We start from the raw sequence: 144179 nt of genomic DNA, 5'->3' as shown, positions 1-144179 counted from the left end.
TCCAATTTGAATTACAAAAGATTTACCATTCCTTCAAAAAAATGTACTAAAACGTACTTTCAATAAGCGGAATGTATGAATATTAATTTGTTACGAATTTATTACTTTGTAAAAGTTATAGTCACATTTAAATAGGCGCCAAAATTCTTAACATACTAACGCTATATAAAATTCAAATACAATAAGGAAAATTCTTTAAAATCTTACAAGTTATTAAGAATATTCCAAACGTAACATATAATTAATCGAGCGACAAGGCAATTATTACCGTAAAATAGCAAAATTATCATCATTGTTATTTAGTGCCATCTAGTAATGAATAGAAAAATTTATATAATTTATCATCAAAATTTATAACAAGCTTCAATTTTTCGCCGATAGGTGTCTCAGTACAGAGTGGTCATAGGCATTTGTCGCCGGCTCGCACGTGTGTCGCAAGCTCCTTTCCAGAAGGTTCCTGTCCGAAGTCTGTTCAATCAAGATGTCGGGTGCCATAAAACGCGTGATCCCGCTGCTGGACCGAGTCCTCATCAAGCGAGCTGAAGCCATCACCAAGACGGCGAGCGGTCTGGTGATCCCCGAAAAGGCGCAGACCAAGGTGATCCAGGGCCAGGTTATGGCTGTAGGCGCCGGGGCGAGAGCCAGTGATGGCCGCCAGCTAGCTCCACTCCTGGCAGTCGGAGACCGCGTGCTTCTTCCCGAGTACGGCGGCACCAAGGTGAAGCTCGATGGAGACGAGTCGGAGTACCATCTCTTCCGCGAGGCCGACATTCTCGCCAAGTTGGACTCGTGAGACGAAGCCAGGCCGAAGACGAATTCTTCTGGCCCAAAATTCAAGAACAAACATGCCAAGTAGGACGGCCTGAACATGTGTTCATACAGTTCTTTTCATTTCTGTTTCGTATAGGTTAGGTTAGATGTGCATTTATCTGTAACGTTGTATGCTGCTGCTGATGTTATCTTATTTTTAAGTCGCCAAAGAAAAAAGAATAAAAGTTTTCTATTATAATTTCAAAGCAAATGTGTTTTTATTTCATCGACACCTAGATGTTTCCTCCATTTTAAGTTATTGCACAACGTTGCCTCATTCCATTTGAGCGATGACCTCTCCATTCTTATCACACTCCTTCAATGCATAATATTTCCATATGAAAAGCACTAAAATAACAACACAAACAATAGAATAAGATATTACACTCAATTGTTTCTGTTTTAATCTATTTATTCGAATATTTAATATTTTATTTAATAAACTATACACATACACATGGAACATTCTAGAAAGATGGAAGGTAAGATGAAAATGAAGACTAATTCAATTTTCAATATGCAATTGAATACATATCCGACATCTGAACGGTATTGAATTCAAAAATTTAAACTGATTCTTATAATATTCCTATTGGAATTAAATTGAATAGTAAAAGAATATCTTTTCATACATACATATATCCATAAAATGTAACCAAAGCAGATTATCATCACCTCATTTAATCAACTTTAACCTATGCTTCACCTGTATGGAATAACACATCGAATACTAACCTTACCAAGCTCCAAGTAATACAAAATAAATCCCTAAAAATAATTTATAATACACCCATATATACTAACTTGAAAAAACTGCATGTCATATATAATATTCTGTTTGTTACAGACATTACTAACAAACTAACGAGTAGATTCTATGACAGAATCACTCATAACCATACTAAAACACTTGTGAAGAGTCTCGGTGATTACAACAAAATGTCTATACCCTTCAGGTATAAACACAGATTACTTAAACACAATCTGCTTTAGGTCATCAACTTTAGAGAGTCTTTAATTATTATTATATATTAGATGTATTATGAGCATTTATAAGAATTGTAAATAGGTTTTTGAGCTCTTTTTCCTATTACGCTGTACATATTAACATTATAATAATATAATACTATGATTACTAACAAAATTAAATTAAAATTGAAAAATAGAAAATGATCAGTAGCTATTCAAATAGATATAAGATGTACTGTGAACATAATTTTGTAATGATAAAAAGCATTTAAAAATAAAAAAATACTTCAATGTAAGCAATATAATATTTAGCTGCCTGCAGGGATGTTCATTTTATTTAAAAATAATACTCTCAAAGGATGCGAATACTTTAATACAGGAAATAATGTTTATTACGGAAGGATGAATCAATGTTGCTAAGCCTAAATACAAAAGGAAACGGTATATCTTATCTACATATACAATATTTACATTGTTTTTGATTTATTTTATAACAAATAAGTACGTGTTTGCATCTAAAGAAAAAAATAGGTAAATAGAATAATACTGGGAAAGATGAACTACGCCCAAAAAGAGTCCGCGTGGTGTAAGGGAATGAAATTTCAGAAGATTCCAAATTGGTGTGCCCCGTTCTACCAGCTAGCAGTATCTCAAGACTAGTTTCCTCAACTTTTCATCTACTTAAATAAGAGTTTGTATATTGTACACTCAAATGTTTTTTTATATACATACATGTACGAAATATCTTTAATATACGCGAAAATTGTGATCATTCATAAATTTTAAGCTATTAATACGCATTTAAAAGTGAATTCTTACTATATTTTGTTAATAGTTAATGTTTATCTCGTATAATAAGTATATTACTATGTGAAATATTTTTGTATACGTGTTTTCAATATATAAAAACTCAACGAAGAAAATGTTTGGAAAACGAGTCTTGAGATATCCACTTCGATTTCTCGATCTGTCAGCTGGTTTCTTCCTGTAAGGACATTTAAAGATAAAGATATAAGCATGTTCTCATTGAGCAGCTCTAGCATAAAAAATTGTACAGAAATTCAAACTTTACTGCCTCAAATGTTGTAAAAAATGTAGTCGGGAAGTCTCGCTTTGGGAAATGAGCCTTATTTAAAATATGTCATCTTATAAAATACTTAGTGAGTTAAATCTCCATACGCTCAATATTTCTTGCATATAATATCATTGAAATTAGTTTATTAATAAAAATACCATGACATTAGGCCCATCACGTAGGTAATATTTAGATTGTGTTGTATTTATTTTTCCATTTGAAACATTTCCAGTTCCATTACTGATTCTAGTTCATGGTAAAACTTTAAAAAGCATGATTTTCACAACTACATTGTACAATTTTGTGCTATTTTGACTGATTTGTTACAATTTTAATGCCTCGGTCATAAAATTAAACTTGCATGCTTGGTGGTTCTATATTTCTAATCGATGCTTTGAATAAAACAACAAATACAGCTGCAAAAGATGCTTTATTCCTTAAATACAATCACTTGGTGCAATATTGCAACATAAAATACTAAAAAATGAAACGATAAAAAACAACTTAAGACTGGAGATCTAAGTGTTTACACCGATAAAAATATAATTATAATATTTAGCCGATGTAAATACTCCACAACGAATAATATAAAATGGAAAAAGTGTACTACATAAATGCACAACCACACGTTGATCGATTTAGAATTTTTTTTCGACGATAATCTCAGCTCGGTAGTACAAAATGATTAAAAGAAAAGAAGACAAAATTCAGTCTGGATATTTTTGCAAAAATATACACAATAAAAATTAAACAACGACGCAGTTCAATCAAAACTTATCGAAGCATTCTCAGTAAAAATTACAATCACTAAATATAAAGTGTAAATATATATATATATATATATAATTTGTCGTTAAATATTAAAAGCACAACATTGGATAATTGTTCCCATCGATTAAATTAAGTTACAATATATAATACACATTATATAGAAGCGAAACAAAATAAAACAAAACAATACATGTATATTTATAAATAAAGTCACAGAAAAATGGAGGGATTAAGTTACAAACACACAATACAGTAAAATTAACAATAATAAAAATAATATCTAGTACGCAAATGAAAATATAACACATTACCATTATATTATATTTTGTACTCGAATTCTGTATGGTCACGTTTAATTCGACGACGATTAAGCTTATTTTAAGCACAATTTTTATTTTCAGACAAATAATAAATAGGTATACATATTTTTTGTAATATAATATTTACAACAAACGTTCGTTTGTAAAATAAGCAACAATGCAAAGATGAAATATAACATAAACGATGGTTTCAGAAATGTTAAGTCGTCAAAATGGAAACCGCATTGGCAAGTGATCGAACATATTTTGGATGGCTTTTTTGTAAGGTTCGATTTGATGTAAGGTTCTTACTATTACAGATTTAATTGTATGTTTTTTTTAATAATATTTATAAGGGAACTTAAGTCTGCTGTTCCTCTTCGTTGGCAGATTCGAGTTTCTCATAATGTCCAATGCTTTAAAAGACTATGCATGTTATTTACACTTAACGATGTGAAAGGGCGCAAATTAGAGTATCTTGGACAAGAGATGCGGAACCAGAAATATGATCTCCCGCGTCTTGTAATCCAGGGAAAGATTGTAGGACAGCGCAGTCGGAGCCGGCGGAAAACATCATGGTTGAAAAATCTTCAGCAGTGTTACGGCCTCAGCAACCGAGCACTATTCAGAGCAACTATGGGCAGAGTACAGATGAAAGTTCTGGTTGCCGAAGTTCTAGGATGATGGGGCACATGAAGAAGAAAATATTATCTACCAAAGTGCCTAGCAGTGGTGGTTTGTCCGGTTACCTGACAACTCGTTCACAGATTTTCCGTAAACCGATGATGCGCTCCAGGCATTTCGTATACGGCCATCTCTTTCTCACCCCGTCTGTTCACCATGATCTCGTTTACTCTGCCATTACGTATGCAGCCATCTCTTTCACAGACCATTTTTTCACCGATAACAGACGGTCTGTGAAAGAGATGGCTGCATACGTAATGGCAGAGTAAACGAGATCATGGTGAACAGACGGGGAGAGAAAGAGATGGCCGTATACGAAATGCCTGGAGCGCATTATCGGTTTACGGAAAATCTGTGAACGAGTTGTCGTGTCACCGGTTTGTCCATATGAGCTGCGGAATATACATACATGCATACTTATGGAAAGAGGATGCAAACAAACATCGGTGTTGGACCAACTGCCGTGGCGAGCTCGACCATCTCCACCGGGTGCCAATTAGAAATCCACAAAAGAAAAGGAATGGTCATAACGGTGATGATCTGACAAAGATATGGAAAAAATATTATATATAAAGAACAAAATTACGTCTGCATTGTATGGAGTCAAGACATGGACGCTTAAAAATAGAGAAAGATACACGTTAGATGCCTTCGAAATGTGGTGCTGGAGGTGGATGCTACGCCTTCCATGGATCAGATGATCGTATATCTCCGTCTTCAAAGAGCTGACAGTTTCAGACTCACCACAATATGTAGGTAAAGGATTCTTTCCTACTTTGGCCATATTGTCAGAAAGAATGTGGAGAGGAGCTGGTAGTCCCCGGAACACTAGAAGGAATGAGAATGAGAGGACAGTCTCCAATTAGATGGTCAGACCAAATTAAAGAACTGAAGAGATCGTCTCTAAACGCTGCTTACAACTTGGCACAGTACCGGGAGTGGAAGTGGATCGTCCACCAAAATTCCAGATGATATCAATGATCAGGACGCTCAGCATTGAGAAAACGAGGAAGAATTGGAGGAATTTTTTGTTGAAAAATTGTTAAGGATATTGGATGTATCCAAAAATGATACGAATTTCATTTTTATACCTGCCGCACCTGCTAGTTATAAGGATAGCTTTCGTCCCAGATAGGCTTGCGACATGGTAGTCAGTGGGTCATATTACCAGTAAGAATGTATGTAGAGTCTAGAGAAGCTGGTAGTCATCAGAACAATAGAAGGAAGGCGAGGACAGTTTACTATAAGATGGTCGGACCAAATTAAAGAAGTGACTAAACGCTGTTTTCAACTTGGCACAAGACCGGGAGGAGTGGAAGTGGATCGTTTACTGGATTCTAGATGATAAAAATGACTACAACGCTCAGCATTAAGCAAACGATAAAGAAGAATGCTGATGTTGATAATATTAAAAATCCCATTGAATGTGCAATCGAGGCGGTTTGTATAATTGGGCCAGTAGATTCTATGTAGTTCTAGAATCAAGTCGAGTCTCCGAGATTCGTATAATGAATGTACAATACATATAGTGACCAAAAGACACAGATTTCAATTGTGTCTTGGGTTGAAAAGTGTCTGGCCACTTTATATATGTATGTAAAATATATTCTTATAGAACTAAATGAAATCACCGTCATTATATTTCTGAATTGTTCGTGTCAATTAGCTTTATGCCATCAAATATACTAAGAAGTCTCAAGAAATATCACTGTAGAGAGATGGTCGTCCTGCGAACGGCAGCCGAGAGCATCGGATTCGGATCCGGTTGTTCAGTCAATAGTGTAACGTCAACCCACTTCCGATCCGTGCTCGACTTGCGTATCGCCTCCATGACGGCCTGAACATACTGTCCGTCTTCAAAAGTGGCTGCCAGTTGAACGGCCTCTTTAACCCACCCCATCTGTTCCGTAACGGGCAAGAACGCTTCTTTCAACGCGCCGATCATCTTACTCAATCCTTTTATATACGGCTTTGGCACGACTGAAGGCGGCATAGGGCACTCCAAGTCCTCAACGTCCAAGTATATAACATCGTCCTTCGAACCGACGTTATGGAGTCGGCCGTGAAGATCGCCGCCTTTGACCACGAGCTGTCCGAGTTTGCCACATACGAGTATCTCCTGATGGAAACACGGAACCACCATCGAATTGTTGAGGGTCGCCGTCACCAGCAATCCTCGATCCATTTCCATCTGAAACGTGCAAAAGTCCGGCGAGGTGATTTGCCGTATTCCGTTCACCTTGTCGGTGGATTTTGTGAACGTTTTCAATACGCCGTGCACTCGTAGAGCTTTCTGTCCGGTGAGGAACGTAACCAAATCTACGACGTGACTTCCTACGAGGGTTAATGTACCACCACCCATCGTGTCGTCGCAATGCCAATCGTACGAGTCGCCTAATAGTGAGCTCATCTGTACTTTGACGTCCATGACTGATAGTTGTTGAGGATTACCCGTGTAGCCGTCTAGTATGGCTTTTCGCATTCGTGCAAATGCTGGTAGGAATCTCAACGAGTTGTTGATTAAAGATATGAGTGCCGGGTAGTACTGGGAGGCTCTGACCATTTTGAGTGCTTCGGCTTGGTCTAGTCCGGCCGGCCTGTCGCATACGACGTGTTTGCCGATGCCGAGCGCTTTGACTGATATTTGAGCGTGGAGGTTAGGGGCGCATAGCACGAATACTAGGTTGACGTCTTTGCGTAGTAGAAGAGCGTCTATGCTGTCGGTGTAGAAGGCCACGGTTAGGTCTCGGGCTGCCGCTTCGGCCTTGGCGAGCGTGCGCCCCCATAGGGCTCTCACGGCGAAGCCCCGCGACACGAGGAAGGGGACGAGGGCGCGCGCCACCGCCCCCGTGCCGAACACGCCGATCCCCGGCAGCATGTCAACACGCGTCATACATCACGGCTGTCAAAATCGAGAACTGTCAACTTGACGTTTCAGTCTTAGCACACTCAATAGCGGCCAATGACTAATCAACTAATGACCAATTGATCGCTTGTCATATTTGGGCGGGTGACATTTTTATTATTTCTACAGTCTAAGTTAGAGCGCCATTAAGTATTATACAAAATTAGGTGGCTCCAAATTTAAAAATTGTAAATTTGCATAGCAGACAAGTAAACATTTATTTTTATCGATGCGGTGCAAACGATCAACAAGCGCTAGACACACTGAAGCATAGATTAATGACACGTGTACCTTAAGGTCTGTTCATACCTAGTCGGCACGTACCGACTTCAGCAGGTATCCGGCTGTACGAAAAGTATTCTTTGGTACCATAGATCTAGAATATACTAGATCCGCCCTCACGTGTTATACTTGTCTCCCTTTTGGCGCATGCAAAATACATGGCGTGTACAGACTCCAGGGATGTTCAACTCGAGAGCACCCCGGAAGTCGGTTTCGTAGAAGCTCGTGGTAAGCGTGGGCGGGGCTGGTTTCTTCAAGGTGCCTTCATTCGTCGTCGGTGGTCTGGTCTCTGCTGATGTCGGCTGCTCTGCTATGTCCCTTTCTCCTTCGTAATGTGCGTGGGATGCGTGATGTGGAAAAAGGGGGGAATTGTAATAATGAAAACAGGTTGTAATTCTGTTTGTATGGTGACTGTATTTTATGTATATATAAATACAAAGAATAAGCAGAGGGGGGGGGGGGGAGTCCGTCGTGAAATTAGCGCGCACGTGTTCGAGAGGTTATGATAACCTCACTCCTCACGTGACTACGTGATCTGACTTCGACGAAGAAAGACCACGATTTCCTCACTTCTCACCGGACGTATACTGAAGTTGTACTTCCAGTATCGTCTGCCGATCCAGGCTGAGCTGATCGGGACTCGGTGGTGGGAACAAACTCGGTAGCGAACAGAGATGTTCACTCGACCGAAGCGGAAAACGAATAGCAGGCGGGGACGCGCGCTCGGCGCCGATCTCCCTCCAAAACGGCTCCTTTGGTCGTAACGCCACGAAAGCTGACCATGAAGACTTGGTCGGAACATACTCCCCCCGTTGGAAGTCAGAGGATCGAATTCCAAAACAAATAAGAATTAATGGTGCACAAGCGACTAATGAAATACACAAAAACCAAGCAAATAAGCAAAAAAATAACAAAAAAACAAAAAACAACACAACAAAATAGCCCAGTCAGCAAACAAAATAACATTAGTCCACCGTCAGTTTCCCATCCTACATAAGCAGCTGACTAAGCCGGCAAGAAACAAACAAAAAATAGACAAACAAACAACCAAAACACCAACAAATAACCAACACCAATGCTAGGTAACAATATTGTTCAACCGTTATATGTCCCAATCTATCCTGATAGCTCCATTACAAAGCACCAATCAAACCAACAAGAGAAGCATAAAAGAAAAGCAACTCAAAAACTTAAGTTAAAACACATAAACTGAATCCACAACACAGATACAAACAACGCGCCAACTTTAATGTGGGACGTTATGAACGTTCGCCACACCGTTGCACAAATTCACTGAGTGCTGCTCGACTGGCAGTCGAGCTACTCGCCGGACTGCTCGCTTGGTGTTGCTGATGGAGGAGTAGTAGGACCTACTCCTGTGCCCCTGTCTGCCAGGGGCCGCTGCTGCATGTGCTGGTGTGGTAGCACCCTCGCTCCGGGTTGATCGACCAGATCCTCCTGCTGTTGCGCAACTAGTGGTGCGCCAACTAGGAACTGGCCAGGAGTTATGGGAGCTGGGTTGGGAAGGTCGAAAGATGTGAGGGTTAAAGGGCGCGGGTACATTGCGCTTCGGCAAGCGGAATCTTCGTTCCGCGTAAATACGCGATTCGTCCAGGGGACGCGTAACTGTCTTGACTGGACGTCTCGCGCCAAAACAAGATAACGGATCACGACCCGTTGTGTGATGGCAATTCCGAGAATCGCTTGAAACTGTGGGCGCTTCTAGAGAGCCGCCCAATATCCAGCCGAAAGCTGTATTCATCATCGCGATGCGTCCTCCTCTGTCACCGCGTGACTTGGAGGGAACTAAAATGGTACGTTTGCCATTGCGTAACATCGCATGATAGGCGTCGCTGCCTATCACCATATCCACTGTACCGGGAATATCGAATGACGGATCGGCAAGGGGGAGATGAAGCGGCAAATGGCTCCGAATCTCGGACACGTTGCGCGATGGAAGTTGATTCGCGATCTCGGGCATGATTGCGCAATCGAGATCAACACTGGAGCCCTGATTGGGGATGCGCGGTAGAATTCGAATTACCGCGCCACTAGTAATGGACGTCCTATTTGAACCTATTCCTACCAGGTTGACGTCCATCCTTTTCGACTTTAAGGCGAGTCGCCTTCTTAAGTCTTCAGAGATGAGGTTGAGTTCGGAGCCGTTATCTAACAATGCTCGAACCTTGTGCGAACGCCCATCTCCGCCGCGAACTTGTACTTCCACGGTGGATAACAGGACAGTTCGGGCGTGAGAAGGCGATACGCGTCTCACCGAGTGTAAAACCGACGATGATTTTACGGGTTTGGCGTTCTCTGATTTCTTTGGGCTCCGATAATGTTTGGCCTTATTTGAAGGCGAAGTTTGGTATGGAGTTGAGTCATGTAACATGGTGTGATGGGCATGACCGCATTTGAAGCATCTCTGCTTTGTTTGGCACGCGTGAACTATGTGCCCTGGCCTCAAGCAGTTGAGACATAGTCGACGTTTTATGGCATTCGACCTACGCTCATCACCGCTCATTTGGCGGAATGATGGACAGGCTAGCAGAGAATGACTTCCGCTGCAACTGATGCAGGAGGGGCGTTCCCTCCTCACATGCAGAACTGCTGCCTTCGGATTCGTAATGGTTCTTGGTCGAGGATCCGACTCGCCTTTTAAGACGAAGTCGGCATTTGCCATCGATTGGCACTGAAGCGTCAGAAATTCGATGAGTTTGTGGAATGTGCACTCCTCATGTTTTGGCGCTTGAAGCTCCCATTGTCGAACCGTGTATCGATCGAGCTTCCTAGTGATGCACATGACCAAAATGTCGTCCCAAGTGTCGACCGGAACGCCCAAGTTGGCCAGTGCACGGACGTGCATGTTAAAATCGTCTATGCAGCGATGCAAACTTGCGTAACTATTGGACGCAATTTGTTCCGCGTCCAATATTGCGCGAATGTGGGACTGAACAACAATTTTTTTATTGTTGTAGCGCTGCTCCAGAATGGACCAAGCGCGGGAGAAGGAATCATCAGATAACTCTAAGCCACTGACTACTCGATTGGGTTCTCCTTTTAGGACTGCCAACAAGTATTGGAAACGGGCGAGTTGAGAAGTTTCGCCGGCCATAGCGACCAAGAAGCGTTGTGAGAAAAGGGGCCAATTTTGGACGTTGCCTTCGAAGGTGGGCAACTCCAAACGGGGCAATTTTATTGCCGAATTTGATTGCGATACAGCGGAAATCGTGACGGCAGCGCCACCTACCGGCGACGCGCTCAGTTGCAGCTCCCGCAATCTGAGCATTTCCATACATCGTTCGAGGGTGATTAAGTATTCCGTCTCGAACTCGTCAATGACGGACTCGGAGGCCCGAGCCTCCGCTTCGTCCAGCTCGTCAATCTGAGCTTGGACCGATTCGAAATCAGACAACAGAGGTTTAATTATCTCGAGTCTGATTTGGAGCACGGAAATACTCAGATCCCCCTCCAAATGGTTCGCATTTCTCGTTAACCGAGCGCGAATGCTTTTCCGCGTATTCCGAAGTGCTTCCATTTTGGACACGTCAAAAAATAAACAATGGACACGGGAAAAGAAACAAAATGGCGACCAAAAATCACAACAACAACAGAAAAATGCTAATTACGACCAACCTAGATTCGACGACGTTGGAAGACCAGCTCTGAAGACATACGGAATCGAAGGACCAAATGTACAGACTCCAGGGATGTTCAACTCGAGAGCACCCCGGAAGTCGGTTTCGTAGAAGCTCGTGGTAAGCGTGGGCGGGGCTGGTTTCTTCAAGGTGCCTTCATTCGTCGTCGGTGGTCTGGTCTCTGCTGATGTCGGCTGCTCTGCTATGTCCCTTTCTCCTTCGTAATGTGCGTGGGATGCGTGATGTGGAAAAAGGGGGGAATTGTAATAATGAAAACAGGTTGTAATTCTGTTTGTATGGTGACTGTATTTTATGTATATATAAATACAAAGAATAAGCAGAGGGGGGGGGGGGGGAGTCCGTCGTGAAATTAGCGCGCACGTGTTCGAGAGGTTATGATAACCTCACTCCTCACGTGACTACGTGATCTGACTTCGACGAAGAAAGACCACGATTTCCTCACTTCTCACCGGACGTATACTGAAGTTGTACTTCCAGTATCGTCTGCCGATCCAGGCTGAGCTGATCGGGACTCGGTGGTGGGAACAAACTCGGTAGCGAACAGAGATGTTCACTCGACCGAAGCGGAAAACGAATAGCAGGCGGGGACGCGCGCTCGGCGCCGATCTCCCTCCAAAACGGCTCCTTTGGTCGTAACGCCACGAAAGCTGACCATGAAGACTTGGTCGGAACATGGCGCATGCACAGTTTCTCTTAGTAGGAAGGAAGGTACCGTGGCGTCGTAGGGAAAAAAACCCAACTTCCCCGGTAGTTAAACCCCCCGCAACCCTCAGTTAGTGAAGACAAGATCTCCGACCAAAATAACACGTCTGGGCCCATCTAGTGTATTATACATCAATGTTTGGTACATTTTGTATGGGTATGTTCATTACGCCACGGCAGGCTTACAGCAGTACACGACATTTCCTGTTCATACCTTACAGCAACATCCGTCAACGTATCGTATCCGTTTTTTTGGCCATCGTGGATTACGCGATGGATCATATACACGCGAATTACGTGCCATGAGTTTGCCGCTTTGCTGTTTTGGACCAATTATCTATAGTGACAGTTGACAGCTGTTCAATATTTCAACATGGTTTTGGCGCAAATATTTCAAAAATATTTAAAAAAATTTTAAATTGTTTACGGAAATATTAAAAAATTTTGTCCATCATCCACAAGCTCCTTATACAGTGTCCAAAACTCTCCTTTGGTTTTTCTATTTTTTAACATGGGATGCACATCAAAACGCCTCCGTGCTTTTTTATTGCCTTCTTGAGTTTCTTCTTCCAACAACAACGCGATTATACATAATTTTTCGTTCGATAAACGCCGAAACATTTTTGCTGACTTGTATTCTGACGCGTAGCTACGAATGCACGTGTATGCATTCATATTGTAAGTACTCGACAATACGACGTAAGCAATATTGCGCCGTATCGTCATGGCCTGTAATGTATAAGTAAGCCGATTTTGCCTTGCACTCGGCCAAAGTGTTGTAAGCGTGACGTGACCGCGACGTGTAGGTAGATATGAATAGAAATGTAATAAAATGACATATTTGAAACGGAGTCGTGCAGTGCTGAAGCCGTGCAGTGCTGTTAAGTATGAACAGACCTTTATGCGTGCACACTGCTCGCACTTACACTAAGCGAAATCTAGCCGAAGTCCCGACATACCTACCCTGTATACGTTTTGTGCTTCTGATACTTAAGTTCCGAATTTTGCCTTATTAAACTCGCCAGAAAGATCCAACTCAATTTTAATAATTACCATTTTAATAATTGCATCTGTGCACATCGAAAGGTTACTCGTCATCTGATGTGCAAGCTATCATTCGTGAAGTCGAGAATTGCGTTTAAAGCAGCCATCCAGTTAATCTGTGGTTCAGTCTGTCCGGCGCTTGTCGATCGTTTGCACCAAACCCATTTTTATATATGTTATAGTTGAAGTCACCTAAAAAAGATTTTTTATTAATAAAAAAAATAAATAAATTATTAATATTTGCTAATTGTTATGACTTACGAGAGAGAAGTGCCCAAAGAGAAGCTAAGTCTACACGTTGCTTCTGGATTGCGTCTCCATCTGACTAAATAAGTTAGACTTCTTACCTTTAGGTACATACACAGATTTCTCAGGGATTCGAACAAAAGCCAATTATGGCTCATATTTGATGCTATATATAGCTGCACCAAATGGATTTCACAGTAGCTGTATAAATACAGAAAGCTGTGTATATACAGAAATTGCAATGAGGCGTGTAGCCGCTCGACGACCGTCATGCAACGAATATGTTGAATTAGCGTTTTTAAATTTGAACAATTTGGTCTCACCTCAAAAATGGTGTCACCTTGTGCAGACCGCATTATCCGCACGGGCCTAGCGACGTTACTGCGTATCAACTACATATAAGTTGGCACCAGGTTTGATGGAGAGGCTAGGATTTCGTGAAAACGTCTGTGAATATGAATGATCTAAAACGTCAGTTGGAATATATTACAACTGAAAATACACCTCGACTGTAACATATATACAATACAATTAATTTTTAGAGAAAAATTTCAAGGTAAAGAGTAGCATAAAACCGATGACCGAAAAATCGAAAACGTTCGTTTACCATGAATACACATGAAAAGCGGGTAGTATATACATATATATCAGTGGCGTGCGGTAAAACTCTCTCTACCCCCTTCGTACAGGCTCACTTAATTTGCGCAAGCAGGATTATGGATTAATAACAAAAACTCTATTGATAACTGGCTTACCTCGAAAAAATAAACGAATTTTTGTTATTAATCCACAAGAATAGTCGAAATATGATTTTTCTAAGTGGAATTTTATTTAATTCTCATATAAATACAATTTAATATATTATCCCTATTAATTCAATTAAAATTCGTGTAAATACGAGTAAATACTAGTACGAGCTTTTAGCTCGCAATTTTACCGATTTAAAATTCAGCACACTTCCAATTAACCCTTTTAAACGAAAACAAAAAAACAGTGTGGCCAGAACACTATCCCAATAAACACGTTTCAATAGAAAATACTCAATATAAAATAGTATTAACAGTGGGAAAAAATCCCAAGTGAAAATACGTACTTTTGACTTTTGATTTGAACTGGACGACTACTTAGAGATATTTGAAAGCTGAAAAGTACTACAAATGAAAGATAAAATAGCCGACTATAGATTCCAATATTAATTTTGAACAGGAAATTGACAGATTTTGAGACGTCGACCGAACAACATCAAGTTATAGAAAAATAGCGCGATTTAAAAAAACACATATATCTCCGAATCTCGAGCCAATCAACATATTTTATTACCAGATTCGTATTCACTGGGCATAGATCTATAATAAAAGCCATATATCGTCTCTGAACCAAAAAAAAAGTCGTCATTTGTCGAACAGTGTTATTTGGTGTGCAAGATCATTTAAGAGTTTCTTCTGATGCACGAATAAACTTGCTCTAAAATAGAATAAACACAGACGAAAAAAAAATGTATTAAAATTTATTTAATAAAACCTATTCCGAGTATTTTTCGTAGAAACTAAGCCCATTAGTAAACGACAAATATTTCACAATGATCTACCCAGATTATCGTTTCTAGTGGGTATTCGGTTTCAAACATATTACACTCCTTATTTCTTCTTATTTTTTTTTCGCACTTGGGTCGACGCTCCCAATCCCTCGCTAATCACCCTTTGACAAATAGCTGAGGGAATACACATTGGCAACCCTCAACGTGAACATTAATCGTCCAAAAATCGAGCCAAAATTCAACGGAAGAAATCTTTGTGCGAGAGAAGAAATTTCAAGAAAAAGTTTCAACACTGCGGTACTGCTGTCAACGCTCAAGTGCATAATAGAATAGGATGCGTTCCCAAATAAAAAAAAAACTAAATTAAAACACACAGACATTATTCGTCGATGTAATTACTCAATTAAGTGAATGTCTACATAGGAGCGTCTTTTAAAAAGACTGACAGCGAAGTTTTGGCACGATTTTGGCTCGTAAAGTGACACGTCTCTTACTTTGAACTCGAGAGATAAGATCCACCTGGAGTCGATCTGAGTGACTTCAGGACCGAACTGCTGTTGGTATTTCAAAAATAAATAACAAGATTTGAAAATTACAAATTGGTTCAATTTAAAAAGGGGAAATATTTGCAGAAGCATTGAAATACAAACATATACCAGAAATCTTCTGAAATTTAAATTCAACCAAAGTAAAATTAAACAGTTGTTTATTTATATAAAAACATAATAAATCTTGAATGGAGCAGGCTTTTTTAGTTTCATTTTCAGACATTTTCAGTTCTACATTTGTAGTCGTACATTTATTGATAAACAGCGAAGCTCACTGGTTAAGCCATTTTTTACTAGTGGAGAGAAATTATTCGATTTACATACGCTGCTGACAAGATCTGGATGGTTATTAAATCCAGATCGACCGTTTCTTGTTAGAGTTTGTCATTTTATATATCGTAATTGTTGTGACGGATCCAATTAATTGTAAATCCCAATTTTTTGATTGTTAAATATGTATACCTACATTGTAGAATGTGTATAGAATTTATATAAAAAGTTTGAGCATAGTAGTCGCTTTGAGGCAACCTGTCATGGCACATTGTATGGTAAAAATGAAATAAAATATTAGAGTTATTAAATTACCATGGTTTTTTTCACCTTTATAATCTTCAGAATTATATATTTTTTTGATTATTGATATAAACTATTATATGATTCACAAAAATGCATACTAATATAATTAAAGTTTGATAGATCGGGTAACGGTAGCTTCTGATATTTTATTGACTTTTCTGATATATTATTGGCTGTTCTGAAAGCTTTTTAATCTTTGTCATCGCTTTAAACTGTGTACTATCAAACGGCTCAAAAGACGAATAATATAATGTTGACATCTGGTTTAGGACTTAAATTAAGAATGGCTCGTATTTTTTGGGTCAGTCATGTTTTCATGGAACATATATGTATGTCAGAAATTATACTGATTTGTCAGAATTTATTTTGAATAGTTGGAATTTTAAGTGGATTGGTCATAATTTATATCAAATGATAAGAATTATTCTGAAAGATGGTCAGAATCATTTTTCGCTAAGATCAACACTACGACTCTCCACGATCTTTGACTGATCTATCGCTGATATACATTATACATGACCTTAAGGCTTAAGTATTCTTTCATCCCGAATACGATACATCTCACTGGAAGATGCATGGTTAGCAGTTGGCATTATCAAGTTTCAACGTAACATAACCTAACCTAAGCTAAGTAGCTATAATCCAATGATGAATGAAATGAAAAAAAAAAAACGATTTAACGCCGACCGCTCATTTTTTGACCATTCTGACTATTTATTTTGTCCATTCTGAGAATTAATTATTTTTATTTTGACCAAAAGTTGATTTTAATTCTGGCCATTTTATTTATTTCCATTAAGAATAACTTTTATTTTTGGCTCAGTTTCAAATTGATAATATTTGATGTGTTGTAAATAGAAGAATGCGGCCCTGTAATAAAATTTCTATTCCGGTATTCCATACAAATAAACGATGTTTGTCGGAAAAGCAACAACGGAGAAAATTGTATTGAAACTACGTTTTATCTGTAGAATTAGGCACTGAAACAATTGTTTTCGCCTTCAAACTTTCACACATAAAAATGTGCGAATCCTAAATGAGCAGAAATTCGAAATGAAACACTTTAGTACAAATTGTGCAAAATTGTGTAGAGTAGATGAGTAATTCGATACGTTATTATTGTAAGGACACGTCTCGTTCTCGAGGAACGAAAGTGGAACGAAAAATAGAGTGAAGTGAGCTCTTCAAAAAAAGGACCGTAAATAAGTATTGGATGACACATCTTTCAGGAAGTCGCCCTTAAATTTAAAGAGCTGTCAGGACCTTTGACGCCGCATAAACCGCTGGGAAGGTAGGGTTTAGAGAATCTGTGGCATCCACGTGGTTTGTTTACTTGAGGATGTTTGATAGGATAGGTACTTGTAATTGATGTGTAATGGTTATTTGTAACATGGGTGGGTGGTCTCTGGAACTCTTCCTTGTTCGATTCAAAGCCAATGAGAGTTTGTGATCTGATCAAGCTCCTCCTTCTTAATCCCCTCTTCGTTGTTTAGTGAAGGGTGACCATTATGAGTGGATCGCTCGTATGTATCCTGTTTTTCGAACCTCTTGAATAGCATCTGGATTTAGAATAGATTTGTAGAGAAAAAAAGGATTTCATACATCAATACTTTTCGGTTTATACATGTCCATAGGTAGTTTCATCAAAGTGTACTATTATATGGTAAAAGGTCTGACCGCACTATGCGTCAAACGAACGATCCGACACTTCACAACAGTGTGCGACAATATTAGGTAAACCGCACTTGAACGACAGCGATGCGACACTACGCAGTAAATTATGTCAATCATTCGTTCGGTACCTCGGAGAAAGATGGATAAAACGGACGCTATTATAGTATCTTTGATATGCGAGGAAGAAGAGCAATCAAAACCAAAAAATTATGGCTACATGCTATTTCAAAGTCACTATATGAAGAAGGAGAATAATTGTCGCAAGACAACCCCCACTCAACGACACTTGCGTCACGTCGCCAACGAAAAGTCAACTTTGACGCAGTGCGTTATGTCTCATACAATTTCATACAAACAATATTTGGTCGCGTACTGTTGTGAAGTGTCGGATCGTTCGGTTGTCGCATGGTGCGGTCAGACCTAAACGGACAATTTCGTACATGTCGATATCGTAAACGACAATCAATGCCACGAAAATCGCAAATACGGAATGTCTGACACTCGAACTCTCGCTAGTGTGATAGTTTGCGTGGTCGACTCTCGGTGGGTGGAATTTTCGAGCCCCGGATATTCCGTGATCGATATTATAGTGACGTATGTGAGATAACCATGTGCGAAATAGTCACCGAGCCCTATTATATACCTACGATGATTGCGCTGCCTAACAAATTTATATCATCATCATCTACAGCCATTTACCACCACTCCCATCTATCTTATCCGACACAGGTTTCATGCAACCATCTAGCTTGAGACCTTCCTTGCACTATTTTATATTCTCTCAGGTATCATTCGTCCATTCTTTAGTCCGTTCTTCTAGCTATGTAGCTCGCATAATACCATTTCATTCTCTTCACTCTTTCCACTGTATCAAATATTCTTCAGTGGCATGCCGTGAAATTCTCCGTGTTTTTATCACACAGCGTTACTTACGTGTGCGCGAGCAGGATACAAGGGGAACAGGGACAGGTGACAGGTGAAATTTTCTCTGTTTTGACCACACACTTAAGTAACGCTGTGTGGTAAAAACAGAGAGAATTTCACTGCACGCCACTGCTATTATTGTAGTACTTCTTACCTAAGTATTCTTTTTCCTATTTCTCTTTGTTATGCTGAGCATATAGCGTTCCATACTTCTTTGAATGCATTGGACTTTATGCAGCATTCTGACGTCAATGACCAAGTTTTGCATCCATTTGCATCTATCATCACTGATAAAACGGATTGATCGAAGATCTTTTTCTTCAAGCAACAAATCTATCTATTGACACAAATAAACGATGTGTATATTAGTATTCTAACCTCTTACTTACTATTTAAATGGGCCACTCTTTAATTTTATCAGCATTTGTATAACTCATATTAATCATAAGAGACTGAACATTTTCAAGTTCTTTAGTGAAAATATAGTGTTTTTACTCCCAATCCCACATCTAGGACATTCTTCTTTCGATGACCAACCAATACTTAACATCACAAATATAATAGAAAATAAAAGAATTAGCTCTATGCGGACCGAAGTTTTACCTGCTATTTCGTTATATCCCCGAATTATACATAGTTCGGGTGTGATACAAGTTGTAGCTTGCAACAGAAATCCACAAGTGTTTCGTATTTTTTAAGGAATATAATTTTTTTGACTCGCATTTATTTCAGCCGCCTTTATATTTCGGCCGCCTGTGTGCGTTGCACACATTTATACATATGGTAGGCGCGGCCTCGCTTTTTCCTTCTTTTTTTATCCTCTTCATCTTACTTGTCCTTTCATTAACTTCTCTTTCATTTAACTTCTCTTTCATCTAACTCCTCATTTCTTCCTATACGTACATATAGCTCTTTTGAAATCAGAACTACAGGTAAAATATTAGATCTCCACCTGATTCTCTCCATCGTGAAAAGTTTAATGCCGTATATTAATAAATTTTCATTTAGAACTGCTATCACTTCCCTAATTTTCCTTTGTCTTATTTTTTACACAACATTTAATACAAAACTGATTTTTTCTTAAATAATTATAAAACTAGCTAACGCAATAGGTACATTTATAGTATCCATAATTTACTATACAAAAAAATAGAAATCATAGTCACAAGACATAGTCCCAAACATAACATATGATGATTCGGGAATGCAACGCATGGAGGGGGTTTCACACCCTTCCTACAGGGACTCTAAAATCATTCTAAAGAATTCTAAAATCATTTAAATATATTAATTATAAAATCAAATTTAATATTGTTTTTGTTATTTAATTGTACCATTGAAATATATAGAGAAAACATAGTCAATTATAAAAATGTTTCATAATCTATACAAAGTCATTCCTACACGTATGAGTGACAATATACTTTTTGGTTTAATATTTATCTTTTCAAACATTTTCCCCTGCAAGTCACATTGTATAGATTATCACATGTCCATCTTGTACAATATATTTTTAGCGTTGTGGGGGTAGTTGACAACCCCTGGTTTTGTGGATTTCACTTTCGTCCCGAGAATCCTCGCTAATTGCAGCCGTCATCGGAGATTAGTTCCGAATGGATTACCGCGATCGCGGGCTGGATCGACGACACGTCCGCCGAAAAATCAACGAATATTTGGGACGATGACAATTGCGAGGCAAAAATTGCCACTGAACATTGAAATGTTCCCGACCTTCTGCTTTTCCGTGCGATTGTGAAAATTTCGGAAAATTCGGAATCATGCCTCGCAGAAGAAGAAGATCGCCGTCGCCGGCCGAGCAGTTGACTCTGGATGACGATGAAGATTCCTTGAACAACGATGATCTATCGTCCAATTCGGGTATTTATTAAACTATTTTATTATTTAGTATTCACCGTGAAATTTATTATATTGAAAATTTGAAGAGTCGAATTGAAACGCATTTTGATTTGTTGGAGACATTTTCACGCAATATTTTCATACCTAACAATTTTTTTTTTGATAATTATTATTTGATTTAAATTTTAAATTTTATTTAAAATGTGTTTAATAACACTTAAAGGTTTATACAATCAATTTTCAAAACACTCATACGTATTTAAATGAAAATTTAAACATTTACTTGAAACAATTGAATTCAAATATTCTAAATTCAAATGTTCTAAAATCCTTTAAGTATGAAACATTAATATTTCATTTTTTCTTGTCATTTGATAGAAAAATACCCAAACATCTGAATGCTCATCTTTCGACAAATAAAATTAGTAAATAATCTACTATGTGTACTTTCCATTTGTTGATACAAATTTTGAAATTGTAGCCCTGATGTGTCAATTAAAATAATTATATACTTAAATGGCTTTATTGCGTTTTAAACTTATTTCCAAAAAAATTTCATAATACGTTTCAAATACACGTACTCGTATAGCTGACTTTGTGACAGTTTTGTGTTTCAACTTATGTATATATTTATTTTTGTTCATATGAAACGAGCTATTTTACCGCCGAATAAATAATAACTAAATTGGATTATTTATTTATTTATTTAAAGTTTGGACCGTTGTAGCATTACAGGAATTCCTAATGCGCCACAATGGTCAAAAATATAACAGAAAAGACAAGAAACAAAATAATAAATTAGACATAACAAAAACAAAACATATATATACACAAACAACTAAAAATAATAATTATTATTATTATTTTATTTTATTTTATTTTATTGTCACAATCAATACACACTCGCCATTACAGATTTGCTCCAATGCGACGGGTGTACGTTAATGAAATACATAAACAATCAGAAATCAGAAATACAGTAATACATACATATAGAATCAAAATATATAGAATATAACAATTAATCAGAAATAATAATCATAGTGACATCTATGGATTTCAGATTACTGTGTATAATTAATACAAATTATACACAGGCAGATTTTTGTGACAACAGGATTAGATTTTTTAATACCAATTTTCAGGAACCGTTTCAGCAATGATCAGATAAAATTGGCAAACTCTGATAGAGAAACGATCGATTTGGAGTCACAAAACCCCCAAATCTAACCAGCAGTGGCGAGGACACGAACCTATGACCTCAGTGATGCTAAATATATACGCTATCACTAAGCCAAACTGCTGGCTTAATTAATTATATATCGTTTATCGTCTTATATCGTACATAGGCCATTGAATGGTCGATTATTGACTATTTAAATATATATTCAATAACATTTATGTTTTTACCATGGTGCCATTACAGATAGCTCTAAAGCGATACCTTTAAACTTAAATTTGTACATACTTATATAAATTTATGGTTTATAGATATATGTATATCAGCGGACAAGATGCTCGACGGCTAAAAAATATGGTTCACTATTGTCAATTTCTATTGTCAACCATTTTTTTGCTCTACTGCTTTCTCTAACAATGGAGAGGTTTATTGCCATTGTATGGCGGAAACTCAGCCGCCGATCTCTAAGGTATCGTAGGTAATTTAGTTGCCAATTTCATGAGGAATCGTTTCAACAGTGAAATCAGATACATTGACAAATTCTGATAGGAAACGATTGACTTGGGGTCACAAATATCCAAATCTGACCAGCAGCACTGCGGAAATACTCAAAATAAATTCTTTTCAATCGTGTTCAAACCAGGGCTCAAGCCTGGGACCTCTTGTATCTGGCATTATCGCAACCACCGAGCTATACTGCTGGATATATGTACATATATACTATTTATATGCATTAATGTACAATCAAAGTAGATAGTAAACTGATTATTAAGAATTTGTCGAGGTTGAGATTTTTTCTTGAAAACAACACTGCATATATGCAGGATTTTTTTAAAATGTGTCGGAACTTACTTCTTGTCAAACTTTATAGTGAAGAAAATTGTATTCAAATATCATTTAAATAAGATTTAAACCAACCTTTTCTATGCTGAAGTTTTCTATTTCGACGAATTCCGTTAATATGGATTGTCATTACTATTTATTGTGACTACGGATAGAGAGCGTGCTTTTTCCAGGAAACGGGGTGGTTTGGCTCTATTTACAAAGCTAGAGTGTAAAAAAAAGGTTCGGCAAGCCTTTAACAAAGCATTTACAACAATTGAACAATAAACGGCGCGCTTTGGGTCCGGAGTCTAGTCATTACATTATGGAAACATTGAAAATACCATGAAAACAAGTGCCGGAACGCCGTTCCACTACACTACATGACAAAAAGCTCTGTATATATGTATGTATAAATAATAGGAAAAGTAAAAACTGTACATTTTTAAATATTTTTTTAATTAGGTCGATGTCCACCACAACAGAGAAATGCAGCAAATGCTAGAGAAAGGGCCAGAATGAGAGTCCTATCCAAAGCGTTTTGCAGGTAAATAATCTATGTACGTATGAAATTCACAATGAAAAGATGAATGTTATATATCAATCTCTTCAAATCTACTCCACAGACTGAAAACCACATTACCCTGGGTACCAGCCGACACCAAACTGTCCAAACTAGACACTCTCAGGTTGGCCAGCGGATACATTGCCCACCTTCGAGCTTTATTAGCTGACCAACCCTCCGAAGACATGTCCAACGGAAGGCCACTAAACTTGGTAAGACAATTAATGCGTATTTTTAGACCATTTTTCATTCACGGACGCTCGTGCCTCTCATTCTCTTACTTTTTTTTTGCACCATATGGTCTTCCTCTATAAAATGCCAACCCAGTATAAACAGAAATGGGTGTACGAGCTCGTGGCACAAAGCAAACCATTTGTTTCTCTTGAAATTCATCATACCATTGTCTCGTAAATCATCACTGATGTTGGGTGCATCTATGTAGTAACCAGACAATTTAAATATGGCACGCTTTTTAATGCACCTTCAATTCTGAACTTGGCATTTAACTAATATGTAGTGGGTTATGTTGAGAAAGAGTTTTTTCATAACCAGCAGTTTCTACATGTTCGTAGTTCAATTGTTCAGCCAAATTATTATTGCGAATCCAACTATGTCGATGCAACTAACTTCAGATGTCAAGATAAAATATATTTTAGTAGATGTAGTATATTTTAATATATATAGGTAAAATACACGAGGAGAATCCAAGAAAAACAAACAGTCGGTTATAGTTTGAAGTGTTTGGCCACTCGTAAAGCCGTGTCCGCACAAATGTTCCCAGCTGTTGTTTATATATTCACGGTTTTTTTTAAACGGTGCCGATTTTAACTATTTCTGCTTTTTTCACAATGAATTTAGGTATTTATTTACACTTAACAAAAGACCACCTTAGGATATGTTATTGTTAGGCAACCCTTAGAAGTCCTCCGCAAGTCAGGGCTAAAAAGTTAATTCTCAATATCCAGCCACATTTCAACAACAAATTCAATGATAATTTAATGATTTGATAATACGATTTGATTTTTGTTTTTCTCTTGGCCTTTGATTTGAAAGATTTAAGGGAAATACTAAAATTAAAATAATAATAACCAGCAGCGTGGATTAGTGGTGAGCATATTATGTTTCGAGCAGAATGGTCACGGGTTCGAGTCCCACTAGAGTTCCGCTGCTGGCAAGACATTGGTTTGTGACTCCAGGTCAATCGTTTCCTGTTAGAGTTTGCCAATTTTTCTGATTTTCATTGAAATGGTTCCTGTAAATTGGCATTTCCTTTCCAATCTCAAATTTTCAGCATCTTGTGGTTCGCCAATTTCATAGTTGATGATGTTTGTATGAATTTGCATTGTATAAAAATGCTTGTATTAATTGTATTTTTGTTTTGTATCTGTATTAGTACACTCATCGCTTTGGAGCGATCTGTAAAGGCGAGTGTACATATGTACATAAATATATATATACATATACATATACATTCATATATACCAGGAAGGCCTAAAAAGTAAACCACAAATCGCCTTCCTGGCCAATTACAAACATCCATATACAATTTTTAGAATAATTCTAACAAAGCATCATAGAAACATTTATAAATTTTGAATAAACTTACATTTTCGGAGCATTTTTTTATATAAATCGTCAAATTTTTATATAAAGATGCTGAAAAATTGGAAATTTACGAGATCTCTATGGACAAATTTGCAGCATTTTTATACGAATCAGTGAAATTCGAGATGCTGAATACTCTAAAATTGCGAGAAATGGGTAAAGGTTGCCAATTTGTTGGAACCGTTTCAATGAAAATCGGATAAATGATCGGACCTGGAGTCACAAACCAAGGTTTGGCCAGCAACAACCAGTGGGACTCGAACCCGTGACTATTATATTCGAAACCATATATGTTAACTACTAGTCCACGCTGCTTGTTGAATTGTAATAAGAAATAAGAACCTTGTGGCACTACTGACCACCATTTATACCCTCGATGGTGCTCCTGTCTACTAGTAACTGATAACAGTATACTAATTTATCGACAATTGCTCTCAATGCATTATTTTAACCGAATTGGCCAACAACTATAGCACATCTACCAAATTTGTATAAAAACCTTTAAATCTTAAATATAAATTCTTCTGAATTGAGGTAAATTTACAATTGATTAATTATTATTGCAGACGTGGCCGTTCACCTTCCAGCAAGGTTCCTGGAACACGAGTCCAGGGAGAAGCGTCTCTCCTCAACCAGCACAACCAGTTCAACAGCCAAACATGCAATCGTCTTGCAATGCAGACATCTTCAACAACAACAATTGCTATGCCAGAACTTCACATTTCGCAAACAACGAAAACTACTATGACCAACTGAACAGGGAGAACTCGTACATCAGACAAACCTATTCGGATAACGTGATGCATTCAGGATAATATAAAATGTCCCACTTGTGTATCATATGGTGGAAGAATAGAAAAAAAAAGAGAACTCATAGAAGAAGCAAGAGTCAAAGTGTCCATCATTTAGTGCTTTTTTTTTCGGTATGATCTCACGAAGGTTCTTTGATGGGTGCCTCCGTTCATAAGAAACAACCGGCCGCCAATGGTATTAGCTTTCAAAATGTGCTTATATCCGACATTTATTGCTCAACATATCAGTTTTACAGCTTCGTAAATACAATCGTGTTTTATGGCTACGAATAAAAAATATAATAAATTCTAATTCGAGATTGGCATACAAAAGTATGATTGTTTCGACGAAAAGGGCGACAGAGTGTTCAGTGCAATTATTAATTCTACATAAGATGAAATGGAGTTTGAAAACTATAGCTTGAAGATATGGCGTTGGACTATTATCGTGTCAAAGTTTGAAAAGCTTCGGTTTTCGCAGCGAAAGATCGCTGTAATATAATATAGATATTTTTTATTATTGTACTATACTGTACCTATATACGCATAATGTATTTATATATAAATAAAAATAATTATAAAATGTAGTGTTCTTTTGTTTTGAAATAGAGAATTTTTCTTTTTGTTTTCAAATTTTATACCATTTTAATTAGAACATATTACAACATGCTAGGAAACTTCTCCAAAAAGGAACATTTTAAAATAATGAAATAGCAAAAATAATATACATAAATACATATGTATGTATATTTTATGGAACAACAGGGTTCCAAATCTAATCTAACCCAGGGTTGCCATATTTGCAAAATCCCAGATCGGGACATTCAGTATTTCGAACGATCAAAAAAAAAGTTGAAGAATTAATGAAGAAATTAAGAAAAAATACATAATTTTAATCAAATAAAAATGGTTGTGGCTATTTGCAGGTACAATATCTGCGAATTATTGACTATTTGCAGGTACCATATCTGCGAATGACTGGCTATTTGCAGGTACTATATCTGCGACAGGCACAAAGCCTTCTGCGCATGCGCATCCGATTATAATTTCTTATATTTAATGTATGCTAGACTTGTTTAATCAATCGTTCATTATAGATGAGGCAAATAAATTTCGCACGTTATTATAATAGATTTATATAATTTAGCTAGTTCACAGCTTGTATTTGTATGTAGGTATTATTCGTTGTATATGATAATAATTTTCTAACAATTAATAATATTAAATAATTTGGATTATATTCTACGTCACTTTACGAGTTCGAACTAAATTTTAAGAGGTTTAAAACAAAATTTTAACAGTAAACACGCTGACAGTGACAGTTCACGCGCATGCGCAGAAGGCTTTGCGCCCGTTGCAGATATAGTACCTGCAAATAGCCAATAATTTGCAGATATAGTACCTGCAAATAGCCACAACCATTTAAATTATGTAGAAATATTACCACTATGTTCCGTCAATATTATCTTGTTCATTGCAAATTGAAGGCTCATCTATCATATTTTTCCCTCCGATTTAAAACTACTTGATTGTGTTTCATTATTTTCATCATCATTATTTGGCAATGGATCGGTTTCACTATACTCGTCCTCCCAAACTAAATCATTCAGTAAAACCTTCTCAACTTTAGTATTGAAACATTCTGTAGAACTCGGTGTGGCATTTTTATTACTTTGTATACAGGTCTTTTTGAAATCGGTGATTGTATGTATGGGGTAGTCCATCATATTTTTCCACCTTCAAGAGAAATGGTATAGAAATATAAAAATGTGGTATGATTTCATTGAAATATATATAAGTAAATATGAAATATGTCAAGCAACTAACCTTTAGCTGACAGGAGTTCCTTATACATTCAATAACCTCTGATTTTTTATAGATATCAACTGAAGATTCGAATGGAATAAAATGTAAGCAAAGTCGACACTCCATCGTGAATTATCAGGTGGAAAGTGATTACCAGAGATGCAGTTCTGCTTTATGAGTTTATAGTTTAAATTCAGTTCTACTTTATAAATTTTTGACAGCTGTCACATGCAGCAGATGTGTGTGCTACTAAATATTGCCACCAGTTGCCTTAATAATAAATAAGAATATGTATATCATATTTTTGAATTGACAAGGCATATTTCATTGATTCACATGACAGAAGGATCGATAACTTCAAAAAGAATTATAGAAAAATCTTAATTCTTATTTGTAGTAGACATCTCATCTATGTATATATGTATAAACATTATTCAATTCAATTGCAATAGCATAGCATAGATTCAATAGACTAATTTCATTGATGAAACGGTTCCTAAAATTGGTTAAATATCTTTCCTACCTAATATGTCACCACTATTTGAAATTGATTAATGTACAATAAAATTTATGTACAATTCATAGATGTCTCGTTAATTTGCGAGTTTTTCAGTGTCTCGTAATTCAGCGATTTATATAATAAAAAAAAATGCTGCAATGTTTTTAATTGGCTAGGAAGGCGCATTGGGGTTACCTGTAAGGCCTTCCTGGTTTATATGTAAAAAATAAATAAATAAATAAATAAAAACAGTAAATGTAATGGAAAGAATTGTTTTATTTTAAAACTTAAGTGAATATTACATGTAGAAATAAGTATTTATTATGAAATTATGAATATTTTATAAATATGATAATAATTCGTCACCAACACACATTATACCTATCTGGTAAAAAATTAAACCTATCTATTATAAATTTGGATATTGTCACATATGAAAAGTACGTAGTATCTAAGCATATACAAACATTTTTAATTTTTAAATTAAAATGCAAACATTGTGCTTTTTCAATAACCGTTTCTTGGTTTCAAACCCGTCCAAACACCATTTTTAGGAATTATACTAAGCGAATTGTTATCGATTTTTATGGGGTTTTGTGTTTTAGCGGTCATCACAAGATCGAATTTGGACAATAATCGAAAAATGATACTCTTAGTTATCATTAAAGCATATCGGGATCCTGCAATTTTAAATTAAACACTGTCAATAACGTTAATCATACGCTATTAATAATTTTACAATATATAATATTTACCAATGCAATTCCGAGGACCAACGCCAAATGGAAGAAATGAAAGCGGGTTAATATTCGTTTTATTTTCAGTGGAAAACCTTTCAGGATCGAATTTTTCCGGATCAGGATAATACTGAGGATCGCGATGAATCGCATATATCGGAACTAAAATTGCTTCTCCTGCTCGAATCTAAGATTAAATACACTTTAAAATTCAATATTGAACACATAATATTATAAAGAATTAAAAGCTTATATTATTCATACAGTAAATTCTTCATTTGTAGAATTGTTAGGAGGGGGAAGTTTGAATGCTCGAATGCATTTCCTATCTGTACCAGGAACTGGTGGCCACTTTCTTAATGCTTCTGCAATTATATAAAGAAATTTAATTTATAGTTAAATTTTTTTTAGAAATTTATGCTTTCTTTGAATTCCAAATTCGTTAATTAATTTTCATTTTTGGAATTCCTTCGTAGTATGTTTCTTAAAGATGGGTCCGATTTAAAATCGCTGCATCTGCGCAACCACGAACCGACTGATGAATGAAATTGTAACCACTTGAAAAGATAAAGCATTGAGTTTCAAATGATTACCGCTAGATGCCTCTCTCAGGGGTCTGGGTCACTGCAAGAAAAGTGACTTATGTACTTGATGGAAAGTCGAAAGCATAGATATAGAATACCATAGATACGCCCTTACGTTCTAAGCCGATCACCCTGTTGGACCATGAACACACAAAAAAAGTACAGATCATGCACACTCTCTCTCTCAGTAGCTAGTTAGCTTCTAAGTAGGAAGGTCGATTGACATTTTTCGAAAATGACAACGTGTTCAGTGAAATTGTGTTACAATTACTCAAGAAAACATAAAAAGGCGGATAGCATCACATATCATATGTAAGAATTAATATATAATGTCTTCAATTATAGTAGTATTTTAACATTAATGAAATATCGTCGCGATTCTATGCACTGATGGAACAGCGGTCGACAACCTCTGCCACAGGTATCTTGTTGGCACTGAAGGAAATTCAGAAATCGACTTTAAGTTTAAAACTACAAACAATGAACTAAATATTAAAGTGTCAGCTTTAAAATTGATCCTTGTGGTAGTTACTAATATTTAAATATTTTAATAGTTAATGATGGTTTTATTATACTAACATACATTTGTAGTTTAATATAGTGACATACATTTGTAGTTTAATATAGTGTGTATAGCTAAATATTATTTTCTTAATATGGCTTTATTAGTTTGGTTTACTGTCACGCGGAGTGTCTGGCATATCTAGGTTATTCTACATCTATGGCCGAAACATGGAAAAAATAAAATCGATTCGTTGATTCTTCGTTAAGGTAAATTGGGGTTATACATATATCTCTTTCATCTCAATATAACCCTGGCACATGGTAAAGATCTTTAAAATCTCTATCCCCGACCTACGCTAACGACGAGTCGGCGAATTGATTTTAATTTTTTCCATTTTTCGACTTTCCATCAAGTCACTTTCCTTGCAGTGATGGCCACCGGTCTCTCAGGGAACAAACAGCCGCTAGCCTCAGTTATTCATAAAATCATAAGATGACGACCTCGTAACATAGAAAACAAACACAGTTAAGAACTGAACCGTCACATTGGTACCTGGATGTTCGACAAAGCTTGCAATACCGATGATTTTGACCCACCCTTATCATTTTACATTACCTTATGGTAAAAATGGTGCTAGGACGAAACGTCCAGCGACACAATGTCCATAAAAAAACTGTTTATTTTTACAGAATCTTAAATGTACAAAAATCATGTTATAAAATAATTATATATGTACATATAAAGGGCGGCAAAAATAGTTTTTTGCCCAGGAAGGCGAAAAAGCTGTATCGGAGCTTGGGTACCTGTGCATAATACTTACCACAAACTACCATATCCATATACTTCATTTGCATTAAATTGCTATAATCTAATGCGTCTCCTTTTTCAGCAATCAATTCATCAATCTCAATTTGCAGCCTTTTCTGAACATCTGGATTGACAGTGAGCTCGTGAATTGCAAAGCTGAGCAATGTTTTAGTAGTTTCATATCCAGCGATGAAGAATATAACTGCTTGAGCCACAATATCATTTTCAGTCCAGTCTACAAATTTAATACACGGGTATTATATTAAATGTAAAAATATAAAAACGCATGTTGTGTCGAGTTCTGGGTAAATTATTGAAATTGTTCTGTTAAAATTATCACCAACTCCTCTTATTGGTTTGTTTTCCAATAGCCGATTCCACAACGGTTGCAAATCCTGCATCATTTCCTTCATTGTGTGAAACGTCATATTTCAAAGAACCTTTCCGAGCTTCCATTAGCATTTGAATCATATCAGGTCTATTAATTCCATTTTTTTCCCTATATTTCATTGTACCCAAAACTAAATTGCGAAAAAAGTCACTCAATTTCTTTGGAAGAAACTGAACTCCACTTATCTGAAAATATACAATGTTGTTTTTGTCAGAAACTGGATGGTGAAATAATAACATATATGTATGTTTAAGATTTTCATTACTCTAATTAAAAATGGGAACGAAAAGTAAACGACTAATTTTAATTGTTGAATTCCGCTCAGGTCAAATGTCTTTATTCCCATATTGTAAAATTCGTTATGTCTCTCATTCAATGAATCGACTGTAACTCCAAAAACAGTCGATGCAATTACATCATTCGTATATCTTGATAAAACATCCCCCATTTCAACTTCGATGAGACCCCTATCTTTAAATAATTTATATCGTTAGTTATATTGTAGTTATACACATATTTATTACAAATTTATGTAAAATACCTTTGTTCTCAGGTTCATTCATTTTGCCCGAATAGAAATCAACTATCTGTTTTCCAGTTTCATCGACTAATGCCATCATATTTCTCAATTTAGAACTGGTGAATGTTGGACTCAGTGTAGCTCGCATGTCTTTCCATTCGTTACCTGTCCAATGATAGAATTTATTTTCATTATTATTTTAAATTAATGAATTTTGAATATCTCTGGCCAAAAGTGTGTAAATATTTTTTAATAATATATATGTTACAGATGAATTGTATCTTCCAGTTGTAATATATTCTGACTAATTTGAATATATTCCATCTAACCTGGTACCAATTACCGCTATAGTTGAAGCGGGTCTACCCCACGGGATCGAATGTGAAATGCACGAAAAACCAAATATCGGAAGGCAAAATCGAAAATCGAAAGATCTTAAGTCGACAGATCAAAAAAAAAAGGGTGCATGGTAAACGGTACATACTCACTTAATTTGCGCGAGCAGGATACAACATGAACAAGAGGAACAGGGTTTTCCTCCCATATTCTGCGCGCCCACATTAATACGGGAGGAAAAGCCTGTTCCTCTTGTTCCTGTTCTATCCTGCTCGCGCAAATTAAGTGAGTATGTACCGTTTACCATGCACCCTTTTTTTGATCTTTCGACTTAAGATCTTTCGATTTTCGATCTTTGCCTTCCGATATTTGGTTTTTCGTGCATTTCACATTCGATCCCGTGAGGTGCACCCAGTTGAATTGTATTTTCAGTTGTAATATATTTAGACTAGTTGGAATATATTCCGTTTAACCCACGTGAGTTGATTCATATGGCGAATTATATTGCAACTGGTCCAAATAACTGAAAATACAGTTCAACTCTAAATTGGTACCAGGTAAGATTTCGTGAAAACGAAAAAGAGGTTAAATTTTCGTGTAAAACGTCACTCGACTAGTAAATTGAGTTGGAAAGTTACATTTTTATTTTGAACACATTCTTAGAGTTATCGTAATACGGGAATTATTACCTTAGTTCGTAATATCTAGCAAATATTAACTAAGTATTGAATTCTAAAGCATTCGTAAAAAAATCAGAACTGTCAAAACTCAACTATTACATACATATATTACAATTGGCGGAAATTGTTGAAAGTGTAGTGTGCTTACATATAATTTACTAGTTGAATTGTATTCGAATATGAATGACCTAAAACGCTAGTTGGAATATATTACAACTGAAAACATATAAAAATATGAAACGGAATACGTTGGTGAGAATTATGAAAAGGGTTGATCGTTGATATCGCGGCGAGAGGGAAGAGATTGAAGTGACAATGGGTCCGTTACGTTGCTAAAAGAATGGACGAAATTTGAAAAAAATAAGGGCTGGAATGGTACGTGTGAAAGGAAGGTCGCAAGGAAGATGGGTGGATGAAATTAGAAAAAAATTCGGATGTGACCAACCCATGACTTTATCTATGTATTTGAGGAATATAAAGTCACAAAACACATATTCGATACACATGTTGGTTATGGGAGCGTTTTCGACTCAAATTGAGCGCAAATGTAGGGAAACTTGCAAAAGACAAAAGCTCTACTTCCGGTTGTCGCATTTTTTTTTACTTAAAATTGTTAGTACATAAAGAATACAAATATAAATTTTCAGCTTGATACGTTCAGGGGTGTGGACAGAATAGTGGCCACAATATTGTTGACCTTTCTAAGAGGAAAAATCCCACTTCCGGTTTATTAAATTTAGTGATTTTTTTTCTTTTCATCACATTGATACAAGAATTATACTTGAATTTTTTCGTGAAGAGCACATATGTTTAAAGGGTCGAAAAAAATAGTGGAAGAAAAGTCGAACAAGAGTAAACTGCCACTTCCGGTTGCCGGATACTTGTATAAATAACTTTTTATTAAGCTTAAACTTCTAGATATGAAATTTTAGTTCGATAAACCAAAAGTACTACTTTCGTTTAGGAAATAATATTTAAAAAATATTAGGGTCTAAAATTTATAATTTCTATTATATGTCATTTTTTTTTAATCCGATTCAATTAGCCGTTTGGGAGATAATTGTATTCAAAAACTTAAAAAAAGGGGACACCTATAAGGGGAGGTAACATTTCTGGTCAACTTAAAATTTTGAAAAAAATTTACGTCGTGTTGATAAGAATTTTAGTAACCGATACTAAGTTTCAGTTTGATAGGACTAACGGTGTTTAAAAAATTCCCAAAATACACACACACACACACGCACAAATTTTTTCTTAATCATGAAAAATCAGTGATCGATTCTGAGTTCGAATTAGTCAAAATCTGAAGTTCGAATTTTCGCATGATCACAAAACTTCATCTATTGTTAAGTAAAAATGTACATATGGGGTGAGATGGGGTTACCTGACAACTCGTTCACAGATTTTCCGTATACCGATGATGCGCTCCAGGCATTACGTATACGGCCATCTCTTTCTCATCCCGTCTGTTCACCACGATCTCGTTTACTCTGCCATTACGTATGCAGCCATCTCTTTCACAGACCGTCTGTTATCGGTGATAAAATGGTCTGTGAAAGAGATGGCTGCATACGTAATGGCAGAGTAAACGAGATCATGGTGAACAGACGGGGTGAGAAAGAGATGGCCGTATACGTAATGCCTGGAGCGCATCATCGGTTTACGGAAAATCTGTGAACGAGTTGTCGTGTCACCGTGAGATGGATGAGAGTTGCACAAAACAGAGACGAATGGAAGCGTGTCGGAGAGGTCTTTGTCCAGCAGTAGATAGTGAATGGTTGTAAATGACGATGATGATATAAAAATATCTTCTAAATTCTAAACTCGATGATCTGCTCTAAAGCATTGATAGATTTTGAAGGTTTGAGTAATTTTCACTAACTCATGTAAATTTGATGTAACTGTTTTAAGCAGAGATCGGCGGTCGAGTTTCCACCATAAAATATCACCTCTCCATTGTCCAAGAAAGCAGGAGAGAAAAAAAAAGTAATGATTGACAATATAAATTGACAATTTTTTTTGCCGTCGAGCTTATTTTAAGTTAGTAGTTAAGAACCAGTGGTTCTAAATTGTAGAAGTTAAAAAAATATTACCTGTAATAAACAATAAATTTCTTCCTATTATGGGATCGAAGTTATCATCAATATGTGCGGCGTGACTTGCAAAATTATCGAAATTCTTAATAGTCGTCTGTTTTATGACTTCCAAATCTTTTAACATAATAACACTTTTATTGACTGTCATAAATCCTACATACCTGCGTAATTGGTGTCATATTATTACTCGAAATGTTAAAATTTAATAAGTGATTCATAGACGCAGCGATCTTTCGGGCAATAAATTGTGCAATTTAATAAGTACTAGCTAGTTTCCAAGGCTTCCTATCGCGGGATCCTGGAAACCTGGATCTCGAAATCCCGGTGCTTTCTGGAACCGTGAATCCCGGTGCTGAAACTAGTCTGAATACCGGAATTACGGTGTTGAAAGAATTTTTTTTTAAAAATGTGTTGGATGGATGCTTTTCGCACAAAAAATGGTTAACTATTGTCAACTATTGAACACTAACCGGTCTATTGAAAAGCATCCATCCAACGCCGATCTCTACTCATAATATAAAAATGTCTGAGTTGATAAAATTTTGTTAACCAAAGTTTCGTCACCAAAGTTTTGATAAACAAAACTGGTTATCCGACAAAATTTGAATAAATCGCCACGCCTTTAGTATCATACGTACAATAAATATTAAGAATATTATAAATACATACATATAGAATATTATAAGAATATACATAAGTACATATATAAAAGTACAATACATTTATTTATTTATTTAATAGTTTTGGACCATTGTGGCATTACAGGAAGAACCTAATGCGCCACAATGGCCTACATTTGAAAAATATATAAAAACATGATATAAAAACAAGTAAACTGTAAATAAAGGAAAAAAGCAAAAGCAGAAAACATGGTAAAATAAAATTACAAAAAAAGTAACAAAAGGAAAATAATACATCATTCAGAGAGAAAAAAAAAAATAACAAAAGTGTAAAAATTAAAAATAAAATCCATAAATCCCATTCTTTGTTTACACTGATCAAAATTAAAATAGTATATAAAAATGTACAAAAGAGAAAGAAAAAATAAAATAAAATAAAACAAAATATGAATAAAAAATAAAATCACAGCGAGGCCCAAATGGAAGAGAGTAGATTAAGATTCCACTCATTCATCACATTCAAATTAAGAAAGTAATGATGAGCGCAGGTTACCAGATAAATATGTTAAGATAATATCCGACAATCTACGCTCCCCAAGGTGGAAAATATCACATTCAGGGACAGCAGCAACGATTTCATTGAGAAGTCGAATAGCTCTTGGAATAGGAGCCATTCGAAAAAGAACTGTGCGAGCAGCAGGTACAACCATTAAATGATGATGTCTACCACGCACATAATTATTAGGGACATAAAGTCCCAACTGTTCCAGCAACAACGGGCATGACGTATTACCACGCAATAGCTGGAGAACGAAACGAATTAACGAGAAGTTTCTCCGAAGTTCAAGGGAATTATACCCAAGCATGCCCAAAAGGAAAGGAGTAGGATAGAGATATGGGTAGTACCCATACTCTTTCTTATAAAGAAAACGAAGAAATGCTTTTTGCACTTTTTCTATAATAAGAGAGTAGTTTGCTTCGTGCGGATTCCACACAATTGCATTATACTCTAGCTTACTTCTAACAAGCGAGTTGAAAAGCAAGCGAGAAGACAAGGGGTTGGAGAATAATCTAGCATATCTCAAGACAAATCCAAGTCGACGAAAGGAAACGTCAGCGATTGTCTTGATGTGGTTGTGAAAGGTGAATTGAGGATCAAAAGTGATACCCAAGTCGACCATTGATTCCACGCGCTTCAACAATACGGATCCAATGGAATATCCGTGACAATAGAGCGAATTCGCACGTCCATAACTCATAATAGCACATTTACTAGTATTCAGTTCAAGCCCTAAACTGGAACTGAACTCTAAAACAGCGTTAATATCAGCTTGAAGGAGAGAGGCTTGCCTCTCATCCTTAACAGCAAAGAATAGTTTAACGTCGTCAGCAAACAAGAGACATGAAGCATTGCGTAGTACTTTTGGGAGGTTATTAATGACTATTGTAAATAGTAAAGGGCCTAAGGTGGACCCCTGAGTTACACCAGATCGCGTAAAAAATGAAGGAGATTCATAAATACCATATCTAACAAATTGCTTCCTATCACTAAGATAAGAAGCAAAGAGTTTAAGAAGACGTGGAGAAAAGCCCACTTCAGCTAATCTGATCATAAGAGCGTCATTGTTGACAAGATCAAATGCTTTTCGAAAGTCAAAGTAGGCTACATCAACTTGTTGTCCACGGTCAACTTTAGACATGGTATAATATGAAAAGCAGGCAAGATTAGTGGTAGTGGAACGACATGGTGAAAAACCATGCTGCTCATCACACAACAATCTTTTGAACTGCAAAAGAATCAAACGGTGAAGGATATTATCGAAAATTTTGGGAATAGCCGAGATGATAGCAATAGGTCTGTAATTTTCAACCTCATTTTTAGAGCCACTTTTATGAATGGGAATGACTCTAGATAATTTCCATTTTTCAGGATAATTACCAGAATCCAGAATAAGGTTAAAAATAAACTGAAGAGGCTCTAAGAGCGAATTACAGCATGCCTTTAATACGTCAGGGGGCACACCGTCAGGCCCAACAGACCCTTTCAGCTTCAAAATTGCTATCCTAACATCTCCAAGCGAGACCCGCGGAATGTCTATAATAACACCTTCAGTACCAATTTGGGAAGCCAAATTAGCATCAAGGGATGGTGATCTCTGATCAAATACAGAGCTAAAAAAACTAGCAAAAGCTTTAGCGATCTCAGGACCGACACAACTTTTATTATTAAATGAGAACGAATGCTCAAGGCCATGTGAAATATGCTTACTCTTAATAAATCTGAAAAAGTGGTGAGGATTACTAGCGATAGCACTCTCCATCTCTTTGAGATAGAGGGTATAACGCTCACTCACACCACGTTTCACGATCTTCCTAAGAATCCGAAATTTCTCATAGTCACGAAATGATTGGCTACGTTTCCATCTTCTATGAGACAACCATTTTGCACGAACATCAGTTATAAGTTTGGACCCAAACCACGGTGGAAAAACCCGACGATGTAGTTCTAAATTAGGATAACTGATGAACCGAGGAACATAACTGTCAAAAATATTATATAGTGTGTTATACAAAAATTCAACAGCATCACCAGTATTCATGAGGTACATTTGGCGCCAGTCCATAGAACGAACCTCATTATAAACCAATTCAGAATCAACGCGAGCAAAATTCCACCGTGATGAAGGAATCCCAACAGATGAACAAGCTGAAACAGGTCTCACAGAAGACAAAAACAGAAGCTCAATTTGTAATGCATCATGATATAGGTCCTCAGGGATGATCGCAGTTCCTTTTGGGCATAGGATCATCGTTGCTGACACATTGGATTCATTCACCAACATAATATCAAGCTTACTTGGACTAATGGGTGAACCAACCTGTACTAGGTCGCAATAGGAAATAACAAAATTAAATTTATTGCGGACATGAATATTGGCACTAGGCATATTAAAATCACCCATTATTAATAATATGTCACGTTCATTTATGAAATCACGTACATTCATCATATTTGCAAACAATAACTCATATACATCGTCTTTCGCAGCGGGCGGAATGTAAACAACACAAATAAAAACTCTCGCAAATACAAAATCAACTCTCACCCATAAGTCCTCGCCAGAAGGAGTTTCAAAGTTCTTCAACCTGACAGACCGCAACCAGACACGAGAAGCAAATAAAACACCCCCACCACGTCGTTGCTCTCTGTCCCGACGATGCACTGTCCACGAAGAATCAAAGAACTCCGAATTAAAAAATGATGGCGTTAACCATGTTTCAGTTAACGCCACCATATCATCGACAATAGAATAAATCGCCGTATTAAACGCGGCCACCTTGGTCCTGAGACCGCGTACGTTTTGGTAGTAGATTGATATTTTTCGATCTCTCAGTCTGGCGCGTGAGTCTTTTTGGAACAAGAAATGACTGATTTGAAGTCGCAAGACTTGCCAGCGGAGATAAAACGGAAGAAGAAGAAGAAGGCAATACGGTCACTGTAGAATCACGACACTGAGGAACAGATGAAATAGTCGATGATGCGACAGTAGACATAGTTGTATCACCACTCTTAGCATTTGTAGTCGAAAGAGTATTAACAGTTGGTGTCATGCTCCCAGCAGCTCCGGAACAAACATCAGCAAACGTAACGTTTGGAGATACAGCAACCGATGGATTAAGTTGAGAAACAGACGGAGAGGAGGTAGTGTTACTAGTAGTGGAAGTAGAGTTAATATTACTCTTAGTATTATTTCTCCAGTCCCTAAATCTGCCGAAGTGGACCCCAGCAGGCCAAGAATCAGCAGAAAAAAGCAGGCCAGCCACAGAAGCAGGGGCAGAGATCTTAAAAGATCCATAGTCTCCACGTGCTTTTAGTGATAACACCTCTATGTCATCCACGCCTCCACAGATGGCTCGAACATGAGTTCGTACAGCATCGCAGGAAGTATCCAAGGAGAGCTTCCATACATGAATGTGGATGAGTCTTCTAGCTGCAGTGATACTACTGGAAACAGCCGTCCCAACTTCAAAATTCCGCCGACGTAGTGGTAGTTGCTTATTCGATGGTGTGGCAGCCAAAAGTCCGTATACAGACTTTCCACCGTCCCGAGACAGGGATAAGCGGCGCATATTGACTCTAGGTGCAGAGGGGACAAAAGGAGGATTGGTAGCACCATCAGATTTGCGTCCCTTCCTCTTCCTCTTCTTCTGACTGGAGCCACCGTTCACCGTAGCTGCATTAGCAACAGGGGAAACAGAAAGATGAGGGACATCGCCTCTTGAGGCTGAACTTTGAAGTAACAACTCCAAAGCAGCAAATCTCTTTTCGATACGGTTTATCGCATCGAAAAAAAGATCGCGCCACATGCGACAACAATCGCCCATCACGTAAATGCAACAATACGTATATCGTTCGCAGTACAACGGCGTACACCTTTAGATACGAAATACAATGTTGATACGGACGCTGCGATGTACCAAGAGCTCCTCCTAGCTCCTTGTTGTTATTCCTGGCTTCTATTAGTGGTTCTAAAGTGTAGAGACAGCTGGCGTTAGTAATAACCGAGAGCGCGCACAAACACGTCCACTCACTATAGCCCGGCCGCGAATACATATATAATATTATAAGAAAGATGACTCACTTTTCATTTGGAAAAGCATTGTATACTTTAAAAATGACATCCATTAAATGCTCTTTGCCTATAAGCTGCTCAAACATATTTCCCACAATCGGAAAATCAAATGGAATATTTTTTATTCCTCTTCGTTTAAAATAACCACTTTCCCAATATCCGTATGCAGAAAATATAACAACGAAGCCTATCGCCAATAGAAACGCGTCCCACCAATTGAAAGCCATTTCTTAAAATTTAAAACTATTTAGAATCAAGACTTTAATCTAGTAACCGTGGCGTGACGTTCGCAAAGATTTTATTTATCAACTAACAGAAAATTTTATAAAATGCAAACAAAAACCCCCATCCACTCAACAAACTGCCCTGACCATACATAAAATTAACTTGTTCTTAGGGTGACCATACGTTTCGTTTTGGCCGGTACAGTTCCGTGTTTTACGCGCTTTGCATTCGTCCGGTCGTTTTCGTAAAATTGTTTGATTTGTCCCGTTTTGTACGCCCAGTGATGCACAGAAGAATTTTATAATACATATATAAGAGAATCCTTCTTTTAAAAAATTGAGTGGTTACAGTTTAGAATAGTGTATCCAATGAATTAGTAACTTCTAGTAACTTAAACTTTTTTTAAAATAAACTTGACGATTTCCTTAAAATAAATGGGTTTTTATAGTTCTTCCTTTTTTTTTAATATTGTTGCGTAGGGGTGGGTGGAGGATCCAAGTAAAAGGCCAAAGTCGTTTCACAGCATTTATTGGTGATTCGGGAGATACACGCACCGCCAGTGCTCCGTACAGAATCCCTTGATATGGTATGGAATACCCCCTTATAAAAGACAGGTCGCTCAGGGTATCTTCCTCCACACGTTTGTTTACCTATTGTTATAGTCACGTACCAGATATGTATTCCCACGACACTCAGTCCCATGCTATCGCTGTCACTTCTGAGAAGGGACCGGGTGCCGTTACTAATTCGGTGGTCATTGTTTAGCCAATTTAGCCTACTTGCACTTAGCCTGGTGATAATCCTCGAAAACCAATTATGACAGCGGCTCCTTTTAGCATACGCTACAATATTTTCTGTTGTTTGTTTTATTTTCATATATTTTGAGTGGTTTGAATATTTTCTCTTCGGTATTATTCTTTGTTGATTTTTTAAAAAATTTTTATTGTTTTTATTTAATGTCATTATCTTATTAAATATTTATATTTCTGTACTATCCAATCCAATACAATATATTTATTGAATATCCAATCAATATACAATATATTTTTTTTACAGGTTTTCCACCTCAAATTCAATATTTTCCACTTAAGGAATATGCGTTCTGAAAAAAATTATACTACTTTTTAAAAGAAAAAAAAAAAACAAGATAAAATATTAAATATAATATTGTAGAGTTCAAAGATATAGGGAGGATTGCGGGACAGATAATCAAAGACGATGTTGGTCCATCAATGTACGTTTATTGTACATTAAGTATACACACATGCGCGTACGCACCTACCGGTAGCCGTCCGGCTAGCGGCTCGACTACTCACTGTCAGTTGGTGTCACACTTCTGCCAACTCACAAACAGTGTACACTCATGTGTACCACTGTTTGTACATAACTCCTCAACATTACTCATTACATAATTCACTCACACACATAAAATCCCACAATATTTTTTATAGTTGTTTTATTTGTTAATTTCACACGTTTCAGAAAAAAATCAAATTCAGAAAAAATCGCCTACGGCGCTTGGACATCGAATATTATATTAAATTTTGTATCTTGTTTGTACTCTCCTCGGTTGTTCGCCCTACTTATACTAGAAAAATTTACATCAAAAACAACTTACCGAATAGTAATGTACATATGTATGTATGTGTGATTAAAAAACAACTATAATTTATTATTTATGTAATGGTCCGTACGCACCAAACCAACGACGATTTTGGGCCAACTTTTAAAACCAGTAGCGTACAAAATATCGAAATAAAAATTAAATAAAAAAATTGAAATTAAATATCAAAATTAAGCTAACGAGCGAGATTGAGCTAAAATTAGATCATCGTTGATGTTTTGAATTACAACAATGTTTTGAATTACGACAAAACGCATTACAACCAGAGAAATATTATAATTACGAGCGAAAAAAACCTTGTTATTGTTTCTTATAAGTCGTCACGATACACTACTGTGTTTCCCCCTTCGGAAATATTTAACCAACGAAGATTTTGGGCCAACTTTTAAAACCAGTAGCGTACAAAATATCGAAATAAAAATGAAATAAAAAAAATTTAAATTGAATATCAAAATTAAGCTAACGAGCGAGATTGAGCTAAAATTAGATCATCGTTGATGTTTTGAATTACAACAATGTTTTGAATTACGACGATATTTTTTTTATTTTTTATTTATTTATTTAACATATTAGCCACAGTGACATTACAGAGATCTCCAACGCGTCGCTGTGGCCGGTCATTCAGTAATAATAACATGATAACAGTAATAATAACTTATAATAATAACAATATTAACACAACATCATTAAAATCATAAAATCATAAAAAAAAGAAAAAACATAGATAAAGTAATAACAATCATTAATATTTATAATAGGCAAAATCAACCACTGGCATTCCTCAACAACCACTCAACCAGATTAGTATATTTTATATTGAAGAGGTCAATTTCACCAGAAATCCTGTTAAGCAGATATATCGCTCTAGATATAGGAGCCGTTGACAACATATTTGTGCGAGCCACAGGAGGAACAAACAAATCACGATTTCTCAAGTCCCTGAATTTACAAGGTGCATTAAACCTAAATTCCTTTAGAACCTGACGATTGTGTATTATCCCATTCAACAGCTTAAAAAAGTGTCTTCCCAGTAACATATTCCGACGAGACTCCAATGAGTTGAAGCCTAACGCCCCTAATAGGAATGCACTAGGATATAGCCAAGGATAATAACCACACTGTTTCAAATAAAGATATCTGAGAAACCGTTTTTGGATTCTCTCAATCTTCAATGAATGAGTTATATGGGTAGGATTCCATATAATAGAAGAAAATTCTAGAATACTACGTACTAAAGATTCATAAAGAATTTTAAGCACCAACGTACTCTGGAAAGGTTTGCTAACTCTTAGTAAGAATCCCAGCATTTTTGTTGCACGCAAACAAATATTGTCTATGTGTCGTTTAAATTGAAAATTATTCGAGAACAAGACCCCCAAATCACAATATTCATCTACAAACTTTAATTCAACACCACTTAGGCGATATGGATAAATCAAGCGATTTGAAGATCTTGTCACATTGAGAACACAGCATTTTTGAATGCTAAAAAATAATTTATTATCGACAGACCAACTTGACAGCGCATCTAAGTCCAATTGGAGAAGGGCTGCGTCACTATGAGACTTAACTGTCTTAAAAAGCTTAAGGTCATCGGCGAATAAAAGATAGTCTGAATACTTAATTATTTTTGAGATGTCATTAATGTAAATTAAAAAGAATCATGCACAGAGTCGTCAAGCCAGGTTTCCGTTAGTACCAGGATGTCAGCACATTGAATAGCCGAGTTAGAACCTAATTCATCCAGTTTAGATTTAAGGCCTCGTACATTTTGATAGAAAATGCTTATATTATGCATTACAACCAGAGAAATATTATAATTACGAGCGAAAAAAACCTTGTTATTGTTTCTTATAAGTCGTCACGATACACCAATGTGTTTCGCCGTCGATGAAATATTTAACAAAAAAAATGTCGGTGATTTGTCAAAGGGTTTTTTTTTCTTTCGTCGAAATAAAATTAATAATCACACATTATCCGATAAATTTTACCTCTGAGATGGATTTAATTATTTGATTTATTTCGACGAGAGAAACAATTGAAGACATTATCCGATAAAATTTACCTCTGAAATGATTTAATTAATTGATTTATTACGACGAGAGAAACAATTGAAGACAAAAAAATTTCCTTTGATAAAACCGACAACGTCTCGGGTTGAAGAGATCGAAGACGTCACCCATACTTACACATAATATATGCTCAGTAGCTGCGCATTACGGGGAAGTAAAAATAATAATTCTTTGATTTTTTTTTCGATCTTAGTGCGCATCTACGTAAGTCAAAGCATCTTCGACAAACAAAAGTCGAGGATTATCTGTATGTGATTGTTGATGATCTAATTTTAGGTCAATCTCGAAAATTTATTTAAATTGGGCATGTTCTGTTTTAACTTTCAATATTTTATTTTAATTTTAATATATTGATTATGATTTTATTTTGATATTTGAATTTAATTTTAATATAATAATAATATTTTTAATTTTGATATTTAATTTCAATTTTTAAATTTAATTTTTATTTCGATATTTTGTACGCTACTGGTTTAATCCTGCTGTTTAATTCGTTGGACCAAATTCGTCGTTGGTTTGGTCCGTACGCAGCATAATACACACGCCACGATTTGAATAGTATTAGCGGAACTTTTTAGGCCATTATTTTTTAATAGTCATGTTTGTCATCAGCAAATGGTGAAATTAAATTGATATTATTTTTGTAGCTCTTGATTTTTAGCAAAAAAATAACCTGTTCTACCGAATGACCTTGGTAAAATTTCAAAATAGCGTTCCATTTTTTACATACATATGTACCTCTTACATACATATGTACCGCTCAATTAAAAAGTAAACAGCTTAGTTCGCAGCAATATGGAGTTAGGCTTCAGTCATATGGTCTCCTTATTACCAAACTGATATATGTAGATCGTTTAGTGATTTAGACAATTCAGAAGCGTTTTCTGCGTCATTTATCCCATAAGACTGGTCTTGTACGATTGTTACCAACTTATATATAATGACAAACTCTCTTATTTTAAGATCGAAAGTTTTTCTCACCGCAGAAAGGTTTCTGATTTGTTGCTTTATACAAGATAGTTAATGGTGTCCTTGACACATACTTTTTGAATGAAATTAATTTTAACGTTAATGCCCGATTCAACAGATGTACAAATCTTTTCTATCCACCAATTTGTCATAACATCACATAATTTAATAGTGCAATTGCACGGATATGCCGTCATTATGATGGTATGGATGATTGCCCCGACTTTTTTGCTGACTCTTTCAGTACTTAGTTAGGGTTGAGGTGAAGAAGCAACTCTGTGGTTGATTTGCTTCTTTGCCTTCATTGTCATTCATTATTTATTATTTTTAATATGTTTTTGTATTTTGTATTTTATTGTTTTCTGTATATTATATTACCATGTGGTGCTCACTGTACTTGGAATATAATATTTTCATTTATATTTATAGCTTTTTTGTCTCACTGTACTGATTTATTTTATATTTTATTCTGTATGTGTGCCAATTTAAATAATTAAAAAATAAAAATAAATTAAAATGGCACTACAAAAAATTTAAATTCAAACTTACAATTAAAAAGATAACTGGAATGATTTATAAAACTATCCTTATTCAGTTTCCTTAATGTACTAAAAAAATAATTACAAAATAGCAGATAATCAGAAAAATACAAAAATCTTATAAACCATGAAGCAGAGATAAAATCCAAAATTACCAAAATGGAAGTGAGACGAAGGCCTCTAGTATGCATTTGAAATCAGCATCTGAATATAAACAATAAATGATTTTATAAAATTTTTGTTTTATTTGACATTAGACGATAATATAAAAGTCACTTGAGAATGACGGCCTCTGTCTAGGTTTACACCTTAATTTTGATAATTGGCAAGACATCTGCATGAGTGATATGTTAAAAGAAAGGGCAATAAACAGGCATGTTTTTAAATAGGTTATATCACTCAAAAAAAATTGCTATTTTTTTAAATACAAAAAATATTAGATTTTTCCTACTTGACAAACTTTTGACAACTTATGGTGCCTCTATTATTTTTTTCTGTTGATATGCATAGATGGTTTTTTTTATTTAATTGAATAAACATTATAAAAACAAAAAAAATAATAACTGACTAACATTCCACTTTTAACTTGGGCAGTATTAGCAATTAACTGTGAGATTTTGGTGTTTTTACTAAAAATCTTTAAAAATGAAATTAAAAAAAAAGCCGTAAGACTTTGGACCGTAAGACTTTGCACTTAGCTACCAAACACCCTATATATTTATTTTTTATAATGCGTATTTTTATATATATACATATGTACTTGAATGAATATTATTTTTATTCTTATCATCACAGTTTTATTTTATTATTATAGCTAAATCATTGGTTTAATATGTAAGTAAGAGTTCACATATTATCATATTAAATTTATAGAAGTAAGTGAAGTGCCATACTTAGAAAAATGCAATAATGAGAGGAATTTTTTTTTTAAACTCAAGTGAATTTTGAAGGTTTAAAAAAGTATTCATTATGAAATTATGAATAAACATATTTATTGTAAAAGACAATTTTATAAATATGGTAATATTTCGTTACACACACATTATAACTGTCTGGTAAAAAAAATTATACCTACATATCTGTTCTAAATTTTGATATTGTCACATGTTTAATAAATTTTTAATACTTTATATCTAAACATATGCAAACATTTTTATTAAATTAAGACGCAAGCATTGTACTTTTTCATTAACCGTTTCTTGGTTTCAAACCAGCCCAAATACCATTTTTAGGAATCAAACTAACTGAATTGCTCTTGATTTCTATGGGGTTTTGAGTTTTAGCGGTCATCACAAGATCAAATTTGGACAATAATCGAAAAATGATACACTTAGTTATCATCAAAGCATATCGAGATCCTGCAATTTCAAATTAGTCACCGTCAATAACGTTAATCATACACTATTAATAATTTTACAGTAGGTATATATTTATATGTACATATATATATATATATATATATATATATATATATATATATATATATATATATATATATATATATATATATATATATATATATATATATATTTACCAATGCAATTTCGAGGACCAACGCCAAATGGAAGAAATGAAAGCGGATTAATATTCGCTTTATTTTCAGTGGAAAACCTTTCAGGATCGAACTTTTCCGGATCAGGATAATATTGAGGATCGTGATGAATCGCATGTATCGGGATTAAAACAACCTCTCCTGCTTGAATCTAAGATTAAATATTCTTATAAATTCAATATTGAACACATAGTATTATATTGATTATTAAAACAATTAAAAACTTATATTATTCATACAGTAAATTCTTTATTTGTTGAATTGTTAGGAGGGGGAAGATTGAATGATCGAATGCATTTTCTATCCGTAGCAGGAGCTGGTGGCCACTTTCTTAATGCTTCTGAAGTTAAAAAAAACGCAATAATAATAATAATATATATTTATATATATATATATATATATATATATATATATATATATATATATATATATATATATATATATATATATATATATATATATATATATATATATCATATTAACGAGAATAATAGAATTTACGAGAAGTTTCTCCAAAGTTCAAGGGAATTATACCCAAGCATGCCCTAAAGGAAAGGAGTAGGATAGAGATATGGGTAGTACCCATACTCTTTCTTATATAGAAAACGAAGAAATGCTTTTTGCACTTTTTCGATAATAAGAGAGTAAGAGAGTAGTTTCTTTCATGCGGATTCCACACAATCGCATTATACTCTAGCTTACTTCTAACGAGAAAAGCAAGTGAGAAGACAAGGGGTTGCAGAATAACCTAGCATATCTGAAGACAAATCCAAGTCGACGAAAGGAAACGTCAACGACTGTCTTGACGTGGTTGTGAAAGGTGAATTGAGGATCAAAAGTGATACCCAAGTCGACCATAGATTCCACACGCTTCGACAACACGGATCCAATGGAATATCCGTACAATAGAGCAAATTCGCACGTTCATAACTGATAATGGCACATTTACTAGTATTCAGTTCAAGCTCTAAACTGGAACTGAACTCTAAAACAGCGTTAATATCCGCTTGAAGGAGAGAGGCTTGCCTCTTATCCTTAACAGCAAAGAATAATTTAACGTCGTTTGCATACAAGAGACATGAAGTATTGAATAACACTTTAGGGAGGTTATTAATAAGTATTGTTACGTACGCCGTGGATTGAGCGAATTGTACTTAGACCAACGGATATCTGTTATCGGTTAACTAAATGCATGCACTTACTTCCAAAGATTATATCTGGACTCTAAGTGCATTTAGGCTAAACAATGACCGTTATTAGTTATTTCTCAGAATCGCCACGGGAAGACCCAATGTCTTGGAAATACATATCCGAATACGTGACTATACAACAGGTAAACAGATTAGGCGTCCTGAGAGATCTACCCTTTATAAGGCGGTACGTAGGCGATATAATTCATTCTGGACTGAGCGGTGACAGTGCGTGTAACTCCTGAATCATCAATAAATGCTGTGAAACGACTGTTGGCCTTTATTTGGATCCTCCACCCACCCCTACGCAACAGTATTGTAAATAGTAAGGGACCTAAAGTGAATCCCTGAGTTACACCAGATCGCGTAAAAAACGAAGGAGATTCAAAAATACCATATCTAACAAATTGCTTCCTATCACTAAGATAAGAAGCAGAGTTTAAGAAGTCGTGGAGAAAAGCCCGCTTCAGCTAAACTGATCCAAAGGGCGTCATTATTGACAAGATCAAAGGCTTTACGAAAGTCAATGTAGGCTACATCAACTTGTTGACCACCGTCAACTTTAGACATGGTATAATTTGAAAATCAGGCAAGATTGGTAGTTGTCGAATGACATGCTGAAAATATATGTTGCTCATCACACAACAATCTTTTGAACTGCATAAAAATCAAATGGTGAAGGATATTATCAAAAATTTTGGGACTAGCCGAGATGATAGCAATATTTCTATGATTTCAACCTCATTTTTAGAGCCACTTTTATGAATAGGAATGACTAGATAATTTCCACTTATCAGGATAATTACCAGAACCAAGAATAAGGTTAAAAATAAACTGAAGTGGTTCTAAGAGCGAATTACACCATGCCTTTAATACGTCAGGGGGCACACCATTAGGCCCAACAGACCCCTTCAGTTTCAAGATCGCCATCCTAACATATCCGATAAAATTATTATTACTACCACCCGTTTCAATTTCCTGGCCACGACGTCTAGGGGCGACGTGGGCGACTGATTTCTGTTTAATATTCCCAGGCAGAGAAAAAACAAGATTATGTATTGGGATGATGAGTACATAATACCTACCACAAACTACCATATCCATATACTTCATTTTAATTAAATCGCTATAATCGAATGCGTCTCCATTTTCGGCAATCAATTCATCAATCTCAATTTGCAGCCTTTTCTGAACATCTGGATTGACAGTGAGCTCGTGAATTGCAAAGCTGAGCAATGTTTTAGTAGTTTCATATCCAGCAATGAAGAATAAAACTGCTTGCGCCAAAATATCATTTTCAGTCCACTCTGCAAAATGAATACAATTGTATTATATCAAATTTAAAATATTAAAAACACACGTTGAGGCAAGTTATGGGTAAATTATTAAATTTGTTCCGTCAGAATTATCACCAACCCCTCTTATTGGTTTGTTTCCCAATAGCCGATTCCACAGCGGTTGCAAATCCTGCATCATTACTTTCATTGTGTGGAACGTCATATTTCAAAGAACCTTTCCGAGCTTCCATTATCATTTGAATCATATCAGGTCTAGTAATTCCATTTTCTTCCCTATATTTCATTGTACCCAATACTAAATTGCGAAAAAAGTCACTGAATTTCTTTTTAAAATACTGAACTCCACTTATCTGAAAATATACAATGTTATTTTTGTCAGAAATGGGATGGTGAATTATTAACACATATTTATGTTTAATATTTTCATTACTCTAATTAAAAATGGGAACGAAAAGTAAACGATCAATTTTAATAGTTGAATTCCGGTCACTTCATATGTCTTCATTCCCATATTGTAAAATTCATTATGTCTCTCATTCAATGAATTGACTGTCACTCCATAAACAGTTGATGCAAGTACATCATTCGTATATCTTGATAAAACGTCCCCCATTTCAACTTCGATGAGACCCCTTTCTTCAAATAATTTATATCGTTAGTTATACACATATTTATTACAAATTTATGTAACATACCTTTGTTGTCAGGTTCATTAATTTTCCCCGAAATGAAATCAACTATCTGTTTTCCAGTTTCATCGACTAATGATATCATATTTCTCAATTTAGAACTTGTAAATGCTGGACTCAGTGTAGCTCGCATGTCTTTCCATTCGTCACCTGTTCAGTGATAAATCTTTATAACATTTTATTATTATTTTTAACTAGTGTTGTGCCCGATGAAATATCATCGTATGGGCGTTGACATATTGTATTGTTATTAAATAATAAAAAAATAAAAGAATTGCTCCATCCCCCGTCCCGTACATCTCGCACGACAGAATCAGCGTTCGTCTGGCAAATCAAACGTCAAACTGGTAGCTAGTAACAAAAATAAAACTTGACGTTTCAGTGAAATCATAACCAGTTGAATTTTCACTGGGTAATCTTAATATCTTAGCAGCCAACACTTATTTAAAGGGTTAGGTTGGGTTAAGTTAGGATTGGTCCTATTCATTTAAAATTAGGTTGATAGGGTCGGTATTTATTTTTGTTACTGGAAACCCATTTGACGTTCGATTTGCCGGGCGAGAACCGAAGATGTCGTGCGAGCTATTTTAGAGAGGGGCATTCTTTTTTTTTGCCGGGCCGATAAATGGTACCCTTTATTTAATGCTAATTTTTTATTATTTTTCGATTCGCATTATTTGTGTCCATGTAAATCGTACATGTTATATAATATTTTCTGATTTAATTAATTATTCTAAAAATAACAACCAAAAATAACAAAGTATTTTTCTAATAGTTCGTATAAGGAATTTGTATAAGGAAAATTCATAAAAAAATATATTGACAAATCAGTATTGTGTATTAATACAACCAGTTATGCATCATAAATAGAATAGACTCACTCGTTCATATATACGAATAAATTAAAACATCTAAATTATTAAAAATACACAAAATAAAAACTTTTTATTACGGCGAGCTTTATATATACTCGTACATATATATTTTATTTTATTTTATTTTTATTTTTATTTTACATATATACCAGGAAGGCCTTACAGGTAAATCCCAATGCGCCTTCCTGGCCAATTACAAATACAAATGCAGCATTTTTTTATTATAAGTCGTTGAATTGCGAGACACTGAAAAAACTCGCAAATTAACGAGACATCTATGAATTGTACATAAATTTTTATTGTACATCCATCAAATTTCAAATAGTGGTGACATAGTAGGTAGGAAGGATTTTTAGCCAATTTTTTTTCCGGGAACCGTTTCAACAATGAAATCAGAGAAAATTGGCAAACTCTGATAGGAAACGATCAACCTGGAGTCACAAATCCAGGTCTGATCAACAGCATACTCTGAAAAATTCATTTTCATTCAGGGATAGAACCCGGCACCTTCTTGACGGTAAGCAGAAGCTTAACGTCCGAGCTATGTATATAAGTGTATCTTCCAGTTGTAATATATTTTGAAAAGTTGGAATATATTTTGACAAGTTGGAATATATTCCATCTAACCTGGTAGCAATTACCGTTGTAGTTGAAGTATATTTTTATTCGTAATATATTTTGACTAGTTCGCATATATTCCGTCTAATTCACGTTAGTCGATTCATATGGCGAATTACAGTCCAATTGGGCAAAATATGTTTTCGTGAGAACGACACTCAACTAGTAAATTGAGTTGGAAAGTCACATTTTTGTTTGGAACACATTCGTAAAGTTATCGAAATACGGTACTCATTGGACATATGTAAAAAAACATATAAAAAAAACTTTTTTTTTCAATTTAATATATTTTTTATTAATAAAAAAAACATTTATTTGTTTACAAAATATAAAAAAAGTAAACAATACACTATCTATTAACTGGAATTATAAAATATCTATTAACTGTAATTATAAAAGTATATATATCTATTAACTGTAATTATAAAAGTAAACTTATTTAAAGTAGCTTCTTAAGAATTCTAAAATATTGAAATGAGAATCCGAAAGCCTATTTCTAGATTTGGTACAAAAATTTCCAGAAATGGAATAAACTCTTTCAGAGAATATTTTACGATTCTTTGTGTATTTGATTTATTATTTCCCTTAATGCAGTCTTGAAAATGTATATTTTCAAAATTTTTTAAAATCCAATTCCCGGGATTCGAGATAAGAATTCCCGGGAATGTTTGTATCGGGAATTCCCGGGTCGACCCGGGTCAGAAACCCTAATTCATGGTCCACGGACCAGTTTTTCGCCGTTTTAGTTGTAGCGTTTTAGCTTTTGAGTAGCACTGCTCTAGAGCATTGATAACTTTTGAAGGTTTGAGGGGCTCTCATCAATTCGTGTGAATTTAATGTAACTGTTTTAAGTTTGTAGTTTAGAACCAGTGGTTTTAAATTGTAAAAGGTTAAAAATATTACCTGTAATGAATAACAAATATCTTCCAAGTATGGGATCGAAGCTGGCATCAATATTTGTGGAATGACTTGGAAAATTTTCGAAATCCTTAATAGTTGCCTTTTTTATGATTTCCAAATCTTTTAACATAATTACACCTCTATTAGCTGCCACAAATCCTACATACCTGCGTAATTAGTGTGATATTATTACACACAATGTTAATATTTAATAAGTTATCCTTAGACGCAGCGATCTTTCGGGTAATAAATTGTGGAATTTAATTGATACTAAGTAGTTTTTCACAGTCTCATAAGTCATAATCAGAGATAAAGTTTTGGATGGATGCTTTTCACACAAAAATTTTTTAACCATTGTCGATTTCTTAGACAAACCATGCGTTTTTGCCCTCTTGTTTGAACACTAATAGGGTGGTCTATTGTTATGAAAAGCATCCATCCAACGCCGATCTCTGCTAATAATATTTAAAAAATGTTAACTAAACTTTGTTAAGTTGGTTAATCAAAGTTTTGTTAAATTGGTTATCCAATAAATTTTGAACAAATTGCTACGTCTTTAGTATCATCGTATGATACAGATTAAGATTTATATTAACTATATATGTATATACATATGTACATGTATACATATACATATGTTCATGTGCATAGATATGTACATGTACTTATGATAAAAATAAAGATGACTCACTTTTCATTTGGAAAAGCATTGTATACTTTATAAATTGCATCCATTAAATGCTCCTTGCCTATAAGATTCTTAAGCACATTTCCCACAATCAGAAAATCAAATGGAAGATTTTTTATTCCTCTTCGTTTATAATAACCACTTTCCCAATATCCGTATGCAGAAAATATAACAACAAAGCATATCGCTAATAGAAAGGCGTCCCACCAATTGAAACCCATTTCTAAAAAAATTAAACTATTTAGAATCAACACTCAAACGTGACGTTTGAAAAGATTTTATTTATCAACTAACAGAAAATTTTATAAAATTGTGACATTATTAAAAATGTATAAAAAATAACTTAGGGTGTCCATACGTTTCGTTTTGGCAGGGACAGTTCCGCTTTTTACTTGCTTTGCATTCGTCCTATCGTTTTGTAAAATTAATTGATTTGTCCCGTTTTGTCCGTCCAAGAATTTTATTGTACACTAGCTGAACCCGGCATGCGTTGAAATGCCACAATAACGCATGCAATTCCCGTTCCCGTTCCCGTTCTCGTTCCCGTTCCCGTTTCCGTTTCCGTTCTCGTTCCCGTTCCCACTTGTCAGAAAAACGCAAGCAGCGAACACATTTTAAATAATTCAATTATTTGTTTATTTCACCCTAACAACGCAGGTTGTGACGCGAAAACATTTGAAATTATTGCGTTGCAATGACACTCAGTCCCGTTTTTTCTGTTTCCGTTCCCATTTTTGGCGATTTTTTTTTTCAGATGAATCTTCCCGGACATGCATACAACAAATCCTGAAAGTTCCATCAGTTGAGTGGTTTAGGAGTCTATACGAGACAGACAGACAAACAGACATTCAATTTTATAGTTGCAATGTTTGCAATGAAACTCATTCCCGTTTTTTTCCGTTTCCGTTCCCGTTCCCGTTTTGGGCGATTTTTTTCACAGTAATCTTCCCGGACATGCATACAACAAATCCTGAAAGTTCCATCGTAATCAGTTCAGTGGTTTAGGAGCCTATACGACACAGACAAACAGACATTCAATTTAATTTTTTATCTTTTTTATCATTTTTTTTAACTTACTGAATAGCAATGAACATACATATGTATGTATGTGTGATTAAAAAACAACAATAATTTTTTTTTTTTGTAATACACACTGCCACGATTTAAAAAGCATTAGCGGAACTTTTTAAGCCATTATTATTTTTTAATAGTCATGTTTGTCATCGACAAATGGTGAAATTAAATTGATATTATTTTTGTAGCACTTATAATAACTTGATTTTAGCAAAAAAATTCAGATGTGACCAACCCATGACTTTATCCATGTATTTGAGGAATATAAGAGGGTCACAAAACAAAATTCGATATTGAACCGTACATACACATTCACACATATGTACCTGCAGCATTATGAAATACTTATAGCTATGTATGACAGCATTTTCGACACAAATTGAGCGAAATGTATGGGAACTTGCACAAGACAAAAATTATTCTACTTCTGGTTGTCGGATTTTGTTCAATTTTTTTATTACTTAAAATCACCAAAAAAAATATCAAGAAGATTTAAATAATTTAACATGATAATAGAGATCGATAACAAGTTTATCTCACCCCTGTAGCCTCTTAATTAGAACATTGAGATGTTCACAGATATTAGATCATCACATACATACCAAGGCATACCTCTTAGTAATATATTTAATTACATTAGTTTAAGCCGGGATCATAATTTTGATTGAAACCCCAATCATTGAAATCATTTTGATTGAAATTTTAATCCCACACATTTGTACATTTGTTGTTGAAATATTGATTAAATTGCCTTTTTATTTTAATAATTTTATTATTTGTTTCTATACATTTATTTTACTTGACTTTTTTTTAATATAGTTTTTTTACTAAAGTTTTTTATATACATTTATTTTTTTATATTTTAGTACATTCTTTTTTATATACATTTATTTTGTTATTAACGCTACTAGTTTTTCAGTTACTTCAATTTTTACTTTATCTATGTACGTAGTAGCAATAGATGAAGTTTTGTAATCATGCGAAAATTTGAACTCGAGATTTTGACTGATTCGAACTCAGAATCGATTACTGATCACGTGTTTTCATGATCTAAAAAAATATTATTTTGAATAATTTTATTTTACTACCGCCATCTACATACATATGTTTAAAACTTAGAACTTGATAGACGTCACCCACTTTTCAGAAATTAAAATTTCAAACGCGTCTTACACGATATTTTTGCACCATCGTAACGGCGGATGATCCATTTACTTACATTTATGACCAAATTGAGCAATATGGCAAAGTATGAAAACGATCGGATAAGAGGCAAAATTTTTCCTGAATTGTAATCGTAAGTGAAACGTAAACGAGGTATGTAAAAAAATGTGTGTCTGTGTATTTAAGTATTATTTATTTATTTATAGTAAGTTTTGGACCATTGTGGCATTACAGGAAGAACCTAATGCGCCACAATTTCCTACATTTGATAAAGAAAAACAAAAATTAAAATACATAAAATAAAATTTTAAATAATTTATATAAAGTGATTATTTTATGAATAAATTTTTTTTAACTTTTGTATCCAAGTATGGAGAGGCCTTCAAGTTTAATGTTTATCATATGTACATTATTTATTATTTATTAAAATGCCAAATGCAAAGGTGATAAACTAGAGGCTTTATGCTGTTCAAAATATTGTAAAATAATAATTGCATGTTGCATATTTTAAATTTGCATATAATACATTATGGTTGTATATTTAATCACACAATGTATTCAGAAAAGTTGTTTTTGATGTAAATTTTTCTAGTATAAGTAGGGTGACCGACTATATTACCCAGGACTCACAACGGGACGGTCTACAAAATAATTCCCCCCCCCCTATATTTTATTTATTTATTATAAGTATTTGAGGAATATAAGGTCACAAAACAAAATTCGATATTGAACCGTGCAGACACATTCACACATACCGGCAGCATTATGAAATACTAATAGCTATGTATGACAGCATTTTCGACACCAATTGAGCGTAAATGTATGGGAACTTGCACAAGACAAAAATTCTACTTCTGATTGTCGGATTTTGTTCAAAATTTTTTTATTACTTACATCACGTTCACGTTTTTTAATAATACACAATAAATATCAAGAAGATTAATATAATTTAAAAGGTCAAAATAAAATAAGGAAATATAGTTTAAAAAAAATACTACTTCCGGTTTACGAATTCTGACCAAAAGCTTATTAGCTCTAAGTTAAATAAATAAAAAATACAAATATAAATTTTCAGCTTGATAGGTTTAGGGGTGTGGACAGAGTAGTGATTGTCTTGATAGTCTTGATTCTCTAGAGTAAAAGTACTACTTCTGGTTCAGATAAAAAAATTCAAAAAATATTAGGTTATAAAATTTATAATTTCTATTACATATAAAAAAATTCAGTCCAATTTAGTCAGTGGTTTGGGAGATAATTGAATTATAAAACTTAAAAAAGGGGGACACCTATAAGGGGAGGTACCATTTTCGGTCAACTTGAAAATTTAAAAAAAAATTAACGTCGTATCGATAAGAATTTCAGTAATCAATACTAAGTTTCAGTTCGGTAGAACTAACGGTGTTCAAAAAATCCCCAAAATACACAGACACATAGATCATGAAAACGTGATCAGTGGTCGATTCTGAGTTCGAATCAGACAAATAAGACTAAGATGATGTAAATGAATAATAAAAGGGTTGTGAGTGATGTTAATATAGATGGTAGAGTGGTAGGAGTTGTAGATAATATTTAGTATTTAGACATTTATTTGGATTGTAAATTAAATGTTAAAGTCCACACAGATTATATAATTTAAAAAATGGCAAAAAAGTTGGCTTTGTAGGTGAAGATATTTATAAAAGTAAATTTATTATGAAAGTAAAATAATAATATACAATTGTATTGTACGGCCTTATGCTGTATATTGCGCTACAGTGCTCAATCTATTTAGTGGATTGTATATTGATAAACTACAGAAAGTGCAACATATTTCTTTTATTACCAACAAAGCATTTAAATCTCTTGGATTCCTACTCCGCTCAACAAAACCCTTTAATGATCCTTATGTACTTAAATTACTTTATTTTTCCTTTGTAAGGTCTCACCTTGAACTTGCCTCAATTATCTGGTCACCTTTTTATTTATCCCATATTAATTGTATTGAGAAAGTTCAACTTAAATTTATTAAATCCTTACGCTACCTTTTTCCTACCTATACCCATTCTACTGTTTCTGACATTTTAAAAATCCTTTCTTTTAACAATCTTTCTATCAGGCGACGACATACTGATGCTATATTCTTCTTTAAGCTCATAAATGGTTTCCTTGATTGTTCTGATTTACTGAATAAGGTTCAGAATCCCAGTTCGGTACTCTAGACGCGTTGCACTCTTTTCACTTGATCCTTTCAATACTATGTAATTCCCAAAAATATTCTTATCTGCAGCGCGTTTATCGTATGTTTAACGGAGAGCTGAATGAGGTTGATCTATTTGGTATTTCCCTACATCAATTCAGGTCTAACATCAAGAGAATCTTGACCGATTGATTAATTTCTTCTCCTATTCCATTTTTCCAATATTTCCAATATTTTTATACTTTAGTTTAGTTATGTAATGTGCTATTTAATCATATTATAGCTTTCATTCTTTTCCTTTTCATTTGTTTATTTTGTATTTACCTTTTTCATTTGTTTTATATTTGTAAATTTCAATTTCTTCTTATATTCTATTTTATAACCTTTTCCAAATATTTTAATACTATAGTTTAATTATTCAATGTTCTACATATTTTGTCATGCCTTTATTCTTTACTTTTTAATTTGTTTTCCTTATATTTATCTTTTTCATTTTTGTAAAAATCTATTATTGGACTCGGATGTTACATATATTATTTATTTACTATTTGTTTTTTATATACATATCTATGTACATCCTGTCTGTTGATTTTTCAATTAATAAAATAAAAAATAAAAATAAAATAGAGCAATGCGGGCAATTGTGAATGTGAGGAAACGTAAGAATGTTAAGAGTATGTTAGATGATTTGAAATGGTTGAACATTAGAAATAGTCTTAAATTGAGTACTTTAATCTTACAAGACCAGTCTTATCGGATAAATAGCGCAGAAAACGCCTTTGTATAGTCTCTAAATGATCTATATGGGTTTGGTTATAAGGAAACCATATGACTGAAGCATACTCCATATTACAACGAACCAAACTGTTATAGAGCAATATCAAAGTTTGCGGTTTCATAAATACATCCTAATAGCTTATATAAATGAGTGATATATACATAGTTAAAATGCTCATTAATGACATTTTGCGATCTATTAGAATACCCAAGTCTATGACAGTTTTTCTATATAAGGTCTTTGTTATTAATATTGTAAATGAAGTTGATTAGATTATGATTTCTGGAAAGTGTCAACGAGAAGCATTTTGAGATATTGAGATACATAAGGTTTACACTTCACCATTCGGATATTGTATCAATGTCGGATTGTAATTTTAAGCAATCCGATACATTATTAATAGGATGGAAAACCTTAAGATCATCAGCATAAAGTAAGCACTGACACTTCAGAAGGGGAATGAGATCTTTAATAAATATATTAAATAGAAATGGTCCAAGGTGAGAACCTTGAGGAACTCCTGAAGGAATTATTCTAGAGGCCGATGAAAAACCCTTTATAGTAATTAATTGACTTCTCAAATTTATATAGAAAGTTAACCATCTAAATAGATTGCCATGAATTCAAAATTTAGATAATTTGTAACTAGCAAACCGTGATTAATTTTGTTAAAGGCCTTTTGAAAATCTGTATACATATATTACGTCCACTTGTGTATGAGTATTAAGACATTTGAAACTCAATGAGAATGCCCTAATATTTATTCTGATGAAGACATTGCTTCGCATTGGTAATGCCAGAATCTCGAAGGTTGCCACAGATGGTTAGATTTACTTAAATATGTACAGTCGCGCTCACATAACACGCATCACTTGTTATTTTACGGTGTTTAGGCAATACAAATATTATCCTTGTATGTATTGGGTTTTTAAAAATTTTGAATATGATTGTTTTCTAATATTTGGGTTCAGTTTCGTGGGTGATTTCGTTATGGTAACTCAGTAATCAACATGAACGCATCCATCATCATTAGAGTAAAAAGTGAAAATCGCGACTTCGGCAAGCACTAGATTATTATCACGGTCAATTTTCAATAAAATGTGATGTTCTTCAACTACGGTTTCAAAATCGAATCTGGAACCTTAGCTCGTAATAAGGAGACCGAACTGAAAAGGTATACACCTGAGAGGGAAGATCGCCAAATCACCCGATTATCTTTACTTGACCGATTTAAAACTGCCATAGAGATGAAAAAGAATATGTTGGAGCAATTTTCCATTAAAATAAGTAATTCAACAGTAAAAAGGCGACTTAGAGAGGCTGGACTTTATGCTCGGAGACCTTCAAAAACCACTACTCACTACGAAAATAAAGAAACCCCGATTGGATTGGGCGAAAATTGGAGTATAACAGATTGGCGATGAGTTATATTTTCTGATGAATCCAAATTCAACATCTTCTATTCCGATGGTTTCCCGTATGTTCGACTAAAAGTTGGTGAAAGATACGACGAAAAATTTACCCTGAAGACAGTTAAAAATCGTCCAAGTCATATGATCTGGGGATGTTTTTATTATCATAAAATTGGGCGAATACAGTTTATGCAAGGAGCCATCAACGGAATGAAGTATAAAAAAATCCTGGAAGAAAGTCTCATTCCGTCGATGGAAAATCACCTTTCATATTCTGATGACGTAATTTTTCAAGAGGAGTCTGCGCCTTATCATCGAGCTTAATTGGGTTGTAATAATTTTATTTAATAGCATTGAATATAATTAATAAAATTTCGATCAAAAAACTGAAATAACTTTGTTCCTTTTTTTTCGGTTCGGGACTTTTTTGCAAGAATTGGGTGTCAAGACGCTATGATAGCCTGGGAACAGTCCCAATTTAAATCCAATTAAAAACTAATAGATGGCTATCAAATATAGAAATAAGCAGAAGCAATGTATCTTGTCTCAAATCATTAAAAGAAACAATTGAAAAAGTGTGGTATGAAGATTTTCCAATCGAGATTTTAAAAATTTCAATAGATTCCATGCCTATTCGAATATAAGCAGTGATAAAATCAAAAGGAAGTGCAAAAAAATATTAATTTCTGTTTTATAATCTGTAAGTGGTAATATGTGACTAAAATAAAATTTAAAATGTTTACACAAGTTAATGTTTTTATCCCAAATCGTATTCAACCGTGAAGAAGGCGTTTAGTCCTAAAACCTGTCTCCCACTAAATTGTCCCCAACCCATTTTTGTGACATTTTTTTTAACAGTTGGTATTTAGCATATGAACTTTGGTATAATCTACCATTTTAATGAATTTCGGTATTATTTTTGGGTAAGATCATCGAAATTTCACTCGTTTACTTTACTTTTATTTTTAGCGCGATTGTATAGCATTAGAGGTAGCAATAAATGACAGAATTTAAAATTAAATAAGAGTAGGAAAAACATATGTATGTATGGAAGTGTTGTTACTTATAACAACTAGAGGTAGGATAGTCACAGTGCTATCCATTGTTCGGCAAACCTTTAACAATGCATTTACAACCTTTGAACAATACACGGCCCCCTCAGGCTCCGGTGACTAATAATAACCTGCCAGATGAAATAAGAAATATACTTGTAATATTGATACATTTCTGGTAGCTGTAAGGCAACACCTCTTTATGAATGTGTAAATAGTTATTTTTATTTCTTGTGTGTATGTACATATGTGAATATGTACATATATGCATGCATGTGTATATATTTTATTTTATTTTTACATAGATATATACCAGGAAGGTTTGACAGGAAGACCCCAATGCGCCTTCCTGGACAATTAATTACAAACAATTTTATTATTACATAAATCACTGTATTTCCAGAAGCTGAAGAACACGAAATAACATTTAATTAATTAATTAATTACAGAATTAATCCATTGAGACATCTATCGATTTTAGATTTGTACATAATTTTTACAAATTGTACATCATCATCATCATCATTTACAGCCATTCACCATCCACTGCTGGATGAAGGCCTCTCCAACACGCATCCAATCGTCTCTGTTTTGCGCAACTCACATCCATCTCACCCCGTACATTTTCCTAATTTCGTCTACCCATCTTGCCTGCGGTCTTCCTTTTACCCTTTTGCATTCTCTCAGATACCATCCAAGCACTTATTTTGTCCACCTTTCGTCCATTATTCTAGCTACGTGGCCCGCCCATTGCCATTTCAATATCTTTACATATGTACAATAAATACAGAAGATTTGTGATGACAGGAAAGATGATTTTTTGCCAATTTTGAGGAACCGTTTCAACAATGATCAGATAAAATTGGCAAACTCGGATAAGAAACGATGGATTTGGAGTCACAAATACCCCCAAATCTAACCAGCAGTATGGCGGATCGAACCCACTGATCACTTGGTGTTAAACATACATACACGCTACCATTAAGCCACAATGCTGGCTATATACATATATTAATTAACACTTTACTGTCCGCTCACGCGTATATGCGTGAATAAAAACTTTGAGTAAAAGTCCGCTCACGCGTATATGCGTGAATAAAAAATTAGCGTAAACGTCCGCTCACGCGTATATACGTGAATAAAATTAGCTTGCGCTTTGTGTACATACACGCACACAAAAGCAAATTCCCATACATATATGTATGCATACATATCTATATGTGTGTATGCATATCTATATGTATTTATTTTAACGCTGAGATGATCTCATCATCGGTTAAAGGTCATCTGAAAATCTTGATTTACTTTTTTTATATATGTAATAAAATTTTGGAATTGAGAAAAAAAATTTAAAATATTCTCATCATCTTAACGATATAATTAATTGCAAAATTTAAAATGCAATAATTTTTTGTACCAGGGTAACCATCCTTTTTTTATAGAAAAATATTTTTGAAGTGGGAAAAAAAATCTAAAAATATAACATCGTCTTTTAGCTATAAATAATTGTAAAAATTAAAATAAAATAATTTTTTGGACTGGGGTGACCAAACTTTTTTTATACAACAAAATCAGATAAAGTCAGAAAAAAAAGAAAAAATATTAAAATCATTTTTGGGCTTAAAATGATTGCAAAATTTTAAATATAATAATATTTTGACTAGGGTAACCAGCCTTTTTTTATTCAAAAAATTTCTTCAAGTTGAAAATAAAATTTTAAAATATTCCTATATTTTTTATACTATAAATGATGATAAAATTTAAAATAAAATAGTTTTTTGGAGTAGTGTAACCAAACTTTTTATATAACATTTTTTTTAAAGCTAGAAAACATCTAAAAATATTACCATCATCTCTGTGATATAAATTATTGCAAAATTAAAAATATGATAATTTTTTGACTAGGGTAACCAGGCATTTTATACAAAAATTTTTTTCGAGTTGGAAATAAAATTTAAAAGTCTTAATGCTATAAATATTGCAAGCTTAAAATATTATTTTTGAGACAGGGCTTACCAATCTTTTCATACAACAATTTTTAATGTGAAAAAACAATCAATATAATATGTAAGTAATGTTTAATGACAATTTATTATTATTTTAATTTAAAAAATAAATAAACTTAAATTAAATTTTAAAATTTGTATATTGTTGTTAAAAAATTATTTTTTAAAAAATTTGAATTTTTAATAATTTTAAAATAAAATTAGATCAAATCAAGATACAGTTAATAATGTATGTATGTTTAACTTTAAGTGAGAAAAAATCCAAAAATATTCCCATCGTTTAAATGCTTTCAATTATTCTAAAATTTAAAATAAAATACTATAATTTTTTGATTACAGTAACCAGCCTTTTTTATAAAACAAAAAAAATATTAAAATATTCCCACCGTTCTTATACAAAATTTAATATAAAATAGATTTTCAAAATAAATTAGATTATTTTGTCAATTAAAAAAATTCGTTGTATAAAAAAGGCTGGTTACCCTAATAAAATTCATAGTTTATTAAATTTTAATCATAAAGATGATGGGAATATTTTGAGATGTTTTCTGACTTAAAAAAAAATTGTTGTATAACAAGGTTGGTTGCCCTAGTCAAAAAATCTATTTTATTTTAAATTTTGCATAGGGACGATGGGAATATTTTTCGATTTTAATCTCACTACAAAAATTTTGCTGTATAAAAAGCCTGGTTACCCTAATCAAAATTTATAGTATTTTAAATTTTAATCATAAAGAAGATGGGAATATTTGTAGATGTTTTCTCGCTTAAAAAAAAATGTTGTATAAAAAGGATGGTTACCTTAGTCCAAAAAATTATTTTATTTTAAATTTTGTCATCATTCATAGGCCATAGCATAAAAACAATGAGAATATTTTTAGATTTTATTTACAACTTGAAAATATTGTTGCGTAGGGGTGGGTGGAGGATCCAAGTAAAAGGCCAAAGTCGTTTCACAGCATTTATTGGTGATTAAGGAGATACACGCACTGGCAGTGCTCCGTCTAGAATGTCTTGATATCGCCTAAGTACCGCCTTATAACGGATAGATCTCTCAGGGCATCTTCAACGTCCGATTTGCTTGCCTATTGTTATGGTCACGTACTAGATGTCCCACGCTACCGCTGTGGGTTCTGAGAACTCTACCGGAATGCGACCCCGAGTTACCGCTACTCCCGCTAAGTGCATTCGGGGGAGATAATCCTCGAAACCAATTATAACGGTCACACAGTCTCTGGGATGCTACTCGGCCTAATCCGATTGCACTTACTCGGCCTAATCCGAGTGTACGTAACAATATTTTTTGTATAAAAAAAGGCTGGCTAGTCAATATTTAATCATATTTTAAATATTGCAACTTCTTCAGTGGGATTCATCATTGGTGAGTATGAATGTAAGTAATTAAAAATATGGTTTGTACGTTCTACCAGCTCACTCACTTCTGGGGTATGCTGGTATCACTTCTGGGGTATGCTGGTATCACTTCTGGGATATGGTGGATGCTGGTGTTGTCTAACACTAACCATACTTTTTCAAGATTAATACTTAATCTTTGAGACACACCGAGTTTAACATTATTATTTTGACATCTTGGTCTTGAACTTTCGCAATTTACAAAAAAAAATAAAATGTCGTCTCGTAATTATTAATGGCTAAAGAGTATTTTTTTAAATAAAAAAGTTAAAGAATCACCGAATCAAAATTGTTAATGTATTTACATAAAAAATACAGTTTGAGAATAATTCTTGGAAAATAAATTTTATGACCTCTTAAAAATAGTTGCCTTTTTTAAAACCAAAATATCGCTTTACAAAAATGCAAGTTAAAGAAACACTGGATCTTTAAAAAATTTAAAACACAGATGATACTGTTCTCAAGGATTCACTAGTTGATTTGGGATACTAAAAAAATATACTTATACTTTACAGTAAATTTAAATTAAACCCAAATATCCTATTTAAACATTATCCTAAGCAACTATTATTCCGAAGTTATCACAAATTGTCTCATTTTCAAATGTGTGAAAAATGATTTTATTCTTCACATTTTTGAAATTTTGATTTACCATGGTCTGTCTATTACTGTCCCCTACTACAAACTTCAGTTTTATGTTATTTTTATATTCAAAGGCTATTCGGATGACATTTACGTAATTTATTATTTTTTTAAATTAATTCGCGTACTCCAGTTTAAAATCCCTGGTTTTAATTTTTAAATGTTTGCAGAGGAATATAATGAACATTGTTTCAAAATATCACTACAATACGATCATTATTCTAGAAGTAATCAAATGCACAAAAAAGACTTTTTTTCTATTGAAACTGAAATCGGCCCGGATTCTAGTGAAAATAGTCGCGCACATTTCCGGACATGGGTGAAAACAATCCACGCGTCAAAGCGGGCGGTAAGGTGTTAATACATTATTATTTGTATAATTGAAGATAATTAGCTATTAAGCTTGGCTATATCTCAAATAAATAAATAAACAAATAAAACCTTTATTGTTTCAAGACTACAATCACACATCCTATTCACATCTAAATATTATGCATTATAATATTTTATTTTTGATTTTTACACTTTTGTTCATTTTTTTTCTCTCTGATGTATTATTTTCCTTTTGTTACTTTTTTTATTATTATTTTATTTTACCATGTTTTCCGCTTTTGCTTTTTTCCTCTATTTATATTTTACTTGTTTTTATATCATGTTTTTATATCTTTATCAAATGTAGGCCATTGTGGCGCATTAGGTTCTTCCTGTAATGCCACAATGTTCCAAAACTATTAATAAATAAATAAATAAATAATAAATAAATAAAAAATGTGTTGGTATTTTTAATACATTTTTAATTTAAGATGATACGGTCACATGATCTGTTTAAATCTAAAGTGTAATTGCATCTATCTCATGACCGAAATAATTACTATCATGTCTCGATATACATTTAAGGGCTATTTAGAAATCAAGTATTAAAACTGCCGTAAAAATACGTAATTATTATTACGTATTTAAATTTATAAAAAGTTTAGGGTTTTTATCGATTCTTTACGCTCAGCTAGCGTTATGACACACACATAAATATGTATATCATTAATATGGACGATGGGGATTACATTATTCTGCCTATCCTATGGAATAAAAAAAAAATATTATTATGATTATTATTAGTGCTAAATATATCTAAGCACAAACATTTTTATATTTTATATTAAAACGCAAGCATTGTATTTTTTATTCTTCAACCATTTCTTGGTTTCAAGCCAGCCCAAACACCATCTTTAGGAATCAAAGTAAGCGATTTGCTATTGATTTTTATGAGGTTTTGAGTTTTAGCGGTCATCACAAAATCGAATTTGGACAATAATTGAAAAATGATACTCTTAGTTATCATTAAAGCATATCGAGATCCTGAAATTTTAAATTAAACGCTGTCAATAACGTTAATCATACACTATTAATATTTAGCAGTATATAAAATTTACCAATGCAATTTCGAGGACCAACGCCAAATGGCAGAAATGAAAGTGGATTAATATTTGTTTTATTTTCAGTGGAAAACCTTTCAGGATCGAATTTTTCCGGATCAGGATAATATTGAGGATCGTGATGAATCGCATGTATCGGGATTAAGATTCCCTCCCCTGCTTGAATCTAAGGTTAAATACTTTAAAATTCAATATTGAACACCCAATATTATATTGATTACTAAAACAATTAAAAGCTTATATTATTCATACAGTAAATTCTTTATTTGAAGAATTGTTAGGAGGGGGAAGATTGAATGATCGAATGCATTTTCTATCTGTAACAGGAACTGGTGGCCACTTTCTTAACGCTTCTGCAATTAAAAAACGCAATTTAATTAATAATTAGCATTTTTTTTTTAGAAATTTATGCTTTCTTTGAATTCCAAATTCGTTAATTAATTTGAATTTTCTTAATGCATTTCGTGCCTCTCTTCTTTGTTGTTGTTGTTTTTTTTTATACTTGGTCTGTATAAGACTTTAAGTTGTGTTTTTGACGGAAATTTAAGTTGTGTTCATTTTGACATAAGATCTCAAATGTACAAAAATTCCTTGTCAAAAATCATGTTTTAAAATAATAATATATAAAGGGCGGCAAAAATAATTTTTGCCCAGGGCGGCGAAAAAACTGGATCGGGGCTTGGGTACCTGTACATAATACTTACCACAAACTACCATATCCATATACTTCATTTGCATTAAATTGCTATAATCTAATCCGTCTCCTTTTTCAGCAATCAATTCATCAATCTCAATTTGCAGCGTTTTCTGAATATCTGGATTGACAGTTAGCTTGTGAATTGCAAAGGTAAGCAATGTTTTAGTAGTTTCAAATCCAGCAATGAAGAATACAAGTGCTTGCGCTACAATATCATTTTCAGTCCACTCTACAAAATTAATGCACTTGTATTATATTAAATTTAAAACACATGTTGTGGTGAGTTCTAAGTAAAATATTGAAATTGATCTGTTAAAATTATCACCAACCCCTCTTATTGGTTTGTTTTCCAATAGCTGATTCCACAACGGTTGCAAATCCTGCATCATTACTTTCATTATGTGAAACGTCATATTTCAAAGAACCTTTCCGAGCTTCCATTAGCATTTGAATCATATCAGGTCTAGTAATTCCATTTTCTTCCCTATATTTCATTGTACCCGATACTAAATTACGAAAAAAGTCACTCAATTTCTTTGGAAGAAACTGAACTCCACTTATCTGAAAATATACAATGTTATTTTTGTCAGAAACAGGATGGTTAAATTATAACATATGTATATGTATGTTTAATATTTTCAATACTCTAATTAAAAATGGAAACGAAAAGTAAACGATCAATTTGAAGAGTAGAATTCCAGTCAGGTCATATGTCTTTATCCCCATATTGTAAAATTCATTATGTCTTTCAATCAATGAATTGACCGTCACTCCATAAACAGTCGATGCAATTACATCATTCGTATATCTTGAAAAAACATCCCCCATTTCAACTTCGATGAGACCCCTTTCTTCAAATAATTGATATCGTTTGTTATATTGTAGTTATACACATATTTATTACAAATTTATGTAACATACCTTTGTTCTCAGATTCACTCATTTTGCTCGAATAGAAATCAACTATCTGTTTTCCAGTTTCATCAACTAACGACATCATTTTTCTCAATTTAGAACTGGTAAATGCTGGACTCACTGTAGCTCGCATGTCTTTCCATTCGTCACCTGGCCAGTGATAAAATTTAGTTTTATTATTATTTTTAAATGATGAATCTTAAATGCACCTGGCTTAAAGTGATTTATGTTACAGTTTCAGTATATTTTGACTAGTTGGAGTATATAAGAAGGCCGCAAGGAAGATGGGTGGCGAAATTTGAAAAATGTATGGGGTGAGATGAATGAGAGTTACGCAAAACAGAGACGAATGGAAGCGTGTTGGAAAGGTCTGTATCCAAGCAGTAGATGGTGAATAGTTGTAAAGGACGACAATGATGATATAAAAATATCTTTTAAATTCTAAACTTTAGACTCTAAAGCAGTGGTTCTTAACCGGTGCACCGCGATGTACTAACTAATATAATTTAATGTAACTGTTTTAAGTTAGGATGTAGTATAGAACCAGTGGTTCTAACTTGTAAAAGGTTAAAAATATTACCTGTAATGAACAACAAATTTCTTCCAATTATGGGATCGAAGCTTTCATCAATATTTGCGGCGTGACTTGGGAAATTTTCGAAATTCCTAATAGTCACATTTTTTATGATTTCCAAATCTTTTAACATAATAATACCTTCATTGACTGCCATAAATCCTACATACCTGCGTAATTAGTGTGATATTATTACACGAAATGTTAAAATTTAATAAATGATCCATAGACGCGGCGATTTTTCAGACAATCAATTTTGCAATTTAATAGTAGTTTTCAACAAACAGAGATCGGTGTTGGGTGGATGCTTTTCGCACAAAAAAACTATTGTAAATTATTAGAAAAACTATGCGTTTTTTTCCATCCATCCAACGCCGATCTCTGCTCATAATATTAAAAAATGTCGTGATAAAATTTTGGTAACCAAAATCTCGTCACCAAAGTTAAATTAAACAAAACTTATAAAATAAAATTTGAACAAATCGCTACGTCTTTATTACCATACGTACAATACATATTAAGATTTATGTGTATTAGCTATATATTTACATATATGTACATAGAATAGAAAAGATGACTCACTTTTCATTTGGAAAAGCATTGTATACTTTAAAAATTAAATCCATAAAATGCTCTTTGCCTATAAGAGTCTGAAACGTATTTCCCACAATCGGAAAATAGAATGGAATATTTTTTATTCCTCTTCGTTTAAAATAACCATTTTCCCAATATCCGTATGCAGAAAATATAACAACAAAGCCTATCGCTAATAGAAACGCGTCCCACCAATTAAAAGCCATTTCTTCAAATTTAAAACTATTTTGAATCAAGACTTTAAGCTACTAAACGTGGCGTGACGTTCGCAAAGATTTTATTTATCAACTAACAGAAAATTTTATAAAATGGAATAATAACCCTTCCACTCATACATAAAATTAAACTGCTCTGACCATACATAAAACTAACTTGTCCTTAGGGTGACCATACGTTTCGTTTTGGCCGGGAAAATTGTTTAATTTGTCCCATTTTGTTCCTCCAGTGATGCACAGAAGAATTTTATTACACATATAATAAGAGAATCCTTGTTTTCAAATAGAGTGGGTAAAGTCTACCCAATGAATTAGTAACTTGTAGTAACTTATCCTTTTTGAAAATAAATTTGATGATTTCCTTGAAAATGGATTGATGAAATTCTTCCTTTTATCTTTTATATTTTCTCTTGTTTGTTTTATTTTCATCTATTTTAAATATTTTTAAATAACTGTAGAATACAATATTATATAAATTTATTTTCTTCTTTTAAACGAATGTGGATTCTGGTAAAATTTATATTAGTTACTGAAAGAAAAAATGAAATTGAACGAAATCAAAACTTTCAGTTGGACATAAATTTTACAATTAAATAAAACCAAGAATATGTTTTTGGAATATTTGTAGTTATTTTCTTTGTTAATTTGATACGTTTCAGAAAAAAATTAAAATCAGAAAAAATCGCCTGGCTATTGTCAATTACTATTGTCCTACAAAGTTAGAGAGCAAAAAAAAGGTTGACAATAGAAATTGACAACAGTGAACCCATTTTTTTGGGCAAAAGCACTCTGTGCGCCGATCCTTAATTATTCAAATGTTGTAAATGCATTGTTAAAGGTTTGCCGAACCTTTTTTACAAAGCATTTACAACAAATTGAACAATGAGCGGCGCGCTTTGGGTCCGTACTCTAGTTATTACATATGTACACAGTGGCGGACTGGGACTGAAATCAGTGCATGCCAGGAGTCAAAGGGGGCCCCACCCAGGGTTAAAATAATTTGTCCCCCCCCCATATAACAAAATTTTCTTCTTTCCATCACGCTAAAAATCAAGGGAAATTTTTTTTTTTCAAAATTGGGAATAAACAAATTTAGGTACAAGAAAAATGGCAAAAGCAAAATAGATCCATAAATTATATTGTATATTTCGTTTTAACCCTTGTCCTAGGTAAATATAATGCATCATAAAATAATGCGGCATAAAAGCGGCTTTTACTTTCGGTAGAAAACAATCAGGGACGTCATTTCAGCTTTTTCTTTGGTGGGCAGGGCAGGCAAAGATTAGTCAAATTGAATTTTTTTTCAAAAAATCTTTTTTATATCGGAATAAAAATGGAAAATATTTTTTACCTTATTGAGTTATAAAATATGAAAAAAATAAGCTTATTTTGAAAAAGTAATTATAAAAAAATATTATGTAAGAAGAGAAAAAAGCTTTGTGGAAAAAAATTTTTTTCCACAAATCTTTACATAGTCAACATTAATCGACCATCAAACTGATTCTCCAAAAAACTATCAACTAACTTAATTTCTACCGACTGTCTTGTCACTTTATCTATGTACATATGTACGTCAAAGCACATAGCAGCGATTATTTTATTAGTTACCCAAAAGTAACATACATAAGAAATACACGTAGCATTCATAGATCCATAGTATCTCATTAATCATTAAATTCATAATATTTTCTAAATTCACACTATTCCTTAATTTAGGCGAGTGCCCCCCTATGGCCCCCCCCCCAAATTACGTCCCTGAAAAAAATGCATAATATTATCAATTAATGTTAATCGAAAATCGGGATTTTGGGGAGGGGGCCCCTATCCTATATTTCTATTTACATGGATGTGTCTAGATTAGGAATAGATTTTATATTCGGAAACTGTTTAAAATTGTGTATTTAAATCTTACTATATCATCGAAGTATAATCAAATGTTATTTTGAAAGTATGAAGTAAATTTAAATCGCTGGTTTATGATGAATCATCCTATCAAAATTGTTTTAAGCAATTCAGTTTATATTATTCACGAAAATTTGTTTATTCCCATTTTTATTTCAGTAGTTAGTTGTTACATAGGTATTGGTATATACATAATCTTGAGGTTGGAATAGGCCCGGCAAAAGGGCCCACGCAAATGTTGAAACTTACATTTCAAGCCTAATAAAAAAAGTTAACCGATCCTTGGGCTGTTAAAGCAGGTATTAGTTATTTGTGTATATCGTAAGAAATTTGTTTTGTTGAAATACCCAAACTTTTGGTCCTAAAGTTGCAATATCTTATAAATTTTTACACACGTGAAATAGTTAAAAAGTTATTTAATTTTACTGAGGGCCCATATTTTCTAACAGATAGTGGGGCCCACATGCCATCGGGCATGTTCGCTTGTATGGCCAGTCCGCCACTGTATGTACATACATAGTATGTATTCAGTTTCCTTAATGCAGTGACGCACAACCTGCGGCCCACCGTTCGCATGTTGTCTGAAATGACGTATGTTGCCCTTGCCGCCCAAAATGATATACTTAATTACCAAGTGTTTTATTGAATGTGAAAAATATCTATGTCAAAATCAAATAAAGAATCTATCTATACTCGCTGACAAATTTTCGGAACACTGTCGTTTAAAATTATGACGGTATAGTTCGGCATTTTTGATTCTTTTGAAAAAATTTTTTTTCATTAATAAGCATTTTGCATTAATAAGCATTTTGCTATTAATGCTTAATTGAAGCTGAAATTCGGAAAAGGTGCTAATAGATGCTAAATTCGTAAAATACGCGAATAGATGCTAAAATAACAAACAAAAGTGAAATTTGCATAAAATTTATAAAATTAATAGACAATTTAGAAGGGTCTTCCTATCCCTTTGCCCATTTATTATGTGAAAAAATTGAGGGGATAAAACAGAGCTTGCAGTTTAGACGGTGCTTTTCCTGTCGAAACCAAGCAAATGCTTTTGTCTACTACTGTAAATAAAAGAAGGCAGAGTTGGAGCTATCTATCCAAAAGGCTACTCAAAAAATCGTCTCAACACTAGACAAACATTGAGTAAACTATTCAATCCATCTGTGGCAGGTGGAAAATCTAATATTAATGTTAAAGAAACAGTTTTGTTTTTTAGAAACCTGCCATTGTTTAATGTAGTACATATTAACGGAGGCTCTATGTTTGGAAGCACTTTTTTAGACAATTAATAGAGAATATAAAAAGTGAATCCACGCCAGATATATTGCTTTTATTGATGGCAACAAAAATTAAATATGAAGAGTTTGGTTGTGCAGCTCTAAAACCTATTTGGTGTCCCGTCAATAGTGAGGATGCTGAAAGGTATTTTAGCAAATACAATATAATTGTTATCGATCATCGCACGAATCTCAAAAAATAATCTGTAGAAATATGCTCCATGTTGAGTTTTAATAAATTTTAATTGGTACTATAATTTTATATTCATATTTTTTGTCTTTGTATTTTTATATTCATTTTTTTTCATTGTAATTTTAATTCCAAAACATTTTTGAATTTTTCTATTATTTTTTAATTGTTGTGTTGTCTTTAAATTGTATATATGTATGTATATACATTTTATTAAAATTCATTCAATTTTTTATTATTTAAAATTAAACTATTCATAAAATCGATGATAAAATTGAACATTTTTAATGCCCTAAAACGGTAAAATGCGAAATGAAAATGTTAAAATTGACAAAAATATATGCCCAAAATACGTGTCTCTATGTAGTGATAAGCTAAAGAAGCTGACCTCTAACTTATCACCTTCGCGCTCTAAAGACGCAATATATTTATTTTATATGGCATTTTAATTTTAATAATTAATGTACATACATATGATAAACATTAAACTTCAAGGCCTCTTCACGCTTGGATACATAAGTAAAAAATATTTTGCATCTATTATTGCCTTAATTTTTAATATTCATTTCATAAAATAATCACTTTACATAAATTATTTAAAATTTTCTTTGGCACGTCATAATTGCTGCAGACGAGTTTCCATGGAATGCTATTTCTAATATAAAAATACGTATATTTTTGAAAAATTAAACTTTATTAAAAATATTTATATAATTAATACACATATATAATACTTCTTAAATTATAGCACATACAATGTAAACTTTTTCAACAATTATTTCTTGGTTGCAAACCGATCCAAATACCATCTTTAGCCTGAATTGTAAGTAATTTATTATCAATAATCACGGGGTTTTGAGTTTTGGCGGTCATCACAAGATCGAATTTGGACAATAATCGAAAAATTATAGTCTTCACTATCATTAAACCGTAACGAGACCCTGAAATTTTTTTTAATTAAATCAGTGAGTAAGCATAATTTTTATTAGCATTATTAACATATGATATGTAGGTATATGTGTGTAATCGTTACCGACGCAATTTCGGGGACCAATGCCAAATGGAAGATATGCAAGCGGATTGATATTTTTTTTATTTTCGTTGGAAAACCTTTCTGGATCAAATTTTTCGGGATCAGGAAAGTATTGAGGATCATGATGAATCGCATGTATCGGAATAAAAATTCCTTCTCCCGCTTGGACCTATATAAGTATAAATTTAAATATGTTTTCAGGATTCCAATATTACATTATATATGTACATATGCAAATTATATGAATAGTCTCAGGCGGTCGATAGATGCTTTTCAAATATCAATAGACCACTCCATTAGTGTTCAAAGCAAGGGAGCAAAAATCAAGATTTTTCTAAGAAATTGACAATAGTGAACCATTTTTTTGCGAAAAACATCCATCATACGCTGATCTTTGATTATGACAAGCAGTGGTGTAGTCGGGCCAGGTCGGGGTAGGTCGCCACCCTGGTACTTTTTTTTGAGCCAGGTCACCGCCCTGGCACTTTGATTGATATGAAAATTGTTTTATGAGTAAAATTAAAAAAAATATTTTGGTTAATATTAATAGCACTTGAGATGAGGAGAATATGAGGCGACTTAATTGAAGTATTTAAAATAATAAATAATCATCATAGTTGTCCTGTCCTATGTCCAAACTCATTACGTTCAATGGAAACACTCATCTTAGAGTTCACACTCCCAGACTCCAAAAAGAAAAAGCGAATAAATTGATCAGAGATTCTTTCTTTTCAAACAGAGTGGTTAAAGTTTGGAATAGTCGTCCCAACAATGTAGTAAATTCTGAAAACCATAATATTTTTAAAAACCAACTAGAAGTCTTTTTTAAACTTGAAGATCTTCTTTTCCAATATCTTTTCTATATTTTTGTTTTCTTTTAAATACGTTATGTTACGGTCCCAGATATTTTTATTCTTTTTTATCTTTTGGTATTTTCTCTTATTTCGCTTTTTTTTTTCTCTTACTTCGTATGTTTACTTTTTTTCTTTTATCTTATTATTGTTATAGATTTTATTTATTTTATTTTATTATTTATATTAAGTCAAACCGCATCGGCTTTGCTGCCTTCCCCATATATAATTAAATAAATAAATAATATTTAATTTATGTATACCAAATATTGGTCTACATCACGGCATCGAAAGGTCGAAAGATCGAAAAAGCAAATATCGGTAAGCAAAGATCGAAAATTGAAAGATTGAAAGTCGAAAGATCAAAAAGAATGTATGCATGGTAAACGGTACTATTTATATATAATATATATCAGTGGCGTGCGGTGAAATTATCTCTCTTTTTGTCGTACAGCCTTGCTTGATGTGCGCGGGCAGGATACGGGAGGAAAAGCCTGTTCCTTTTGATGTGGTGACGGTTAAGACGGAGGGGGGGGGAAGAGGGTCATAAAAATTAAACACCGCCCTGGTTCTTTTTTATTTAGCACTACACCACTGAAGACAAGGGTAGTTGATATGAGAATAAAGAACTGGAAATGAAAATGATGATGATATATGTATGTACATATCTAAACATAGCGTACCCGATGAAATATCATCGCATGGGTTATGGCATATCAAGTTATTAAATAAATAAAAAATTAAAATAAATGTGTCGGTGCTGTGTTCAATCTGCACGCGGTCGTATTTTTTTTCAATGCCTTTTAAATATATTTAATTTAATATGAAGAAAAAGGTAAAAACTACATAACTTCCTACATACATGTAAACAATATAAAACACCAATAGAAAAATTAATTAATTAAATAAATTTTTAATAGATGGCGGTTAATACTCAGAAACTTAGCGCCATCTATTTGCCTAGAGGAAACATTGGTAGCAAACAGTGTATATGGATGTTTTTTTCTTTTGTTATTATATTCGTACGTTTTGTTGGCATGCATATGTATGTCGAATCGAAACGACTATTATAGTACGGCGAGCGTTATCTTACACAGACACACAGACAGACAAGACACACAGAATAGCGATATTATATGTGATTTGTGATATGATACTAAAAAATATACAAATATTATATTATCCTTACAGTGTAGCCCTCATCTGTAGAATCGTTAGCGGGAGGAAGTTTACACGGTTTCAAGCATTTTCTATCAGTAGCGTGGACTGGTGACCATTTTCTCAATGTTTCTGCAATTTAAAACACATTTTAATTAATAATAATTGATTTTTTGAATTGTTTGTAGAATGTCGTATCTACTTACCACAAACTACCATATCCATATATTCCATTGACATTAAATCGAGATATTCCAACGTATCTCCTTTTTCGGCAATGAATTCATCAATCTCAATTTGCAACTTGTTTTGAATCTCTGGATTGACAGTGAGCTCGTGAATTGCAAAGCTGAGCGTTGTTCTAGGAGTTTCGTATCCAGCAAGGAAGTATAAAACAGCTTGTGCCACAATATCATCTTCAGTCCACTCTGCAAATTTTATAAACTTGTATTAATACAAGTTTTGGGTAATATGGAAATGTTCTCTGCGTTAGATCGAAATCTAAAATTGTCACCAACCCCTCTGAATGATTTGTTTTCCGATTGTCGATTCCTTCACTGTTGCAAATCCTGCATCATGTCCTTCGTTTTGTGAATCGTCATATGCTAACTTTCCTTTCCAAGCTTCCATTAGCAATTGAATCATATCATGTCTAACGATTTTATTTTCTTCCCTAAGTTTTATACTACCCAACACTAAATTGCGGAAAAAACTTTTCAATTGTTTTTGGAGATATTGCACACCAGTTATCTGGAATTATGCAATAACATGTACGGGCTACTTATATTATAAATGGAATAGTAAGATAATAACATGTTGATAATTACTCTTATCAAAGCTGGAAATCCAAAGTAGATGACTAATTTTAAGAGTTGAAGCCCTTTTATTTCAAACAACTTCAATCCCATAGTGAAAAACTCATTGTGTTTCTCAGTCAAAGAATTAATTGACATTCCAAAGATAGTGGATGCAGCCACGTCATTGGTATATTTTGACAAATTCTCTGCGATTTCAACTTCAACGAAACCCCTTACTTAAAATTGATTTACATTATTAATTTCATACACATACATACATATTCAACAGTGTAGATGTAGATTATATTACCTTTGTTCTCAGGTTCATTCAATTTATCAAAATAGAAGTCAATTAGCTGTTTTGCAGTTTGGTCAACCAATGAAATCATATTTTTTAATTTAAAACTGGTGAATGTTGGGCTTAATGTGGCTCGCATATCTTTCCATTCGTCACCTTTTCAACAATAAAGTTAATTTTTAGTTAAACGCTGATCAAAAGTGATAAAACATTAACAATTAACGTGCCACCTGTGACGGAGAAGATATTAGAAGAGCCAAAAAAAAAAAACAGTAAAACAAGACAAATTCAAGTGTTATCAACTTTACCAGCAATGAATATCAAAGTTTTTCCTACTATGGGGTCAAAGCTTTCGTCGATTGCCATCATATGACTTGGAAAAGATTCGAAGTCCTTTATACCTATCTGTTTTATGGTTTCCAAATCTCTTATCATAATTAAACCATTGTTGAATTGCATGAATCCTACATACCTACGAAATTATCATCATATTAATTGTATGTTAGAGCTCCTTAAGATATTATTATTTAAATTACCTATTAATATAGTACGTAAAATATAAAAATATCACTCACTTTTCTTTTGGAAAAGCCCTGTATACTCTTAAAACCGATTCTACGAAATGCTCTTTAGCCAAGGAATGATTAAGTAGATTTCCAACCAACGGAAATGAAAATGGTACATTTTTGATGCCTTTTCGTTTAAAATAACCACTCTCCCAATATCCGTATGCAAAAAATATAACAATAAAACTAGTTAATAGTAGAAGCGCATCCCACCAATTGAAAGACATCTTCTGAAAACGACTAAATTATTAACGAGTGATTTAATTATTAATAACTAAGTAAATTTGGAAGAATAAAAACCTAAAAAAGTGAGGTTGTAACCGTCACGTTCGCACAATCGAACTTTGTCGACTAAAATTTACTTGGTCGACCAAAATGTACAAACCTGTATAAAACGGCCTTTAAAAAACTGCTTTTTTTTATATGCTTCCATACAGTGGCGTAGCTCGAAATTTTGGGCCCTGATGCAAATATTACGCAAGGGCCCCTTGATATTTTTTTTTAAATACGAAATGAAATAAGTTTAATATTTTACATAATAAATATTCATATAATAGAGACAATAATAAAATATTTTAGAAATAATCTCACAAATTTTAATTTTTGTTTCTTGCTTTCATAATCACTAATTAAATTTTAACTTCTAATTTTGCCGCTTATTTATGTTCAATGGCCAACAATGCAAGATTATTTTGATAGAGCTTGTTTTTAATCATTTTTAATTTACTGAAAGATCTTTCAATACTCGCCACTGTTATTGGTAAAGTAAAAAAACACGACAAATTCCGAAAATTCACTTTCCAAACAACTGTATTTTGTTATAAGTAAATATGAAAATTGTTTTATGGTCATGTTTTCAGTGAAATCACTTTTCAATAATGAAATTACTTGAATGAACTAGTCATCAAATTGATCTGAGAAAACTCCTGGATATTTTTTCCTTAATTTTAAACAATTTTCTAAAATATTTGAATTATGATGAATTCATAATATTGCGAGGTTCAAAAAAACTGAAATAGTTTTTCACTGACTGCATTCCTTGAAAGCGACTTTTAAGTTGAACGTTTACCTTGTTAATAATATTATAAAATACATTTAGACTGAATAGTTATTCACTATTGAATCTGTAATCGGATGCTAACTCATCAGAATGACGTTTAATGGTATTTTGACGTTTGTTTTCAAAATCATCTTTGAGCCCCACTTCCTGCTTCTGATTTTATTTCTTCGTAATGATAATACGTAACTTACTAACGTTCCCATATATACGATTTGCAATATTTTCGTACTCGAGCGGCTGCACGCCTCATTTGTAATTGACCATACATAACTAAATGTGTCATAGCTTATATATGGCATCAAATATGATCCATATTATATATATATATTATATCGTGTGCTATCGTTGTGTCTGGACGTGTTAAATCGTTCGCATTCTACCATGGAGGATATTGCTACTATAAGCCAGAGAATACTCGCGGACCTTTCAAAAAAAGGATCTGGTGCCAATGTCCTTACCAAGGACAGGGTGCGATACATCAGCGACGAAATTAAAAATATAGTATCCATCGCACGCGTCGCTTTTGATAACCTGGCCTCGCTAAAAATCGCTGTGGAGTCCCTCCAGACTATCCACTCTGATGTCGGTGAAATAAAGAGGATGATGTGTCGTCCCTTTCCAGCAGCTCTGGCTCCAGCTGTTTTTGTCGAACCTACGACTCTGCAATCGGGCGAGGTAACATTACGAGAACTCTCCACACTGTCAACTGAATGTAACAATACTACAGTACATAAACAAACACCTGTCAGATGCCCGTATGACGTTATAGCGGCATCCTCTACCGTTTCACCTCCGCCTTATTCAGCTTCAACTTCACTCGCGTCTGCTTTAGCTTCAGCATCTACTCCTGGGTGTGCTACTGTTTCTGCTTCTACTGTTTCTGTTTCTGCTTCTCCTCCTTCTCCTATAAAACCTGCGAAATCTTACAGTCAGGTCGCAGCGCTATCTTCTACTGCTTCACCTCTGCCATCTTCAGCTTCAGCTACACTTACATCAGCTTCTGCTTCAACATCTGATTGTGTTCCTGTCTCTTGTGCTCCTGCTTCTGCTTCTACTGTAGATCCTTCAAATTCGTTCAGTCAGGTCGCTGGGACTTCTTCCGGGAGACTGTCATATACTCGTGGATCTGCTGCACCTGATAAAACTTTACAGGTGGCCAATATTCCGAAATTGAAGAATGTACACGTTTTTAATCTGGCAAATAACTGCACTTGTGATACTGTGAAACAGTTAATATTAAATAAAAGAATCAACGTTTCTCAGGTTGCTAAAACTGACATGTGCACGTAATTTAAAATTAGTGTAGATACTGAAACTTTTAATATAATTATCAATCCTGAATTTTGGCCTATGGGTACTGGCATAAGAGAATGGTTATTTATCAAAAAAATCTCTCCTTCCTCGAAACCGATCGCCCAAACCCGTGACCCGTAACATTAAACTTTATTATCAAAATGTGCGGGGTTTAAATACAAAACTCAAGGAATTCTACAACAACGCCGCTTCTAGATCTATTGACGTCCTTGCTATTACTGAAACATGGCTAAACTCATCTGTACATGATGCCGAAGTACTTGACAGCAGTTTCAATATATATCGCCATGATAGATCTGCCAGAGGTGGTGGTGTTCTTCTAGCAGTTAAAAATGCAAATATTATTTCGGTTGAAAGACTTAATCATCTTGAGGACATTCATGAATGTGTATGGCTGAAACTAAGATTTGTTAACATTCCTTTTTTTTATATATATATGTACTATTTGTTTTCCACCAAGATCTCCACCAAATATTTTTAAGCGATTTTTTGATTTAATTATATCTAATTATTCACATTTAAGTAATGGTCGCATTTTTATATCTGGAGATTTTAATCTGAATTCTTCTAACTGTTTTCCTGATGACCTTAATTTTTTTATATCTTTATTCAACTTAAAACAAATTAATACTATTCGAAACTCTTTTAATAATTCCATGTTGGATTTTCTATTAACAAATTTAGATTGTCAGAATATTATTATTTCAAATTCAGTTGATTCCTTGGTTCCTGAAGACAGCTATCATCCTGCTCTTGATATTCATTTAAAATTAACTATAACTTATTCCTCACTTCGTTTAATAAATAACTGTCTTAATACCTCTGTCCTAAATGGATGGTTATTTACAAATGTTGATTTCAAATATTTAAATGATATTCTTTGTAATTGTCAATGGGAGCGAGTTTATGAGTGCAAAGATGTTAATTTGGCCCTCTCTAATTTCTATGACATTATATATTCTATTTTTAATGATTGTTTTCGGTTGAAGGGATTAGTGACGAGTAAAAGGATTTATCCGCCTTGGTTTACTAAAGAAATTATTAATCTTTTAAAAAGTAAATATCAAACACATAAACTCTGGAAGAAATCGAGCAATCCTCTTATCTTAAATAATTTCCGTATTTTACGTACGGAAATTAAGAAATTAATTAATAATGCATATAATGTTTATGTAGCTGATTGTGAAAGTTCCATAGTTAAAAACCCTAAGAAATTCTGGAACTTCATCAATTCTAAATCGTGTAAAGTCGACTATTATGTACAATGATTCTGGATTGTTAGAGGGTGATCAAAACATTGCTAATGGATTTGCCGACTTTTTTAAATCAGTTTTCAATAATCCTACTGATTCCACGGAACCTACCAATGACTCGGAATTTACTTTCCCCACTTTAGCGATTAATCATTTTGACTCTTCCGATCTGAAATATGGCTTTCTAAAGTTAAAAAATATTTATTCTTCCGGTCCTGACTCCATCCCTAATTACATCCTAAAAGGATGTGAGGTTAGTCTCTTAGAACCTTTAAAATTCATTTTTAACTTAATTCTAAAGAACTCTTCATTTCCCAATTTATGGAAATGCTCTAAAGTAACTCCTATTTATAAGAAGGACGATAAATCTTGTCTAAGGAACTACAGACCAATTACTATCTTGTCAGCGCCAGCTAAAATGTTTGAGGTAATATTACACAGATACATTTTTAATCACTTTCAAAATACGCTCATTGATCAGCAGCATGGCTTTCGTCCGGCCAGATCAGCTATTACCAATTTGTTATGTTTCTCTAGTGACATAACCAGCACTTTGGATTGTAATAATCAAATGGATGTAATATATACTGATTTTGAGAAGGCGTTTGATAAAGTTGATCATAAAATTTTAGTTAGTAAATTAAGTTTTATTGGATTTACTAATAATCTTGTTGGTCTTTTTATTTCTTATTTACAGGATCGACGTCAATTCGTTAAGTTTGTGAGTTGCTTTTCTTATTAGTATGTTGCCACTACTGGGATTCCCCAAGGATCAAATCTTGGCCCTTTATTATTCCTAATATTTATCAACAATATTCAATCTTCTATTCACCATTCTAAATTTTTATTATATGCGGATGACTTAAAAATCTATAAGAGAATAATTGATTTACCTGACGCTCTTTATTTGCAAGAGGATTTGAATTCTATTTATGAATGGGCTAATGTTAATAAACTTCCCTTCAATATCCTAAAGTGTCGGGTCATTTCTTACTCTCGTTCTCGTTCTCCTATTAAATATCCGTATAAATTTCATGATTCTCTTCTTCAGAGAGAATTATTTATATCTGATCTGGGAATAGTCTTCGAAAATAGTTGGAGTTTCAACATTCACATTGAGAATATCTGTGATAGGGCAACAAAAATCCTTGGATTCGTAATCCGTAATTCGTCCGAACTAGGGCTCACTGCCATTCGTCTCTTATATTGTACATTAGTTCGCAGTGTGCTCGAGTTTGGCTCCATTATATGGTCTCCCTATCAACTTCGTTACTCTCTAATGTTGGAACGAGTCCAAAGGAAATTCCTTAGATTTTTATATCTGAAGACATTTGGATTTTATCCATATCTGTTCCCTAGTGCCTTTGTCTTGGGATCTTTGGGTTTCAACTCCCTGGCAAAGAGAAGAGATTTATTTCTTGGGAAACATTTCGTAAAATTACTTAGAGGAGAGATTCACAATCCCGCTATCCTGGAGAAACTAAAATTCTGGGCCCCGGAAAATCATAGAGTTTTAAGAAAACATGATATATTTTTGCCAATTAGGGCTAAATCAAACGTGCTCATGAACTCCCCCCCTCTCGAGAGCTGTTCGACTCCTTAACTTACTGGCACATTACTTGGACCTCTTCGATGCCAGTTATGTTGAGTTGGTGGAACACATCCTAAATAGCACTATATAAATTTTTCAATCTTATTTCTTTGTTTTTATTTTGTGTACATATTTTTTACTTGATTTTTTATTATTTTTTTATGATGTTTTTTTTATAATTTTTATGATTTTTATTATTTATATTATAATCACATTGACGCTTTGGGGCAACCTGTCAAGTCTCTGTGGTATTGATTTTTTTAAATAAAATAAAATAAAATATTTACTTGGCTTTTGTTGGAATACGTGAGAAACTATTTTGTCATTTTTTGTTTTGTTCTGTTACTTCTGTCAATATATTTAGATAGAAAATAATATTTTTCTCATATTGAGTGTTAAAAAAATTCGGCCCTTGTCGAGCATGGGCCTTGATGCATTGCATCACTCCGCGCAATGGTAGTTACGCCACTGCTTCCATATGTGTATGTATGTATGTACCAGTGGCGTACCACAGTCCGATATTTGCGTTTTCTGTAATTTAACATTCTGGCTCGTCACGGAGACCGCATAAAATCTCTCTATCTTTCTCGATAAAAACAGATTTCCACGGCACGCCACTGGTATGTATGATCATATAAAAACTTCCTCACCCATTCGATTCTTTAAAAAAATAATTTATCTATTAAATATGAAATTTTATGTAGGATTTATTTTTACAGTATAATTTACAAATAAAACGCTCGTGACATATGCATATGTAGGTATGTATGTAGGGGCGGTTCATTATATTACAAATTGGAAAAATTAATAAAATTTGATGACCACTTGAGATTACTTTAGCAGACATGTTTTATTAAAAACTTTATAATATTTATTATTTATAATTTTAATTATTCTTCACTTCCACTCTTATTTTTCGTGTAAGCTAATTTTTGTATGGAAATTTTGGATTTAATCTTTATGCATTGATATTCATAGATATGTATGTATCGTCAGGGCCCATAAGAGGGGGGGGGGACCTAGAGTAAAATTTCAGGGCCCGGACTACTCTAGGGGTCTCGTATCGGGACGTCCGACTGACCGATATTGTTATTTTATATTACCTACATAAAAATACGTGTATTTATTTAAGGGATAATATTTTTGGCACGGCTGTAAAATAAAGGGCACGACAAATGTCAAAACGACATTTAATATCAAATTAACATCTCTGAAATAGCTCGCACGACAGAATCAGCGTTCGCCCGGCAAATCAAACTTCAAACTGGTATCCAGTAACAAAAATAAAATTTGACGTTTCAGTGAAATCATAACTGGGTAATCGTAGTATCTTAGCAGCCAACATTTATTTACTTAAGGGTTAGATTATGTTAGGATTGGTCCTATTCATTTAAGATTTTATTTTTGCTACTGGCAACCCATTTGACGTTTGATTTGCCGGGCGGGAACCGAATATGTCGTGCAAGCTATTTTAGAGAGGGGCATTCTTTTTATTTGCCGGGCCGATAAATGGTACCCTTTATTTAATGCTAAATGTTTATTATTTTTCGATCCACGCATTATTTGTGTCCATGTGAATCGTACATGTTATATAATTATTTCTGATTTAATTATTTTAAAAATAACAACCAACATATTTTTCTGATAGTTCGTATAAGGAATTTGTATAAGGAAAATTCCTAAAAAATATATTGACAAATCATTGTATAGAACCAGTTATGCAATTTTCATTATAAATATAATAGACTCACGAGTTCATATATAAAAATAAATAAACACATCTAAATTATTAAAAATATACAAAAAAAAACTTTTTCTGCAAATCGAATCGAACCGAAACGACTATTATAATACGGCGAGCGTTACATTTACATATGTGTATATATATGTATATACATATATTTATATATATATATATATATATATATATATATATATATATATATATATATATATATATATATATATATCATCATCATCATCATCATTTACAGCCATTCGCCATCCACTGCTGGATGAAGGCCTCTCCAACACGCTTCCACTCGTCTCTGTTTTGCGCAACACTCATCCATCTCATTCCGCACATTTTCCTAATTTCGTTCACCCATCTTCCTTGCGGTCTTCCTTTTACTCTTTTGCCTTCTCTCGGGTACCATTCAAGCACTTCTTTTGTCCACCTTTCGTCCATCCTCCTAGCTACGTGACCCGCCCATTGCCATTTCAATCTCTTCACTCTATCCACTATGTCCACTACCCTTGTCATATTTCTCACCCACGTGTTCCGCTTCCTGTCTTTCCTCGTTATGCCAAGCATACAGCGTTCCATACTTCTTTGAGTGCATTGGATTTTATTTTGCATCTTGGCGTTCAGTGTCCAAGTTTCACATCCATACGTCATCACTGGCAAAACGCATTGATCAAAGATCCTTTTCTTCAGGCAGAGTGGCATTTTTGATTTAAAAACAGCATTCATCCGTCCAAATGCACTCCACCCTAATTTCATACGTCTCTTTATCTCTTCATTTTTACTACCAGACATGTCAATTATTTGACCTAAATATAAATAATTATTTACTACTTCTACTGGTTTATCATCTAAGGGGATGCTATCAGGCATGCAATAACTATTGAACATTAGTTTAGTCTTATCTACGTTAATTTTTAATCCTACTTTTCTACTTTCCCTGTCCAGCTGTGTTAGTCTGATAAGTAGGTCAGCTGAATCACGAGCTACTAAAACTATATCGTCTGCGAACCGAAGGTGACTCAAAAAGCGACCATTGATGCTTACTCCGGCTGTATCCCAATCCAATTTCCTGAAAACTCCCTCAAGCACCGCATTGAATAACTTGGGCGAGATTGTATCTCCTTGTCTTACTCCTTTTCCTATGCTAAATCTATCTGTACCTGAAAAAATTTTAACCGAAGCTGTGGCATTCTTATATATTGCAGCTAACAGTCCCACATAGGGTTCCGGCACTCCCTGTGTTTTTAGAGCGTTAAGTACTGCATTATGACTAACTGTATCGAAGGCTTTCTCATAATCGACGAAACCTAGGCACAATGGCCGTTGATATTCGTTGGCGCGCTCGATTAGTTCGCCAACTACTTGGAGGTGGTCCATTGTGCTGAAATTTGCCCTAAACCCTGCCTGCTCTATAGGTTGGTTCTCGTCGAGGATATTCTTCAGCCTTTCTGTAATAACCTTCGTGAAGAGCTTGTAGACCGCTGAAAGTAGACTAATGGGTCGGTAGTTCTTGATATCGCTTTTGTCGCCTTTTTTGTGTATTAAAATGATAGTTGCGTTATTCCATCCTTCTGGTATAGCTTGGTTCTGGATGCATTTGCTGAAAAGCCTAGCTAAGATATTAATTAGGGGGGGGCCGCCACATTTTAGTAAGTCAATGGGAATATTATCTTCCCCTGGGGATTTACCGTTCTTTGCAGTTTTTAGCGCGGCCTCTACTTCGCTAGGCAATACTGCAGGAACCCTTTGGCCGTGTGTCGATTCCAGAGCGGGGAATTGGCCGTTGTCGTTCTCGTATAGTTTTGCATAGAACGTGTAAACTCTGTCTATGATTTCTTCTCTATTCCTAATTATTACTCCGCTCTCTGATCTGATTGCGATCATTTGGTTTTTGCCTAAGAAAAGATCCTGTTTGCACTTTTTCAGGCTACGGTTATTCTTAATGGTATTTTCTATTAGCTTGCTGTTAAAATCCCTGACATCCCTGACTATTCTCTTTTTAATTTCCTTATTTACTAGATTGTATTCTTGCTTATTATTATCCCTATCTAAATTCCTTTTATGCTTAATTAGGTTTTTTGTTTCCGCTGAAATTTTGCTTAATTTAATCTGTTTCCTGAATCCACCTAATTTCTTACCTGTTGAGGTTAGAACCGAACTAATTACAGTGTTCAATTCCTCGATGTCTGCTTCTGGGTTTAATTTCCCGTATCGATTTCCAAGTTCGAGTTCGAATTCCTTTTTCCTAGACCTTAGTTGAGCGAAATCTGGAGAGTTACTGCATCCTTTTATTAATTTCCTACGTTCGCAATTTATATTAATGGCCATCTTGGCACGGACTAATCTGTGATCGCTACCTATATCTACTTTACTTAAAACACTAACGTCTTTAACGGAGTGCAGGGCATTTGTTAGGATGAAATCGATCTCGTTTCTGTCTCCTTTAGGACTCTCCCAAGTCCACTTATTGTTGGTGTTTTTCCTGAAAAATGAATTAGTGATAAAGAGCCTGTTGTGTTCTGCGAATTCTATGAGGCGATCGCCTCTGTCGTTTCTTTGGCCGGTACCAAAATTGCCTACTGCTCTTTCAGTATTTGCCTTTTGTCCTATTTTTGCGTTGAAGTCGCCCATGATTATTTTAAAGTGGTGACGGCTATTATCGTATGCGTCCTGTATTTTTTCGTAGAAGTCTTCTATTTCCTCGTCTGGGTGGCTAGATGTGGGGGCGTACACTTGGAAGATTTGACAAGTGTACCTGCTCGAGATTCTTAATACTATATAGCATATACGTTCCGATATGTCGCTTATTTCTATAATATTTCTTTCTATTCTCTTATTGATAAGAAACCCTACTCCTCCTATTCTACCATTTGGTAGCCCTCTCCAGTAGAGACAGTTACCACTTTTTAGGATTATTTGGTTTTGCTGTTTTCGTCTTACTTCACTAAGTCCTATTATATCCCATTTGATATTTTCTAATTCATTCTCTAATGCAAGCACACTTCCTTCACTCGATAACGTTCTTACATTGTACGTGGCTAAATACAGGTTTCTATTAGCTAAGCTATCATCCATCGTCACTCTTACCTTGTTGGAGGTTTGGATATTATTTTTCTCGCATTTATCCAAGATGTGTTGAGAAAAAGGCGGTACTTGAGAGAGATTTCCATTCAAGGAGTGAGTTCTTACCGCCATAGACTCTTCTCTGTGGTCAGCTTTGACAGATAGTCATCCTAGGTATCACTTGGATCACTTATGAGTTATTACATGCCATTTAACAGGGTTACTTTGTAAGTGAAAGTAGTTAGTTATGATAATAATAGATTAGCAATTGTTATACTACTTTTTTACAGATCTTTATCGTGAGACGCCTCTTTGGAGACAACGGATTTATATATGTGAGTGCGGTTTGCAATTTAATATTTTAATAATAAATTTAGTAAAGAATATAAAATTACACGAATTACTTTAATATAAATTAAATATGAAAAAGAACTATTAGACAGTTGGGAAACACCGTTTCTGTTTGCTATTATTCTATTAAGTAAAGTTCGTTAAAAATTTTTGTCTGAAAGCAATTATGTGGAAGATTTATTGCTTCTGTGGGACCGAATTTTGACTGGCGAGCAGGGACCCTTATTTTTTTTGTATTCAGGTAGGGAGATGTATCTCGTTCGTATACGCTTTTGTAACTGACACAAAATTAACACAATATTTTTCGCAATCACTGATATTAAAAACGCTGTTAACGGCCGATCGTCTGTTTATTTTTACACTTAAATTATACTAGGATGCAATTAGTAAAATAAGTGATTAGATGGTTAAATTTTTAGATTAAATTTCGTGCAATAGCCGGGTTTTATATATATATATATATATATACAGCTATACAAAGCGATCACACTAACTGCCGGTAGCCCTCTTTATACATACATTTATCATTCATTAAGGTGGGGAGTGGTCATAACAATGTGAAGATTGTCCAAGAGCGTTGACAAACTGATGTGCAACGATATATATATCATCATCATCATCATTTACAGCCATTCGCCATCCACTGCTGGATGAAGGCCTCTCCAACACGCTTCCACTCGTCTCTGTTTTGCGCAACACTCATCCATCTCATTCCGCACATTTTCCTAATTTCGTTCACCCATCTTCCTTGCGGTCTTCCTTTTACTCTTTTGCCTTCTCTCGGGTACCATTCAAGCACTTCTTTTGTCCACCTTTCGTCCATCCTCCTAGCTACGTGACCCGCCCATTGCCATTTCAATCTCTTCACTCTATCCACTATGTCCACTACCCTTGTCATATTTCTCACCCACGTGTTCCGCTTCCTGTCTTTCCTCGTTATGCCAAGCATACAGCGTTCCATACTTCTTTGAGTGCATTGGATTTTATTTTGCATCTTGGCGTTCAGTGTCCAAGTTTCACATCCATACGTCATCACTGGCAAAACGCATTGATCAAAGATCCTTTTCTTCAGGCAGAGTGGCATTTTTGATTTAAAAACAGCATTCATCCGTCCAAATGCACTCCACCCCAATTTCATACGTCTCTTTATCTCTTCATTTTTACTACCAGACATGTCAATTATTTGACCTAAATATAAATAATTATTTACTACTTCTACTGGTTTATCATCTAAGGGGATGCTATCAGGCATGCAATAACTATTGAACATTAGTTTAGTCTTATCTACGTTAATTTTTAATCCTACTTTTCTACTTTCCCTGTCCAGCTGTGTTAGTCTGATAAGTAGGTCAGCTGAATCACGAGCTACTAAAACTATATCGTCTGCGAACCGAAGGTGACTCAAAAAGCGACCATTGATGCTTACTCCGGCTGTATCCCAATCCAATTTCCTGAAAACTCCCTCAAGCACCGCATTGAATAACTTGGGCGAGATTGTATCTCCTTGTCTTACTCCTTTTCCTATGCTAAATCTATCTGTACCTGAAAAAATTTTAACTGAAGCTGTGGCATTCTTATATATTGTAGCTAACAGTCCCACATAGGGTTCCGGCACTCCCTGTGTTTTTAGAGCGTTAAGTACTGCATTATGACTAACTGTATCGAAGGCTTTCTCATAATCGACGAAACCTAGGCACAGTGGCCGTTGATATTCGTTGGCGCGCTCGATTAGTTCGCCAACTACTTGGAGGTGGTCCATTGTGCTGAAATTTGCCCTAAACCCTGCCTGCTCTATAGGTTGGTTCTCGTCGAGGATATTCTTCAGCCTTTCTGTAATAACCTTCGTGAAGAGCTTGTAGACCGCTGAAAGTAGACTAATGGGTCGGTAGTTCTTGATATCGCTTTTGTCGCCTTTTTTGTGTATTAAAATGATAGTTGCGTTATTCCATCCTTCTGGTATAGCTTGGTTCTGGATGCATTTGCTGAAAAGCCTAGCTAAGATATTAATTAGGGGGGGGCCGCCACATTTTAGTAAGTCGATGGGAATATTATCTTCCCCTGGGGTTTTACCATTCTTTGCAGTTTTTAGCGCGGCCTCTACTTCGCTAGGCAATACTGCAGGAACCCTTTGGCCGTGTGTCGATTCCAGAGTGGGGAATTGGCCGTTGTCGTTCTCGTATAGTTTTGCATAGAACGTGTAAACTCTGTCTATGATTTCTTCTCTATTCCTAATTATTACTCCGCTCTCTGATCTGATTGCGATCATTTGGTTTTTGCCTAAGAAAAGATCCTGTTTGCACTTTTTCAGGCTACGGTTATTCTTAATGGTATTTTCTATTAGCTTGCTGTTAAAATCCCTGACATCCCTGACTATTCTCTTCTTAATTTCCTTATTTACTAGATTGTATTCTTGCTTATTATTATCCCTATCTAAATTCCTTTTATGCTTAATTAGGTTTTTTGTTTCCGCTGAAATTTTGCTTAATTTAATCTGTTTCCTGAAACCACCTAATTTCTTACCTGTTGAGGTTAGAACCGAACTAATTACAGTGTTCAATTCCTCGATGTCTGCTTCTGGGTTTAATTTCCCGTATCGATTTCCAAGTTCGAGTTCGAATTCCTTTTTCCTAGACCTTAGTTGAGCGAAATCTGGAGAGTTACTGCATCCTTTTATTAATTTCCTACGTTCGCAATTTATATTAATGGCCATCTTGGCACGGACTAATCTGTGATCGCTGCCTATATCTACTTTACTTAAAACACTAACGTCTTTAACGGAGTGCAGGGCATTTGTTAGGATGAAATCGATCTCGTTTCTGTCTCCTTTAGGACTCTCCCAAGTCCACTTATTGTTGGTGTTTTTCCTGAAAAATGAATTAGTGATGAAGAGCCTGTTGTGTTCTGTGAATTCTATGAGGCGATCGCCTCTGTCGTTTCTTTGGCCGGTACCAAAATTGCCTACTGCTCTTTCTGTGTTTGCCTTTTGTCCTATTTTTGCGTTAAAGTCGCCCATGATTATTTTAAAGTGGTGGCGGCTATTATCGTATGCGCCCTGTAGTTTTTCGTAGAAGTCTTCTATTTCCTCGTCTGGGTGGCTAGATGTGGGGGCGTACACTTGGAAGATTTGACAAGTGTACCTGCTCGAGATTCTTAATACTACATAGCATATACGTTCCGATATGTCGTTTATTTCTATAATATTTCTTTCTATTCTCTTATTGATAAGAAACCCTACTCCTCCTATTCTACCATTTGGTAGCCCTCTCCAGTAGAGACAGTTACCACTTTTTAGGATTATTTGGTTTTCCTGTTTTCGTCTTACTTCGCTAAGTCCTACTAAATCCCATTTGATACTTTCTAGTTCATTCTCTAATGCAAGCACACTTCCTTCACTCGATAACGTTCTTACATTGTACGTGGCTAAATACAGGTTTCTATTAGCTAAGCTATCATCCATCGTCACTCTTACCTTGTTGGAGGTTTGGATATTATTTTTCTCGCATTTATCCAAGATGTGTTGAGAAAAAGGCGGTACTTGAGAGAGATTTCCATTCAAGGAGTGAGTTCTTACCGCCATAAACTCTTCTCTGTGGTCAGCTTTGACATATAGTCATCCTAGGTATCACTTGGATCACTTATGAGTTATTACATGCCATTTAACAGGGTTACTTTGTAAGTGAAAGTAGTTAGTTATGATAATAATAGATTAGCAATTGTTATACTACTTTTTTACAGATCTTTATCGTGAGACGCCTCTTTGGAGACAACGGATTTATATATGTGAGTGCGGTTTGCAATTTAATATTTTAATAATAACTTTAGTAAAGTATATAAAATTACACGAATTACTTTAATATAATTTAAATATGAAAAAGAACTGGTAGACAGTTGGGAAACACCGTTTCTGTTTGCTATTATTCTATTAAGTAAAGTTCGTTAAAGATTTTTGGCTGGAAGCAATTATGTGGAAGATTTATTGCTTCTGTGGGACCGACTTGGCTGGCGAAGGACCCTTTTTTTGTATTCAGGTAGGGAGATGTATCTCGTTTGACACCGATTTGACACAAAAATTAGCACAAAATTTTTCGAAATAACTGATATAAAACCGCTTTTTACGACCGATTTGCTGTTTATTTTTACACTTAAATTATACTAGGATGCAATTAGTAAAATAAGTGATTAGATGGTTAAGTTAAATTTCGTGCAATAGCCGGGTTTAAGCGAGTAATAGCGGGAGGAACGCAGAAGCACGTCCTCCTCACATGACACGAAAGACCGAACTCGATATATATATATATATATATATATATATATATATATATATATATATATATATATATATATATATATATATCGTTGCACATCAGTTTGTCAACGCTCTTGGACAATCTTCACATTGTTATGACCACTCCCCACCTTAATGAATGATAAATGTATGTATAAAGAGGGCTACCGGCAGTTAGTGTGATCGCTTTGTATAGCTGTTATCATTAGTATTAGCTCAGTGATGTGACTAGTCACACATCACTACACGACCGGCAGTCCCTCTTCCACCTTGAAGCAAATAAAGGAAAGTAAAACCAAAAGAAAGGACTATCATTAACTATTGCCAAATACACTATTCTCCAGCTCTTAAAGGAGATCGAAACTCTAGTCAAATATCTTTCTTCGATCAAGCATGTTTGTCACAAAAGTCTCGCTGATTTTATTGTTATTTTCCATCGTGAAAATTAATGGTGATTATTGCCTTACTAATGACGACAATCCTTACTTGTACTTTTCGACTATAACTCCATATGATCAAGTCAGAGGAAGTGGCGGTTCCGAAACCAGTAAGTAATTAATTCACATTGTATAACTAATGTCTTTCTTTTATTGCAATTATTTTTTTCCGTACAACTGTGTAATTTTATTGCAGCTTGTGAACCCATTCAGATGTGGATACTCAGTCGTCATGGTACGAGATATGGATCGCCCGATGATTTGATGGGAATGAAAATGTCGATTGAATTCAGAGACAAATTGGTCGAGAATTACGAGTCAGGTCAAATGCCTGCAATAGGTGCTCTGTGCGTTGGTGATTTCTTAGCGTTAAAAAATTGGACTTGGGATGAAAGCTTGGAAACGAAAGGTAATTTTTTGGACGAACAAGGATGGAAGGATTTAGTAGCGTTGGCTCGACGGTATCAAAAAAGATATCCAAGCCTACTAGAAGGTCCATACACGACAGATGACTACTATTTTAGACATACTTTAACACAGAGAACAAATCAAAGCTGCAGAGCTTTCATTGACGGTTTGTTTGGAGATGGATCGCATGCAGACGTTTTAATCGAGACTCCTTTAAAAGATGATCGTGTCATTCAGGTAATATCACACATTTTACAAGGTTTTTATTTATCGCTACATTTTAATTGAGTGAGAAAATTTTTCAATATCATTTACTAGGTAGTATTATTATATAATATATATAAAGACGCTAATCTGTGTGTGTGTGTGTGCATGTGTGCGCGCGCGCGCGCGCGTGTGTGTGTATGTATGTGTGTGTGTGTGTGTGTGTGTGTGTGTGTGTGTGTGTGTGTGTGTGTCCTAACGCCATCCGAACATCATTCATTATGAATGAATCGATAAAAAGCCTAAACTTTGTATACATTCTCATTCGAAGTCGAACCGGCGAATCCTCATGCGAACAAAAATATTCTCTTATAGGTATACCTGAGTTCAAAGACTTTAAATATATATTTTTTAATTAAAATTAATTATATTTTAACGATATTTGAAAAATAAAATTAATTCGTTGTCTCGGACCGATCGCAGATCGAACCTGGACCGCTTGGTTGCTTGACTGGGCATTAATTAAACCAGTACACCACGAAGGCTGACAAAGGAGGTGTTCTAAATTTAATATATAAGTAATTTATAATAGTCAAGGTTGCGAATTTAATGACGTCACGCGATGTAAAAATACTTTCTTTTCATATTATCCGATTCCGATTCGGATTTCGAATTCGGTTTTTATTATTTTTTATTGCAAAATTTAATTGGCATAACCGATTCCCAATTTCTGTTTCAGTTTCGATTCCGATTAATTATTATTACTATTCATATTGTAACTTTATTTTAAATTATGTACCAATCCGAAAGCACCCGTTGAAATTTCAACGGGCATAAAACTAGTGAAAATATAAATATAAATATGAAAATTAAAATTTATTTATAAATAATAATTTTATTTTACAATTTAAAATTAAATTTTTATTACTTTATATTCATTTTTGTTGCAAAGATTTTTCAAATGAGTAATATTTTATTTTATTTATAAATTTTTGTGTAATTTATTTTTATTTCAATATTTTAGCCTTATGAAAATTGCCTACGATGGCAAGATGAAGTTGGTAAAAATGATGACAGGTATGAAGAAAAAAAAGCGTTTGAAAAATCTGACGATTATAAAAAGGTATTTATTGCGTTTAGATAATAATGCATCAAAAATAAAAACAAAAAAATCAATAAAATCATTTACATTTTATAGTTATTGAGCGATGTCACCAATCGAATGGGCTTATCCAAATTATTGAAACCCGATGACGTTGATTCAATGTACGACAACTGTTGTTTCGACAAAACTAGATATCTAAATAAAATGTCACCGTGGTGTTCAATCTTCACCAAAAAGGAATTGTTCTTCATGGATTATTATACAGATCTCACTCGTTATTACAGGAGTGGTTATGGATATGAGATTAATCAGAAATTAGGATGCATGCCGCTCCAGCATTTGATGGAGACATTTGAGACAACGGTAAACAACAATGGCAGCTCAACCAAACCTAAACTGGTTGCCATGTTTACTCACGATACCATGTTGGATATGATGTTGACGACAATGAACTATGCCAAAGATCAAAAGAAACTAAAAGGCACTGACTATGAAGATATGTTGATTAATAGAAGATATAGAACTAGTCAGAATACACCGTTTGGTGGAAACATTGTCGCTGTGCTCCACAAGTGAGTGAAAATAACTTTAGTTGAATGTTCAATTTTCCTGAATTGATGGATTCTAAATGCTACTTTTTCCTGTTTCAGTTGCGGATACATAGAAGAGAAATATCAAGTGCAATTTTTTATTAATGAGAGACCGATGGAATTGCCTGGTTGTTATCGGGGAATTTGCACTTGGGAGCATTTGAAGAAGCACTTTTCGATGGTCAAGGATTGCAATTTAGATTTCTGCGACAGCTAAAAGTCTCACGTTATCTCTATTTATTTTTATTCAATATTTAACATTTAAACAATCAAATATTTAAAATAAATTGAACACAATCAAATATTTAAAAACGGTATAATTATAGAAAATGTTCCTGATTTCTTAACTTTATTTATAATATGTACTTACATAGGTAAAAAATAATGTTTTATTGCACTGAACAACAAAAAAAAAATCAATGGAGCGGAAACTATTCCATCTGTCCTAAATTTGACCTACTGAATTTAAATATGACGATTTTTTTTTCTCGTTTATGAGATAAGAGCGTTTAAAAAATGTGTAATAAACGTTTTTAAATATTTAAAAAATATATATTTTTGACTTTCAATTACAATTAATAGAAAAAAACATCTGACTATTGATTCCAATACTCACTTTTGGTACAGAAAAACGAGAATTTTTTACAAGATTGCGCATTTTTTTAAACGCTCATATCTCATAAACAGTGGTGTTACCCCAATTTTGGAACAACGGGTTTCCAAATTTATTTTGAAAATATATATAATATGTGAATTTTTTTTCGACCAAGTCACGATTACATGAAAGTTCAATACATTTTCAAGATTTGTATAATTTTTGACAAAGATTATATGAATTTTTAGATTAAATAACGGGTTTCCGGAAACTTTTGATTTTTAACAATGGGTTTCCGGAAAAACCATTAGGGTGACACCACTGCTCATAAACGAGGAGAAAGCATTAAAAATTATTGTCATATTAGCAAGGATTGATTAGTCTTCGACCCAGTATGTAAAAAATGTGATACATTTCTTGCTCAGTGTTATCAACTGTTACGATAGTAGAAATGTTTAACTTTTGATAAATATGAGGAATTAGTAAAATTCTCAGAAATATGTTTATTTTGGTATAAAAGTTTTATTGATCAAACAATTAATGGTATGTTTTTTACATTTTTTATTTATTTAATTTCATTACATTATTAGTAATACATTCATGACAAAAGAATAATTGTATTTGAATATTTTGAAAATGATATCTAATATTTCTTTTTATTTATTTAGATCTTAATATTGATGGTCGTTTTTTACATAAATTAGGGTATTTTAAACTGTGTGAGTTACCGCCATGCAACCTTTATTTTTATGTGTCAAACACGCCCAACGAATTTTCCCAGATTTTGTAATTTTTATCTTGTATAGGTCTGTTCATACCTAGTCGGCACGAACCGACTTCAGCAGTCCGTACGAAAAGTATTCTTTGGCTCATTTTGTATGGGTCTGTTCATGTTATCCGTAATGTTTCCGTCAGCATATTCTGTTCATGCCTTTACAGCAGGATCCGTTAACGCAGTGGTCACCGATTGTCCCCAAGAAGTATACGTGCACTCGCATGCATACTAAGGTATATCAGGGGCTTTCAACCAAATATACGAGTATATTAAAACAAACAAAAAACCAACAATGAGATAAAGCTATTTCAAAACAAAATCCATCCGTCTATTTTTACTATTGGCAAATTTGTCTATAACTTTTTCATTAAAATTTGTTATTTTTCTCATCATATCTTTCTCTATTGAAAGCATAGATAAAGCTGTCAATCTCTCTTGACTCATTGTGTTTCTGAGGTAAGTTTTGATTCTATTTAATGTAGAAAAGCATCGCTCAGGTTCTGCAGTTGTCATCGGAGTGGTAATCAAAATTTTTAAGAGCTTCGTTAGTTCTCCAAGAACATCGCACAAGTTATTAGCATGGATAAATTTTAATATTATTGAAGCAATTTTCTATTGAACTGCTTATATTATTGAAGCCATTTTCAGTACAGACTGAATCTCCCCCAATTAATAAACAAAGAAAGCAAAATAGTGTATTTTGTATGTCACACCCACAGAGTCATTTCTTCTTTTCGTACCAATCTGAATTAAAAGCCCGAATATATTTTTTATTGTGGCTAGTTTCTGATTGGGCTATTAAAATATCTGAGGTTGGACGACCTCGTTGTTTGATCTTCACCTTTTCTTTTAGGGACAACATTGAAAACTTTATAACTTTTATTTCCGTTACACTCAGAGCCATGACTTTAATCCTGTAATGGGGTAAATGTTGCATTCAATAAATAGGAAGCTAAACTTACTACACACTACACATATTATCTTATAATATTATAGATACAATTAATGTATATAAAATTACATTTATATCAAATTTTCTTGAGGGTGCTGCAGCGAATATGAACGAGCCGCCACTGCTATTCGTAAACATACTGCCAAATGGTCATCTGTTAAACGGGAGCGATGTTTGGTTTTGATTGCATTCATGGTAGACAATGTTACCTGCAGAGGTAAGTAGAACCGAAAAAAGTTGTTAAATATGCCGCACTTCTCCTCAAACACGGATATTTTTCTTCACAAAGTAAATTCCAATAACTATTTTCAGAAGAAGTCATTGATTTCAAAAATATATCGCAATTTAATTTAAAGATTTCATCCTCAACTAGTATTTGGTCCACATCCAAAAATTCTTTTAATTTTATTGATATTTCTTCTATTTGTATTACATCATTGAATGGGAATGACATGAATAATATTATATCCTCTATTTTTGAAATATTTTGAAATATCTTCTATCAAACTCATTTGGTATCAGAGATATCTTATTAGCATATTGATCATATTCATGTGAGTTTCGATCTGTAGATATCTATCTGTAGACGGCTGCCATATTTTCGAATTGTTTAAATCCTCTGTCCTCAATTGTGCTTCTAGGAGGGAAAGTTTCCCCTTGAATGCATTAACGTCGCTAAACATATCAGTCAATGGTTTGTTATTTCCCTGAAGTTGCACATCCAATTCATTTGTACATATCGGACGGGCAGGAGACTAGAAATACATGGTCGACGCTTTGGCCGCCCCTGTTGTATAGCTATCACTTGTAAGCACTTTTTGCGGACATGTGTCGAAGCTTAAAGTGTTTGGATAAATTGATACTGCTAGAAAGACGTTGCGAGCAGATTTCACACTTGAAAGGTTTTTCTCCCTTGTGAGACATCATGTGTACTTTAAATTCACATTTCCACATAAAACACTTCGAGCAAACATTACATTTGAAAGAGTTCTCTTCTGAGCTACGTTTCACATGCATTTCAGAGCATAATTTGCATTTGAATGTTATATTCTGAGAGTGACTTTCCATGTGAACTTTAAATTCGTCAATCTTTGAAAAAAGTTTCGGGCAGATTTCACATTTGTAAGTTTTATTCGGAGCGTGAATTTCCATGTGGACTTTTAGCTCGCCATTCTTTGCAAAACATTCCAGGCAGATTCCACATTTATGAGGCTTTTTTATGTGTTTTTTGACGTAGCTATGAAGTCTAAAATATCTTTTCAAGACTTTTGTTGCCGTTTGTGTATTACTTTCTGGACACACTTTTGAAGCGTTATTTATTTCAGCAGTAGATTTATTTGAATCTTTTGCTGTTAAATCCACCTGAAAAATACATAATATAATCAATTAAATTATATTCGCTACAATTGTTGGCCGTTGTATAGTTATAAGCCATCTGAAACTAGAACAATACACTAACGCCAACTGACGGCAAAATAATACATATTGCTATTAATCAATAGTGTTGCTGTAGGGATGCGAAACGTGGACGCCGTTGGTAGCAAGGATGAACAAGATATATCATTTTAAAGCAATAAAAATTCTCAATCAATAGAAAAAAACATGTGACTATCGATTCCAATACTCACTTTTGGCACAGCAATACTAGATATTGAGTTAAAGTCTGCAAAAGCCAAATATCTGTAAAACTTGGGACTTTTTTTACTAACCTCTTCTTATTAAACGCCCATATCTCGCAAACGAAAACAAACCAACAAAAATTATTGTCATATTCGAATTTAATGGGCCAAGTATAGTAAAGGTTGATTAGTAGATAGTAAAGTTTCTCAGTGTTAGGGAAGTAAAAAAATGGGGGAATAAAAGTATATCCAATCTCTGATACGCCGAAGATACCACTCTCACAGTCAACTCCAAAGAAGATATGGTGGATTTACTCAATAGTCTGCAATACGAAAGCAGACTCGGGATGAATATAGCGAAAACAAAGATTACGATGGTGGAATGACGTGGCAACTCGTCAGGATGGATGCTCTGTCGGCTCTTGAAGTTGTACACGAGTTAAGTTATCTCGGATCAATGCTGTTGGATGATGATGAGTGTGAGACTGAAATAAAAATACGGATCGTCATGGCGAAAAGCTCAATATCAAAAATGGGCAAAATTTAACAAGACCGAGACTCCAAATTCGCACTTTTTCTTGAAGCTTTGCGGTCCTTTCACCTTTCATTCTCACATTAACTCCTTTTTTTCTTAGGAGTTTTTAGATAAATAGAATACATACAATACAAATAGGACAACTGATCGTGGACTGGGACACGGGGATATAGATCTATAAAAACCGGGACAAGTCCCGGTCTAACGGGACGTGTGGCAGCCTAATATATGTACATACATACATATATGTATGTATGTAAGCTGTCGATAAAAGTTTAGCCTTCAAATGATGTTCAATAAGTTAAAATCTAATGAAAAACCAATAATATTACCACTTCGACATCCTGTTTTGGACATAGTGAAGCTTCATCGATACTGATTGGATTAATTTCTTCTGGATTGCTCGTCTGTTTTTCGTTATCCATATCATCGTCATCCGATATTAAACCAATGGCACGACATTCGTCCTCCCAATCCAAATCGTCCAACGAATCTACATCTATTGCAATATCCAAACATCTTCGCACCGTCAATCCCTTATCAGTAACACTTTGTTTACAGGTATTTTTGAATTCGATCAACATCTCCAAGTTGGATTCGCAAGAAAAACATATAGTATGAGGCAATCCGTCTTCTTTATCCACCTGTGAAAGAAATTTAATGAATCATATCAGGTTTCCATCTAAACATAACTTACTATCAACATGTGTAATATACCTGCAGCCGACAACAGCCCTGTATCCATTTAGCTAGGGTTTCTGATTTTTCATAAATATTAATGGAAAATTCAGCTCGAACAGAACAAAGGCAAAGTCGACACTCTGTCGTCATGTCAACATTCAATCTGTTCTGATTTTTGACAGAACTTTGACAGTTGCTATGCACTCATACTAATTCTTGTGATGAACGTCACAGTAGTTGACCATTTGGATTTTGACATTATAAAACAATAATCTTATAAAATTGCGAAAATATTTTGCACCCTCAATAAGTTTCCTTAGTACTAATTGATAGAAATATTTATTTTGTCAATCCTATCACATGCTCAACGAATCGTTGGCATGTGATGGATAGAGGATAATTTAGGAGAAAAGCTTAAGTCGTTGGCAATGACTTAGGGCGAAATCACACAGGGAGTAACGGTAATTGGACTATTCGTCACATTGCGGTGGTCACAAAGACAATTTTTGCCATGAAAATCGCGAATACACAATATTTGGCACTCAAGTTCTCGTTAGTATGATAGTTATCGTTAATATGATGGACTTTTCGGCTGCCAGATGTTCCGTAATAGAGATTTTAGTGACTTTGTGACGAGTACTTTGTGACCAGTAATCACCGAACCGGGAATAACAGCACATTGTGTGCTTGGCTCCTCGCTGTGGGGGTTCTCCTACATTTCTTAAAATATGGGATACACCGTTATCGATCACTGCGAGGAGTCCTTCCGTGGATGGATTTCCATGAAAGGGCCAAAATTAATGTTTTTTAAATCCTATGCATACAGAACCGTAAGAACAATTTATAATGTTTTTTTTTTATCAATTTCCCTTCATAAAGGGTCTTTTTATATATTTCAAGATATTTCAGGTTTAGGTATGGGCATCATAACTGTTGTTACGGATGAAAACAAAGTGAACGTCAAATTGACATTACTGTCGCAGGTTATGAGTTAAAATATTGTATTAATAATATCATGAAAATCAATGAAAACGTTCGTCTAATTGGAAGTAAAGTAATTCTAGTACCATATGAAGAACATCACGTTCCAAAGTTTGTTGAATATTCACGCATTCCGTTGTGATATCAACTCGCAACAAAATATAAAGAAAACTCGGTCATTTCAGATATCATGCATGGATGCAATCTGAAGAACTTCAGTCTCTCACGGCATCTGAACCCCTTTCAATTGAGCAGGAATATGAAATGCAACGAAGTTGGCGTATCGATGAAGATAGTACGTTGTCAATATTTACATTTCAATTTTATATCACTATTAAATAACATTCTCAGCGATTATCAATTAATATACATTATCAGATTCTTCACTTTATTTTTAAATAAGTCTATAACCAAGAGATATTTTATCACAAATATAAGTTTGCTCATTTGGTAGGACTTTTTTAATATAAGAAAATTTATAATTGGGCAGTTTTCCACTCGATATTGCTTTAAAATCTCAAACTCGGAATATAGAAATCTTTTGGTCAAAATATGAGAACTTACGGTAGGACATCTTTGTATCTATATATATATATATATATATATATATATATATATATATATATATATATATATATATATATATATATATATATATATATATATGTAAAATTGAATGTCTGTCTCGTATAGACTACTAAACCACTCAACTGATGGAACTTTCAGGATTTGTTGTATGCATGTCCGGGAAGATTCCTCTGAAAAAAAAATCGCCAAAAATGGGAACGGAAACAGAAAAAACGGGACTGAGTGTCATTGCAACGCAATAATTTCAAATGTTTTCGCGTCACAACCTGCGTTGTTAGGGTAAAATAAACAAACGATTGAATTATTTCAAATGTGTTCGCTGCCAGCGTTTTTCCGACAAATGGGAACGGGAACGGGAATTGCTTGCGTTATTGTGGCATTGCAACGCATGCCGGGTTCAGCTAGTTTTAAATAAATTTCCATAAAATAAGTCACTTTGTCGGTAAATTTCTTTATTGGTCAATTTAAAATTAATTAAATATGGTTATATGTTTATCTGTTTTCAAATGAATAAATAGTGAGATTACAAGTCTCTACATTTGATTATTATTTGTCAGTAAATATAAAATATGCGATATTATAATGAAAATTCAAGTTACTTATAATAAAATCATACGAAGAGGAAACAAATATAAAGAATGTGCAGACAGAAATAATCATGTTATGTTAACATAGAACGCCAAAGTAGTCCTATGCCTGAAGAACACAATCATGTTGAAGAATTCTTTTGGAAAGCTCTTCAGATTAAGACGTTAATGCGTTTTATCAGTTTTACCACATCTCAAAGGTGATTGACCTTTTGAAAAATGTGTTTATCGTTTTTTTCTGTATGTTGTTTTGACTATCTATGTATGTTTATAAAAACAGACAGAATACCAAGTCAAGTTTCGGTAGCTGTTATTATGCTTATATCCCCAAATCTTCAACTTCAACTGCTAATCACTCTCACTAATCAATACTTTTTGCAATGCAGCTAGTATATAATTCAATCACAAGAGCTAAAGCTTTGGTATTTTAAAGATATTATATGTTTTATCGACATTTTAATAACTGCCGGAGACTGGTAAACCTTATACTAACGAGATTCACACAATCAAATGCTTCTTGATATTCGGTAGCACAATTAACATTAAAAATTTCAATTTGTAGTGCTACAATGTTGAGAAGAATAAATGATTTTGATTTGGATTATAGTTAATTTCATTTACCAATAAGATACTACAGAGATTCATATGCTTTCGCTATTGATCTATTTTTTATTTGATATATGGATGTTATATTGCAGCGTTTCTCAACCTGTGGTCCAATCAGTAATGGCGGACATGCAGGAATGAATGATTTACAATCATAAAAATAGAAATATTTTTTATATCTAATATATAATTTGGAAAGAGACTTTGTAAGTTTGTATCTTTGTTTGGGAACTTCGAAAACAAAATAAAATTTCCATGACGACAATTCAATTGGTTGAATATTATATTTTTTTCGATTAAATAAATTTAATAAAAAACGAATGAATATTAAACTATTAGATTCGCCATGTTTAAGCTGTTTATATTACAAATACTGAGCGAAGCCGGGTAAACTAGTAATTCATAAACATTATCTTAATTAGTCATCATTGACGTCAATATGTACAGTTGGTGATCGAAAATCTGGCAATCGATACGTTTTCCTCAGATTCGGCATGGTCTTTGAAGTATATTTTAAATTTACCTCGTTAACGCTCTAATAAATAAATAACTTGAATTTGACAGTTGAGAACAGCTCGATAATGATCTTTAATGTTGCAGATAAAATTGAAAGTATGATTAGAAAATTAGATTTTTGGAATCTATGTATCGAAAATGATCAAACTGAAGTATTTGAAACTTAACATAATTTCTTATCTGAAAACAAGAATAGTATGTCTCGGGATATACGTGAAAAATAATTGAACATTTACTAGGGATGAAATCGTCTTTTACGCAGTGCTTCCCAAACCGTAAGATGCAAACAATTGGATTTCAAACCTCTTTGGTAACGAACATTTTCGGACAGCTACAAAGGAAAAGCAGAACTTGATTGAACATTCAAATTATAGCATTTAAAAACTGAATTCGAAATAAATAAGGTTATTAATTTTTGGCTAGGTATTAGTGAAGAATATGAACAGCTTTCTGACACACCGCTTAAATTTCTGTCGCCGTTTACTAGCACTGAACTGGTTGAGAGAGCTTTCTCTTCATATATTTTAATAAGACAAATATAGACATAGATTGAATGCAGCTCCAGATTTAAAGGTACATCTCGCATCATTTGAACCAAATTTTAAAAAACTATGTTCCTCGAAACAAGTTACAAGGATCTCATTAAATTTATTTTGTAAAGAGATTTAATTAATGAAAAGAAAATATATTATATGTACTTTGTAATTTTGTGTTTTTATTAAAACCATTTATCAATAATGGAAGTATGATAAAATAGTAGATACATATGTATATTAAACTTTGAGCATATTATAATTGTGACTCGGCAAATAACTTTTTTTCCACAAAATTTCTTACCAAAGCAGATATTGCGTGTATGTGTCTTCACATTCCTTACCATGCTAATACCATATATAATAATTACACTTGCAAAAACAAATTTCATGAAATACAACCATTTTTATATGGTGGTACAATTTAGCGTCATGTACTACCAAGTGGTACGCGAGTCAGAAAAAGTTGGGAACCGCTGTTATATTGTATAACTATGGCTTGTAAGCACTTTTTGCGTACATATGTTGCAACTTGAAGTGTTTGGATAAATTGAAGCTGGTCGAAAGACGTATCGAGCAGATTTCACACTTGTAAGGTTTTTCTCCCCTGTGAGAAGTCATGTGTTCTTTTAATTCACAATTCCACGTAAAACACTTCGAGCAAACTTTACATTTGAAAGAGTTCCCTTCTGAGCTACGTTTCAGATGGCCAGTCAAAGAATCGCTCTTACTGAAACACTTTGAGCATAATTTGCATTTGAATGTTATATTCTGAGAGTGACTTTCCATGTGAACTTTAAATTTGTCATCGTTTGAAAAAAGTTTCGGGCAGATTTCACATACGTAAGTTTTAATCGGAGCGTGATTTTCCATGTGAACTTTTAACTCGTCATTATTTGAAAAAAGTTTCGGGCAGATTTCACATATGTAAGTTTTATTCGGAGTGTGACTTCTCATGTGAACTTTTAACGCGTCATAATTTGAAAACAGTTTCAGGCAGAAATCACATTTGTAATTTTTTTTCGGAGTGTGACTTCTCATGTGAATTTTTAACTCGTCATTCTTTGAAAACAGTTTCGGGCAGATTTCACATTTGTAAGTTTTTTTCGCAGCATGACTTTCCATGTGGACTTTTAGCTCGCCATTCTTTGCAAAACATTTCAGGCAGATTCTACATTTGTGAGGTTGTTTTTTGATGTGTTTTTTGACGTGGTTGTTAAAACTATGAAGTCTAAAATATTTTTTCGAACACGTAGGGCATTTCAAGACTTTTTTTGCAGTTTTTGTATTACTTTCTGGACACACTTTTGTAGCGTTATTTATCTTTTCAGTACATTGATCTGAATCTTTTGCTGTTAAGTCCACCTGAAAAATACATAGTATAATCAATTAAATTATATTCGCTACAATTGTTGGCCATTGTATAGTTATTAGCTATCTGAATTAGAAACTAGAACAATACACTAACGTCAAATGATATCAAAATGAAAATGACTGTGAAAAAGTCGAAAATATTCGTTTATCATGCATACATATGAAAAACGGTTAGTATATATGTATATCAGTGGCGTGCGGTAAAACTCTCTCTCCCCGTCGTACATCCAAACTTAATTTGCGCGAGCAGGATACAACAGGAACAAGAGGAACAGGCTTTTCCTCCTGTATCCTGCGCGCGCACATTAAAAAAGGCTGTATGACAAAAAGGGGTCTACATGACGAGCCAGAATGTTAAATTACAGAAAACACAAATATCGGAAGGCAAAGATCGAAAATCGAAAGATCAAAAAAAAAGGGTGCATGGTAAACGGTACATACTCACGTACATACATACTCACTTAATTTGCGCGAGCAGGGTACAACAGGAACAAGAGGAACAGGCTTTTCCTCCCGTATTCTGCGCGCGCACATTAATACGGGAGGAAAAGCCTGTTCCTCTTGTTCCTGTTGTATCCTGCTCGCGCAAATTAAGTGAGAATGTACCGTTTACCATGCACCCTTTTTTTTATGTTTCGACTTAAGATCTTTCGATTTTCGATCTTTGCCTTCTGATATTTGCGTTTTCTGTAATTTAACATTCTGGCTCGTCACGGAGACCGGACAAAAAGAGAGATAATTTCACCGCATGCCACTCATATATATTATATATACATAGTACCGTTTACCATGCACCCATTTTTTTTGATCTTTCGACTTAAGATCTTTCGATTTTCGATCTTTGCCTTCCGATATTTGCTTTTTCGACCTTTTCACTTTCGGTGCTGTGAGGTAGACCCCAAAATAATACATATCGCTATTAATATTAGTACTGTTGCTGTATGGATGCGAAACGTGGACGCTGTTGATAGCAAGGATGAACAAGACACTCCGATTATCCGGGCTAATGCTGGGGAGGAACGTCACGGATAATCCGAATTATCAAATTTTGACTTGGTTTCGAATATAATATCATATTTACAACACAAATTTTTCCTTCATAATTTTAAGACTCATTATTTATTAAGAAAAATGCGCATAGTTAAGCTGATAAGTGGTCGTTAGTAGTTATGTAGTATTAGTGTTGTACCGACTGAAAGAATTAACGCAATAGTATGTAAAAGACATTAAAAAAAAGGGAATGAAAAACATTTCTGTGTGACATCATTTGTTTTAAATAACACGCGTGTTTACGCAATCGCAATTAATCGGAGCGTCTCATAATCATATAAGAAAAAAAATTATTAATATATTTTCAAGCACGGATATTCCGCACCGGGATAATCGAGAGTATACTGTATATCAATTTAAAGCAATATAAAATCACAATCAATAGAAAAAACATGTGACTATTGATTCCAATACTCAGTTTTGGCACAACAATACTAGATATTGAGTTAAAGACTGCAAAAGCCAAATATCTGTAAAAACTTGGCATTTTTTTAAACGCTCATATCTTACAAACGAGAAAAAACCAACAAAAATCATTGTCATATTCGAATTTAATGGGCAAACATAGTAAAGATTGATTAGTCTCCGCTCCGGTAACTCATTTTGTTGCTCAGTGTTATGGAAGGAAAAAAATGGGGGAGTAAAAGTATATCCAATCGCCGAAGATACCACTCTCATATTCAACTCCAAAGAAGATATGGTGGATTTATTCTATAGTCTGCAATACGAAAGCAGAGACTCGGGATGAATATAGCGAAAACAAAGATTATGATGGTGGAATGACGTGGTCAACTCACCAGAACGGATGCTCTGTCTGATCTTGAAGTTGTACACGAGTTAAGTTATCTCGGATCAACGCTGTTGGATGATGATGAGTGTGAGACTGAAATAAAAACACGGATCGGCATGGCGAAAAGCTCAATATCGAAACTGGGCAAAATTTAACAAGACCGAGACTCCAAATTCGTATTTTCCCTTGAAGCCTTGTTGTCCTTTCACCTTTCATTCTCACATTTACTTGTTTTTCCTTAGAAGTTTTTAGATAAATAGAATACCGGGACAACTGATCGTGGACTGGGACACGGGGACATATATCTATAAAAACCGGGACAAGTCACAGTCTACCGGGACGTATGCCAGCTCTAATATATATACATATGTATGTATGTAATATGTCAGTAAAGGTTAGCTTTCAAATGATGCTAAATGAGTTAAAGTCAAATGAAAAACCAATAATATTACCATTTCGACATCCTGTTTTGGGCATAGTGAAGCTTCATCGATACTGATTGGATTCATTTTTTCTGGATTGCTCGTCGGTTTTTCGCTATCCACATCATCGTCATCCGATATTAAACCACTGGCACGACATTCCCCCTCCCAATCCAAATCGTCCAACGAATCTTCATCTATTGCAATATCCAAAAATCTTCGCGCCGTCGATCCCTTATGAGTAATACTTCGTTTACAGGTATTTTTGAATTCGATCAACATCTCCAAGTTGGATTCGCAAGAATAACATATAGTATGAGGCAATCCGTCTTCTTTATCCACCTGCGAAAGAAATTTTATTAAATCATATCAGGTTTCCATATACATATAAATAAATATCAACATATGTAATATACCTGTAGCCGACAACAGCTCCGTATCCATTTGGCTAGAGTTTTTGATTTTTCATAAATATTAACGGAAAATTCAGTTCGAACGGAACAAAGACAAAGTCGACACTCTGTCGTCATGTCAAAATTCAATGTGTTCTGTTTTTTGACAGAACTTTGACAGTTGCTATGCAGTCATACCAATTCTTGTGATAAACATCACATAGTTGACCATTAGGATTTTGACATTATAAAACAAAAATCTTGTAACATTGCGAAAATATTTTGCGCCCTCAATAAGTTTCCTTAGTACTAATTGATAGAAATATTTATTTTCTCAATCCTATCACATGCTCAACGAGTCGTTGGCATGTGATAAATAGAGGATATTTTAGGGGAAAAGCTTAAGTCGCTGGCAACGACTTAGGGCGAAATCACACAGGGAAGAGCGGCACGCTGTGTGCTTGGCTCCCCGCTGTGGGGGTTCTCCCACATTTCTTCAAATATGGGATACACCCATTGCCGCCTTACACTCGATGGCGCCCTCAAGCAATTTTTTCTAAACACCCTTAGAAAGAACTTTCGCCTTTAGCGCTCTAATCTATTTGAATGGCTTTTGGGGCTCTAATTTAAAATTTTGAAGCGCCTTTGGCGTATCGTTCGGCGCCCTAACTTATTTGGCGCCCTCGGGCGTCGCCCGACCTAGCCCCCCCCCCTAAAACCGGCACTGGATACACAGTTATCGATCACTGTCAAGCGAAGATAAATACAAGGATAAAATTGCAGGAATATGAAATGCAACAAAGTTAGCGTACAGATGAAGATAGTACGTTTTCAATATTTTCATCACTATTAATTGATAATCGCTGAGAATGGAATTTAATTTTAATAAACACTATCAGATTCTTCACTTTATTTTTAAATAAGTCTATAACCAAGAAATATTTTATCACAAATATAATACTGAAGTTTGTTCATTTGGTAGGACTTTTTTAATATAAGAAAATTTATAATCGGGCAGTAATTTAAATAAATTCTCATAAAATAAGTAATTTTGTCGGTAATTTTCTTTATTGGTCAATTTAAAGTAAATTAAATATGGGTATACATTTTAGTATTCATAGTACATGGGTACATAATACATTTTCAATTTATCTGTTTTCAAATTAATAAATAATGAGATTACAAGTTTCTCCCATTGATTATTATTTGTCGGTAAATATAAAATATACATAAATTCATACATTTTCAATTTTTCTGTTTTCAAATGAATAAATAGTGAGATTACAAGTTTCTCCAATTGATTATTATTTGTCAGTAAATATAAATTATGCGATATTATAATTAAAATTCAAGTTACTTATAATAAAAACACACGAAAAGGAACAAATATAAAGAATGTGCAGACAGAAATAATCATGTTACGTTAACATAGAACGGCAAAGTAGTCTTATGCCTGAAGAACACAATCACGTTGAAGAATTCTGTCAGAAAGCTCTTCAGATTGAGACGTTAATGCGTTTTATCAGTTTTACCACATCTCAAAGGTGATTGACCTTTTGAAAAATGTGTTGATCCTTTTTCTGTATGTTGTTTTGACTATATTTATGAATACAGACAGAATACCAAGTAAAATTCCGGTAACTGTTATTATGCTTATATCCCCAAATCTTCAACTTCAACTGCTAATCACTCCCACTAATCGATACTTTTTGCAATGTAGCTAGTATAGAATTCAATCACAAGAGCTAAAGCTTTGGTATTTTAAAGATATTATACGTTTCATCGACAGTTTAATAACTGCTGGAGACTGGCAAACCTTATACTAACGAGATACACACAATCAAATGCTTCTTGATATTCGATTTGGATTATAGTTAATTTCATTTACCAATAAGATACTACAGATATTCATATGCTTTCGCTATAGATCTATTTATTTTTATTTGATGTTATATTGTATAACTATGGCATGTTAGCACTTTTTGCGTTCATATGTTGCGACTTAACGTGTTTGGATAAATTGAGACTGGTCGAAAGACTTACCGAGCAGATTTCACACTTGAAAGGTTTTTCTCCCTTGTGAGAAGTCATGTGTTCGTTTAATTCACGATTCCGCGTAAAACACTTCAAGCATACTTTACATTTGTAAGATTTCCTTGCGGACCTAGATTTCAGATGCTCGGTCAAAGAAGCGCTCTTGCTGAAACACTTTGAGCAAAATTTACATTTGAATGTTATATTTTCTGAGTGGCTTTCCATGTGAATTTTAAATTCGTCATTGTTTGAAAAAAGTTTCGGGCAGATTTCACATTTGTAAGTTTCATTCGGAGCGTATCTTTCCATGTGAACTTTTAACTTGTCTTTGTTTGAAAACAGTTTCGGCCAGATTGCAGATTTGTAAGAATTATTCGGAGTGTGACTTCTGATGTGAAATTTTAACTCATCATTATTTGAAAACAGTTTCAGGCAGAAATCACATTTGTAAGCTTTTTTACGAGTGTGACTTCTCAAGTGAACTCTTAACTCGTCATCCTTTGAAAACAGTTTCAGGCAGATAAAACATCTGCTAGTTTCATAAGGAACGTGACTTTCCATGTGAACATTTAACTCATTTTTCTCTGCAAAACATTTCAGGCAGCTTTCACATTGGTGATTTCTGTTCTGTTTTTTGTTTTGTTTTTCGATGCGCTTTTTTTCGTGGTTTTTGACGTGCTTGTTTAAATTACGAAGTTTAAAAAATTTTTTCGGACATATAGGACATTTCAAGACATTTGTTGCCGTTTGTGTTTTACTTTCTGGACACACTTTTGAAGCGTTATTTATTTCTTCAGAACATTGATTTGAATCCTTTGCTGTTAAATCCACCTGAAAAATACATAGTATAATCAATTAAATATTATTCGCTACAATTGTTGGCCATTGCATAGTTATTAGCCATCTGAACTAGAAACTAGAACAATACACTAACGCCAACTGACAGCAAAATAATACATATTGATATTAATCACTAGTTCTGCTGTAGGGATGCGAAACTTGGACGCTGTTGTTAGCAAGGATGAACAAGATTTTAAAGCAATAAAAAATCACAATCAATAGAAAAAACATGTGACTATCGATTCCAATACTCCGTTTTGGCACTGCAAAACTAGATATTGAGTTAAAGACTGCAAAAGCCAAATATCTGTAAAAACTTGGCATTTTTTTAAACGCTCATATCTTACAAACGAGAACAAACCAACAAAAATTATTGTCATATTGGAATTTAATGGGCAAAAATAGTAAAGATTGATTTGTCTCCACTCCGGTAACTCATTTTGTTGCTCAGTGTTATGGAAGGAAAAAAATGGGGGAGTAAAAGTATATCCAATCTCTGATACGCCGAAGATACCACTCTCATGTTCAACTCCAAAGAAGATAGGGTGAATTTACTCTATAGTCTGCAATACGAAAGCAGAGACTCGGGATGAATATAGCGAAAACAAAGATTATGATGGTGGAATGACGTGGTCAACTCACTAGGACGGATGCTCTGTATGATCTTGAAGTTGTACACGAGTTAAGTTATCTCGGATCAACGCTGTTGGATGATAATGAGTGTGAGACTGAAATAAAAATACGGATCGGCATGGCGAAAAGCTCAATATCGAAACTGGGCAAAATTTAACAAGACCGAGACTCCAAATTCGTACTTTCCCTTGAAGCCTTGCGGTCCTTTCACCTTTCATTCTCACATTTACTTGTTTTTCCTTAGAAGTTTTTAGATAAATAGAATACCGGGACAACTGATCGTGGACTGGGACACGGGGACATATATCTATAAAAACCGGGACAAGTCACAGTCTACCGGGACGTATGCCAGCTCTAATATATATACATATGTATGTATGTAATATGTCAGTAAAGGTTAGCTTTCAAATGATGCTAAATGAGTTAAAGTCAAATGAAAAACCAATAATATTACCATTTCGACATCCTGTTTTGGGCATAGTGAAGCTTCATCGATACTGATTGGATTCATTTTTTCTGGATTGCTCATCGGTTTTTCGCTATCCATATCATCGTCATCCGATATTAAACCACTGGCACGACATTCCTCCTTTCAATAAATAAATAATAAATAAATAAAATGCCACGGTCTACAGGGACGTATGCCAGCCCTAATATATATACATATGTATGTATTAGGGTTTCTGACCCGGGTCGTTTGTTGTTTAGCAGTAAGTACAGCGCATTCCCCGGACGTGGAAGTTTTATGAGCGTTTGGCGTTTGTGCGTTTGGCCAAAATGGTTTCTTGTAATCCTATTTTTGGAAAATCTCAATAGCGAAGTACTTGACCTTACTGATGAATTATTCCAAGAATTGAAAATTAAAATCGAAGAAAGAAGAAGCCTAAAACTGATTTCTAATTTTATACCGAACAAAACATTCTTTAAATGTTGTAATAAAAGTGAATGTAGAATATCCTACGGTGAAACTATTATGAAGCGAGTATATCCTTCTGGTATTGACGATTCCACAAAGGAAGAAACTCTTTTAGATTCGGATGAAGAACAATTATGTGTTTGACAATGAATGAAGAATTAAATAAGGAGTTATCAAAGACAAATATACAAAATAACGTAAATAAAGATAAGAGATATAAAAAATGACCACTAACACGAAAACCATGTGAAATGCAAAGGAGGTATGTAAAAATAGCCTCGACTTTAAAAACGAAATTAAAATATACATGCTGACAAGATAAAAAATGTTTTTGTCCCTTTTAACAATAAAACCAACTTCGACCGAAACTGAATGAGTTTTTTCCATTGTTGAAATTTTTTTACCAAATCTAGAAATAGGCGGATTCTCATTTAAATATTTTAGTATTCTCAAGAAGCTACTTTAAATAAGTTTACTTTTATTATTAAATTTTTTCCAGTTAATAGATATATTATGTATTGTTTACATTTTTTTATATTTTGTAAATAAATAAATATTTTTTTTATTAATAAAAATTTTTTTTTACATATGTCTCGGGATCCTGGGAATCCCGGGAACGATCCTGAACTCCGTCCCGTATCCCGGGAATTGAAAAAGTCCGGGAATACAGAAACCCTAGTATGTATGTATGTAATATGTTAGTAAAGGTTAGCTTTCAAATGATGCTAAATGAGTTAAAGTCTAATGAAAATCCAATAATATTACCACTTTGACATCCTGTTTTGGGCATAGTGAAGCATCATCGATACTGATTGGATTAATTTCTTCTGGAATGCTCGTCTGTTTTTCGTTATCCATATCATCGTCATCCGATATTAAACCAATGGCACGACATTCGTCCTCCCAATCCAAATCGTCCAACGAATCTACATCTATTGCAATATCCAAACATCTTCGCGCTGTCAATCCCTTATCAGTAACACTTTGTTTACAGGTATTTTTGAATTCGATCAACATCTCCAAGTTGGATTCGCAGGAAAAACATATAGTATGAGGCAATCCGTCTTCTTTATCCACCTGTGAAAGAAATTTAATGAATCGTATCAGGTTTCCATCTAAATATAACTAAATATCAACATGTGTAATATACCTGCAGCCGACAACAGCTGCGTATCCATTTAGCTAGGGCTTCTGATTTTTCATAAATATTAATGGAAAATTCAGCTCGAACGGAACAAAGGCAAAGACGACACTCCATCGCCATGTCGACATTCAATATGTTCTGATTTTCTACAGAACTTTGACAGTTGCTATGCACTCATACCAATTCTTGTGATGAACGTCACAGTAGTCGACCATTTGGATTTTGACATTATAAAACAATAATCTTGTAACATTGCGAAAATATTTTGCACCCTCAATAAGTTTCCTTAGTACTAATTGATAGAAATATTTATTTTGTCAATCTTATCACATGCCCAACGACTTTTTCCCTAAATTATAATTTACAAATTTAACCATTAAATGTCTCTGTGGATGTTTATTGATATGTATTTACTGAGTTGTTTAAAATATGCTGCAAAATTTACAAATTTGACCATAGATGTCTCTATGTATTTATTCTGTATAATAATACATATACTTGTATCAAATGTACAATGTTTCTGGCCAGGAAAGCGCATTGGGTAAACGGACTACTAGTCATATGTGAACCAGTCACAGGACAACCGGTCGCTCTAGATCGGTCACACGTGATCACCCGTCACACCAAAACTGGTCACACCCGAAAATTGGTCACGAAAAAACTGGTCACACCATAGATCTAGAATAACCTAGATATGGCATTACATACAAATTTCGTTGGAGATTTGTCGCCACTGACTGAGGGGTGCGGGGGGTTTAACTAGCGGGGGGAAGTTGGGGAAAAAAAAGGTTTTTTCCCTACGACACAGTCGTCGGTGGTTTTTTCACTTCCCCTGGGTGGTATGGGACATCACGTTCTTAGCTTGCCGCCGTGACCGTAAACAGTGGGTTTTCCCGAATTCGGGTGTAGTTGCACGTGCAGAGTGCATATGTTTGGGGGGTTACGCGTGTATGCATATCCATATGCAACAGACAAGTTTCTCCTACATTTCTTCAAATATGGGATTCACCGTTATCAATCACTATGAAACTAGGATAAATACATGGATAAAATATCATCGAAACACTCCAGGGGGTGATTTTTGGGACTGTGTACCATGTATATGGGCTAGGGGTGCCGCGTTTTTTTCACATACTTAAAAGTATATAAAAAAAAAACGCGCACCACGTACCATTCAGTGTGTTTTCACCATACATATAAAATACAGATAGATCCGCCCTCACGCTTTATACTGGTTTCCCTTTTGGCGCATGCACAGTTTCTCTCAGTAGGTAGGTAGGTACCGCTGCGTCGTAGGGAAAAAACATTTTTTTTCCCAACTTCCCCGCTAGTTAAACCCCCCGCACCCCTCAGTTAGTGACGAAAAAATGAAAAGATCTCCGCATATGTATCGACAAGATCTCCGCAGTCGACCTTTCCTACTTAGAAGCTACTAACCTACTGAGAGAAAAGTGTGCATGCGCCAAAAGGGAGACCAGTATAAACCGTGAGGGCGGATCTATGTATTATACATCTATGGGTCACACCCAAAAATTCGACTACTTTTTAATTTTTGGGTGTGACCAGTTTTTCGTGACCAATTTTCGGGTGTGACCAGTTTTAGTGTGACGGGTGATCACGTGTGACCGATCTAGAGCGACCGGTTCACATTTGACTAGTAATCACCGAACCGGCGCATTGGTGTTACCTGTTAAAAAATAATATTTTGCCATAAGTTAATTAATCAATTGCTTAAATTCAATTGAAGCTTAATTATGACTAAATTAAAAAAAAACTTTATCTATTGTTACTACGTACATAGATAAAGTAAATATGTCTACGCGGCCGTCACGATAGCAGTGAATGTTTAGTTGACCTGCTTGTAGAGCTGTCAGTTTAGAAATCATCTGATAAATTGAGTCCATTAAATCAATTGTAAGTGCTTAAAATAGCCGAGATGGCGGATATACATCAATATTCCTAAAAGCATTTGTTTACTTGTTCGACATGTCAGTTTTCTTTTGATTTTTAAAAAACCGCTGTAACAAGAAACCTCATTCGGATTAAGAAGTATCGATTTGAATAAATTGTATATATGTATTTTATTTATATAACAGGCCCGTAGCGTAGGTTGGAGAGGGAGAGATGACCCTGGGCGAAAGATTAAATTGCAGTTGGTAATATTCCATACTAAAATAATGTAGGGGAGAAGTACCATGAAAGGGCCAATCGTGATTGCCAGTCTATGTTAAATAATGATACAGAAATGAATATTATTTTTAACAATGGCAACACTGCAAAACTCTACTTGATCTGAAAGTTCAGGGTCGAAACTGTCCGGAATTGTTTTTTGAAAATTTATTTCCGTTACTAAGTGTTTTTTTTTTTGTTTATGCTTAAGCAAATAACTTAACTTACCTTTTTAATGTGTAATACTTTGAGAACGTAATTAAATACACCAGTTATCAAGGATTAAGCTCTGTATGTTTATTTTCTCTTAACTGTGTGAATATTTTTAGGTTATTTCTCAAAAAGTACCATTTCCTTAAAAGGGCCATTCAATATTTCCATGAAAGGAGTGGTCCTTTCATTATATATACCCATATTTAATTAATTTTAAATTGACCAATAAAGAAATTTACCGACAAAGTGACTTATTTTATGACAATTTATTTTAGAACTAGCTGAACCCTGCATGCGTTGCAATGTCACAATAACGCATGCAATTCCCGTTCCCGTTCCCATTTGTCGGAAAAACGCAGGCAGCGAACACATTTGAAATTATTGCATTGCAATGACACTCATTCCCGTTTGTCCCATTTCCGTTCCCGTTTTTCCCCGTTATTTTTTCACAGTAATCTTCCCGGACAACAAATCCTGAAACTTATCGAATCTTGCCTTATTAAACTCGCCAGAAAAATCCAACTCAATTTTAATAATTACCATTTTAATATATATATATATATATATATATATATATATATATATATATATATATATATATATATATATATATATTTAAATATATATATATATATATATATATATATATATATATATATATATATATATATATATATATATATATAATTTATGATGTTTTTTTGTTATCAATTTCCCTTCCTAAATGTTTTTTTATGTTTTGTTAATATATTTTTCAATTTTCGATTGATTAAACAGTATTTATGAATCGATTTATAAAAATGGCTCTTTCGTGATACTTCTCCCCTACGTACTTGATTTTAAATAGTTTTGTTTAGTTGGAGTGGCTCTTATGCTGCATTTACATGAGGCCAATTGTTAAGAGGGCTATACACTAACGCCTTGTCCATACAAACGTATTACACTTCTCTCTTCCTCAATAATGGCACTAGAGAAATTGTTTTTTAATATGCTATGGATATCTACCATTGGCATGTTTCTGTGGTTTTATTTTTTTGATTAGTTATTTTTTATAGGAGTTAGGAGCCGCTAAACATCGATAAAATCGCCTCTTTTTTACACTCGCGAAAAGAGTCTAGCGTGCTTATTTAACGGTTGATTTTTAAAAAAATACGACCACACAAACATAGAAAATATTTTTCTCATACCGATGATGAAATTTTTTTTTAAATTGGTTCAGTTTCGGAGGAGAAAACTGGAGAATACGAAACCCCGATTTTGTCGATATTTTGTAGATATTATCTGGTCGAGGCGCAACTGTCGCATTCACTCAATATACAATATTTCGAAGAGAGGAACGGCAAAAAAATAAACGTTTCGGGTATCCAGCCCTCTTTAAGACATCCCAATAAGCCGAGCTAATATTGGCCTCGTGTAAATGCAGTATAAGAAATGTTACTGTCTCGGAATGCCTATTTACGCGAGGCCAATACTGACTCGGCTTATTGGGATGTCTTAATAATATTGGCCTCATGTATGAGCAGCATTTAGCTTGTAATAAGTACAAAATTTTCAGTAAGTTTATTCAATATGTATAATGAGTTTTTATTTTATTTTCAGAGTGTACATTCATCATATTAGACAAATCTATATTTGAAGAAACACATAATGAAATCAGTAGGTATACTCACTTCTCGTTGACACGAATTCAAAAGAGTTAGCTATTTTATAATATTTTTTACAAATTTACATCATAGATTCAATGATCGGAGACACCAACCTGTTCATCAGCGCTGATGATCCGGCTAAAGCTGAAGTGGAAATAATGGTAGCCGAACCGAGCGCTCGGAAGAAAGGATTTGGTCGCGAAGCGACAACCATGATGATGCTTTACGGGATCGAAAATCTACGCCTGAAAACGTTCGAAGTCAAAATATCTCTGGACAATACAATCAGCATAAATATGTTCAAACAATTTGATTTTCGAGAGGAAGCTGTCAGCCAAGTTTTTCACGAAGTGACGCTGGTAAAAATTGTCACCGACGACGATACGATGAATTTAAAAAAATCTACAAACATAGAAGTCAGTCGATATGATCGCTCAAAACCAGGATTATTATAATATGAATTTCTCATCCGTTAATTTAATATTACATTTCTGAAAATAACTGAAAATCAAGAATGATACAGGCCTAATTTAAGTCTTTCATTTTGAGTAAATGGATTGGAAAAAAGCTACCTATTCATTGCTGATTGGATGATGCCATTACACCTATGTATGTTTGTAAATTGTGAGTTAAGCTTTTCTATGGATCTTCAAATAAGCGATTCTTATTGGTTGAAGCATCAATCGGAATCGGGTATTTCTCTTTTTACTACCAGTCTAACTAAAATGAAGTATACAGTTTATATTACACACTTATAGAACAATATACATATGTAATATAAGGATTGATATAAAAAAATGAAAATAAAACAATTATAAATTTTATCAATATTATATTTTGTATATTGAATGTATATGTTACAGTTGAAGTGTATTTTCAGTTGTAATAGATTTCGTCTAAGCGATGTAAGTTGATTCATATGGCGAATTACATTCCAACCGGACAAAATATTATATATATATTAAATGGTTTTACCCGGCTTCGCTCGGTATTTGTAACATAAACAGCTTAAACATGGCAAACAATCTAATAGTAAACATTCATTTGTTTTTTTTATTAAATTTATTTGAATAAAAAAAAAATAATTCAACAATATCAATATCGTCGTCAGCTTTGATTTGTTTTCGATGCTCCCACCCAAACCTTTAAACCTTACATATAAAGTCTCTTTCGAAATTATATATATATTAGATTAAAACTGGAAATACAGTTTGCCTGCGGCCGTCTTCTATGGAAGCATTGCGCGACAAGTCTGTAGTGCGGCTGTCTTCCATAGAATTTCTGTACTTTGTACGGGATTTTGAGCCTTATATGCGCCTATTTCAACTGTTTTAAGGTTCAAAATTGGTTGAATATATTACTGAGAGTTGAATGCCATCTATTCAATTTGCTTAAAATGAATATATACCAGTCAAAATTAGTTTTTTGTGGAACCATACTGAAATCTCGTTTATGTGACGTCACGTCTGTTGAACAATGGCGACGATACGTCTCAATTGTATGAAGAATGATTATTTGACAATTAAACCAAAACTACCGAGATATATTATGTATTTTATTGTTTAAAATAATACTTTAAGTGTTAATTAACATATCTGGTTACTTGAGTAAATATTAAAATCTGTATTTAAGCTATATTTAATTGCTATATATTTAAATGCTATATTTATTGCCGCGGGCAAAGGGTTAACTATAAGTTGGTACCAGGTAAGGTGGAAAGAATAGGCTTTCGTGAAAACGTCACTCGACTAGTAAATTGTGTTGGAAAGTCACATTTTTGTTTTGAACACATTCGCAATACGGTACTCATTACCTTTATTTGTATTATCTAGCAAATATCAATGCATTATTGAATTCTAAAGCTTTCATAAAAACATCAAAGCTGTCAAAACTCAACTGTTCTATTACAACTGGCGCACATTGTTGAAAGTGTACATATTTGTGCTTGCAGAGATATAATTTACCATTTGAATTGTAGTCTAATATGAATGACATAAAACGCCAGTAGGAATACACTGAAAATACACTTCAACTGTAACAGATATATGAATAGTAATAATTCATACTATATGTAATGAGACTCGTGAGTAAACTTTGTAAACTTTTATTGCACATAATTAAAAAAAAATAATTCATAACTAAACAATACACACATACACACGCACACAGTGTAAACATGGGATTCGTTAAACAAATAAATGCGTTCAAAGTATACAATAATAAATCTCAATTAAAAAAAAAAAAACCCCTAAAACTATTTGTACTAAAAATAATATACTATACAAAAATGAATAATAATAACAATCAATAAATTTAAAGAATATGTATACATATATATATATATATATATATATATGAAAAAAAAATGCATTCTCGACTACACATGTTACACCGTAATTTTTTCTTGAACTATTATTTATTCCTATTGAATGGATATAAATTAAAATTAAAAAAAATACACTTGTTTACTTCACTTATCTAAAAAATAATACAAATCATCTCGAGCACCATTTTCTATTTATTTTTTTTTGTTTCATTCCAAAGTAGAATATATTTTTGATAATTTTGAATATATTTATTTATACCGAATTACCGTTACCGTGACGACCGCTCCAATGAAACTTTGTGCGACCGATTCTTATATTAAAAACAATCACACTGATTCGGCCCCACCGAGCGCGAATACGGCATTAAAACACGTCTCAATCGGAACAATCGTCACGGTCAAAGTCGGCAGCCGTCATGTCATTCAGATTATACACACATAAACGATTTATAATTATATTAAATTTCACAATTACATAAATACTTGAAGCATTGATTAAAAATTGTGAATACTTTTTTCATATTATTCATATTGAAGAATCGTTATATAATATACATATATATCTCATCGGTGATCATCAGCCGATTCACCGACTAATTACTTCCAGACTGGTTAAGGTAGGTAAGCATATAAACTGTCGACGTCTTAAGCATCGGCAAACAACGACGAACCCACAATCGGTACGTGAGAAAAGCTACATATATTATACAAAAAATATTTCATATAATATAAATAAGTCGATACAAAATATTTTTATACAACATCAGTAATACTATAAATTTTATTTATCATTATTATTACAATGGATTAAATAGCAAAAATGTATGTATATTTCATAACTAGTGTCGAATATGAAGACAAATACAAAAGGCGGTATATAATATATTTAAATATATGGTTTTATTATGATATGAATCAACGATGAGTTTCGAAATTAATTGCATCATACATAACAATACATGTATAATATATATGATTATTGCATTGTATAAGTATTGAAATACATTTATTTTTATAAGCCACTAGCTTTATTATTATATATATATAAATTTAATAATTATCGTATATATATATGTAAGATTTTATTATGGCAGTGAAATTATTTTAATTTAACAACATAAACGTTGTTAAATTCTTAATGGCTATAATATATGTATATATATATATATATATAATATTTAAATGCGTATTGAATGGTTCAGTTGAGGCAACAAAGTAAGTCGGTGTGAACGCATCGGCAGTTCCGCAACGGACAGTATAAATTTTCGTTATTTACAATTTGAAGAAACATCAAAATTAGCATCACGCACTGAAAACGTCTACGATATGTCTTGTCGATTTTTCCTATGCAATTATTTTCCATTTCTATGACGTTCCAAGGTATTCCAAAAGATATGTGGTATATATTTCATTAGTAACACAATACAATTAAATCAAATGAAATGTGGCCTGTCCCGATAAAAAGACACCGACGGCTAAGACCAGCTCAATCAGTTCAGAAAACTCACGGTAAATATCATCGATGAAATTACACCGGCTGAAAGTTATCGACGACAATCACAGATAGGCTAACATTGAGACTCATTTACAGTATTTTCCATCAGAGATCAGGCTTGGTATTAAATACGGACTGTCAATTTATCGCGACGGCCTCGGATGGACACCTACTCATTTCAATTCCAACAATAATGTATAAATATATCGTCATAACTCACCGACACATATATTTCGATATATAATAGTAGATCTCTATATAATGTATTACATGATTATTTTCAATGATTTGCGCTATATGTATATGTCACAGTGAAATTATATTTCAAGTGAAAATATATTTTCAGTGAAATCATAACCAGTTACATTTTCAGGGTTGGTTTTATTCATTTAAGATTAGATTGTTAGGGTTGGTATTATTTAAGGGTTAGGTTAAGTAAGGGTTGGCCCTATTAAGGGTTAAATTTATAGAGTTGTAAATTCATTGTTTGATACGTTTTCACTGCTTGAATTGATGAAAATATATTTTCACTTGAAATATGCTTTCACTGTAACATAAACAAATAAACCAGGAACATAATGCTCGAGTTTATAGCAACTCGAATTTGCTGATATACAAATATGCTACCTACTCTGAAAAATGTATGTATTTCTCGAAATATTAGCATTATAGAATGTCCATAGATGTCTCCGTGATACTGTATAAATTGTTTTATCGATGGTAATTGGCCAGGAATGCACATTGAGGTTTACCTGTTGTTAGGCCTCCTTGGTATATTTATTTTACATATGTAGATATGTATATACCAGGAAGGCCTAACAGGTAAACCCCAATACGCCTCCCTAGACAATTAAATACAAACATTACAGCATATTTTATTACATAAATTAACAATTAATTAATCCATACAGACATCTACGGATTTAGACTTGTACATAAATCAAATTCAGATATTTGTGACATAGCGGGTACAATGGTTTTTGTCGATTTGATGGAGGAACCGTTTCAACGATGAAATCAGATTAATTGACAAACTCTGATAGGAAACGATTGACTTGGAGTCACAAATATCCAAGTCTGACCAGCAGCATTAAAAGTTAGCACGGGATCGAACCCGGTAAGCTCTCGGTGCTAAACATAAACGCAACCACCGAGCCATACTACTTGCTTAATATTATATATATGTATAAAAAAAAAGATTACTGCAGAATCCGAAATATATCGGCCTATATGTAATCAAGTTTGTATGAAATTGGAGCCAAGTTATATATCTGGTGAAAGCTTGATCATTCAATCCGTGAATTATACACGAACTCGTTCAATATGAACACTCCATTTTTATTATGTATTAGATATTCAAGTCATACTTATTAATCGACTAATCAAGCTTCACTGTGAACCGGAAATAAAATTGATTAATATTGATTTATCCCAATCCAACCCTATGCAGCAATTTAATATACCATTTGATTGACTCAAATTAGGATGCTACTTTAGTATGCGGTCTACCTTTGATTCGCAGTCAACTATTTTTTTTTATTTGTATCGTAGCAATGACTTGTTTATTAAAATTTTTGTTTTTTCCTACTGCCCCATAATGTTGTCGAAGCATTTCTATTAAAATATCATCAGCAGCGAAGAAAATATCGACCCTAACAACCTAATCTTAAATGAATAGGGCCAACACTAACTAAACCTAACCTAACCTGACCCTTAAATCAATAGGTGTTGGCTGCTAAGATATGTTTTTTAATAAATATTTTCACAAAAAACATGTCTTAGCAGCCAACACCTATTTATTCAAGGGTCAGGTTAGGTTAGGTTAAGTTAGGGTTGGCCCTATTCATTTAAGATTAGGTTGTTAGGGTCGGTATTATTCAGTCTCACTGTCACACGCGAGAACTGAGACCGCATATTAGAGTAAAAACGTGAAGGTAGATCGCATACTAAAGTGGCACCCAAATTAGTATATGTTCATGTATAAAGTTTATATGAATCAATTCTTCTATATAATATTTTTAAAGGAAAGTGGAGAATCCAATTTTTAAGGATGTATCTAAAATTCTTCAATATACATACATATGACAACTTCAGCCAAATCTTTGCTTTAGAATTACATACGTATACCGTATTGGTAACATTGTCTGGAACAATGTGTTTGGTCCGGTGAAGACTATGAAGAAACTGTGAAGTGACATTAGCTACAAATAACTATAACTTACGTTAGACATCCAAAGGAAGACTCGAATATGAAGAAGATTGAACCTTGGCACTCTACCGAGGTTGTCGCAATAGAGTCGAATCGAACACCGAGCCTAATCCTAGACTTTGAGCATCGATATCAACATTTAGCCGAGTCTGATTTACCGCACAACTCCACGAGTGGGCTGTCCCAACTGAGACTCTATCATGACAGCCTCGACTCTACATACATACATAATATTAGCTTATTTACACAATAAAATTATTAATATCAAAGTTATTGCTCAAATTATATGGAAGAATTATTTCGATTCAAGATTAAAAATTCCACTGCCTCAAAACGTACAACCATTTCCATCATCATTAAGTTTCAAAGTATAGAAATAAACAGGACAAGACTAGGGATTCCAATACCAGCACCGTCGAAACCGGTCCTTCCGGAACTATCGAAGTATGATAATTTCAAATTTATGTCAGTTGAATTGTTTTGTATTTAAAAGAAAAAATATTAGGCGAAGAATAAGTTGACATTCAACATCTTTTTTGACCTGCTATTCAAAGGAGACGTTAAATGCATCATAAATTTAAAATCAAAGTATGCCGAAAATATCGTACATACACCTGAGACTATTTCCAAATACATATATCAGCTAGTTTGTATGGATTAGTCGAAGAATGAGTTGGCATTCAACATCCTTTTTGACCCGCTATTCAAAGGAGACGCCAAGTGTATTGTGTAATTTAAAATCAAAGTATGCCGAAAATATCGCACTTATACCTGAGACTATTTCCAAATACATACATATGTTGATTTATGACTGTCTTCCACGGTAATTGGATTATTAGTCACATTGCGGTGGTCACAAAGACAATTTTTGCTATGAAAATCGCGAATGCGGAATATTTGGCACTCGAGTTTTCGTTAGTATGATGGACTTTTCGGCTGACAGATATTCCGTTATAGAGATTTTAGTGACTTTTGTGACCAATGATCACCGAACCGTCTTTCCACGCATAAAAAAATCCTTTAACCATTTGCCCGCGGCCGTTTTCTATGGAAGCATTGCGCGACAAGTCTGTAGCGCAGCTGTCTTCCATAGAATTTCTGTACTTTGCACGGGATTTTGAGGCTTATATGCGCCTATTTCAATTGTTTTAAGGTTCAAAATTGGTTGAATATATTACTGAGAGTTGAATGCCATCTATTCAATTTGCTTAAAATTCATATATACCAGTCAAAATTAGTTTTTTGTGGAACCATACTGAAACCTCGTTTATGTGACGTCACGTCTGTTGAACAATGGCGACGATACGTCTCAATTGTATGAAGACTGATTATTTGACAATTAAGCCAAAACTACGAGATATATTATGTATTTTACTGTTTAAAATAATACTTTATGTGTTAATTAACATATCTGGTTACTTGAGTAAATATTAAAATCTGTATTTAAGGTCGAAAACTCAATTGCCAAATTCGCGAAAAAGGTGCCGCTATATTTATTGCCGCGGGCAAAGGATTAATGCAAAGCCATGCAAAATTTTATTTACTTTTTGAGATTCGCTGATCATTGATGACTCTTAATTCGCGCGGTGTAAAATTACACATTATTTCGTAATTAATAAATAATATCAGTACATATTAGGACTTTTCTTCTGGTAGTACCGGTAGTGACAAATGTCGGTATTTTTAGAATCCCTAGACAAGCCATTTTAGCTAAAGACAACACACACAGAGGCCACTATGATTGAGATGGTGACAGTTGTTTAGAAAACATGGTAAACCAACACCCATAGCGTCAACTAGAACAATATTATAAACGCAACATTTATAATAGTTTTTTTTTCAATACAGGAAACACGTTTTATTTGTTGTCGCTTACAACATTAATCTAATTGAGGCTTCATTGAAAGACACACCTAAACTGAATTATGAGAGACGACAGCACCACTATTGTGGTTGTAAGTCACATCTCAGCTGCTAGATTGAGTCCGATATACGCATCATGTTTTCATCTATAATACATACATAAGGATCAGGCCTTATATTGTATATATGAACTGTCACTACATGGCGAAGGCCTCAAACACACACATTTTATCTAGAAATATTTGGTAAAATATTAATTACAATGGATATTTTATAACAAATAGCTGGTAACTAATCCATTTAAATTATTAATATGATGGCCCTCAATAAATGTATCAATAACTCATATCCTTGACAATATAGAAGCATATGATTCAGTCAACGTATAGTTTGACTAGTTAAGTCACTTAACTAGTTATATCCAACACCAACATAGTATAAGCTTCAACAATGCATACATATTTTACAGTAAAAAACAAACCACAATACTATATTACATACATTCAAAGGAAACGATATTGTTGTTGTACAAAAAAAAAAAAAAACCAATCTTTATATCTTTGGTTATATACATATATAATATAAGAACATATAAAAAATTATATTAATCGAGGCTGGCCGATCGTCAAAAGTATACGATTCGGTCTCGCGGCCAGCATCGACCGTAATACAATAGTTCGATGTATAAGTAAGAACACAATGACAGCAACAAATCAATATATATACATATACATACATATATATATATATATATATATAAATATATATAAATATATATATATATATATATATATATATATATATATATATATATATATATATATATATATATATATATATATATATATATATATATATATATATATATATATATATATATATATATATATATATATATATATATATATATATATATATATATATGAACCTCGTCTCTTTGGTCGTCGTATTTTATGCGAATGAGGATTCAGAATTGACCAAACAATAATAACAATAGAGTGTATATAGAAAAAAATAAATTTATTGCTGAGTATGAATCGAGTATACGAAATGTTATTTCCGACTGACGGTTCAAGTAGAAGTAGTAGTATATAATGGTTTTATGCAACGCTACTATATTTAAATAACGTAATGTATGATATATAAAAATACTTTATACAACTAGCGTATTATTTTTTAATTAAACCGCTACGAAATTCTACATACGCCGTGCAAATTGTAATAATATAGAAACGAAACGGTTGCTTTTTTCCATTTCTCAATTTTTTTTTACATAATATAATAATAATAATTAACAACTTATTCACATTAAACTATTTATACATACGTATATATATATATATAAAAAAAATTAAATATATATATAAAAAAATTATATATACATATATAGATATAATATATGACATTTAAAGAATCACTGGAAGAATACGTTATCAAGTTGAGTTTCTACCTGGCAGAAAATATGTTCATTGTATTCGAGGCGGTCCTCTTTCGTACTAAACGAGCCGCAACTGAAATCAAAATTTAATACAATTAATAAAATTATGGGGTACAATTTAAGTGCATTTAGAAAATAAAACTTTGCTCCTTAAAACGAATCATTTGCGCATTAGAATAAAATAAATATATTTCTGTTAGTGTGAGCAATATAGTCTTTTTTGTTATTTATTTATTAAAGGGCTCAAGTATTATTTCTTATTTTAATATTTTAAGTGTAGAAATATTATATTAAAGAATCATCATTTTTTTAGGTGTTCTTTTGTTTTATAATATAATCATATTTTTAAATTGTACATTTATATTTTTGTATGATATAATATATTTTTTAATTCACACAAATTTTATTTGTAAAAAAATCTCCAATGGCCAAATTTTGAATACTTTTTGAATTCTGAATACTACAAATTTTGAATTCTTAATCAAACGATGATATAAACTAATTAAGTGAATATAGAGAAAGTATTCAGCTTTGCTTGAGCTAAAATTCGTATATATCATTTTGACATATGAATAACCGATACTTTGTTTCAACGCCACATCGTTATTTTCCAATATATTAAACGACAAATATTTTGGAGTCGAACTTTTAAATTGGCTACATATACACATGTGGAAGATTACAATCTCAAATTTTGGTTTGATGAATCCTCATCTACATATGAGATGAGGTAGGAGACCGTCGAAAATTTATTTATTTAAAGTTTGGACCATTGTAGCATTACAGGAATTCCTAATGCGCCACAATGATCAAAAATTAAAGTAAGACTACAATAGAAAGACTTGTCAATTCAAAGTAGTCAGAATTTCAAAGTATTCCATACATATGTAGCCAGCAGTATAGCTCGGTCGTTACGCTTCTGCTTAGCGTCGAGAGGCGCCGGGTTCGATCCCAGGGCCTGGCCTCGAGTGAAAATGAATTTTTGCTGTTGGTCAGACCTGGATTTGTGACTTCAGGTTGATCGTTTCCTATCAGAGTTTGCCAATTTTCTCTGATTTCATTGTTGAAACGGTTCCCGGAAAAAAATGGCTAAAATCCTTCCCATACAATATGTCACCTATAATTTGTGATTGATTAATGTGCAATAAATAAGTTTGTGTACAATTTGATAGATGTCTCATTGATTTGCGAGTTTTTCAGTGTCTCGTAATTCAGTGACTTATATAAAAATGCTGAATTGTAATTTTTAATTGGCCAGGAAGGCGCATTGGGGTTTATCTGTAAGGCCTTCCTGGTATATATGGAAAACATAAATATGTATAATGAAAAATGAGTGAAAAAAGTAGCTTTTACCACTGCATAATTGGGTTGTAAAGGGGTACTAGAAAGTGGCGTATGCATAACTAGCTGTCATCGCTGCGATTTGACAAAAGATTCCAATATAAATTTGAATGAGTTCGTTAATGATTAAACTCTTTTAGCTTCATGTTGGAAACAATAGTTTACCTCAATGTAGGTAAAATATCAAAGCAATCTAAAGAGTGGAAGTGGCTCTAAATCAGATCACAAATATTTAACTAGATAATAAAAAGCTTGTAAAAAATAATAGCACGGCATAAATCAGTCGGCGAACGTGCCTAGTGTGTATGGGAGGAGCGTTTCTGTACTATCTATAATGTAGCCATCTATGGGGCACTTGCTCTTTGACAGGCCTGACGAACGTTCAGACGCATACATTTGTACTTATAGCTGCAAATTTGGTCACTGCGAATAACATATACATTGCAAACTCACTCGACGAGTCTTGTGGTGTGAGGGGGCGTTGTAAAACTTTATCAATGACGGCTATCCAACCGTCACGGTCTTCCTCGCACGTAGTGCTCAAACAGAAAGCCCGTTCTGGAGTGTGCAACGTGAAGCTGTATCCCATGTCTCGGTAGCCGGGAACAACTCCCACTCGAACCCCAAAACCTTCCAAATTATAACCTAAAAACAAAAACATTATAAATAAAACCTGCAAAAATATTCTATGTATATAGAAAGAGAATCGAACTTCAACATACCTAAAAATATTTCTCCTTTTGGATAAGCATCTAACGGATCGTCGTGATACATGAGTTTCCGATTGTCGAGGGTGAACCATCGTTTTTTGTACGCGTCGGTAGGCCGAGGACCTGTCTTCCACAGCCAGCCTTCCCTAGGAAAGTCTCGTGTTAAATGAGCGGATAGTTCGGTCTCCGACACAGACGGGAAAGCCACTTGCAGCCGATGCAGTTTAGCGCATCGAATCGCCATATACCTGTAAATAATTCATAAGTTGTTTATAATTTGACCTTAGTAACCTCTCGCTGTAGTATAATATAAGCACACCAGTTGTTGATGCTTTCGGGATCTTCGTGATACACATAGATGTGCCTCGTAGAGCCGTCTTTGATGTACGTCAGTTGTAACGAGTTCATGTGGCCAATTTTTTGAGGGGCGAAAGCTACGTTCAGCTCTGACAGTCTCAGTATGGCCTTCGGATCTTTGTTCTCTTTGACGTGGTATTTGAGAATGTCTTCCGCTTCTGACAAGACGAACTTTCTCGGGTGGTATTTGCTGTCTTCTTTGCCGCGCTTCATGAGGAAGCCTTCCATATAGCCAGACGTATAGTTTTGTCTGTCCGAATGGCAGAATTCTTCCCGTTGGTATTTCGCCCTTATCCATTGCTCGATTAAAATTCTAAAATCAATACAAATCAATTGTTAAGAATCATCCAATTCTAATCAAAGGTTGAAGCAGACTTGCAGCGTAAGAAGTATTGGGATACATCAAGATTTCATGCAAGAGAAAGTTCATAAATCGATTACTAAAAAAAGGATCAGTTGCCGATGAAAAATTCTGAGTAATTAATAAAATCCTTAAAATGAAAAGAACTGAACGAATTATTTTTTAAGGTTGTATTTTTTTCCATTTTATATCCCCACTTCATGGAAAAGATGCGCATTTACTAATAATGGAGTAAATTTTTCTTTTGCGTATCTTTTCAGAAGAGTGTGGGTAGGACTTTATAAATGGAACAATATCTATCTCGAGAGATCCTTCATTACTTGAGATTGATAATATTGCGACGAGTTTCCACACTCAAAAATATATCACTTTTTAGGTATCTTTATACTATTCATCACTGAAAATCAACAACCTGGCACAGCAGAGCACGGAAAAGACTACTTCTATTCATACTATACAGTACGGTTTGGCCAAGTGCAAGGCAAAATCGGCATACATATACATACATTAACAGAGTGCAACGATACAGCGCAATATTGCTTGCTTCCAGACAATATTATCACAATGACGTTTGAGAAAATATTCATATGCACATGCGCACTTTCGTTAGTATGCGTGCACTTGCTACTATTACGTCACGTCGTGTGTGAATATTTCCACAGTGGCCAAAGAAAACCAGTTTTGCTTGATACGTTACTGTGACATATACTGCTGTATAATATGAATAGATTTTTTCAGCTGTTGCTGTTACGTCTACTCCACTTACACATTACAGAGCACATGAATGTGTCCGTATATACATAATGTACCAAAGAATATTTTTCATACTGCTGTTTACGTGCAGTCGCCGGGCTGTGTTGTGCCAGTTTGAATGGACCTTTAAACCAAAGTATGCAATACTTAATATCCTCATACAAAGCAACCTTTGCATACACAATCATACAATTAAAATGCCAGTTATAAAAAAATTCTTATAATATTGTAACGTGGGAACATGAGAGAGTATCCACTGTTTTAAGGTGATTTGTGGGTGATCAATAGAGACCCCGGATTAGGCTAACGAGACTCGGTAAGTGCCCGAACAAAGGATACGTTGGAGTTCTCACAGACCTGTGTTGTGAAACTTGTCCCTTATAAGGAGGTACACACGGTAGACCAATGGTTCCGTGTGAACCTCCTAAAACGTTGAATAAAAGCTGTGAATCGACTGTGGCCCTTCATCTGGACACCTACGCAACAATATATTTAATTTTAACAGGAAGAATCTCACTGAGGATCGTTTTCAATCGGCCTCCTATAGCACGGTGGCACTCGTTCTTCATATTTGGCACGCGCCGCATTATTGCCCACTTCTTGCATCCTTTCCAGCTGCGAGTCCTCCCATCGGTCCAACTTGAGGTGTTTCACTTTGCTGATGTGAGCTCCCATGTTGCGGTGCACTCCAGCGCACCGCGTGCATATGAAGATCCCCAAATTGTAAGAGGCCCATTCTGGATCTGAAACAAATCACAATAAAATAAGAAGCCATCTCGAGAGACATTTTGAATCCGGAATAAGCATCAGTTTTGTTCACGACTCTCACTGAATCAACATCGGCTACTTTGGTCATATATTTAATTTTTCAATTAATAATGCACAATCGCCTAACAGATTGCTCCAAAGCAACGAGTGTGCTAAACAGATTAAGACTTAAGAAATTATATATATTTAATAAACAATTATTACATATATCGAAACTTTTACATGACATCTATGGTCAGACATTGCAAACATCGTATAAAATACATCAATAAACATTATATATAATACGAATTTATATACAATAAGCATCCACAGAAACATCTATAGAGGGAAACCTGAGATATAACACAATAACTCGCTTTCGCGAGAGAAATGGGGAGGGAAAGCCAATTTTGCAGGAATCGTTTCAATGAAAATCAGAAAAATTGGCAAAATCTGATAAGAAACGATCGACTTGGATTCAGTCTAACCGGCAGTATATTAAAGATTAGCCCAGGATCGCACCCAATAATCTCTTGGTGCTAAACATAAACGCATCCACTGAGCTATGCTGCTGGCTGTCGATTACTGTCAAACAAGGAAGGACAATATCACCGAAAACACTCCAGGGGGTGATATTTGGGACTATGTACCATGTATATGGTGCTGCGTTTTTTTCGCATGTTTAAAAGTAAAAAATACTACTCGTTGTGTTTTCGCCCTTAATCTATTCTCAGTAAATACGCATGTAAACTAATCAAAAATTTTCTTCTTGGAAAGCAATGGAATTTAAGTATCGGAATTCAACTACATACTTCTTCAGAACAATCAGTCATACTAGCAATGTAAATAAAAAATATTTTTCTATGGTATTTCCATACACATATCAAAAGGATACGTCAGCTTCTAAGTACAGTAAGTGTTTTAATTGAACGATAACATATTGCTCTGGTTTTTTTAAACATCCTGTCGCGCAGTTAATTAAATTTCTTCCTGGAACTACTTGTCCGTTGAGTCATCCGACGCGAATAAGGAATTCAGCTGACGTCATTTGAAATTTTCGACCACAAACGGTGGTAAAATTAGCCAAAGTGGAAATCATACTAGTGCACTTTATGTTACATATATTCGCACCAGGCAACGTTGTATGCCTAAGTATTTTCACATTTTAAGTTAACGCAAGCAGTATTATACATAATTAAGCGTGTTGACATTCAGAGACTCCTTATCGCATCTGCGTTTTTAAAGTTCACCTTTAACGGAGACGCTAATCAAAATTTGCATACTATCTATGTTGCATTTTTCACAAAGTGCGCTCGAACTCTCGGCAAGAATTTGTCAATTAAAATCTGCGATATAAATAAAGTGATTATGAATGAAAAGAGAACTAATTAAAAATATGTAAATACACGTATTATTTATAAGAATATTATTACACATACATACAACTGATACCTTTCAAGTTTATCGTTCTAAACTTTGATTCGTTGCTTCTCAATGAACTTGATCTAGAAGTTGATACATGTTTATATTGTTTTTTTTTTTTTAATTTATATGTAGCACTAGCTGAACCCGGCATGCATTGCAATGCCACAATAACGCGTGCAATATTTTCTTTTATATATATTTTTTGACATGGGCCATCCGCTGTGTGTTTGTGGTACAGCCCTGAATGGTCAGTAGATTCGAGTGCGAGGTAGGCGTGGCGCGATTATTGTCACACTCGCGGCGTGATGCGTTGAAGGCGGGATAGCTTTACTTTCGCGTCACTGAAATCGTGATTAAAAATATTATTATTGAGGTTTTTTCCCGTTTTTTACCGGCCTTTTTCACAGTAATCTTCCCGGACATGCATACAACAAATGCTGAAAGTTCCATCGTAATCGGTTCAGTGGTTTAGGAGACTATTCGAGACACACACAGACATTCAATTTTATTTATATATACATATATAGAAGATTACGGGGTTTGCCCTGAGGCGACACTTATGGCCAAATTTGTATGTATGTACTTTATATAAATTCATAACATTTTTATTATAAACTAGTGTTTTTACCCGGCTTCGCTCGGTATTTGTAATATAAACCGCTTAAACACGGCCAATATAATAGTAAAAATGTTATTAAATTTATTTGAATAGTTTTATTTTATTTAAATTTATTTGAACATTCATTTGTTTTTCTACGAACCAACAATAGTTGAATACAAAGTCTCTTTCGAAATTATATATTAGATTTGAAATTATATTCAAATAATGGCGACACATGAGGATAGGTTGCCAATTCATTTGGAATCGTTTCAACAATAAAATCAGATAAAAAGGCAAACTCTAATAATAAACGATCAAGGTCTGGACAACAGCACCGGGTCGGAGATTGAACCCATGATACCTCGGTTGATAGTATTATACACTAACCACTGAGCTGGATTATAAATTCATTAAATAAAAACATATTTTTCTAAAATAAATTGAATATTTTCTGATTTCTATGTACATATTTACATAATTTTCGTTTAAGATTTGAAAGTTTTCGTTTGAATCAGAGCTGCCCGTTTTAAAACAGAAAAAAAAATTTCCAAAGAAAATTTAACCATATTAATCATCGAATTAGCGAATAATAATTTAACCACATTAATCATATAATTAGAAAATTTAACCATATTAATCATAGAATTAGAAAATTTAACCATATTAATCATAGAATTAAAAAATTTAACCATATTAATCATAGAATTAACGCCACTGCATAGAATTCTTCAAATTGGAAAACATGTTAACTCATTGGACTCATTCTATCGGTTGATAGTCGATCATATTGAATCGGATAGTCAAAAAAAATGAGTCAAAACCTATATGAAGATGTTTTCAACAATATTTTCGTGGAAAACTAAATTGGCAAGAGTTGATTTTTCGACTAATATAAAGCAGAATTTATAAAACTTGGATCGGTTCCAGTATTTGTCCAGATTTTCCAATGAGAATCAAAATTAATATGAAATTTTTTATCCATATTATAATTCTTAACCCTCTGAGTGCTGACGTCTTTTCTGTTGAAAGCCCACCACGGTGAAAATTTCCAAACAAACCCTAGATAACTACCGCCGAGGATTTCGAGTTTTGTAAAGGTGTGTTTAGACTCTCTAATATATCTTGCAACAATATAAAATAAACAAAAGAAGTCCATTAATGAATGCATTTTCCCAAAACTAGTTCCATCTTATTCATTGTTGTTAAAATGTAATGCTCACAATCTAAAGTACTCAGCAGTTAGTGATTTCCATTGGGTAATTCTGCTATGGTTATAAATCCAGAAATTACGGTGTAAGTGAGTCTTTATAAGCGTTGACAAATGAATGACACGGATTACACGAACCATGTTCAATGCATTTTTTTTCAAATGCTACGTTTAAAGACTCATTAGCAGGTAGTGTTCTTGTTTACTTTGTTCATTCTAAATTTACAACGTTATCGGCGTTTTGCAGACCTATGGCCTCGTCAGCAAAACGCCGATCGGCGTTGGTCAGCATTCAAAAGGTTAATCGTTTTAAATTTTTTAAGCCAATAGAAAGTTTAAATTTTTTTAAGCCAGCAGCATAGCTCGCTCGTTAAGTTTCTACTCAACACCGAGGGGCGCCGGGTTCGATCCCATGAGCTGACCTCGATTGAAAAATAATTTTTCTGAGTACATCTGCGGTGCTGCTGGTCAGACTTAGATATTTGTGACTCCAGGTCGATCGTTTCCTATCAGAGTTTGCAGAGTTTTCTCTGATTTCATTGTTGAAACGGTTCCCGTTTAAAATTGGCTAAAAATCCTTCCTACCCACTATGTCACCACTATTTGAGTATGATTAATGTACAATAAAATTTATGTACAATTAATAGATGTCTCGTTAATTTGCGAGTTTTTCAGTGTCTCGTAATTGTTTTGTAATGTTTGTAATTGGCCAGGAAGGCGCATTGGGGTTAACCTGTAAGGCCTTCCTGGTATATATGTAAAAAAAATTAATAAATAAAAAAACTTGGCCCCAGATTACTTTCCGTTTGAATGAACCGTTCAAATGAAAAAAAAAAATCCTAAACCAAACACGTCATAGTATATATTCGGAAACTTCAAACGTGAATCAAACCAAGGGAATTCCCATTTACACAATTGCAAATTCATATCCGAAAGTTTCAATATTTATACATATGTATGATAAATATGCATACATATATGATTTGGTATTTTTGTAAAAAGGTCACAATCGCATAATTTATTTTTAAAATTTGATAAAACAACAACAAATTCTAATCAGATTGAAAATTTTCAAAAAAGTTACACAAATATGACGACTCACTGTCGCATCGGTAAAACAACAACGGTCATAGCGAAAGCCCACAACGCAGCTGAAAACAAACTGTATGCAATCTTCAATCAACAAAATTATCACATATCAAACACAGCAGATGAAAATAGTTAGAGAAGATGCGCATTTGAAGTTAATATTCAGACACAAATGCGACGTCAAACATCGTAAACAAGACTTAAGTTCACCGTGCATCCAAAGACGTGACAAATGCACTGTAAAAACAAATCAATCAACTGGTCGTGAATATTTTACATTGAAACAAATTCAACTGACAAATTAAACGATTCATAATTGATTCGTGTTGACTCTAGTAATATGAAAGCCCAGACTAAAGTATCGATTATCCAAAATACTACGCTCTTATTAGACTCGGAATCGCTAAGATGGGTTATACATTAAAAAATACAACAACGTTGAAGAGATTTGAAATTTTTCCTCGTCTGTTCGATTGGATAGGGATGAGATTTTACTGTGAAAATAATAGAATCGTCTCAGAACCGAATACCGTAGCAAAAGTTAGAGCTTTCATTCGGTCAGCATTATCTTTGTGGAATTTGAAAAGAGCAATCTTGAGATTTTCCTCAATAGTGTCGTTGCGTGCTTCATTAAGTTTTATACTGATCATAGAATATTGTGTGATTTTCACGCTATCAATAGTTTTGCCTACTTTCAATAGGACAGGCGGCGTTTTAGATGTGATCAAAAATTTAGACAAAATAGAAGGCAAGTTGCCTGAAAGTCGTTCCAATACCGTATTGAAAACAATATATTGCATAACGTTGCTGCCATCCATCTTGTTCAATTTATGGAACGTTATTCAGCATTGGCGCATGATTACACATTGGTTGTTTTGGTTTTATTTTCAAGTCTTGTATGTAGATCTATTGCACCTTCAATATGCTCTATTCTGTGCGGCAAACATATCGCATATTTATGATTTGAATAAAATATTAAAAGCACACAAATACAGAAACGTACGTGAGAATGACAATATTCAATTAACATCAAAAGAAATTTGCAAGATTTATATTGTAATCGTACAAAATATTCACATGACATATTCCATTTTTAACACACTGGTAAGTACATATGTATTACAATTATAATTTAATTCAAGTCAGACCTTATTATAGACATGTCATATACTGAATTGAGTCCAATCAGGGTTTATGTTTCGAAAGAGAAATCGACGCGACTCACCTGTGAGTCGCTGGCATACAAAATATAGCATTTGGGCTAACTAACTGTATGTATATGTTACAGTTGAAGTGTAGCCATCAGCATAGCTCGGTCGTTAAGCTTCTGCCTAACACCGAGAGGCGCCGGGTTCGATCCCATGAGCTGACCTCGATTGAAAAGAATTTTTCTGATTATATCTGAAGTGCTGCTGGTCAGACCTGGATATTTGTGACTCCAGGTCGATCTTTTCCTATCAGAGTTTGCCAATTTTCTGATTTCATTGTTGAAAAGGTTCCCGATTAAAAATTGGCTAAAGTCCTTCTTACCTACTATGTCACCACTATTTGATTATGATTAATATACAATAAAATTTATGTACAATTCATAGATGTCTCGTTAATTTGCGAGTTTTCAGTGTCTCGTAATTCAGCGACTTGTGTATAATAAAAATGCTGTATTGTTTGCAATTGGCCAGGAAGGTGCATTTGGGGTTTACCTGTAAGACCTTCCTGGTATAAAAATGTAATAAAAATAAAAAATCTTACAGTTGTAGTATATTTGGACAAGTTGGAATGTATTCCATCTAACCTAGTTCCAACTAGCGTAATAGTGTATTTTCAGTTGTAATATATTTTGACTAGTTGGAATGGTTTGGTGATTATTCCGCACAAAACGATCTCGCGCACGTCACTAAAATCTCGATCACGGAACATCTGGCACCCGAAAATTCCATCCATCGAGATTTACCCACGTGAAAAATCATAAGGAGAACTCCAGTGCGAAATAATCCGTTTACACGTTGGAATATATTGCGTCTAACCCACGATAGTTGATTCATATGGCGAATTATGTACATTCCAACTGGTCAAACTATATTATAACAGAAAATACAGGTCAATTATAAATTTGTACCACATTAGATGGAGTTAGAAGTTAGGTGACGTCAAAAAAACGTCACTCGACTAGTAAATTGGGTAGGAAAGTCACATTTTTGTACTCATTGCCTTTATTTGTAATACCTAGCAAATATTAACGCATTATTGAATTTTAAAGCATTCGTAAAAACATCAGAGCTGTCAAAACTCAACTGTTACATTACAACTGGCGCACATTGTTGAAAGTGCATTTGCACTTGTAGAGATATAATTCACTAGTTGAATTGTGTTCGAATATGAATGACCTAAAACGCCAGTTTGAATATATTGCAACTGAAAATACACTCGATAGTATTGCATCTTTATAAGTGCACTTGTTGCTTTGGAGCGATCTGTAAAGGCGAGTGTTCATGTTCTATGAAATGAAATAAAATAAAATAAAAATATATCCATAATGTAATGAGAAATGCATATACAATGTATACATAGAATCAAAACCAGCTGATAGAATGAGTCCATCTCATATATGTATCTACTGTATTTTAAAGACCCGATGATAGATTTCCAGCACGTGTATTATATAATGATATATCATTGCATATGTAACGACGGTTAACAGATTATTAGCAATCAGCTGATGGAATGAGTCCATCATGATATACATACATATATTCATATACGATCTGATGGCTTTATAAGTGAACCATCACCTTAATATGCTATGTAACTAAAGTGAGGCCATTAAGGTGATTTTAAATCTTAACACGATTGGACCAATGGACTCAATTCACCATACAATGTGAACCGTCGGACCGTAATCGGTCTATGTGATTATTTTAATTCCAGCATTTTCTAATTGTTTTAATAATTAAGAATTTATTTTCAATGTTCACAGCTCATCTTGTCACCTCATGCAATGCTACACAGTATAATTGTAATATTTGGAGACAGGATTACACTATATTATATTGAACAGGTGAGGGAACAATATGATTCGAGAATTTTATTTATGTACATATTCACTACATAACGAGAATAAATGTAACTATTTTAGTCGATAAGTGTATATGAAGTGTTGAATCTTATCCACTTCCTATGGATTTTCATCATACCGTGTGTGACCGGCGAACTGTTGAAATACTTGATAAATAGCTCGAGAATCATCGCTAGTAAGCGACTGCTGGAACCGAATACGGGTGAGAGTTTAAATTTAGTATTAAAAAAATGACGAATTAAGCTTGATTTCTTGTTTATTTAAACCGCAGACGAAAACGAAATATCGGAACTTCTGAAATTATGCGCATTTTTAAACAGTATCAAAGGAAATATTACAAATTGCAACATATTGGGCATCGATTTCGGCTTAATATATTTATTCGGTGGTACTTTTGCTGCGAATTGTATCATTTATGTGCAACTTTATAAATAAATTTATATTTCATCTACTGTTATTTGATTGATAATTCTATTTTGAAATAATTGTATATTAAGATACTGTAATGTAGAGACTTTTTTGATTACGTTAATGATAGTATGTACGCGCATGTTTATCATCATTCATATCTACGACTCGGTTCTAAAATGGTCAATCTTAAAATATCTGGTTTTGAGCAAACAGTGTTATTGAGTTTACTGATAGCATGTAAATAAAGTAATAATAGGTGATACTGATTTTTTTTTTTTAGAAGTCTAAAAAACTTTTAAAAATAGGGTGCATAAATTACTTATTTGTGTTAAATATTTATCTTTTGATAAACGTGGGAAAAAAACGTTGATTTTATTATATTTAGTGATAGCTATACAACACGCTTGTTATCTTATTTATAACCTTTATAATGTGTAAGTGTTATTGGCGTCATCTAGAAAATATTTTTTAATAATTATTAATATTCGTTAATTGCTATGACTTACGAGAGAAGCGCCAAAAGAGAAGGTAAGTTCACACGTTATATCTGGATTGCGTCTCCGTCTGACTGAATCAGTTAATTTTCTTACCTTTAGATAGGTACATACACTGATTTCTCAGGAATTCAAACAAAAGTCAAGTATGGCTCATATTTGATATTATATATATAGCTGCACCAGACAGATTTCACGGTAGCTGTATAAATACAGAAAGCTGTATATATACAGAAATTGCAATGAGGTGTGTAGCCGCTCGAGGACTGTCATACGATTATGTCGAATCAGCGTTTTTCAAATTGAACAATTTGGTGTCACCCGGTGCAGACCGCACGAGCCTAGCGACGCCACTGTAAGCGTGTTTTATTATAAAGCAAGTTATGGAAAATAATATAAGTGGCAAAATGTTCCAAATATTAAATAAGTCTTATAGAAAAAATATACAGATTATTTTTGCACAATATTAAGGATAAAAACACACTGAGTGGTATGGGACATCACGTCCTTGGCTTGCCGCCGTGACCGTAAACAGTGGGTTTTCCCGAATTCGGGTGTAGTTGCACGTGCAGAGTGCATATGTTTGGGGGGGTTACGCGTGTATGCATATCCATATGCAACCGACAAGTTTCTCCTACATTTCTTCAAATATGGGATTCCCCGTTATCAACCACTATCAAACTAGGATAAATACATGGATAAAATATCATCGAAACACTCCAGGGGGTGATTTTTGGGACTGTGTACCATGTATATGGGCTAGGCGTGCCGCGTTTTTTTCACATACTTAAAAGTATATAAAAAAAACGCGCACCATGTACCATTCAGTGTGTTTTCACCCTAAGTTATCGTTTAATTATGTTGGGCACTATCCCAACTTAAATTCAACCCCAAGACATGGACGTTATCGGTCGCTTTACGGCTGAATTAACTGTCACTCGCACGTCTCCAACGGGCGATCTTCGTTCAGGTCCAAACCGATCGACATCGATTAAATTTTGACAGGTACGAAAGCGCCAGGTAAACAAATTTGCACAACACAATGTAGACACAATTTGTTTTGCGCGAACGACGCAACTGCGCGTCAATTTGTATATGTATATTGTTATTAATAAAAAGTAATAAAAAAAATTGAACAACTTTCGGACCAATCAGCGAGCGGATCGCGCGCGCTCGGCCAATCAGAGTCGAGTTCGCATTCTATGAATGACCGTCTACGCATTTACTATGTCGAGAGCAACGGTCGCAGCGCTCTCCCGCAGCGTCGCCAAATTTATCAAGAGCCGGGCGAACGATTGCGGTCCGTATGCGCGGGGTCATAAGGTCGAGAGTCGGCCGGCGGGAGACATAACCTAAACGGGAGTGGCGCTGTTTGTTGTGACGGCGCGGGCGAGCCTCGTGAATGGCGGCCGGACTCGTAAACAAGCGCACGCGACACCGGATACGAGAGACCGGAACTCGCCCGAAGGATCGTTGTGATTGGCGGGCGATTGACGAATGTTTTTGCTCACGGGATTTGTTGCAATCGGCGCATTTGTTGTTGCCCGGCTTGGAGAGTAGCTCTAGTAGCAACCGCTCGTTGCGATCGACCATCTCCGACCGCGGCGCGCACGCCACTGTCTGATGCTCATTTCCCACTACCGCCACCACCACTACCGCCACCACCACCACTTTCCTAAGTTTCTACATTTCTACTTCCCCTCCCGCCTCTCCCTACTCCACTCCTCTCCACTTCACCCCGCTTCCCGTTTCTTCCCCCCATACACTGTGTTGTTTTTTTTTAACCCTGTGCACGCCATACACCACACTTTTCCCGCACGCACTTTTGCTCGTTTGTTTTTTTTCGAATGCAGATTTGGCGATTGCGATGAAATGGCTTTGTTGATGCACGATAGTACGCATGCAATGATTGGATATGGCCTTGGGTGTTTGTTTTTTAGAGTTGGAAATACCTTTGGACAGGGCTGCTCAACCTGCTATAAAGGTAATGTGACTATTCGTATTTGTTTACCAGTACAGTCAGGTCTGACAAGCTTATAAACAGGATAAAAGCCGATGCAATTAAAATTGTCTTACGTATATGTAATGACAAAAAAACGGAGTGAGTTCGTAGTTACAACAGGGCTTGGATTTTTTCTTGGCGTCTCTGAGTACAGTACTAGTTTTTTGGGTAACTTTCCTGGTAAGTTTCGAGTACACTTAATCTAATAGATGGATTGAAATTCTAAAAATCTTTTGCGAAAATGATGTCTCCTACAAACATATTATTTCTACCGGGAATAAATTCACCTGCTGAACTACTCGTTTTTTTTATTATGAACAATATTAATTCCAATGAAAAAAATCAATTGAATGTTGAAACTTTAAAATGTTTCCTAATCACTTAGTATAATTCTATTAAAAAAATTAATTCATTTTTTCCCCGAAATTAAAAAAAAATGTAAGAGGGTGGCATTGACAATTTGTACGTTGCAGTTTGGACGGCCAGCGACCTTCTTGTTACGGGCCTCTTTATAAACATTGAAATCGGTTTTTTATTTTCATAAATGTGCATCGGTGATTTTATAATTTTCCTTGAAATTTTTAGTTATTGAAGTATTAAAAAATATTCTTAAAAAAAACCCTGGTTTTGAATCCAGTTTTGACTACCATCGAAGCAATTTATCGAGTGATAAATTGCATGCTACGGTAATTATTGTAGCAAGCAATCCTACGAGCGATCCATCGAGTCACTGATTTCCCGGATTGGTTTTATTAGAATTTTTTGTCGAATAAAGATGCGACTTTGAAATCATATCGATAAAAAACGTAGAGGAGGTTTGTAAAAAAACGGTGCTTCGTCGTTTCAAATTGTACATATGTATATAAAAAATGTCCAGCTACGGACTAAGTTTTTGCTCGAACCATCTGACCGATTGTATTGTGCTTTAAGCAAAAATCTCATCAGTTGGGATACAAGTTAAAGAGGGTCTACGATAATATATGTACATACATACACATATAGATAGATATATTATATGTAAATGAATCATATACATAGAAAAAAAATAAAAATGATATATTTATTTTTAATTTTTATAATATTAGAGTTGAATAGCACTGCTATCATTACAGCAGTCTTTCAATTAACCAGGAACTCCATGACTGCAGATAGAAACAGACGAAAATGTTGATAGTAGTAATCGCTAATCAAACCAAACAAGTGTTGGAATAGATTAGGCTAAATTTAGAACGGAAGTATCAAATCTATTCTTCAATATTCATACGTAGCCAAAATTGTAGTGATTATAAACAAAAATGTAAACAGGATAGTTACTTTCCAGTGTATCTTGTTTTTTTTTTTAGCTTTTTGTTATGTTTTACTATCGACAAGGCGTAAAATTGTTGGCGCCCGTCAAACTAAAACCAGATAAGTGTGACACTCTCACTTTCATCCGAGACTATCGTATGTGCAACTCGTTTCCGTATGTAGTATGTACCAAAGTGCACTTTGTTATATATCAGTACCTACATACAATATTTTAAAATACAGATTTGACATTTAAATAGCTTTTACCATGCACTCTTAGGTCGTAAACACACAGCGATGCACGTGGCACGTATTTTTTTTGATACTTTTAAACAAGCGAACAAAATGGGCCGTGCGTTTCACATCGTCATGGAACGCTCAGCATTTCCCACCCCAAAATAGCCCTTCGGAGTGTTTTCGCTAAAATTGTATCATTGTTTTTATCCTTGCTTGACAAATATCGATAACAGTGTATCCCATAATTGAAGAAATGTAGGAGACAACCCACAGCGGGGAGCCATGCACACGACGTGCCGTTTTTCCTTGTGTGATTTCACCCTCAAGGTACACGACAAAAGACCAACGAATTCAGAGTTGGATGACTTTCCATATTGAATTTGAAGTACTTTTCTTAATTCATCCGTTCACGTCCATCTTCCACCTGTGTTCCTCGATTATTCTAAAATCTAGTTACCTAATAATTGAGTATGTACTTATTATTAGACAGCGGACGTTGATTAGAGCAGTATGCTTTTGAGGCGTTTTGGCTATTGTGATCTTAATAAAACATCTTTTTTTTTGCTGTTTTGCATTCAGCCCTGTTGGAATGTGTATTCTTATTTGTCATTGCCCTAATGACCTATTATATCCCTCATCTATCTACATCTACAAACCTGGTCCACTATCACTTTTCATTTGTTTTTTGCCCAAGTCTTATTGATAATTTATATTTATTTCAAGTGAACACATTCAATACTTTTTTTGCATCCATTAAATTTTACAAAAAATAAGAATAATTACATTCAACCTTCTAAAAGTGCAAGTATATGTAGTTAATTTATGTTATATTTAGAGTTTGATATTGAAAACGTAGCGAACCAGAACAATATAATGATAATCCTAAGCTGGATGCGCTGCAGATGAAATTTTGTTCATATGAAAATCAGTCAATACGTGGAATTCGAATACTTTCGTATGATTTATGTTTCAGTCTACCTATATTCCTAGCTCTCTTTTGTACTGTTTAACTAACTTTTTAATACATACCTACATCTCACTGAAGTTTTAACATCTTGAGAAGCATAGAATGAAGTCAAACCGTAAAACCGAGTAAACGATAAAATAACCAGATATAAACAAATTCTCGAGTTATTATTTTAATATTTGATTTCAATCTCGCAACGAAATGGGGTGCTAAAAACCCATGACTCAGTTTCGGTGGCGTGTTGGGGATGGTGCGTAAAAGCTTATGACTCAATCAAAATGGGTTTTTTGTGCAAAATTAGTACGCAAAACGCCAAGTCTGGAGGGGTGCTAAAAACACAATATGAACATATTGCAAAACCATAAATCATTCTTATTTCACAACGGAAGGTTTGGGTACTCGCACTGTATAAAAGTGAAAATTAATACGAGTACGTATAACGTATGGAATTGGTTATTATTTTTTATTTTGAATTGTAAGATAAAATCATGGTCCATATATGACACATGTCTACTGTGATACATGTCAGTGTTATTGATAAGCCACGATAACAATACATTTTGAATATAGTTACTAGAACGA

The 144179-nt window shown here is 34.1% G+C and overlaps 12 protein-coding genes across 26 annotated transcripts; 4 read left to right on the top strand and 8 right to left on the bottom strand.

The window, feature by feature from the left end:
• Positions 1-392: 392 nt before the first annotated feature.
• LOC143918792 (10 kDa heat shock protein, mitochondrial) lies at positions 393-1561 on the top strand. Its single transcript, XM_077440855.1, has one exon. It carries the CDS (start codon positions 482-484, stop codon positions 791-793), a length of 312 nt encoding a protein of 103 aa, XP_077296981.1. The 5' UTR covers positions 393-481; the 3' UTR covers positions 794-1561.
• A 1705-nt stretch (positions 1562-3266) lies between these two features.
• Positions 3267-7576, bottom strand: LOC143918530 (glucose-fructose oxidoreductase domain-containing protein 1). 6 transcript variants are annotated; one of them, XM_077440462.1, is made up of 3 exons: positions 5247-7576; positions 5018-5148; positions 3267-4584 (listed from the first exon to the last, which is right to left on the bottom strand). In XM_077440462.1, exon 1 carries the CDS (start codon positions 7499-7501, stop codon positions 6314-6316), a length of 1188 nt encoding a protein of 395 aa, XP_077296588.1. In that variant the 5' UTR covers positions 7502-7576; the 3' UTR covers positions 3267-4584; positions 5018-5148; positions 5247-6313. The 6 variants fall into 6 exon arrangements, with proteins under 6 accessions (XP_077296588.1, XP_077296585.1, XP_077296587.1 ...); XM_077440459.1 differs by having other exon boundaries at positions 3267-4599; positions 5247-7525; XM_077440461.1 differs by having other exon boundaries at positions 5258-7525.
• A 12734-nt stretch (positions 7577-20310) lies between these two features.
• On the top strand, positions 20311-26088 carry LOC143919045 (uncharacterized). The gene is made up of 4 exons (XM_077441225.1): positions 20311-20583; positions 23030-23111; positions 23191-23341; positions 25301-26088. Exons 1-4 carry the CDS (start codon positions 20484-20486, stop codon positions 25547-25549), a joined length of 582 nt encoding a protein of 193 aa, XP_077297351.1. The 5' UTR covers positions 20311-20483; the 3' UTR covers positions 25550-26088.
• A 379-nt stretch (positions 26089-26467) lies between these two features.
• Positions 26468-53273, bottom strand: LOC143918549 (uncharacterized). Its single transcript, XM_077440487.1, has 27 exons — positions 52983-53273; positions 52295-52458; positions 49905-50048; positions 49640-49845; positions 49328-49559; positions 48997-49218; positions 46961-47061; positions 46704-46872; positions 46363-46527; positions 45325-45373; positions 45180-45238; positions 40520-40615; positions 39750-39969; positions 38560-39541; positions 34957-34991; positions 34793-34849; positions 34484-34647; positions 31396-31539; positions 31120-31325; positions 30808-31039; positions 30477-30698; positions 28832-28932; positions 28586-28754; positions 28346-28510; positions 27389-27530; positions 27051-27262; positions 26468-26526 (listed from the first exon to the last, which is right to left on the bottom strand). Exons 1-27 carry the CDS (start codon positions 53198-53200, stop codon positions 26468-26470), a joined length of 4935 nt encoding a protein of 1644 aa, XP_077296613.1. The 5' UTR covers positions 53201-53273.
• Positions 53274-65124: 11851 nt separating this feature from the next.
• On the bottom strand, positions 65125-69200 carry LOC143919344 (cytochrome P450 9e2-like). Of its 2 annotated transcripts, XR_013261223.1 has the most exons (10): positions 68898-69199; positions 68322-68485; positions 67748-67891; positions 67472-67677; positions 67156-67387; positions 66834-67055; positions 66382-66482; positions 66127-66295; positions 65486-66052; positions 65125-65400 (listed from the first exon to the last, which is right to left on the bottom strand). XR_013261223.1 is itself a non-coding variant. In XM_077441615.1 (9 exons), exons 1-9 carry the CDS (start codon positions 69113-69115, stop codon positions 65883-65885), a joined length of 1626 nt encoding a protein of 541 aa, XP_077297741.1. In that variant the 5' UTR covers positions 69116-69200; the 3' UTR covers positions 65472-65882. The 2 variants fall into 2 exon arrangements, 1 of the variants encoding a protein (XP_077297741.1); XM_077441615.1 differs by lacking the exon at positions 65125-65400 and having other exon boundaries at positions 65472-66052; positions 68898-69200.
• A 3979-nt stretch (positions 69201-73179) lies between these two features.
• On the bottom strand, positions 73180-77556 carry LOC143919343 (cytochrome P450 9e2-like). Its single transcript, XM_077441614.1, has 10 exons — positions 77503-77556; positions 77212-77432; positions 76945-77108; positions 76649-76792; positions 76369-76574; positions 76060-76291; positions 75748-75969; positions 75573-75673; positions 73533-73701; positions 73180-73440 (listed from the first exon to the last, which is right to left on the bottom strand). Exons 2-10 carry the CDS (start codon positions 77427-77429, stop codon positions 73268-73270), a joined length of 1629 nt encoding a protein of 542 aa, XP_077297740.1. The 5' UTR covers positions 77430-77432; positions 77503-77556; the 3' UTR covers positions 73180-73267.
• Positions 77557-92016: 14460 nt separating this feature from the next.
• LOC143918943 (multiple inositol polyphosphate phosphatase 1-like) lies at positions 92017-95850 on the top strand. Its single transcript, XM_077441072.1, has 5 exons — positions 92017-92413; positions 92500-92948; positions 93940-94038; positions 94114-94592; positions 94671-95850. Exons 1-5 carry the CDS (start codon positions 92260-92262, stop codon positions 94825-94827), a joined length of 1338 nt encoding a protein of 445 aa, XP_077297198.1. The 5' UTR covers positions 92017-92259; the 3' UTR covers positions 94828-95850.
• LOC143918944 (uncharacterized) lies at positions 95777-100012 on the bottom strand. Of its 6 annotated transcripts, none has more exons than XR_013261170.1 (5): positions 99804-100012; positions 99419-99730; positions 98925-99036; positions 97002-98294; positions 95777-96894 (listed from the first exon to the last, which is right to left on the bottom strand). XR_013261170.1 is itself a non-coding variant. In XM_077441074.1 (3 exons), exons 1-3 carry the CDS (start codon positions 99915-99917, stop codon positions 98950-98952), a joined length of 513 nt encoding a protein of 170 aa, XP_077297200.1. In that variant the 5' UTR covers positions 99918-100012; the 3' UTR covers positions 96001-98949. The 6 variants fall into 6 exon arrangements, 2 of the variants coding, with proteins under 2 accessions (XP_077297200.1, XP_077297199.1); XR_013261171.1 differs by having other exon boundaries at positions 95777-97017; positions 97055-98294; XR_013261168.1 differs by lacking the exon at positions 98925-99036 and having other exon boundaries at positions 96366-96894.
• A 687-nt stretch (positions 100013-100699) lies between these two features.
• On the top strand, positions 100700-119433 carry Mnat9 (microtubule-associated Nat9). The gene is made up of 4 exons (XM_077441623.1): positions 100700-100859; positions 100934-101043; positions 117155-117211; positions 117292-119433. Exons 1-4 carry the CDS (start codon positions 100783-100785, stop codon positions 117654-117656), a joined length of 609 nt encoding a protein of 202 aa, XP_077297749.1. The 5' UTR covers positions 100700-100782; the 3' UTR covers positions 117657-119433.
• Positions 101774-107817, bottom strand: LOC143919346 (uncharacterized). 2 transcript variants are annotated; one of them, XM_077441621.1, is made up of 4 exons: positions 107631-107817; positions 107245-107556; positions 106800-106885; positions 101775-104943 (listed from the first exon to the last, which is right to left on the bottom strand). In XM_077441621.1, the coding sequence occupies exons 1-4, from the start codon at positions 107742-107744 to the stop codon at positions 104934-104936; spliced, it is 522 nt and encodes a 173-aa protein (XP_077297747.1). In that variant the 5' UTR covers positions 107745-107817; the 3' UTR covers positions 101775-104933. The 2 variants fall into 2 exon arrangements, with proteins under 2 accessions (XP_077297745.1, XP_077297747.1); XM_077441619.1 differs by lacking the exon at positions 106800-106885 and having other exon boundaries at positions 101774-104943; positions 107631-107788.
• LOC143919345 (uncharacterized) lies at positions 108648-113403 on the bottom strand. 3 transcript variants are annotated; one of them, XM_077441616.1, is made up of 4 exons: positions 113180-113382; positions 112795-113106; positions 111568-111702; positions 108650-110471 (listed from the first exon to the last, which is right to left on the bottom strand). In XM_077441616.1, the coding sequence occupies exons 1-4, from the start codon at positions 113291-113293 to the stop codon at positions 109569-109571; spliced, it is 1464 nt and encodes a 487-aa protein (XP_077297742.1). In that variant the 5' UTR covers positions 113294-113382; the 3' UTR covers positions 108650-109568. The 3 variants fall into 3 exon arrangements, with proteins under 3 accessions (XP_077297744.1, XP_077297742.1, XP_077297743.1); XM_077441617.1 differs by having other exon boundaries at positions 108659-110471; positions 111568-111699; positions 113180-113378; XM_077441618.1 differs by lacking the exon at positions 111568-111702 and having other exon boundaries at positions 108648-110471; positions 113180-113403.
• Positions 119434-126511: 7078 nt separating the features above from the next.
• On the bottom strand, positions 126512-140752 carry LOC143919347 (arf-GAP with dual PH domain-containing protein 1-like). Its single transcript, XM_077441622.1, has 6 exons — positions 140616-140752; positions 130572-130797; positions 128903-129253; positions 128596-128831; positions 128327-128518; positions 126512-126605 (listed from the first exon to the last, which is right to left on the bottom strand). Exons 1-6 carry the CDS (start codon positions 140695-140697, stop codon positions 126541-126543), a joined length of 1152 nt encoding a protein of 383 aa, XP_077297748.1. The 5' UTR covers positions 140698-140752; the 3' UTR covers positions 126512-126540.
• Positions 140753-144179: the final 3427 nt, after the last annotated feature.

The sequence above is a fragment of the Arctopsyche grandis genome, chromosome 11 (assembly GCF_051622035.1).
Source record: "Arctopsyche grandis isolate Sample6627 chromosome 11, ASM5162203v2, whole genome shotgun sequence".
NCBI lineage: Eukaryota > Metazoa > Arthropoda > Insecta > Trichoptera > Hydropsychidae > Arctopsyche > Arctopsyche grandis.
The sequence above is the reverse complement of the archived record's forward strand: the minus strand, read 5'-3'. Positions and strand labels throughout refer to the sequence as shown.

Bases quoted from the DNA above. Each gene is read 5' to 3' on its own strand.
- LOC143918792 (XM_077440855.1), top strand. From the start codon at position 482: ATGTCGGGTGCCATAAAACGCGTGATCCCGCTGCTGGACCGAGTCCTC.
- LOC143918530 (XM_077440462.1), bottom strand. From the start codon at position 7,501: ATGACGCGTGTTGACATGCTGCCGGGGATCGGCGTGTTCGGCACGGGG.
- LOC143919045 (XM_077441225.1), top strand. From the start codon at position 20,484: ATGCCTCGCAGAAGAAGAAGATCGCCGTCGCCGGCCGAGCAGTTGACT. The intron at 20,584-23,029 runs GTATTTATTAAA...TTTTTTAATTAG, and splicing joins TGATCTATCGTCCAATTCGG to GTCGATGTCCACCACAACAG. The intron at 23,342-25,300 runs GTAAGACAATTA...TTATTATTGCAG, and splicing joins ACGGAAGGCCACTAAACTTG to ACGTGGCCGTTCACCTTCCA.
- LOC143918549 (XM_077440487.1), bottom strand. From the start codon at position 53,200: ATGGGTTTCAATTGGTGGGACGCCTTTCTATTAGCGATATGCTTTGTT. The intron at 52,459-52,982 runs GTGAGTCATCTT...CTAATTACGCAG, and splicing joins AATGCTTTTCCAAATGAAAA to GTATGTAGGATTTGTGGCAG. The intron at 46,528-46,703 runs GTAAATATATAT...TTGAAATTGCAG, and splicing joins TGGTCCTCGAAATTGCATTG to GATCTCGATATGCTTTGATG.
- LOC143919344 (XM_077441615.1), bottom strand. From the start codon at position 69,115: ATGGCTTTTAATTGGTGGGACGCGTTTCTATTAGCGATAGGCTTTGTT. The intron at 67,056-67,155 runs GTTGGTGATAAT...TTAATTTTGTAG, and splicing joins AAAACAAACCAATAAGAGGG to AGTGGACTGAAAATGATATT. The intron at 66,483-66,833 runs GTAAGTATTATG...TTTTAATTGCAG, and splicing joins TATGGATATGGTAGTTTGTG to AAGCGTTAAGAAAGTGGCCA.
- LOC143919343 (XM_077441614.1), bottom strand. From the start codon at position 77,429: ATGTCTTTCAATTGGTGGGATGCGCTTCTACTATTAACTAGTTTTATT. The intron at 73,702-75,572 runs GTAAGGATAATA...ATACTTATATAG, and splicing joins CTACAGATGAGGGCTACACT to GTCCAAGCGGGAGAAGGAAT. The intron at 73,441-73,532 runs GTAACGATTACA...AAAAAATTTCAG, and splicing joins TGGTCCCCGAAATTGCGTCG to GGTCTCGTTACGGTTTAATG.
- LOC143918943 (XM_077441072.1), top strand. From the start codon at position 92,260: ATGTTTGTCACAAAAGTCTCGCTGATTTTATTGTTATTTTCCATCGTG. The intron at 92,414-92,499 runs GTAAGTAATTAA...ATTTTATTGCAG, and splicing joins AAGTGGCGGTTCCGAAACCA to CTTGTGAACCCATTCAGATG. The intron at 94,039-94,113 runs GTATTTATTGCG...TACATTTTATAG, and splicing joins AATCTGACGATTATAAAAAG to TTATTGAGCGATGTCACCAA.
- LOC143918944 (XM_077441073.1), bottom strand. From the start codon at position 99,917: ATGACGACAGAGTGTCGACTTTGCCTTTGTTCTGTTCGAGCTGAATTT. The intron at 99,731-99,803 runs GTATATTACACA...TTTCTTTCACAG, and splicing joins AGGGCTGTTGTCGGCTGCAG to GTGGATAAAGAAGACGGATT. The intron at 98,295-99,418 runs GTAATATTATTG...TGTATTTTTCAG, and splicing joins CAAAACAGGATGTCGAAGTG to GTGGATTTAACAGCAAAAGA.
- Mnat9 (XM_077441623.1), top strand. From the start codon at position 100,783: ATGAAAATCAATGAAAACGTTCGTCTAATTGGAAGTAAAGTAATTCTA. The intron at 101,044-117,154 runs GTACGTTGTCAA...TTTTATTTTCAG, and splicing joins TTGGCGTATCGATGAAGATA to AGTGTACATTCATCATATTA. The intron at 117,212-117,291 runs GTAGGTATACTC...TTTACATCATAG, and splicing joins AGAAACACATAATGAAATCA to ATTCAATGATCGGAGACACC.
- LOC143919346 (XM_077441619.1), bottom strand. From the start codon at position 107,744: ATGACGACAGAGTGTCGACTTTGTCTTTGTTCCGTTCGAACTGAATTT. The intron at 107,557-107,630 runs GTATATTACATA...TTTCTTTCGCAG, and splicing joins GGAGCTGTTGTCGGCTACAG to GTGGATAAAGAAGACGGATT. The intron at 104,944-107,244 runs GTAATATTATTG...TGTATTTTTCAG, and splicing joins CAAAACAGGATGTCGAAATG to GTGGACTTAACAGCAAAAGA.
- LOC143919345 (XM_077441616.1), bottom strand. From the start codon at position 113,293: ATGGCGATGGAGTGTCGTCTTTGCCTTTGTTCCGTTCGAGCTGAATTT. The intron at 113,107-113,179 runs GTATATTACACA...TTTCTTTCACAG, and splicing joins GCAGCTGTTGTCGGCTGCAG to GTGGATAAAGAAGACGGATT. The intron at 111,703-112,794 runs GTAATATTATTG...ATTTATTGAAAG, and splicing joins CAAAACAGGATGTCAAAGTG to GAGGAATGTCGTGCCAGTGG.
- LOC143919347 (XM_077441622.1), bottom strand. From the start codon at position 140,697: ATGGTCGATCGCAACGAGCGGTTGCTACTAGAGCTACTCTCCAAGCCG. The intron at 130,798-140,615 runs GTGAGCAAAAAC...GATTTGTTTCAG, and splicing joins CGCCGATTGCAACAAATCCC to ATCCAGAATGGGCCTCTTAC. The intron at 128,519-128,595 runs GTATGTTGAAGT...TTTTGTTTTTAG, and splicing joins AAAAGGAGAAATATTTTTAG to GTTATAATTTGGAAGGTTTT.